Consider the following 130,758-nt stretch of genomic DNA (forward strand, 5'->3'; position numbering starts at 1 on the left):
GTTCATCTAATATTCCCACCTCACAGGATGGTTAGTCATACGTGGAATCAAGGCAGAAAATACCAGCTTCAGATGTACCTTCGTACCTACCCTAATGTACCTTCTTATATATATATAAATAAATACATTAAAAGCAATATCTTAAGTCAATTGAAATTAAATATTTAACATCATCCAGTGTTGTGTCAGGAACTTTGGGTTGTTGGGTTTCTTAAGTCTGTTATTGTATATATTATATATTGTAGTTGTTGTTATAGATTCAGCTACTCTGAACAAGTTCCAAGTAGCACGGGCTATGGTTAGCCTGTGTATTGTAGTTGTTGAGCGGCCATTAGCAGTTCTTGACTGACGGACGATTATAACTTCACTGCCGAGTCTATGTAAATGTTGCTCTGTTGTTCCTGTTGTTATGTTGCAACAGTTACAATAGAATGTTGTATTTAGTTTGTGAAATAATTTTGAAATTTACAACTTCAAACATCAAAGTTGGGGATCATTATTGGTTCATTACAGACTCGTTCGTATTTGGGGAAGTGAAGGAGTGGCTGTTGGCCACTTTACCTTGAGGTTACCTTGAGGTGCTTCCGGTGATTAGCGTCCTCGCGGCCCGGTCGTCGACCAGGTCTTCTGGTTGCCGGACTGATCAACCAGGCTGCTCGCAGCCTGACGTATGAGTCACAACCTGGTTGATCAGGTACCCTTTGGAGGTGCTTATCCAGTTCTCTCTTGAACACTGTGAGGGGCCGGCCAGTTATGCCCCTTATGTGTAGCGGAAGCGTGTTGAACAGTCTCGGGCCTCTGATGTTGATAGTTCTCTCTTGAACACTGTGAGGGGTCGGCCAGTTATGCCCCTTATGTGTAGTGGAAGCGTGTTGAACAGTCTCGGGCCTCTGATGTTGATAGAATTCTCTCTCAGAGTACCTGTTGCACCTCTGCTTTTCAACGGGGGTATTCTGCATATCCTGCCATGTCTTCTGGTCTCATGTGATGTTATTTCTGTGTGCAGGTTTGGGACCAGCCCCTCTAATATTTTCCACGTGTAAATTATTATGTACCTCTCCCGCCTGCGCTCAAGGGAGTACAGATTTAGGCTCTTTAGTCGGTCCCAATAGTTTAGATGTTTTACTGAGTGGATTCTAGCAGTAAAGGATCTCTGCACGCTCTCCAGGTCAGCAATTTCTCCAGCTTTGAAAGGGGCTGTCATTGTGCAGCAGTACTCCACTCTAGAGAGCACAAGCGTTTTGAAAAGTATCATCATCGGTATAGCATCTCTAGTGTGAAAAGTTCTTGTTATCCAACCTGTCATTTTTCTTGCAGTTGTGACGGCTACTTTATTGTGTTCTTTAAAGGTAAGGTCTTCCGACATGAGTACACCCAGATCCTTTACATTGCCTTTTCGTTCTATGTTATGATTTGCCTGAGTTTTGTACGTGGTTTCCGTTTTTATATTTTCAGTTAATTGTTCAGTTAATTTTCAGCCATTGTTAATTGACACTTAAGACTCTCGAAATGTTAACCAATTTTTGTCACAGCTTTGAGTGAGTGATTAGGAGTCAGGTCACCAATTTCATGGAGACCAATGACCTTCACAACCCAGGCCAACATGGATTTCGAGCGGAAAGAAATTAGGGCAAAACTTGCCCTAACGACACTCCAGGTCCCTAGTGGCAAGCTTTATTCCCCCATCCACTCACCCAAGAGAAGAAATGTTAAGGGAAACTTAATGGCTTGACTTAATGTCACATGACGTTGGTTTTGGCATTTTGGGCCAGTGATGTAGCTAGGTATTGTGACGGTGCCCTCTCCAGTTTCTCCCATATGCCAGCTGTTAGTCATATCAGCTTGTCTGTAGGTTCTCTGAGGTGCAGGGAATCTTTTTGAGGTATGAGGCTTCCAGAATGGTTGCTTATTTGGGAAGGAATTTGCATTTGTAAAGTTGCAGGGAAGTGGAAAAGTCGCGCCCTGGGTACAACAAAATGGCGCCCTCTGGCCTGCAAAACCACCATTTTGTGTAGGGCGCCTCGTTGACCAATCAGAGCCCGCCCCTGGGTCTGTGACGTCACCGAGAGACCTGGCTCACCGCCTGGCGCTCTAGGCCCTCAGTGATACTTGGCGCTTCGTTGAGCGCGGGCGTGCGCCGATTGAGCTCTCATTGAGCTCTCCGAGGTCAAAGAGCCTCCTTAAGTGGATATACACAGCCTGACGAATGTATAGTGACTAACAAGGACTGCAGTACTTCAGGGAAGTGCGAGGAAGCCTAATCCAGCGGTGTAAGGGCGCCGAGGACCGTGTGCAAATAGTCTTGGAGAAGTGGAGAGTTACGAGGGCTGGAGGAGTGAGTGACCAGCCGTCAGTGGAACTCTAAAGCATTAAGAGCTGTGGTGGTCACGTCCACTAGGCACTCAGGAGGGAGAAGATGCATCCTGATCCTTAAGTGGGGTCTCGGTGAAGGAGTGCTTGAGGGGGCGACGTGTGCAGTGACTGGACGAGCCAGGGTCCAGGAACTTCACTCAGGGAATGAGCACCAAGATGATGATTGATTAATTTATAAAGATTAAGCCACCCAAGAGGTGGCACGGGGATGAATAGCCCGTAAGAAGATGATGATGATCTTCACGACGCCTGCGGACTGGTGAGGCTTATGGAACGCTGAGGAACAACGCCAGGAACGGAGTACCCAGTGAACGGCGACTGGAGCCAAGCGTCTGAGGACAGGATATGTTAAGGTAGATCATATTTCCCTTGGTTGTTAAGCAAGATAGGCCTATTATTATTATTATGATGCTTAGGCATTAACTGTAACCTCATGTAACACAAGGCCAAGGTGATCGGCGCGTGACAGACTTCTGGAAGCCTCATACCTCAAAAGACTCCCTGCACCTCGGAGAACCTGCAGGTAAGATATGACTCTTACAGCTGGCATATGGCAGAAACTGGAGATGGCACCGTCACAATATCTACGATAAATGATTTGTCATGCCGAAACCTCCAGATAATCTTCCGTTATCCGGAAGAAACTTCAACGCTGGCTGCTCTCCGGCGTTTTGTCTCCTTGGTGTAGTGGTAAGACGTTCGCCTGGCGTTCAGCGAGCGCTTTGTCTTGGGTTCGTATCCTGGCCGGGGAGGACTTACCGTGTGCAAATCCTTAACTGTAGTCTCTGTTTAACCCAACAGTAAAATGGCTGGTTGTTAAATTCTTCGCGGGGGTCGTATTCCGGGGAACATAGGATTAAGGACTTGCCTGAAACGTTAAGCGTGTTAGTGGTTGTACTAGAACGTAACTTTTATACATTTTTTTTTAATACAGGGTTTTATATGAACACCCATTCTAACTGGGCAAATAACTACGTAACTAAATGACTGACTTAGTTGCCCATTTTCTGTGTATGGAAGTAAACCCGCACATAAATTGGTGGGACTTGTTTAAGTGTATTAAATCTATAAATTTATTAAGTTACAAATTATATAACTTATTATAATTGGTAAATTAATGTCCTTTATTTAAATTTAAACTTTCATGAATTTACCATCGATAATTACAATTTTCTTTGATATCCGCATATACCTAGCAATCGTAACTTCTTGCCGTAACTCATTTGTGTAGTGAATTTATGCTTGGTAAACATTAATTATGGTATAAAATAATTATGCGTTAATTGGTTCGGTAACAGGGTTGTTGATTTGTGGAACCAATTACCGCGTAACGTGGTGGAGGTGGGGTCCCTCGATTGTTTCAAGCGTGGGTTGGACATGTATATGAGTGGGATTGGGTGGTTATAAATAGCTGCCTCGTATGGGCCAATAGGCCTTCTGCAGTTCCCTTTGTTCTTATGAATTAGCATAAGACTTTAGGGGGGATCCGGCGGAGCGCCCCCACATAAGACACGGTGTGCAGCAAGTTTATATATACAGCCCCGCTCCTGTGCCAGTTAAGTCCATTACGGGCTCGCCATAGCCCGTGCTACTTGCAACTTTTTGTTCCCAGTTGCTGAATCATAAACAATAACAATAAGCCAGTTATAAGAGTGCCCCCCCCCCCCAGGGGCCGGGCCTCTGTGCAGCAGCCCGGCCCCAGGGGCTGGTGGGTATCTGGGTCTTGGAGCGGCGGCCCTTGATGACCAACACACTAATTGAAGATTAAGCCACCCTAAAGGTGGCACGGGCATGAATAGCCCGTAAGTGGAGGCTCTTTCAAGCCAGTATAAATATGGTGTTTATCTGTGTGTGGCAGGGTGGCCTAAGTGGCCCTGCTGGTGGTGTGCAGCTTCCCGGCTTGCCGCCGCTGCCTTTGATAATTACTTACTTTTTGTATCCATCCAAATAACATGTTTTCTTCCCAGAGAAATTTCACTGGTTTTGTCAAGCGGTGTCCATGTTTCTCTATATGCACAACTGCATTCTATATTGCGACCCAGTACAGTAACAAGTCTCCTATATTATTATTTTTCTTGTACATATAAATGCATATTTTATAGATGAAATAGATTTAATTAAATATCTTAAGTTTTAGGAAGAATTGGGGGGCGGGGACAAATTTTGCATGAAATTCTAGCAAAACGTTAAATTTCAATAAAACTTCAGAGGGATGTATATTTATTTAAAACTTAGGACAAAAGAGGCACGCATGTTTCATGTTGAGCTTGTTCCACCTGTTTCATGTGAACCAAGAGTTTGACATTGGTAATGGATATCTTTTTTTTTTTTACTTGGCTGAAGGTGAAGTTCTACTTTAATTACAAATAGCAAAGGGGTGATTGTGCCACAAATGGCCTGGTAACAAGAGTACCGGCAGCCTGGTCAACTGCAGATTACCGAAACTTCACTGGCTTTAGTTTGTCACCATCCACTGAAGGGCAGTGACCTGCATTGTGATAAGCCCTGGAGCCAGAGTACAGGTACTTGGGCTGTCACCTGAATGGGGAAATGGTTTCATGAACACTCCTACTGGTCTCCTTAACTGTTCCATTATTGCCTATTCCATTAATCCCAGCAACTCTTTCCCCCCCCCCCAATAAATAAAAAAGTTCCACTAGTCTTATCATCTTGAGCTAAAAATTTTCCATCTGATGCTGCAGACGTAGTTTTTATCTCCTACACAAAACAATATTACTTGTGCCTCATCTTAATTAACCCCTTTGTGACAAAGCAGAGACTCAGGTAATCTAGGCCCTTGTGGATGTGTTCAGGTAACCTAGGTTACCTAGCCTCCTCATACTCCCTTGCTCCATTGTACCCTGGCTTTGCCTGTGTCCTCTAGTGTAAACTATTATTCAGTGTACCTCAAAGTAATTTACCTAATTTTTTCTAGTGTAACTTCAAATTTACTAAGTTTTGTGTTCCAGTCAGTCACTTTGTTGAATCCCTTTTATACTTATCTATTGTCTAATTAATGTTTATTTCATTTTCACTTGTTCCTATTTTAATTTCTTTCTACTGTAGTTTTTTATAATGAACTGTTTTTTTTTTTTTAGTAACTATTCCAAATTTTCATTATTCCAAAGTTTTTTCCATATACCTTGCATCAAATTGTACCATTGCCTTTACCATCTAACAGCCGTCTTATGCAATCTAGTATAGGCCCAGAACTGAACCTCTCAAGTATCTGACAATAATTACTTTATCAAAATTACAGATATTATACAGCACATGTTGTAAACAATGTAATAGCACAATCACACTGTTTCTGTAATTAACTTCAATGTAAGATCTCTAAGCAAACACTTTGATGATGATAATGCCCTATTGAAACAGTTCACGACAAATTTTCCTATTATCCTTACTGAAATGTGGTTAAAAGATGACACAGCACAACTCTTAGACATGCCAAACTGCTTGGAAATTCAAAACTGTCGACCAATTCGGAGTGGTGGTGGTACTGCTTTTTACCACCACTAAGAACAGACATGTTTAATAATGTCAGAGGCTGAAAGCACACCATCGTCATTGGATAGGAGTATCTTTTTTTTAATCCTAATACAGTATTTGGGAAATAATGCTCCATGTTTTCTTAATGTTCTTAATTTGGTCAAATTTATTTTCATAGTATTTAATTTTGGCTCTCCTAATTATTTTAGACAGCATTGATGAGTATCTCCTTGAAACTTCGTTGGAGATGACCCCTAACCTATACTTCTCATGGTCTTGTTTTTTATTACTAAAAGATTTAAATATACCCTTAGTAAGCCATAGTTTGTTTAACCTTTTAGTTGTGACTTGTTTTGTTAGCATTGGACAGTGGGTATTAGAGGTTCAGTTTTCTGAAGAAATGTTTACACCGCTAGGTTGATGTTCACTGTTATATTCAGTCTCCCAGATGATATTAGTGGCAGCAATAAAGGTGCTTATAGAAGTTTCATTGTGCAGCCTAAAGGTTATCTTTGTATCTAGAGGTGGTTTATTAATGTTAGAAGGAATGTGGGGTAATGGTCTGTGGTCCTATCAGTGATTATCCTTGAAGTGAGTGGAGAGGTTATTAGTCCAAATGTGGTCAAGAGTAGAGGCAGTCTTATCCGTAATTCTAGTCTCCAAAATCTGTACAACAGTTGATTGACAGGACCAGTAATGTTGAGAGGCAGGACCAAACAACTAAAGCTCAGCCCCCCACAAGCACAACTAAGTGAATACAGAAATTTCAGCAGATATACGGAAAAGGCAAACATAGTGCCAATCTATAAAAATGGTTTTCGATAGGAACCTCTAAATTATAGACCCGTATCATTAACAAGCATGGTAGTCAAAACTAGAAAAAAATAGTTAAAGCCAAATGGGTTGAACACCCATTGATGACATAATAATGGTGATGACATAACGGACTGAGAGTATGGGTTTTAATCAGGAAGATCCTGTGTAACAAATCATTTTAGTTTTTATAATAGAGCCACAGAGATACTACAGGAAAGAGGTGACTGGGTTGACTGTGTCTATCCGGACCTAAAAAAGGTTTTTGAAAATCCCACACAAGAGGCTGTTCTGGAAACTGGAACATGCTGGAGGGGTGACAGGGAGACTTCTGACATGGATGAAAAATTTTCAAACTGATAGACAGATGAGGGGCAGTAATCAGACAATGTATCTGTACTACAATGTAAAAAGAGTACCACAGGGTTCAGTTCTTACACCAGTAATGTTCATCATCTACATAAAATATCTACCAGAAAGAATACAGAATTATATAAACATGTTTGTGGATGATGCTAAGATACTGGGGAAAATAGGAGATGATGACAATTGTAATACTCTTGAAATTGATCTAGATAAAGTTAAGTACAGTACTGTACTGTACTTAGAACGACAAGTGGCAAATGGAATTCAATGTGAATAATTGCCATGTTATGGAATGTGGAATTGGAGAAAATTGACCACACACAATTTACAAATTAAGTGGAAAAGAATTACAAAACTTACAAGATAAGAGACCTAGGGTGGTTTTGGATAGTAAGCCATCACCAGAGGAACACAAAACATATGATAGGAGCGTATGAGTCACTTTCTCCAACTTCAGACTTGCTTTTAATTATATGAATAGTGAAATACTAAAGTATTTCCAGTTCAGTTAAAAAAAAAAGTTCAAAAGTTTGACTTTTGTGAGACCAAAATTTGAATATGCAGTTGTATGGTGCCCAAATCTCAAACCACATAAATAAACTGGAAAATGTGCAACGGCATGCTACAAAATAGTTTCCGGAACTGAAAAACAAAGAGTGCCGAGGAGAGACTGGAGGCAGTTAAACATGCCAAAACTAGAAGATAGAGGAAAAAAAGGAGATATGATCACCACTTACAAAATACTAACAGGAATCAACCAAATTGACAAAGAAGAATTCCTGAGACCACCAACAAGAGGACACAGATTCAAGCTGAGGAAACAAAGGGTGCTGAAAGAATATTAGAAAGTTTTCTTTTGCAAACAGAGTGGTAGACAGTTGGAACAAGTTAAGTGAGGTGGTGGTAGAGGCCAAAGCCACCATTAGTTTCAAAGTGTTATACGACAAAGTACTGGGAAGACAGAACACCACGAGCGTAGCTCTCAGCCTGTAACTTCACTTAGGTAGTAACTACACTTAGGTAATTACCTCAGGATCTATCCACTGAATACAACAGATATACCCGGATAAACACCACACAGGTCTCGGGTAAGGAGTAAAACAACCTCTGGTGATGAATATAATTATTCTTAAGGGAAAATAAAAAGTATTGATGGTAAGGTATAACTGAGGATATATTGTGAACTAAAAGTCTCAAAACAGGTGCGCCTGTTCCAAAAGCTGTACCACATGGCCACTGTGACTTAATACGTCTGAATGCCTATATGCCCCCTAAGCTGATGTATCCTAATTATAGGTCTCCTTATTACAAGCAAGATTCAACACCACTCAAATTTTATAGGAACTAACACGAGGTAGAAATTCTGTCATAGGGGTCCTTAGTTTTAAGTTTAATATTTGCAAGATGACATGCAGCAACCCTGCTATAGGCATATACTCTATATTCACTCTTAGCCCACAGCTTGAAACAATTTAAATATAATAACAAAAACCAGATATGATCACTCTAATATAATAACTTAAGTAGAAATATTTGTTAAATGCTGTATTTTGTACATAACACTGACAGAGTGAACCTTCACATACATACACAAGCATAATGAAAAGTGTGCTAGCAAGTGGGCTCAGAGAAAGTTTAATTTTTACTAAACAAAAGATGCTACATGTTTGTACAGAAAAAATGCAGAGTAAGCAATATACCAGAATCTCTTAACATAAGTACACAAGCGCATTACTGTTTATCATACAGTTTCTCAGAGAACATCTAAATTCCTTGAGAAGATTTTTAAAGCATACAATTATTTTGAGTTTACTAAATATTCTCTCTTTACAGAGAATATGGCATTTATTACAATATACAGTATTGGTTAGGTGTTACAAGTGTTTTTCATTAAGCAAGGAATATCCTTGAGCCTCACACTTTTTATATATTCCTCAGATCATCTGAGATTGTTAAAAGGTCATTATCTCAATTGGAAGTCTTTGAATCTAAATTTCTTAAAACCTAACTGCAATACTTCATAAGCTATTTATATGTAACACATTAATGTTGGTAACTTTGGCTTCGCAGGCACTGAAACATTGCTTGCGCATCAAATGGACAAATCCCAAATTTCCTAAATTGACTATTTACCTTGTCTGGTGTTGCCTGAGCAGTGAGACAACTGATCATAAATGGAGCGAAGTTCTCTTCTAAAAGAGGTTTAGAATTATTTCTAACACTCCACTCATAGAGAGCCTTTCCCCAACTGGTACGGAAATAGTCTGCCACAATCCATTCAGCGGGACTCAATATTGACGACATCATTTTGGGAACAGTGATCAACTGTATTCCTTGAACCATGAAGCTCTCGCTCATCTTCATCATTGGTATGTTAGACAGACATTCATTTGTGAAGAGAGCCACAGGGAAGTGAACATTTCTCTTCTTGAGCCAAGGTACAAATACATCACTGACAAATTCGGAGATGCAATCACTGTAGAGCCAGCCGTTCATTGATGACCCTAATACCCACTCTTTTCCTCCCTCGGTATTTCTAAGAGATGAAAATAGTTTTTCTGGCATTACCATCCTAGGAAAGATTATCATTCCAGGTCCTATCTGACCATCTGCACCTAATACAAATAACACGGTCACTGTGTCTTTTTCATTTGAGCACTGAACCATTCCAGGAAACATTCTATGATATTTAATTTCTCTCGTTTGCTTGTCCAGGAAGAAATTAAGTTCCTGCATATAAAACAGTCGACGTGGTGTCACTCCATAGAATTTAACCATGTCTCTTCTTAAGTTTATGAGCCACTCTCGTGTTTCATAATCTGTGGGTATTGGACTAGTTTTCACTTCATCTACTGTAGGCAATCGATGTACATGAGTTTTATGAAAATCTTGGTACCACTTCATGGCCTCAGTTTTACAGCAAAAGGGCTTGTGCATTCCACGTGCCTGGAATAATTGCTCAACAGTCTTGGTTATACTGTTCATAGAGGATGGAAGTCCAATGTCTATGAGCTGCAAGACCAGAGCCTCAACCACAGCCATTATACCAGGAACACCTGTGAAGAACAATAACATTAAAAACTTTCATAATAATAATAATAATAATAATAATGCGTAGAGAAATCACACTAACGTCATATACCTGGTCTATCAATGAGAAAATTAACTGGAGTTCTGAGGTGACTCGAACCCACGACCAAGAGAATCCCAGCCGCTGACACTACCTACCGAACCACCCTGACTTGGTAAAAGTCATACAACTGGATTTCTACTGAAATCACAAGTCTGGCCCCTCCCAGTTTCAGGAGGGGCCTTCAGACTTATATCACGAGCACTTAAACATAAATTACATAAAAAAGCACGAGTAATGCCAATTCATAAAGGAGGCAATCCAGCAGACAAACAATTACAGACCAATATCAAATCTACCTATACTGTCAAAAATATTTGAAAAAATTATTTACAAACAGCTCTACTCCTACCTCGTAAAATTCAACATACAGTACCAAGTCCCTGTCAGTTTGGCTTCTGCTCCCAAAAAGAGTACCAAAGATGCAATTATTAGTCTGATATAATCTACTCAGCCCTTGACAAAAATGAGTTTCCGATTGGACTCTTCATTGACCTGAGAAAGGCCTTTGATACTGTTAACAATAACTACCTCACAGCCATTCGTGGTTTAACTCGCTGACTTTCTGAGTACCTTCCTCAGTGGTGGCATAAATGAATAACAATATGTATATGCCATGGCTCCCTTCACATCTGTGAGAGGACCAGGTTCTGACTCTGGGTCCCTGGTAGACCAGAAAACTATGGGACTGAATGCATCTAGTAGATGGCACCTACATCGGAGGTGGTAGCTTCAGGGAACCACAAGGGGCTACTACCCCCAGAAAAATAAACAATAAAGGAATCAGGTTAAATAAATATCTCTAGATCAAGTTACAAACCACAAATGTTATTACACACACAATATTTAAATTACATGATTTAAATTACATGACACAGTACCCACAGTAAATGAGTATTTTTTTACTTGAATTTCACATGTGAATGTTTATCAACTTACGTGGTTTGTGATGATGCAAATGTTCTGGTTCATCTGCACTCCACCCAATATCTGAAATTGAATTCCTGATCTTTATATCCTCGAAGCAGATACTAAAAATAACACAGTATTTTATTACAGAATCTTTTTTATTGGCTCAGGGCTATATCAATTACATTCATTTATGGTTGGCAATATATGTAAACAGTGTAAAGTTTTGCAAGTCATCATAATCTTCTATAATCCCTTGTAATTGTTTGTAATCCTTTTTAATCTATATCTTATGCACTTGGTTGGTCAACCTGATCTTAATAGGTTGGCCTACCTGATCTTAATAGGTTGGGCTACCTGACCATGAAAGTTTGGTCTAATTGTTCTTCGAAGGTTGGTCTGATTGATCTTGATAGGTTGGCCTACCTAATCTTGATAGGTTGACATACCCGGTGAACCCAGGAGGAAACCCCTCACTCAGGAAAAACACACTGAATGCAGGCAGAGTTGATGAAAGTGGAGTTGAATATCTGGCAGGAGCAGTGGAAGCCTTGAATAGAAAAAATGTAGAAACAACCTCATCATTAGATACCTAGCAAAAGTAGAGAGTAAGAATGATCAGGAAATCGGTGAAGAAATGATAGTGAAACTGATAGGAGGCAAGAATGATCTTAGTCTATCCAATGTGGAGAGGTTAGGTAAGCCCGAAGCAAGTACAGTATGAATACACTAAAAGATCTTGTCGGGTATGACTGTCTGTATCCATACAGCAAAAAACAAGAGTACTAAGATGAACGCTAAAGGAGTTAAGGAACTTAGAAGCATACAAAGATTCAAAGCTAGTGATCAGGAGAAGACAGGTGATCATGATCCTGTCCTCTCCTGGAGGAGAGGACATAGTCCTCCACCCAGCCAGGCAGAATTAACCCTATATATCTCGGAAGACGAACAGACACAAAACTGACGAACAAACAGTGACAACGAACAGCATAATAATGTACAGAATCTAGGAGCTATCACTCAGACCAACAGGAACAACGAAAGAAATTTAAAGTGCTTCTACACTAATGCCAGAAGCCTGGTGAATAAATGTGAAGCACTGTGTGTATATGCTGATGCAGAGACTCCAGACATCACTGGCATAAGTGAAACTTGGGGACATTATTGAAGGGAAATTCCTCCTCCTGGGTATAATCCACTGTTCAGAAAGGACAGAACATCAACATATATGCAGGTGGTGAATTGCTTTATGTGAAAGAGGACCTCAATGCAACCACCAATGAGGAACTGAACACCATGGGATCCTCAGTCATAATGGTACAATATAATAGCTCAACATGGTAACATACTGACAATGGGAGTATGTTACAGGGCTGACACAGCAACAGCAGAGGACGTTACTGATCTGCATAATGTGATCAATGTGGCATCACAAACACAAACTCTTATATTTGGCGATTTAACCACGAGACAATAGATTGGGTAAATCTAACATCACAAGCAGGAGATTAATTTCTAGACCTGGTACAGGACTCATTTCTAATATAACATGTGGTTGAGCCCACTCCAGGTAACAGCATTTCTGGACCTACAATCTTGAGCACCCAGTCCAACGACCAGGATGGCTCAAGCCGCTCATGAGCACGCCGGATTTGAAACAACACACGAGACAGCTTGTGGAACGGAGCAGAAGTAACATCCACCCAGAACGCAAGCTGAAGCTGCTTCACCAGCACTGCACATTACGAGGTGACAATATTCGGCATAAGATGACGGTCCCGAAACAACCAAGAAAGGACAAGACAACCCGATCCGAGACAGAAGAAAACCTACGGAGGGACAAGAAATAACGAAAGGACCGCCAGGAAACTTCATACTGCCGCCAAGACGAAGCACACAGTTGGGACACCATCAACAAAGCCACCTGCTCACCATACAAATGGTGATAGACTTATGTCAGAAAAAGACCAGACGCGAAGACTGGAAGAGAAGATCGAACCAGCTACGTAACTGACTCAAGCAGGAGCTCAAGCAGGCTAAAAAAGGAGCACAATTGCTTCAAGCCGACTTCCCCCTTCCCAAGCCCTGGGAACCCTCAACACAGATTCCCGGGGCCGAGCCCTCTTCCACGCCCACCACCCCTGAAGAAAAGGCAAAGTCCAAGGAAGAAAAGCTTCTGAGAAGGGAGTTGGGTGGGTTGACCCAGAAGCCTTGGCAGGAAAAACGAGTTCAACCACCTCCGTGCCCGAACTGGAAGGCACAGCCCCTGAAGCCACCCGAACCTCATCCCAAGCTAAACCCCACCCCGACTCCAAAACCCTCAGTTGTTTGGGAGTAGGAAGCCGGGAAAGAGGAGCAGGGTGAACCACACCCACACCTGGGAAGGAAGTGGGGACATGGACGGAACCATGGTCGAAGTGACCAATGCCCCCAAATCCTGGTGCCTTAAACCCATGAGGGGCAGCTCTGGGGCCTCTAATCAGGAAACCAACCTGGTGCATTGCAAGAAGGAGAATCGAGCATGCAACACAGCTGCCACCCGATTCCTGAGATGAGGAATGAGTAAATTGAAGTACAAGTGAAGAACAAGTCCCGCAAGACTCCGGGTCGTAAGTGTCCCCGACCCAACAGGCAGCACAACGGAGGCAGTATGGATGATCGTCACCCTGAGGCAGAGGCAACAAACAACCTTCAACTTCACACAAGGCGAGAGTGGACTTTGAAGAAGTATCCATGGTAAGATTAAGCCCACAGGGGGTCTTCCAGGACCCGTAGTGTAAATTAACCCTTACGGGAGCAGCAGTAAAACCTCGGGGGCAACAGAGGAGGACCACCAACACCACCTAGGCTAGCCTAATAAGTGGCTAGGCAGATCACCTCTGTCCACAAAAGGCAAAAACATAGGAAAAGGTAACTAAAGGCCCCCAAAGAAACACAACAAACAAACTGGCAGCCAGAGAGAAGCACCTGCCGCCGTATTAAAGGAAGACAGGCTGTGCCAGCTGCTGTGCTCCCCCCCCCCCTCCAGCCATTAACACTCCCCCAGGGCAAGACGGAAAGCCCAAGACTGCCCCCCCCCCCCCCGAGTATCTCGAGGGCGAAGACAACCTCGACCGATGAAGTCCTCTAGCAGGGAGTGATTTCCGAATGCCCCAGGAAAGATAATCCTGAGACGCAAGAGCAGTACTTACTGGAGTGCCTAGGGAAGATCACTCTAGGCACATGCTACTTTGTGTACAAGAAGACACCTGGCTAACACGCACACACACTTCTGGTAAAGCCGAACAGGGCAAAATCCAAAACAAGAACTTGAGACCAGAGATGACCGAACTGAACGCCAGCACATGTGTTCAAGAACTGAGAGTGGTGGGCTGCTGGCTTTCCCCTTACAGGGAAGGGGGGAAGGGTTGAGCTAACGATCGAGAGTGCAAGATGCATGAAGTATTGCTTGTTTGGTGTCTTTCAAGGAAGGAGGGGGGGGGGTTATTTTGATCTTTTAGGATGTAGATTGTACTGGTTAACCAGACAGTGGTCTGTTTTGATTCGCCTTCCTTTCTGGGTCCTTTCCTGGTCGATGGCAATTATGACATACAGTATTTTAAATGTAAAGTGCTCATTAGGGGAGCAATAGGCCATTGCTCCTTGTGCCTCTCTGAGTGGACCAGGTTCTGGTTCATGGTTCCTGGTAAGCATAAGAACCCCTGTGACTGATGACCCCAAACTAATATAGCACATATCAGTTCAGATAGCTCAAGGGAGCCGACGGGGCTCCCAGCGGAAAAGTTTCTTTTTATGAAAAAAAGAAAAAGAAAAGCAGCAGCAGCAACAAGCACATGACAAACCTGCAGGACTGCGATTGTGATTTGAGTCTGGTGAACCTGCACGTGACGATGTTGGAGTTTGCAGACTAGGAACTGGAGACCCTTGCACACTTGGTGGTCGCTTTTGTATCACATCTTGACTCTGTGAACTGTGTGGTAAACTTGGCGGTAGCTCTTTTATCACAACTTGACCCTGCGAATTGTGTAGAAAACTTGGTGCTCGCTGTTCTACCTCAACTTGAGCCTGTGAACTATGGGGCAAACTTGGTGGTAGCTCTTTTATCACAACCTGACCCTGCGAAATTTGCAGTATACTGGGTGGTCGCTGTTCTATTACAGCTCGAGCTTGTGAACTGTGAGGCAAACTTGGGGGTAGTTCTTTTATCACAACTTGACCCTGCGAACTTTGCAGTATACTTGGTGGTCGCTGTTCTATCAGGACTTGAGCCTGTGAACTGTGGGGCAAACTTGGTGGTAGTTCTTTTATCACAATTTGACCCTGTGAACTGTACGGCAAACTTGGTGGTCGTTGTTCTATCAAAACTTTGCCCTGTGAACTTGTGTGGTAAATTTGTGGATTGTTTCTCCTTCACGACTTGACCCTGTGAATTTTGTGGCAGACTTAGTGGTTGTTGATTCAGTGTGTCAGATCTTTGGGTTTCATTTAATACACGTAATGCCTGCTGGTTCATTTCTACCTGACCTTGGGAATTACAGGACCCACCTGGTGCCTGTTTACACAGTACAGAAAGTCCTTGTTTGCCTTGTGGCAGACCTGATGGCTGCTTGTTCAAAGTGGAAGAGCCTTGTTCACCTTGGGGTGTGGTGTTCAACTGCTGGATCACTGTAATTGAACCTAATTTTGGTAACAAACAACTAAGACATAATAATATTTGACATTATATTTCATATAAAGTATTTCATGACTTCTTTAAGCAATGTTTAGTTTGCATATTTTATACGAGGGCCTGGCACTGTTCTGTCCATTGTAAATATCCATCTTTATTATTATTATTATTATTATTACAAGAAGGAGAATGATGAAAAAGATGAAAGGAATATTAAACATAAAGCATTAGAGAGTAGTGGTGAAGAAATAAGATGTAGAGTGGAGGGAGGTATGTGAAAGTGTGATGGGTGGAGTCGATTATTAGTTATGATATTCACAGCACGAGATAGAAAGACACAGCACCCAGCCATTGTTTCTTGCACCTACAGTACACATCATGAAACGACTTCATGTTTCTTCACAATATAACCTTGTGGAAATGGATTTATATTCAGGATTTTGTGACAGGAATGTGGTAATAACAGCAATTTTGTGGCTGTTCATAGCGAGATATGTAGAATATTGGAGGTACTCTCTTGTATCACACAACTTGTACTGTCTTGTATCACACACAACACAACACATTTACAGTCTCCGTGGTGTAGTGGTAAGACACTCGCCTGGCGTTCCGCGAGCGCTATGTCATGGGTTCGTATCCTGGCCGGGGAGGATTTACTGGGCGCAATTCCTTAACTGTAGCCTCTGTTTAACGCAACAGTAAAATGTGTACTTGGATGAAAAAACGATTCTTTGCGGCAGGGGATCGTATTCCAGGGACCATAGGATTAAGGACTTGCCCGAAACGCTACGCGTACTAGTGGCTGTACAAGAATGTAACAACTCTTGTATATATCTCAAAAAAAAAAAAAAAAAAAAAAAAAACTGCTGGCGTCATCTGCTCGTATCATGTGGCTCCATACTGTGTTTTGATTTCATCACCCAATGAAGCCGGTCAGCCGAGCGGACAGCACGCTGGACTTGTGATCCTGTGGTCCTGGGTTCGATCCCAGGTGCCAGAGTTCAGAGTGAAAGGAACTCTGCCCAGAAACAATGGGCAGAGTTTCTTTCACCCTATGCTCTTGTTACCTAGCAGTAAATAGGTACAGGTACCTGGGTGTTAGTCAGCTGTCACGGGCTGCTTCCTGGGGGTGGAGGCCTGGTCGAAGACCGGGCCGCGGGGACACTAAAAGCCCCGAAATCATCTCAAGATAATCTCCCATACCCACCAGAAGCTGCCTATTACTTTGTTATAGTGTATATAAATGTTGATAGTGACATACAGTACAACACGTCTACGTAGCGTAATAACAGCAAAAACAGTTTGGTTGATCTAAGAATATAATATGTGTCACCATAAATGAGCCCCATATTTTTTAGAATATCGATGTTCCACACATTTAACTATATAAATTTCACAAATTACACACTACTGAATAATATTGCTGCAAAAAAAAACTAAATATAAAACCATTGACAGACACTGAAATAGTTATGTAAAAATATATTTAGGGAAGCCTCTGCCACACTCACTGTGAGGCGCTTGGCTGACCAAGTCATGTGTCATGTGTATATAAACCCTCAACACACTATCTTTATGGTTCATTATCGTGCACAAAAACACAGCGTCGAATGTAATGAAACGCCATTTTCTGGGTGAGACCTGGAGGCTCCTCGGAGCTATCCAGGCTGATATGAATATACTGTATTAGACTTTGGCATCAGTCAGTGTGCATGGAGTTCTAGAGCTACCGGGGACAACGAGCCAGAACCTGGCCCCCTCAGAGAGGTACGAAGAGCAATAGCCAATAGAAACCCCCATGTGGTTGGAAGCATTCTATATCTGCCATCGACTGGGTCAGGCACCCAGAAAGGTAAGCACCCTAAAACAAACCCCTATTCTGGTTAACATTGCTACTGAAAGCCGAACTAGTGGACAGAACTCCTCAAATGAAAACTAGCAAACAAGCATGATGTCACCACGTCGCCGTGCCGCTGTCTGCGCACCCCCCTCCCTGGGTGGGGGCAGGGGAGTCTCAGACCCCCGTGCTGGCTACCCCACACCCCAGTTCCGAGGCTGGATGTCAAAACACGCAAAAACCTGCCAACCAAAGGGAGGGAGGGTGCCAGGGAGCCTCCGGGGCTCACTCAGAAAATGGCGTTTCATTATATTCAATGCTGGTTTTCTGTGGTGATCCCCATACGGCTCCCTGGAGTTACATAACCCAAAACAAGTAAAAAGAGGGACTTACCCCTGGAGGCAGCCGTCATGTGCTCCTCAACTCGAAGTCGAGACAACTGGCTGCAACCTGCTTCCCAAAGCTACACACAAACGAGCAGGACCAGGAATGTTGACCAAATAATGGGCAGCCAGGACCCTGTCAGACCTCCAAAATACCCGTGCTCGAATGTCAGTCCAAGACACGTTGCCAAAGACAGCAGCCAAAGCAGCAAACTTACGAACGTCATAGGGCATGAGGATAGACCGCAGGCTGGATAGACTTAATAACCCTGCGGACGACCTGGGAGACCCAAGCCGTGGAACAGGGAACGAGGGAACCCAAATCAAATCAAAGCACGTTCCTGGCCACCGAAGCTGAGGCGCGCAGCGAAGAGTCGCTGACCGGACACAACACATGATGCGCCTCTGTCCTGACCAACCAAGCACCAATGACCCAAGGGTGTCTTCGAAAAGCCGTCATCTCGTTCTTTGCTAGAAAAGGAGACGGCTGCAACTGAACAAACCGACTACTAGAACCGAAGGAGCAGAAACCCCTGTACCAGAGGAGAGCATGAAGCTCACCAACTCAACCCCCAGAGGCCAATACCAGCAGAAACAGAATTTTGGAAAAACAATCTTGAACAGAAGGGCCCACCACAAACCGACGAGGAGAGAAAAGAGAGCACCGCGTCCAAGGACCAGAATGACTCAGGCAATGCATGAGAAGGCCAGAGATAAAACAAAGCATGAGAAAGCTTACAGAACAAGGCAGAAGTGACATCCAACCCGAACGCAAGCTGAAGCGGCTCCACAAGCACTGTACGATATGAGGTGATATTATTTGTCATTAAATGACAGCCCTGAAAAAAGCCAAGAAAAAGGAACAAGACAACCCGATCAGTCAACGAAGTGAGGTGTGAGTAGCTGTCCGGGAATCACCCCTCTCCCTCCCGGGAAGGAAGGGCTGTGCGGACAAGCGGCATGGCGGTGGTGTATGACGTTTGCTTGTTTCCTTAAGAGTTGGGGGAGTTCTGCCTTCCTGTTCAGTCTTCAGTTGTAATTTTCTTACCAAGTGGGATTTGTTTTGTTATGCCTACCTTTCTGGGTGCCTAACCCTGGATGATGGCAGACAAGAAATACCCCCATCCACAGGTGGGGTTTTCCAGAGGCCATTGCTTCCTGTGCCTCTCTGAGGAGGGACAGGTTCTGGCTCGTGAGTCCCGGTAGGCTGAACTCCATTGACTAATGCCCTAGACTAATATATCGCATATCAGTCCGATAGCTCCAGAGAGCCGTAAAGGCTCCCCACAGAAAACCAGAGAAGAAACAATTGAGAGACATTTAATTAAGAAAAATTATATTTGCAGCAACTACCGCCCCATGAGGTGGTAGGGTCGAGTATGTCTGAGCGCCTACTCTCTCAGTGCAACCTGTCCTCTTACAAATTACGGCTAATTGGCCATTTGCCCGTATGTTCGAATATGGACGTAATTTGAAAATGAAAAAAATTTGAAAATAAATTTTGATTTTTTTTTCCAAAACAGTAAGTTAAGGGTCCTCTGGTAGATTAGTTGGGCAGGAAATTCCCCTAAGTTTCAAAATGTCATGACAAATGTTAATTGAAAGTTTCCTCTCCTAACCTTTTCGAGTAAGCCAGAGGACTCAAAGAGAAAATGGGACAGTACATCACTTTTGTGAACCGATTTCATTTAAAATTACGTCCATTTTTAGCCACAGCGCACATACGAGCGAAGAGACGTTATTTTTAAGGGGACGGGTTGCTCAGTGCCCATAAATTGCTCATCTTCTCAGCTCCATCATAGCTAAAGTATGTCACATACAATATTTTAGTTTAGCTTCCCATGATCAGACTGCATTTTAACAATAAAGAAGAGAACAATTTTTTGGGGGAAATCATTTGTTTTGGCGTACCATGGGGGGTCATGGGGGGTGTCATATTATAATGCAGCGCAGTTAAGTGGTTAATCTCATCATCAATTTCAGTTTCAAATTGAAATGTCTTATATTCTATCATAATGCTGGATACCCCAGGAAAGAGGTAAAAAATGAAAGACCTAGAGATGACAAAAAAGAAAGAACAAACCTGCTGAACTTTGATTGCAATTGAAATCAGGTGTTCCTGTTTGTGATAACACTGAAGTTTCCAAGATAGGAGCTGGAGATCCTTGCACACTTTGTGGCAAATTTGGTGATAGCTGTTCCATCACAACTTGACCCTGTGAGCTGTGTGGCAAACTTGGTGGTCGCTCCTCCATGACAACTTGGCCTTGTGAACTGCATGGCAAACTTGGTGATCGTTGCTCCGTCACTACTTGACTAGGTGAACTATGTGGCAAACTTGGTGGTCGGTGATCCGTCAAAACTTGTCCTTGTGAACTGTATGACAAAACTGGGGGTCGGTGCTCCAATATTTGACTATGTGAACTATGTGGTAAGCTTCGTGGTCGCTGCTCTGTCACAACTTGACTCGTGGAACCATGAGTTAAACTGGGTGGTTGTTGCTCCATCACAACTTGACCCTGTAAACTTGTGGGGTAAACTTGGTGCTTGCTGGTTTAGTGTGGTACTTCTTTGGATGCCACTTAGTGCATAGGATGCCTGCTGATTTATTTCAGTCTGATTATGGGAATTAAATGGCCAGCTTTGTGCTTGTTTGTTCAGTACAAAAGGCCCTTGATCTGCTTGTGGTTGCCTGTTTACTAGTGCAGGCCTTTGTTCAGACTGTGTTGTGTTTGGCAGCTGGTGTTTTAATGTCATTTTTCTGTGCGCTTCTTGTAACAAATTTGATGTTCTCTGGGTCATGACCAGTTGCCCTTGAACACACTGGGAAAGACCTGGTGGCCTTTGTCCCTGTATTGTTTGTGACACATTATACAAGTGTTGGTTAGGAATTGAGTGCCCTTGTACAGTATTTCCTATTTGAGACTGTTGCTTGTCCATAACAAGTTGTCCTTTTGCACTGTATGTCATAGCTGGTTGCTGTTCGAGTCCAATATGTCCCTGTGTAGAGTACGGAGGGGGTGGTGGTCGTTTATCTGTAACATGCCTTGTATGGTTAATAACACCATAATTACGAGATGCAGAACCCTGCATGCTTAAATCTAAAGCATGTGTCCAAGTCCCTACATTTGGTGATGGTCTTATGCTGGATTGTGAGTAGCTCAATTGCAAGGCTGGATTTGAAGAAGTATCCGAAGTTGGTCCCATGAAGGATAGAGGTGGTGGCGGCATTATTCGAGCAGCTTTAACATTGCTATTCAAACCCCCTCCGCCCATAAAGGTAAGAGGTGGTGGTGGCGATGAACGGCCACTTGGTCTAGGAGGGTTCCAGCAGTCAGGTATATGTGCTGTTGGATATCTGCTGTATGCTGCAGGGATGCCTTGACTTAATGTCTCTCGAACCCTGCCTGTGTGGTCTACACTCAAAATTCTTGCCCCCAAGGGAGAATTTGTTGTCTGCACTAATGCTGTTGGTGGCACACCAGCTGATGAAGATACATGACCTTGAGGAATCATAGTGGGAGCATAAATCCTTCTTTGAAGGACAACTGGTTGGGTATGACCCTGTAATGAGGGTAAAGAAGCACTGCCATCTTGTGCACTAGGAATGGATTCAAGAAAATGGGACTGCCCTTGCCCAGTCTGAAGCTGTCCTGGAGCCATGAAAGTAGTTGAATAGATATGTCCTGAGGGCAAAGTGTTAGTAGTATACATCTGAGATTGAGATAATGCAATACCATGTGGAAGAGCAGGCTGAATAGATTTAGGATTATGCAAATGTCCTGATGTTGTATGGGCTTTCATAGTGGAGCGACTCTGTTTTACATGTGGTTTCACAGCTACATTATTCTCTATTCTGCTGCCATAAGAATCGAGCACCAGAGACCAACTAGGCGGAGGACGAAAGTTCCCTTTCAACCCAAACATTCCAGGATCCATCAAAATGTGACTTCCTTCTAGTGAATCCAAATCAGAGTTCCTTGATACTCTCTTTGCTAAACCTAAACCAATCCAAGCAAGGTGCCTTATTTGTCCACGACTTAATCTCTCATTACGAAACACCAGAAGTTGCTTTCTATTACAAGATATGATTCCATTACTAACTTTGTCACTTGTTCGTTCACCATCTCGCTTTGCAGTCTGACCAGAGCCATTGTTCAACACAGCGTTTTTGTGCTCCCCCATGAATTTAAGATTAGGTGGCGCCCCTTTTTGTGATTTACATTTTCCTGGATGAGGAGCCAAAGCTGCCCGAGTATAAACATCTGACGAAGAGGGAAAATTGTCTGGGGTCATTCCACTGGATGCTGGCCACAGCACTTGGTGAGCACTTAGAGGGCTTATAATAGGAAGACTGTGTTGTTCATTTACAGGTTCTTGAGATGGCTGATCAGAGACTGGTGCCGGCAATGGTGGGGGTTTCATTGGACGTAACCGCAGGTAACCTGATGAAAACCAATAATAGGTCAACAAAAATTTACAAATTTACAAAATTTACAAACCAGGGGACAGATTCATGAAGCAGTTACACAAGTACTTACGAACGTGAACATCTTTCCTCGAACTTTGACAGCTTTGTTTACAATTATTAAACAGTTATGAGCTTCGAAGCACCAGGAGGCTCTTTATAACAATAACAACAGTTGATTGAGAAGTTTTCATGCTTGTAAAGTGTTTAATAAATGTAGCCAAAGCCATCAAAGATTGAGGAAAGATGTACATGTTCGTAAGTACTTGCGTATCTGCCTCGTGAATCTGGCCCCAGACCTATGGCCAGGTAGAGCTGGAAATGTTACTGTCTACACTTAAAATACACCAATGATTACCCTGCCTTAATATGATACTGGTAAATATGACACCAAAATAAACTGGACTAAGCTAACCCTAAGCTCTCGGCAGCTGCCGCCTTGCATGACCTGTTGGAGACATGTATAAACAAATAAACAATATAGAGGATAAGCAAATTCAAGAGTTTGAATACTTACGTTTAATGTCAAAATTCCTCAGCCTCCGCCGCAGCAAAATCCCTGACTTTATGCCTATACGGTACTTCTTTAGGAACTCCCTCTTAATGTGCCTGTGAGTGAGCCTCTCCACTCTCACAGATAAGGTTTTTAAGCAAACTGGAATATAAAGCATGTGGATTTAATACAATGGTAAAAAGAAGGCATAATCACCATGCTTCTAAAAGTGTATTAATAATTATAATAATTATAATAATAATAATAATAATAATAATAATAAATTGGCATCCACACTTCCGTGGAAATAAACATTTCATTCACCTGGGCTCTAGGAGACTTGAATCATGGACCCCATGCATGAGGCAGCAGCTACTGTATATCCATTTGGCTATAAGAAGTCTTAATAAGCAAAGCTTCCAGAAACAACTACTGCTGCTATGCTGGAATTTCACTGGAATGAAAACCCAGTGTGTAATAGTCACAAAGTAAAGTCCGGACCATCAACCGTGAAGAGCTGTCCCCCAGGGTACTGTGCTTGCTACATTCTCATACTGGACATAGACAAGGACACAAACTATAGTACCGTATCATCCTTTGCAGATGACACTAGGATTTTTATGAGAGTAGACAACAAAGAGGATACAGCAAACCTCCAACCTAATGTTGGAGGTTTGATGATGACCACTAAGTGCTTACAAGCCTTGTGGTCATCTGCAATAAGAGCCCTAGACAGCATGGGCAGCTGCATACAGGGCTGCCACTTGCCTGCTACTTGAATTGACAAAACTGACAAAGAAGAATTCTTGAAACTTGCAACTTCAAGAACAAGAGGTCATAGATTCAAGCTGAGGAAGCAACGCTGGCAAAAAAAAAAAAAAAAAAAAAAAAAAAAAAAAAAAAAGTTGCAGAGTAGTTGATGGTTAGAACAAGTTAAATGAGATGGCAGTGGGTGCCAAAATTGTCAGTAGTTTTAAAGCTTATATACTGGGAAAGTTTATACACTTTAGACAGAGTATATACTGGGAAAACGGGACACCATGAGTGTAGCTCTCATCCTGCAACTACACTTAAGTACTGTAAGAGCTCGTAAGTCCATACCCTGTTAACCCGGACCTTTGGGTAAGGTAGTAAGTACAAAAATAATAGTATAGATTAGTACAGGTGACCCCTTACATTACGTGGTAGTTATATTCCTTGAAAATTGCATGACATTTGAAAATGAACTACTATATAAACAGAATACCAAATAGAAACAATTGTCTATTTGTCTTGACAAATAGACAATTGACAATTGTCTTTGTCCAAAGCCCGAAACACGTGACCAATACCCCAAGCAGGAGCCTGGGGTCCAAAGTTAGACAAGACAGATGTGAAACCCAATTGTAAACAGCAGCAGCACTGGCAGACCTGCCAACAGCACACTTAAAGTGAAACGGAGAAGGGTAGGAGTGCCAGAGTCAAAGTTGATGTCCTTGACTGCCTCATGAATACCACACAAAAAGGCATACAAATGATAAGGAAGGGGGCTGGGGAAGGGCAGGGGAATGTGAAGAGTGAAAAAAGGAAGGCAGCCAACTAAAGCTGACCAATACTGGCAAGGGCAGGAACAGCTGACTAGGAGGGTAGAAAATATAGCAACCTCAGCAAATGGGCAATGCTATAAAACCTAAACTGGCAATATACACTTGAAACAGGAAAGGAAAGAACACTCCCTACCATCCCTTCCAAGGAACAGACACACAAAGATACCCAGAACCAGTGCCCCAACCTGCAAACAAAATGTGGAAACCCAAATGGGATCTTTGTACTGGAGCTGGCACTGGTGTCTGCTGCTGAAAACAGGCTGAAACACAAAGACCCTAGAACCATGAAACACAAGAAGACTGTCCAAGAACCAAGACCCTGGAATACATCCACAGGGTTGCAGAGGAATCCAGCACAGACTGACTATAGGCACCAAGAAGCAGCCGTATAAAGCAAGAAAAACATGGCCAGGTACCCACCCCTCATCGGGGAGACAAAGTACAACTGGAAGTCTCCTCAGGTAACCCGAAGTCATGTAATGATCCTTGACCTACTCTCTCTACTCTTTCCCTTCACTCAATACCCCAACTTAATACCCCTGTTACAGTTCAGTGTGACCCCTCACTGAACTGCCACGAATATAAGCTGAATATTAAATGAGGACACAACAAGAATAGGGGTTATTAATTTATAACAAATAATTAAAATCATCAAACACTGCCACCACCTTCCCTAACCATAAATTAATGTGTCTAAATTATTGTTTCCCCAGGAAGGAAGGCACTCAATAATCATGGAACTCAAAGGGGCAAATACTGAGTTATGTTCATATAGTTTTCTCAACTATATGGTGACAATGAAGTTCATTACATGTACCGTACTAGTGGCATGTCTTCATCTCTGGGCGGTGGCACATTGCAACTGTTATTCTGGGTGTCTATATTGTCACTCCATATGGTTCCATTTATCCTCTGTGGCATCACCCAGAACAGCACTCATCAATATTTTGTTCATACAACATTGAAACATACATAAATACATACACAGTGTAAGCCTAATACAGTGTAGATGACAAATTGGAAATTTGAGGTGCGTTTACTTGATGTACTAAAACTCGGACAGACATTACCTTAATCCTGCAACCTCGGCCAAGATGCTGAGTGGCTGCCCCCAGATCAGTAGACCTGTACCCCAGTACACCCCCAAGACACACTAACTCTCATATTTTCTAAAACTCTTACCAGTGAAACAGGCTACACCCACTTAGTTCCTAGGCCCAATTAACTCTGCCTATCAAAGCTCAACCAATGACTACAGTGTGTCACTCTTAGGCCAGCCAAAACTCTGACTTAGCCCCGCCCCCCTAGGCCTCCTTGGAAGCTGAGGCCTGTCCTGAAAGTTCTGTTTTACACCCATAGACTCATGAACCGATCCCACGCTACACAGGAAACCACAGCTGTATATGGCTCCCAGCTCCCTCACTCGAAACTTGAGAATTACGGTAATTCGTCACTGGTCTTGAAACTGTCATGTGGTTAGTGGCGAATGCAGGAGGAGAGGGGAACGGATTGGAAAGGACTGGGAGACAAATGATTTGGAGGGATTGGAGCCATAGGGATTGGGGAACAAGTGGCTTGACCACCTTCCTAAGGGGTAATTTGACTCTGATTATGATGGGAAACGGCCAACAGGGAGGGGGAGAATGACCAGAGGGTCGGACAGACACATGGGAGGCAAGCAAGGGGAGGGAAGAGGAAGGGGAAGGGGAAGGGGGAAGTGGGAAGGAGCTATGGTCTGCACATACCATTACAGTCACTGAGTCACCCCTTCTGGAGGGGAACGAAATGTCTAGGAATAGAGCCAACATCACCTCCAAATGCTCACAAGCCCATGAGAAGAGAGCAAGTGTTGACAGTGTAAGCCCCAAAACTAAGGATACAGCTCAAAGTATAATGTTCGACAAAGAAATTATGGTTATCTTGAGATGATTTCAGGGCTTAGTGTCCCCGCAGCCCGGTCCTCGACCAGGCCTCCACCCCCCAGGAAGCAGCCCGTGACAGTTGACTAACTCCCAGGTATCTATTTACTGCTAGGTAACAGGGGCATCAGGATGAAAGAAACTCTGCCCATTGTTTCTCTCTGACGCCCGGGATCGAACCCGGGACCACAGGATCAGACGTCCAGTGTTCTATCCAATCAGCCACCGGCTCCCCATGCCGGTGATGAACACGGATAGAATATAAGGCTCTGTTGCCTCCATCAGCAACCCAGATGAAGCAACCTCTAAAGACACCCTCACCCCCCCCCCCCTCTCCCTGTTGAAGCATATAGACCACAGACCCAAAGCCATTACAAGACCCTACCCAATGGAGAAGGCTGAGGAGACAGAGTAGGGGGCACCAGAAGGAAAACAAGCAAATTTGACACAAGTGTACAAAAATAATAACACTGCCTCCATCTGGGTCCGCAAAAGGCTGCCAGACAGAATCGGAAGACCGGGTCCTGAAGTGCAGCTGAAACCTAGAAATTCAATAGCAGCATATACTGTACTATATACCTGAGGGCAAAAGAACCCTGTACTCAACAGGCAGAAAGACACAGACAACAAGAGTGACACTCGGCATCCAAGGACACCGATTCATACTCTGGAAAACTGCATACAGCAGTCACAGGCCAGAAGGTAGGCAAAACAATGCCCATTCATCAAGAACAGTTGCTGAGGAGGAGGAACCGAATGTCTAAATGCCAACAGATAAGCAGGAAAATTGGATGCAGGGAATGCATAATCAGCAAAGCATATCCAAAAGAGGATCTACTTCTGACCACAGCAACAACAGGGCATCTGGACAGTCTAGAGGTAAAGATGGTCTGCCTCTGACCACAGCAACAACAGGGCATCTGGACAGTCTAGAGGTAAAGATGGTCTGCCTCTGACCACAGCAACAAAAGGGCATCTGGACAGTCTAATGGTAAAGATGGTCTGCCTCTGACCACAGCAACAACAGAGCATCTGGACAGTCTAGAGGTAAAGATGGTCTGCCTCTGACCACAGCAACAACAGGGCATCTGGACAGTCAGTCAGGAAAAGGGAAGATCTTCCTGTACACTAAGAGCAAGTAATCTTTCTTGGTATACTGTATTTACATTTTCAACTGATACTTTGTTTTGAAAGTCTGCTTAATACTTAAAAGTTGGCCACTTAAAAGGCCTAATTTAACTTATATGAGGCACTGTACAAATGACTGACAATTTACTGTGTTTGGATACTTGATTCTTTAAAACACCTACACAGTACTGTACTGTCACTGGTCTACAGTATTCTGTTTGGAAGGATTTTCTCTACAATATTTTGACTGTTTAATACAGCCTTTTGTGGCACACTATAAGACAAGCATATGGTTTACTTATATAAATTGATAGCACTAATTTTATTTCAGTTTCTGATTACATTACCTACACTCATGCTTCCTTATTCTTGGTATATTACCTGCTGTTAAATCACATGGTTTGTAGCAATTCTCGATAAAGAGATCTTATCTTACCTCGACTAAAAACTTGATTGTGTTGTAGTGGAGTTAGAGAAGAATCCTTGTGAGGCCCAGTGAAGGGTACCAGTGAAGAGACTTTTACCATTGGAATTATGGGGCTCAAATGGGAGATTTCTGCTTCCATTGAAGAAGACGAGATGATGGTGCCATTTTTGCTATGTATAGACACCTTGGTTGCTGGAGTCAACAAGCTGCTAAGAATAACACTGTTGTTTGGAGCTTCTGAATTCAAGATAGTTAATGCCATACTTGTCACACCAGCAGGTTGTGCAGATAATGTTCTGCTCTCATTTGTCTTGCCATCTGAATATTCAGCTTGGTATGTGTGTGTTGATCTCATATCAGATGCACCAGTGTGTAGATTTACATTTCTAAGAACAGAAATAGGCTTTTTCTTTTTCTTGGTTACTAGTTTTACTGGTTCTGAAAGGTTCTTCTTACCCTGCAAAGCCTTACCAGATAGACAATTCTTTTTAATTTGTCCCTTGGCCCCTTTTGAAGTTGTATATTTTTTCTTTTGATTCTTTGGAATTAAAGGGGACATATTGCTGCATGATCCATTAGATTCTGTGAAAGATTTGTTCATGACTGGTTTTTTAGATTTAGACTTTTTACCTAAATTTGCACTAGACTTTACTTGTCCTTTCTTGTGAGTTTTGCCTGGAAAGATGGAGTACATTAGGAATATAAATGTCATAATTGACTAAATATAAAAAATAAGTTATATAGTAATAACTAAAATTGTCTTAGCAGCAGTAGTTGTTATGTGCAAAGTTAATTTGGTAAACTACTGTATATATATACTACACATAACTGACAAATAATTAGAGCAATTAGAAGATTGTTAAATTTAGTTATTTTATACTCAGTGAAATATAAATCACATAATCCATTTTTGTCTTTTAATTTCAAAACATTGTTTAGGTTCGTTCAGCACAACAAATCTAAATCATTTTCTAATTCCAGGTCATATAATATTTCCAAACATGTGTAATCACAAAAGTACTAGGGAGACTAAGGGCTTGCATGTACATGGTAACAGGTAAACTCTCAATACTCTACCAAGTAACAGGGCTTGTGTGTAGACAGTGTACACTAAGACAGGTTAACACAGAACATTCTACCAAATAACGGTAAGTACATACACAAACTTTCAAGTACTGTACAGTATTAAAAGAATAAATATTAAAGTCTGAAATAATTAACCTGAAGAATAATTGCCACTTGTACATGATGTATAATGGAAATAACAAACAAAAATAATAAAATACAGTACTGAGTTAACCTGTCCTCTTACAAAGAACGTCACATTTTCATCGCATGCGTTACCCAAGGCCAAAAATTGTCGTATTTGAAAATGGAAGCGGTTCACAAAATTGACGTACTATCCCGTTTTCTGTTTTGGGTCCTCTGATAGGTTAGGAGAAGATACTTTAATTTGACAATTTTCTTGATTGTGGGAAACTTTAGGACGACGGGCTGAGTAATTGTTGTAATTGTTTATGTAATTTATTAAACTGAACAGAGAAACAGAACTCCTCAAATTTTAAAACAAGCAAAGACGCAAACATCACACCCCGCCGTCGCGCCGCTCGTCCATGCAGCACCCCTCCCCTCTCCCTGGATCCTCTGTGCCAGCTGCTCAACCATTCAGTTCTGAGGCTGAGCTTCAAAAACAATGCAAAAGCGCCGACCGGGAAGAGAGAGAGAGATAGGGTGCCGGGAGCCTCCGGGGCTCACCCAGAAAATGGCGTTTTAATACATCCAATGCTGGTTTTCTGTGGAGAGCCCCTATGGGTCCCTGGAGCTACCTAACCAAAGAAAAGGAACAAGAAGGACCTACCCGGGAGGCAGCTGCCATTCGCTCCTCAATGTGAAGCCTGCGACCCAAAGCGACACACGCCTGACTAGGACCAGGAACGTTGACCAGGTAATGGGCAGCCAGGACCCCTGTTCGACCTCAAAAATCCTAGCGCCCAAATATCAGCTCAAGACATGTTACCAAAAACAGCAGCCAAAGCAGCAAACTTATGAACATCATGGGCACGAGAATAGACCGCAGGCTGGCTGAACCGAATAACCCTGTGGATGACCTGGTCAACCCAAGCCCTGGAACAGGGACGAGGGAGACCTGGTCAACCCAAAGCGCATCCCCGGCCACAGAGGCCATGACGCACAGGTAATGGTAAAAAGCCACAACACATAATGCACCCCCGGCCTGACCAACCAAGCATCCAAGTTTTCCAGGGGCCCCTTAGGCTTACTGCTAAGGGAAGCCCAGACAAGGTACTGCTAACGGGTTAGGGCCAAACTACCAGAGAACTGCTGAAAACCGAACCCCCTGCGACGTGTGCAATCACGAGGGCCTAGCTGAGGAACACCGAAACAACAGAAGGTGGATCAGAACCAAGAGGGCACTTGGTTCAAGGGTCCAGCTTTCTCACCAGGCAAAAGAAACAAAAAGGAAAAGAAAACCCCGCCAAAGCACAACATCCCCAGAAGGAACAGAACTGGCCGCTGTATATAATGGGAGACAAGCTGCACAGTACCTTGCGCCCCTAACAGCAACAAATCCACCTCCTACCCGAGGCCAAATAGTGACTATGAACATCCCAGCTGGCCCCAAGGGTGGGCAATTGCCAAGCATCAAAAGACCCCTACGGAAACGGTTCCCGAACGCCCTCTTGAAGTTAATCCCAGAATGCAAGGGCAGTACTTACAGGGTGCTTAGGGAAGGTGGCCCTAAGCACATGCAGCCCCAGTACTGATCAATTACTCTTAGCCTGCACACCGCACCGCAGAAATACACAAGGCACAAAACTGCACTGAATCAGAGACCAGAGTCGACGACCGCCACAGTCAGACATCAGCCGAGAACTGAATGGTGGAGCAACTGGCGCGAAGGATCTGGGGCTCCCTTCTCCCTCCCTGGGGGTAGGGGTCGTAGGGGCTCGCTACAGAAAATTACACTAACATAAAAAAGGTAAACATTTCAAATTAAATTATAGGGGATAATCCAGTCAATTCTGAGGTAAAAAAAACTTACCAGCTGATGTAGGACTGTCATCTATACATGGTGGTGTAAATAGTCCACTCTGCTTTACACGAGAGATCACAGGAACATATTCAACTCTTGCAGGTGAACGTGGTGATTCTTGTCTACAACTCTGTGTTGGAAGCATTAAATCACCCGAAGAAGGTACTTTACCATGCTCATCTTTCAAAATGCTGGTATTTGTAATCACAGTCCTTGATATTATTAGGCTTGCACTAGTAGGTAACTCCTTTTCTGCACACTTCTTATATTTTGTACTATTCTGGGCAGTTCTTGTATCTTTCTCACTGGATTTATAGTTCGTTACTTTTAGTGCAATTGAAGATCCTTTTTTGGGGAGTTTCAACTTACCACTTGCTTTACTTTTACTGACTCTTAACTTTTTAACTGTTGATTTTATTGTACCATCCAAATGTTTCCGATTTTTTATATTTTTCTTGGATGAGACCTTCCGTGGTGTCTTAGATGTTGCATCACAATCTTGTCTGACAGAGTCCATAATATAGCGAACTGTAGAACTCTCACCAAGAACAGTATTGATGATGTCATTAATCTTGAATGAATCGTTGTTTGTCACCCCCTGGAAATAAGATAACAATGATTATTGTTAGAACAAAAAATGCCCAGGAATATTTAGGAGCTAACATGGTAAATAAATAAGGAAGGTAATTATCAGGCAAAAGCCAGTATGACATAAGTGCACTTGAAAGAGATACGAGGACGGAGTGAAGGAACAATGCCCAACCACTTGGGCTATTGGGAAATGAATGCCAAACCTGCAAGAAGTGAGGTCAATGCTGCACTGACCAGTTTAAGTGCAGCACCTAAGTATACAGTACCTTTCTAACTGTTGCTGGTTCCAGGAATCAATGTCCATTCTTTGGACCAGGCCTTCTGGATGGTGGTCTGGTCAACAAGGCTCTTAAACAGAGTTATTCATGGTCTGACGTATGACTCTCAGCCCAGTTGATCAAGTATCTTTAGAACTGTTTATCAAGTTCTCTTTTAAATACCACGAGAAGTAGACTAGCTATGTCCCTTATGTTTACAAACACTGTTGAAAAGTCATAGTCCCTTAATGTCAATAGAATTGTCTCTTCGCATACATATTACACCACAGTTTTTCAATGGGGCTATTTTGAATTTCCTGCCATGTCTCCAGGTTTCACGAGGAGTTATTTCCATGTGCAGATTTGGAAACAGTACTTTTCTTGTGGATACCTTGTGGAGGTTCCAAGGATTAACATCCCTGCGGCTCGGTCTCTGACCAGGCCTCCTGGTTGGTCGTCTAGTCAACCAGGCTGTTGAACACGGCTACTCATAGCCTGACATATGAATCAAAGCCTGGTTGGATCAGGTATCCTTTGGAAGAGCTTATCGAGTTCTCTCGAACATCATGGCCGGCTAGTTAGGCCCCTTAAGTGTAGCGAGAGTGTTGAAAAGTCAGAGTTCTCTCTCAGCATACCTATTGCACCTCTGAATCTCAATGAGGACATTTTGAACATTCTGCCATGCCTACTGATTTCATATGTTATTTCCATGTGCAGATTCGGAACCAGTCTTCCTAATATTTTCCATGTGTAAATTATTTTGCATCTTTCTTGCCTGTGCTCTAGAGAATACAGACACTAGAACTCTTTATCTAGAGGGGAAGGTAAGGGTGGGGAGGCCGAGAGGCGAGGAGAAGGTAAGGGTGGGGGAGGACAAGAGGAGAGGGGAAGGTAAGGGTGGGGGAGGACAAGAGGAGAGGGGAAGGTAAGGGTGGGGGAGGATGAGAGGAGAGGGGAAGGTAAGGGTGGGGAGGACGAGGGGAGGGGGAAGGGTGGGGAGGACGAGGGGAGGGGGAAGGGTGGGGAGGACGAGGGGAGGGGGAAGGATGGGGATAAATGGGGAGGGGGAGGGGGAAGGGTGGGGAGGACGAGGGGAGAGGGGGAAGGTAAGAGTGGGGAGGAAAGGGTGGGGAGGAAAGGGTGGGGAGGATGAGGGGAGAGGCGAGGAAAGGGTGGGGAGGATGAGGGGAAACGGGAAGGGACGGGGAGAGCACCCCTTGTACCTCCCCCCCCCCCACCAGTATAATATAAAAATTCTAGCAAAATACAAACAGCTATAGGACAATCAATTATAGAAAATAATTGTTTATAAACCCGAAAACTGTCTCTTGCGTTTCACTGGTACATTGTTGGTGCGTCAGCAGTCTAAACATATCTGGCCACAGTTGACACAAGATACTCAGATCTGCTCTAAATATACAGTGACAACAGTAATAATCTACACACACAATGAAGCTACAATAACGTTATACATCTACGAGAACCTCTGTGGATGGGTGTGGAGTTAGATCTTCCTACACACCTCTACACCAGTGGGATCTTGCAATATTTAGATACTCCTCCACAATTGCAAATGTTAATTTATTTTTAGCCATGTGAATGTACAACATTATTCCTCTCTCATCCACTATGACAGTCATTATCATTTCATACTACAGCGTACTATACTCTATCTTATCTTTCACCAAATTAAAATAAATCTTCAATTAAAACTTCACCATGGCCACAATCTGTACTGTACTCCAAAAAGCCCAATCTCCACTTACAAATTGATGACAAATGTTCCACACTCCAGGTCCTGGTTTACAGATCCAAAAACATGACAAGCCACAGCCGGGTCATCATAAACAAAAATTCAGCTTAAACACTCCCGCAATACACAAACACAATACTGTGGCACCGCCAGACACCAAAATGCTGACAAAGAATGTTTTTTTCATCTTGTCACAAAGCACCTGGGGCCCTCGTGAGACCCCTAAGGATCCGCATACCCCAGTTTGGGACCCTTGTGTCAGAATACTGTTCAGCTTCACATGAACCAAATACATTACAATTTCTAATTTTAAAAGGATTTTTTTTTTCCTAGATCTCTACAAGTGTAACTATATCTGTTCAGACAGAACTTTAATCTGACATTACTTGCATGCAGGTAGATAGAAAAAGTCACTGTACATTCTAAATCTAAATTCCTAAAGCCAACAAATGAACTTCATGCATTTACTGAACTTACCAAAATGCAGGAAGATGAGGGAGTTGATTGATGTTGCGTGGAGTCACTGCTGTGCTTCCCTGATGCTGGTTGAGTACACGCCCCCGCCAAAGGTGATCCAGTTGAGGTTCCAGCGTTGCCAGCCATTGTTGATGATGCCACTGACTTAGCGGGTGCGCGTTTCTTTGAGCTTTTGGGTCCTGGACGCGAGGACTTGCATTTTGCAGCGTCGCCTTGTTTGGAAAAGTGTTTTGGGTCAGCTATGATTGGTGGCGTAGACATGATAGGAGCTGGGATACATATGGAGGTGGTCATTGGAGTACCTGATACAGCAGACAGATATGTAGAAGGAATAATATGAGGTGAAGGCGGCACTGCTGTTGACGAAACAGGAACTAAAGGTACACCAGCTTTTAAGAGAGATGCTAAACAGGAAGATGAAGAGACTGGTGGTGGAGCCATGATACCAGGTTCCATACCATTTGAATAAGACACTGATAAGGGTGCTCCCACAGATTTTGCAGCCACACTTGATGAGCGCGACGCCGGTAAGTCATGACTAGGTTCCACACTTGATTCAGAAACACTTGCAGAGTTACTTGACACTTTTGGTGACAAGATCCAGTAGTACTGCGCTGCTGGAACATTAGGTGTCGCAGATGGTACTGGTAATGATGGATTTGAATTTGATTTTACATGAGGACGATTTGTGGCTATGTGAGAAACTTGGGGAGGCACTTGCTGACCAAGGGTTTCAAAAGCAACTGATGCTGGAATAAGCACCATTGGTGAACCATTCAACCCAACAGAGGAAGATGAATTTGGTAAAATATTTGGCATGGACAAGCTTTTTGGTGATGAAAGACCAGAGTTGCTTATATTAAACGATTCCAAAGTTTTTTTACTACGGTTACTTGGTTTATATATAACATTTCCATCTGGATCCCTTAAACCATGTGGTATATAAATGGGACCAGAACCTGTCTGATCACGGGATGAAGAATTAATCCGAGGATGGTTTTCTGGTTGGTGGAGAGTTGACTTTTCAAAAGATTGTTCGTGTACTATTTTTGATGAGAGTAGATCACTGGATGACAAGAGAGGCTTTGGTTTATTAGGGTTTTTATTAGCAAAATTGCCTGTGATTGGAGGCAGTCGAATTAGGGGAGGAAGCTTAGGGGGTATTGGTAATTGTTCAGAGTCTGATGTTTTGGGATGTGTTACCAAAGAAGAATAAGAAACAACAGAGGACTGAACTGCTTCACATTTTGGTGTCAGAACGGGATAAGTAGGTAGAATTCTAGGCGGTGATGCTGCTGTGAGAGAAGGAACCGGTGCCTTTCCGGGTTGTGGTGTCTGGGAAGGAAGAGATGGCATATCTTCAGCTTTCACCACCAGAGAAGGTACATTGAACAATTTTCTAGGCTGATAATCTCCATTAGTAACTGCCTTCCCCGAATGTGAAACTGCAAATGCTGGAGTCTGTATCTTGCTCAGTGGCATCATTGCTGGGAGTGTAGGGTACTTGCCCATGGACGATTCTGAAGATGGTGACGACAGTATTTCTCTCTCTGGCATCATCAACGACCCATCGGCCGAATGACGTGGAGTATGCGGAGGGCGGTTTGGTAGTGAAGTTACAGAGGAGAGCCATGGCAGTGTCATTAAGGAAGGATGAGTGGCTGTTGCTTGATGTTGGTATGATAACACCGTTGATACTTGTGGGTCGAGTGGAGGCACTCTGGGGTCGGCCACAGAGGAAGAGGAATGTACGCCACAATGCTGCCAATCCTGGTATGGTAGGTGTAATCTTGCCTTTTTGGCTGGCAAGCACTTTCTTTCCTCTAGATCTGAAATACATCAAAACACACTCATAAGTAGGAAATACATAATGAATATAATGAAAATTAATATTATTACAGTACATTATACACACAAACAAGCTACACAAAATACTGTAATGCTTAATAACATGTGCTTACTGCAGGAACACAACCACCTTGGAATTTATGACCATAATATACACACACAAATAATGTATATATTTACCAACATTTTGCTCTAAAGGTATAATTTACACTAGACATTTTGGGTTGAACAATAAGTTCTCAAATAAAACAATGTCAAAAGTGTACCATTGTGAAAGGTTGGGCAACAAACATGCAAAAAATATGGAACCACCTACTTGCCAAGCCGTAAATGCCAAAACTCTGTTAAATTGTTAAGTACAACTGGAAAAGATCATCAAGGCAAATCGGGGGAACCTTTGACAAGCCGCAGGCTTCCTATCCTTGTAGAGGTAACTAATGTTAGTATCCCTCAGGTATATTTGATAGCCAGATGTGTATTAGTTGTAAATGGTTAGAGCAGTGGGGTGTTGCATGGTATGATAGCCTTGTAACCGGGCCAGCAGTAAAGTGAAAAAGTGTTTGGTACCCGACCAATCTGTTCTCTTTATAGCACGTCGCATTTTGACGTATACTTGACCTAGGGTCAAACACTCATTTACCCTAGAGAGCTCTTGTGTCTTCAAAAAGTACCATCATTGGTATGGCATCCCTTGTTTGGAAGGTACTTGTTATCCGACATGTCATTTTTCTTGCAGTCGTGACAGCTACTCTGTGTTTTCTAAAAATAAAGCCTTCCAACATGATTACTCATAGATCCTTTACATTGCTTTTTCGTTCTATAGTGTGATTTGATTCCGTTTAATATATGGTTTCCGTTTTTACATTTTCGTTTTTTCCATAGCGCAGGAACTGGAACTTATTTTGATTAGAAATATTATTATCTGAGGCCAATTGAAAGACCTGATTTACATCCAATTGGAGACTTTCCTTGTCCTCTATATTGTTTACTCACAAAGATCCTAGTGTCATCTACAAATAATGATACAGTACTATAGTTTGTACCCTTGTCTATGTCTGATATGATTATGAGAAACAGTACCGGACATGTACGGTACCTTGAGGGCAACCTGTCCTCGACTCAAGTCCATTACATCCAGCAGTCGACCCCATAGATGCATTCATAAATGTTTACATACTGTTCATTCAAAACGGGAATTTTCTCAAATATAAATTATTATAATATATTAGCATATTGTTCAAATATAGACATAGGTTATGTTAGGTTACGTATTTAGGTTCAGTTAGCGATTATTTGTATTTGTAGTACCTGGGTGAAGCATTTACAGCGTTGTGGTTTGAAACAAATTCATCATTGAAGCACTTGTTCCGGAAGTGTTCGAACGAAATCAGTTGCGAGTCATGTGTAAACCGTTTTTCATACATAAACGGGGTTTTGGTGGGTGTATGGAATCGGTTTTGGGTCTTTGTTTGGAAGACGGGCTGTTGTGGGACTGTGATTTTCATAGTAGATGATCCTGATTTTACTGTATTTACTGTATTTTACTTTATTACACTCTGCGTTCTATTCATTAGAAAGTTGAAGATCCATCTCCATACTTTGCCAGTAATTCCTTTTGTGCACAGCATCATCATGGTTACATATGTCAAAAGCTATGTATATTACATCTACATTTTGCTTATCTTCCATGGCACCAAAGGCCGTCATAGTGATCCAGCAATTATGAGGGGCAGGAGCGCCCTGTTTTGAACCCATGCTGTCCCTGGTTATGTAGATTTTGTGATTCTATGTGATTTATAATCTTACTTCTTAGCACTCTTTCAAAGTTTTTTTATGATGGGTGATTTTAGAGCTATTGGTCTATAATTTTTTGTATCTGCTTTACTACCTCCTTTGTGAAGTGGCATGATCTCCGCTGTTTTAATTATGTTAGGGATGACATTAGTATTTAGGCTCTGTCTCGAAAAGATATTTAGGGCCTGTGATAGTGATGTTTTGCACTTCTTGATGAATTTATAATTCTAAGAGTCTGGGCCTGGTGCAGAGTACATGGGCATTCTATCAATGGCTACTTCAAAGTTCAATGGGGTTGGGGTGACATCTGATACATGGTTCGATTTTGGTGTCACATACATGAAGAATTCATTTGGATCATTCATCTTCAATGTGTTCAGGGGTTCATTGAAAACAGAATCGTACTGAAGCCTCAGTATTTCACTCAGTTCTTTGATGTCACCTGTGAGAATTTCATCACCTTTCCATAAGGTCCCAATGCTGGATGCAGTTTTTTGTTCTTGTTTTTACATACTAGAAAATGTATTTTGGGTTCCTCTCTATTTTACTTATGGCCATTTGCTCTCTTGGATTTTATATGATTCTTTCAGCTTCAGCTCGATCATTTATATTTCCCTACATAGCCTTTCGCGTCGTTGTTGGGATAGAGTGGAGCGTTTGAGATGTTTTGCTATTTGTTTTTCTTCGCCTATAGAGGGAGATGTAGTTGCAATGGTGATGCAAACTGCTCCGTTCCCGTTCAAGTTTGCACCTTTTTCTTCATAGCAGTATATGCCTTGTATATATTTCTAGTGCTACCGAGCCTACTTTCTCGAAAAACTGGTTCAAATTTGCATTTTCTAATTGTTTTCCCAGCATTGTTCTGAGAGATCTTGGTTTATTCGTTCCCAGTTAATCAGCTTTGTAGCGAGTACAAACAATATACTCACTACAGTCTCGCATTAGCTTAATGGCATAACTAATTGGCACTAATTACACAAGCTATACTCCTATCCCTATTTACAGGTAACATTCTTCCCATCCTGGTTGGAGGAAACCGAGGTGTAGACACCGAATATAAGCAAGCAAAAAGTGAATAGCCGACAGTACAATTTCCACAGTGATTCAGATAACTCCAGTACAGACACTCGGGATTTACCTCACCTCTTCAACCTCAAGACTGTAGCACTTGGCATGTACAGTTCTAATCGACCCCAAGACGCTACAAGCTTCGACACAGAGCAGACAGCAGACTACGACCGCATCAAGCTACAATGCTCTCGCTCCCCGTGAGTTTAGACACTCACGATTCCCCATCGAGCCGCCACGCTCTCCCGCATAGAGCTCTGCGACTCCGGCCTCACTCAGCTCTCTGTTCTGCTCCAAGCTTCGTCTGAACGTCTATGACAATGCCAACAACCGACTAATGTAAACAAGACTACTAAATAAATATGTAACTCACTGAACACTGTGTATCTAATCTACTCAATAACGTAACATAATCGTACGTTACAGTTTGTTATTAAAATTTAATTTACTAAATTCTCCTCCTGTGTGATTTGAGATTGGCTGAACAGGTCTATTGCCTATGCTCGTCTAAACTTCGAATAGGTTGTGATATTAGTAACAAGTAGTTGTGATCATTATGTCCCAAATCAGCTCATCATCGTTTGTCAAAATAAGGTCTAGGGTGTTTTCTTGCCTAATTGATTCTACTATTTGCTGGTTTAAAGCAAATCTGTCACATATCTGCAAGAGGTCGTGTGTGTGACTGTTCATTCAAACTGCTTCCTGGATTTTCTCCGCTATAACAATATTTGCCACATTTGTCATTTTAGATGCCTTAAGTTTAAATAACCAAGCAAGTTGATGTTGGGGCAGGGTTTGTGAGGGTTTTCTAAGCAATATTCCATTTTCATAAGTTGTATTTAAAATGCTGAGGATTTGCATCTGGTGATTTATATACAAGAACAATCACCATATTTTAGAATTTATATTTTGATTATCAGCACTTCTACCACAACGTTTATGGTGTTTAACAATTCAGTTCCCATCTTGGTGACACTAAACCACTTCTCCACAATTTGAGGAAAATCCAGGAAGTTCGTGAGTGGCCTGATATACTGTAGTGTATCGTCAGAAGTAACAGCAGCACGAGAGGGTGCCCACTTTGCTTGTCTTGGTTGGGTTTTTATTGTTTACCATTAGTTACAGATTGGGAGCCCTGTCCGGAAGCGTTTAATTCATTAAACATTGGTGACAATTGGAGGGTCCGTCCGGGAGAAATTGGAGGGGGCCGTTTATAGTAACATATTGGTAACAACTGGGGGCTCTGTCTGGGAGGTCCTCCTCATTTAACAAGTGGTAACACCACTATCATTACTCACTGTACATGTCTTTAATCACTACAAACCTTACTTTCTTTACTCACAACCCGCCTGAGTGCCTTTCGCCCAACCACTTGGGCTGGACAGTAGAGTGACGGTCTTGCTTCATGCAGGTTGGCGTTCAATCCCTGACCGTCCAAGTGGTTGGACAACATCCCCCCCCCCCTGTCCCATCCCAAATCTTTACCCTTATAGCTATTCAAAGTGGTATAAAGTCGTAATGGCTTGGTGCTTTCTCCTGATAATTCCCTTTCCTGGCTGTCTTTATTAGGCAGCTGACCTTCTGTACTCATTAGAAGCTTCGCCTTGCCCCTGACCTGCTGAGACAGTCTACCCCACTGTACTGACCTTAACCCTGAGTCTGTCAGGGTTAGTGTTATGGACCTTAACGCTCAGACTGTGAGGGTTAGTGTTATGGACCTTAACGCTCAGACTGTGAGGGTTAGTGTTATGGACCTTAACGCTCAGACTGTGAGGGTTAGTGTTATGGACCTTAACGCTCAGACTGTGAGGGTTAGTGTTATGGACCTTAACGCTCAGACTGTGAGGGTTAGTGTTATGGACCTTAACTCTCAGACTGTGAGAGTTAGTGTTATGGACCTTAACTCTCAGACTGTGAGAGTTAGTGTTATGGACCTTAACTATCAGACTGTGAGAGTTAGTGTTATGGACCTTAACGCTCAGACTGTGAGGGTTAGTGTTATGGACCTTAACTCTCAGACTGTGAGTGTTATGGACCTTAACTCAAAGACTGTGAGGGTTAGTGTTATGGACCTTAACTCAAAGACTGTGAGAGTTAGTGTTATAGACCTTAACGCTCAGACTGTGAGGATTAGTGTTATGGACCTTAACTCAAAGACTGTGAGGGTTAGTGTTATGGACCTTAACTCAAAGACTGTGAGGGTTAGTGTTATGGACCTTAACGCTCAGACTGTGAGGGTTAGTGTTATGGACCTTAACTCAAAGACTGTGAGAGTTAGTGTTATAGACCTTAACACTCAGACTGTGAGGGTTAGTGTTATGGACCTTAACTCTCAGACTGTGAGGGTTAGTGTTATGGACCTTAACTCAAAGACTGTGAGAGTTAGTGTTATGGACCTTAACTCTCAGACTGTGAGGGTTAGTGTTATGGACCTTAACGCTCAGACTGTGAGGGTTAGTGTTATGGACCTTAACGCTCAGACTGTGAGATTTAGTGTTATGGACCTTAACTCTCAGACTGTGAGGGTTAGTGTTATGGACCTTAACTCTCAGACTGTGAGGGTTAGTGTTATGGACCTTAACGCTCAGACTGAGGGTTAGTGTTATGGACCTTAACGCTCAGACTGTGAGATTTAGTGTTATGGACCTTAACGCTCAGACTGTGAGAGTTAGTGTTATGGACCTTAACTCTCAGACTGTGAGAGTTAGTGTTATGGACCTTAACTCTCAGACTGTGAGTGTTAGTGTTATGGACCTTAACGCTCAGACTGTGAAGGTTAGTGTTATGGATCTTAACTCTCAGTCTGTGAGAGTTAGTGTTATGGACCTTAACTCTTAGACTGTGAGATCCGTCACCAGACAAAACCAATTATGTTGAGTGTGTGGCATCCATAAGCACTTAGAGGAGACAATAAAGACTGACGTTCAGGGTGTGGGTACTGGAAACCAGCTACACCTCTCACCTCATTTAATCAAAGATAAGAGAAAAAGTTATTAATATACAGTCTGTCTTATATTCGAGTCCTCCCCCAAAAGCCCTTTATATGACAATGAAAAGAAGAGAAGGCAAATATTTTATATAAATATTTACTTCAACAAAGGCAAAGATTTTAAAGGAAATGCAGTAGTGTATATTTATCAACGGAAGCTAGAACTCTATACTATGGCAACGGGAGGCCTGGTCGACGACCGGGCCGCGGGGACGCTAAGCCCCGGAAGCACCTCAAGGTAACGGTGATTTTTGTCCGAGTTTTAATATTTTAGTCTATAATTTCGCAGAAAAACTCGTGCAATTATTTGTTTTTATTTCATTTTATAAAAGAGTATATATGAGGGAGTTCTGTCTATTAATTACAAAAGTGAAGGTTCAACTCTCCAATATATTCTATATTTTGTTTCAGCCTTGCGGACTTGTCTGGAGCATATATGGAGCAGCTCGTCCTCCACAAATGGGAAGGTAAATGTAACAGCACAAATGAGTGCAATTATGTACTATTCATAGCAGTCAGGAATTGTACTTATTTCCACTTAGTATTAAATCGTACTGTCAAATATATTGTGAATATTTGAGTTTACCTGAAAAGCTGAATAGAAAACCACGACCTCACCTAACCGTCTTAGAGTTTGAAGATAAGCATTTTATTGCTTCTTAATTACAATTAGTACTTAACCTATAGCTATATTGATATTACAGTTTTATAAAAATAATAAAACAAAACTAAAATATATCAATAAATTGTAAAGTTGCACCAGTTGCGTTGCTCCTGGCAGTATGGGTTCGAGTCACTTCTGGGGTGTGAGTTTTCAGTTGCATATAGTCCTGGGGACCATTCAGGCTTGTTCGCATTTGTGTTCCTCACGTGTGCCCCAAAGAATGAGGTGATTTGATAAAATGCTATGCTTAAGATTACCATCCGAGTGCCGGCGGGGAAGTGGTTCAAATAGCTTCGGCTATCACTTCCTTTTGTCCGGTCGTGATGGTCAAGCGGATTAAGGTGTCCTGTATATATCAGTTGCATTGCTCCTTGCAGTATGGGTTCGAGTCACTTCTGGGGTGTGAAGTTTTCAGTTGCATATAGTCCTGGGGATCATTCAGGCTTGTTCGCATATATTATATATATATATATATATATATATATATATATATATATATATATATATATATATATATATATATATATATATATATATATATATATATTTCATACCTTTTTCGTCTCCTTTCCAGAGAGTACATTTTGAGAGCTTGCAGACGGTCCCAATAATTTAGATGATTTATCGTTTCTTTGCGTGCCGTATAGGTTCTCCGTATTCCCTCTAATTCAGAGATCTCTCCCGCTCTGAAAGGAGAAGCGAGTACCGAACAATACTCAAGACGGACAGCACCAGTGATATAAGTAGTATTAGTATTGCTGTGGGTCTCTGGATTTGAACGTTCTCTTAATCCATCATTTTCCTGGCCGCCGCTATATTTGCTCGGTTATGTTCACTAAATAGATCGTCAGACATTCACAATTCCCAGAACTTTTACATGGTGCTTTTCTTCTATGAGTAAGTGCGATTGTGTCCTGTGTTTCGTTAAGTTTCTCGTTTCCACCATACCTAAGTACCTGGAACTTATTATAAACATGTTGAACATCATGTTATTTTCAGTTTCCCAATGGAAGACTATTACTATGTGCGTGTATGTAGAGGATGAGTCACAATAAGGTGGTGATGGTCGCCTCATCTTCTGGTGTGGAGTTTGGTCATCATCTGCCTCCAGTTTTTCTGTGTCTTCTACACAGGCAATTTCCATGCTGAATTTTGTATAATTGAATTTGCAAAGAAATCTCCTTCCTTAAGTTTCCTGCCAACTTTACCTCCCTGAAAATGCTAGCAAACCTGCAAAGAAATACAATTACGGCAATATGAATAGTTTCTAAACCATTACATTGTCTGCCCAACAATAAAAAAGACCAAGAATAATTTTCAATGTCATTTACTAGCAAGTCAAACATGCAAATCTTCTCATGCTGGTAATGTTATACTGGCCAAAACTCCTTCATAACGATGTGAAATATAAAACAAAAGTTATTTAAAGTGTGTGCATGTATATTTCGATGCTTTTATGGATACAATTACTGAGTGTGTTTCCTTGTGGGGTCACACATGTCACCCAGCGTGTGACCCCACACACCGGGTGACGTGTGTGTGGGGGGGTCACCCAGCGTGTGACCCCACACACCGGGTGACGTGTGTGGGGGGGTCACCCAGCGTGTGACCCCACACACCGGGTGACGTGTGTGTGGGGGTCACCCAGCGTGTGACCCCACACACCGGGTGACGTGTGGGGGGGGGGGGGTCACCCAGCGTGTGACCCCACACACCGGGTGACGTGTGGGGGGGGGGGGTCACCCAGCGTGTGACCCCACACACCGGGTGACGTGTGTGTGTGTGGGGGGGTCACCCAGCGTGTGACCCCACACACCGGGTGACGTGTGGGGGGGGGTGGTCACCCAGCGTGTGACCCCACACACCGGGTGACGTGTGGGGGGGTGGTCACCCAGCGTGTGACCCCACACACCGGGTGACGTGTGTGGGGGGGGTCACCCAGCGTGTGACCCCACACACCGGGTGACGTGTGGGGGGGGTGGTCACCCAGCGTGTGACCCCACACACCGGGTGACGTGTGTGTGGGGGGGGGGGGTCACCCAGCGTGTGACCCCACACACCGGGTGACGTGTGTGGGGGGGGGGTCACCCAGCGTGTGACCCCACACACCGGGTGACGTGTGTGTGGGGGGGGGGGTCACCCAGCGTGTGACCCCACACACCGGGTGACGTGTGTGGGGGGGGGTCACCCAGCGTGTGACCCCACACACCGGGTGACGTGTGTGGGGGGGGGGGGTCACCCAGCGTGTGACCCCACACACCGGGTGACGTGTGTGTGTGTGTGGGGGGGGGTCACCCAGCGTGTGACCCCACACACCGGGTGACGTGTGTGTGTGTGTGTGTGGGGGGGGGGTCACCCAGCGTGTGACCCCACACACCGGGTGACGTGTGGGGGGGGTCACACGCTGATGACGTGTGTGGGGGGGGGTCACCCAGCGTGTGACCCCACACACCGGGTGACGTGTGTGGGGTCGGGGGTCGGCGGGCAGCTCCACGCTACAAGAGTAGGTACTGTGACCGACGCCACCTTACAGGGAGGAGCAACGCCCACACTCAACACCAAGTTATAAGGTCCATGCAGCATGCACCTTACCTTGCGATGATTTCGGGGCTCAACGTCCCCGCGGCCCGGTCCTGTAGCTGTACCATTACAGTTATTCTACGAACCCTGAGCATTCATGCAATAACCAGTTCACCTTTGCCTCGTAATGCTATCAATGTAAAAGCATTGAATAAAGAAGCTAGTGACTTACGTTTGTGAGAGAGTGGGGACTTGTGGGTGAATAAGTGAGAACAACGAGTGCAGTGCCACTCTGCCAGCGCCTGTACCTCTTCTTCACCAACATTCATACACTGAGGGTGAAACCATTTCTTACAACAGTCACACTGGACCATCATCCTTGACTTATCATTTGGCTGCCGACACACACAGTAGAGTCTCTGCCCTTTCATTTCAGCCACTTTGTTCTTTTTCGAAGCCACCCTATCTGTCAACAGAAATATTCGATAACACAAGAAAATGCACATTAGAAAGGGACATAACAGACACATATACAACCAAATATTTGCAACACGTGATCGACTTCCTCCGACACAACTCTGATATGACAACAGCATGTTAACGCAACAAAGTAACGCACGGATGGAAGAAAGCATTACCTTCTCTTGTAAGCTGAATTCATCACCTCACATATTACACCCACTAGATTCCATCTAGAATCATGCTTTAAATAGGAGTTAGTCCAAGCAGTCCAAGCAGAAAGAGCAATATGCTACACCTAGACATGCAGAAGACATTGTTGTGGTGTTAGGTAATGTAAGGAAATATTCCAAGTTGAGAGTGAGGCACCAGTGTTGTCGAGGGAGAGGATGCGCGCGCACCCATCTTCAAGAAGGGAGAGCTTTTGTACAAGTTGAGACTTTTACACGTCTTCAAACTTGATTCTTATAAGTGATTCTTCATCATCCTTAATTGCGATCAACTCTTAAGACACAAATGTAACATGCTCGTGTCTCAAGCTACACACAAATACAACAAAACTATAGTGATGATGGTAACCGAGTCCTGGTTGATACCTGGTTGATGGGGTTCTGGGAGTTTTTCTACTCCCCAAGCCCGGCCCGAGGCCCACATACCCACCACAGCCCGGTTGGTCCGGCACTCCTTGAAGAAAACTATCTAGTTTCCTCTTGAAGATGTTCACGGTTGTTCCGGCAATATTTCTTATGCTCGCTGGGAGGATGTTGAACAACCGCGGACCTCTGATGTTAACACCATCACATCACAAGACCATCACATGTTGGTTTTGGAACACATGATAAAGCCGAAGAATCTGTCTTCTAAGACGGAGTTGACTATAACTTTGAAGTGCCTATATGCAGTCTGAGAACAAAAATACACCAAGAACTTCAACAAAACCTTGTAGATATGAGGCAAAGTGAAATCGACAATAGTAATTCCATCTATCATCGTGCAAGAAGAGCCACATATATATGGATCATTCAATACCATCAGCAGACTCCTAGATGTTACTACTGCTCGACTTAGACTCCGTTATAAGTATCTCTGGTAATGTTCATTATCTGCTGATGTAGACCTGACCAAATGTTAACTGTGTCAACAAAATTATTGGCACACCTTCCGTCACTATGTGATGGAGTGCGAAAACATGCGTGAATTCAGAGACAATTCTATAACAAATGTTCAAGAAATGTGTAAATATCTCAGAGTGATTTATTACGAAAACTTTTATCCAAATATCCCCATTTTGCTAACAGTAGGTAGCATATGTGGGTGACTGTAACTTATCCACCGCTGGGTGGGTGGGGGGTGGGGTGGGTGCAGGATAAACATATCAATAATGACACTATAGCTCTCCACACATGTCAGTTGCTTAGCCTGGAGACCGTACTTGTGGTTGGTCTAGAACTCATTGTTGCTAAACTATTACAGTATACATTCAACTGTGATGTGTAACCCTTACTCTCCAATACCATATGGCATTTCCTCAAAATCTAAAGTACTAACAATCACAGCGGCTCGCAAAATTGACGAGCTGTCCCATTTTCTAAACATTGTTAGGTTAGGTTCGGGTAACGCTCGAGGGTCTGGGCTGAGATGGGCCTTTGTAACCTTTTGCCCACAAGATGGGTATGGGGGTCCACTACCGCCCACATCATGGGTATGGGGTCCACTACCGCCCACAGCATGGGTATGGGGGGTCCACTACCGCCCACAGCATGGGTATGGGGGGTCCACTACCGCCCACAGCATGGGTATGGGGGGTCCACTACCGCCCACAGCATGGGTATGGGGGTCCACTACCGCCCAGAGCATGGGTATCCACTACCGCCCAGAGCATGGGTATGGGGGGTCCACTACCGCCCACAGCATGGGTATGGGGTCCACTACCGCCCACAGCATGGGTATCCACTACCGCCTACAGCATGGGTATGGGAGCGTATAATAAATGAAGTAAACTAGCCCAGCACACAGCTTGCCAGAGTGACAATATTGTTAATGGTGGTCAGCAGTAGCAAGAGCGAGTGGGATCCATGTACTGGGAGGTGAAGCGACTGCTCTCTCAGACCGTGTAGTTGAACCAGTGACAAGGCCAGAACATTGGAGCCAAGAGGTTCCTCCACCTCCGGCCACACATCCTGCTCTGCAAACTGTCATACAATGGGAGTATCTTCAGGAGGTGTGTAGGGTAGCAGGTAGAGGTCGGGAAGGAGGAGGTGTAATGAAGAGTGCAGGAGGACGACACGTGCCGCCACCACAGGAGACAGCCTGCTCATGTTCACCCAGTGAGCTCCTGCTCGATTTCAGTTAAAGTTGAGCTGCTCAGAGTGTGGCCAACTTTCACAAGCTTGCAGGTGTAGCAGCATCCAGCAGACTGTCGACGGAACCCTGATATTGTACATTGTATTACACGTCAACCAACACAAAGAATAGTCATAAGGAGCGACCAAATAAGGCATCTTCGTGCCAGGAGAGACCAGATTTGTCTACAGAATGAGTCAGGCTCCCAAGTATCAATTATGAGACTTTTCAAGACGTTAGTGCTCTCTAGAGTGGAATACTGTTGCACAATGATAGCCCCTTTTAAAGCTGGAAAAATTGCTGACCTGGAGAGCGTGCAGAGATCCTGTATTGCTAGAATCCACTCAGTAAAACATCTAAATTATTGGGACCTATTAAAATGCTTAAATCTATATTCTCTAGAACGCAGGCGGGAGAGATACATAATAATTTGCTCATAGAAAACATTAGAGGGGCTGGTTCAAAATCTGCGCACAGAAATAACATCATATGAAGGCGATGGGTCACAATAACGTGGCTGAAGTATGAGAATGATCCAGGACGGACCGAAACGTCGTCGTCCCTTCAACTTCTAGTGTGTGGTCTGGTCAACAACATCATATGAGGCCATAAAGGATGGCAAGATCAGCATAATACCCAGTGAAAAATAGAGGTGCAATAGTTACACTGAGAGAACTCTCAACATCAGACGCCCGAAACTGTTCAACATGAGGAAAACAACAATGAAAGAACAGGTGATGAAACTGAGAAAGGGAGAATATGGGTACACAGAAACTGACAAAGAGGTGTGTGAAGAACAACAAGAGATTCCAGGAGGTGTTCACAATAGAGCAAGGAGAAGTCCCTGAACTAAGGAGTGGCGATAAACCAAGCAGCTTTGGAAGATATTTAAATTATCAGAGATGAAGTTAGGAGGTATCTGCTAGATACCTGGTATCTGGTAAAGAGAATTACATTGACATAGTTTTTTTAAATAAAACTCAGTGATTGACTAAATAAATACTTTGTAGTAACTTGTTGAGAATTAGTAATGTTGCTATTGATAATACATAACAATGATCTACTTACTGAATGACAGAAACAATCGTACATTTGATTTTAAAGAAACATAGAACATGTAAGAGAGAGTGAAGAACACAGTGAACATGCGGAGAACATGAATTGATCTTACAGAGAACAAGAAAACACGAAAAGAATGTATATAGAGTATACGAAAAATGAACAATGAACTTGTTAAGAACATTCTGAGAACATGACAAAGGACACAGAGAACATGGAAGAGAATGAAAAGAACACGGAGAAACAGGTGAAAAATATGAATTGAACTTGCAGAGAATATGCGAGGTACACGAAGAATGATCACAGAACTTGTGAAAAACATGCTAAGAACATTTGCAGAACATGGAGAGCACGGAGAAACAGGCGAAAATATGGAATGGACATTTGGGAGCACATTTTAAGAACACGGGGAAAACGTATAAATTTAGTAAAATTATTGGTAATTGCTCAAATTTAATTTCTTGAGGGTGCAGAGTTGTGAATGAATCTGGTGGGGGTGGGGGGTGGGGGGGGGGGGGGGCGGGGGGAGTTGGGGAATGGGGGGGGGGGGAAGGGGAGTACGGGGGTGAAGGAAGGGATTGTTTACAGAGAGTTAGTGGAATGGGGAGAGGTTGTGCAGGGAAGGAGGTGGGGGTAAGAGGGAGGGAGGTATGGAAAGTCAGGTGTGGAAGGGGGGAAGTATGGAAAGAGTCAGGTGTGGAGGAGGGAGACATGGGGGTAAGGGGGGCAGGGAGGAGGTTATCTTGAGGTTATCTTGAGATGATTTCGGGTTTTTTTTAGTGTCCCCGCGGCCCGGTCGTCGACCAGACCTCCACCCCCAGGAAGCAGCCTGTGACAGCTGACTAACACCCAGGTACCTATTTTACTGCTAGGTAACAGGAGCATAGGGAGGGAGGGAGGGGGAGATAAGGTGTTTTATGAACGTGTGAAAATTACCTGGTGAATGATTATTTATACAGTTGGGACACAAGAGTACTGGATAAGAGGATATGTTTACTTTAATAAGGTGATAGGGAGGGAGGGAGCGGGTCTCATGTTCTGGAATAACTAAGTTTGATGAACATTGAACTAAGACAGAGGACAGGAGTTAGTGCAACTATCTTGATCTGATTTACTGTGTCAGAAATAGCTACGTTTTAAATTTTGCTGGGGTTTGAACTGATAATAACAAACTTATGGGAGCAAACTAAGGCGGAGGACAGGAGCTGAAACTCTGTAACTGTGTTCGTATTATTTACTACATCTGAAATAACTATGTTTTAAATTTCACGGGATTTGGGTAGATACTAACGGAGTTGTACGAATGAAGTAAGGCGGACAGGAGATGGATCTTGGGAACGGCTTTCATTTATTTTAATACGTCCGAAATACAGCGACTTTAAATTTCAGGAGAATTTGATAGATACTAACGAAGTTACACGAGTAAAGTAAGGTGGGGGGCAAGAGCTGGAGCTTGGTTACAGTCTTGATCTGATTTGCTGCATTCGAAATAACTGTTTTAAATCTCGAGGAAATTTATCAGATAATAGCGGAGTTGTACGAATGAACTAAGGCGGTGGACAAGAGCTGAAACTCAGTAACTGCCTTGATTTGATTTACCATGTCTGAAATACAGATATTTTACATTTCAGGGAAAATTTGACTAATAGTATTGGAATCTACGGGAATAAACTAAGGTGGAGAACGGGAGCTAGAACTAGGTAACCCTATTTTTTATTATTACGTCTGAAATATTGTGATTTTAAGTTTCAGGGAAATTGATCGGTTCATAGTGAAATTACACTTATAAACGTATAGAGCCGGGTCCAAGAACTAACGTCTGGTGAACTTTTAAAATAAAAGTATATGCTCAAGTCCATAGAGTTTAATTATATCTATAAGAACTCTTTTTTTTTTTTTTTTAAACCGCAGCAAGGATTATAACTCTGAAAATAAATAGAGGCAGGGCCAAGAACTAACATCGGATACTGGAAATTACTTAAACTCCTAATGAACGTATTGTCTGAATATAGAAACTGTGAACTTTACTCTTAAACGGGTAAAGAGTGACTATGTTTTACATAAGATTTTTCTTACCGAAACTGGACTTTGAAAAAATTCGGTCTTAAACTGGTCTCTGAAAATATTTCGGTCTTAATTGGACTCTGAAAATACTTGAATTACCCCATAAGAATTCCTTAAGAGCACAGCCGTGCCTTTCCTAAAAACAAAAAAGGCGCCGCTAAGCTGCCATCCCTACTAGTAGCCAAACAATACTGTCAACAAATTATTACTTGATTAAAACAGTGTCGCAATGCTTGCTTCATGAGGTGTGAGGTTAGAGTTATAAAAACTGTGAGCAATTGGGAGTTTGGTAAGCAAGAAGGTGTTATGTTGGGGTACACGAACCTGTATAATGGAAAATGAAGTGCAAGTAACTTACTGCCGTGTCAGCAAACCTTTATCCTCATAATTGATGACGCAGGTGCCATGCCTCACAGCAATGGCATGCAATATAATCTTGGTTCACTAATAGAACATTTTTTATTGTGCATCAGGACTTGAACATGTGCAAGCAATGTTTAGGGAAAAACAAAGCTTCGGAAGTGTGTCAAGCTGCCAAGACGTGGCTGATGGACGACATCACAAGATCTCTCATCTGGGGCCACAACCAGTCACTAATTATGGCTGTACCACACTGTACGTGGTGGCTGTACCACACTGTACGTGGTGGCTGTACCACACTGTACGTGGTGGCTGTACCACACTGTACGTGGTGGCTGTACCACACTGTACGTGGTGGCTGTACCACACTGTACGTGGTGGCTGTACCACACTGTACGTGGTGGCTGTACCACACTGTACGTGGTGGCTGTACCACACTGTACGTGGTGGCTGTACCACACTGTACGTGGTGGCTGTACCACACTGTACGTGGTGGCTGTACCACACTGTACGTGGTGGCTGTACCACACTGTACGTGGTGGCTGTACCACACTGTACGTGGTGGCTGTACCACACGGTACGTGGTGGCTGTACCACACGGTACGTGGTGGCTGTACCACACGGTACGTGGTGGCTGTACCACACGGTACGTGGTGGCTGTACCACACGGTACGTGGTGGCTGTACCACACTGTACGTGGTGGCTGTACCACACTGTACGTGGTGGCTGTACCACACTGTACGTGGTGGCTGTACCACACTGTACGTGGTGGTTGTACCACACTGTACGTGGTGGTTGTACCACACTGTACGTGGTGGTTGTACCACACTGTACGTGGTGGCTGTACCACACTGTACGTGGTGGCTGTACCACCTTGAGGTTACCTTGAGGTGTTTCCGGGGCTTACCAGGCCTCCTCGTTGCCGGACTGATCAACCAGACTACTGGACGCGCGGCTCGTAGCCTGACGTACGAGTCACAGCCTGGTTGATCATGTATCCTTTGAAGGTGCTTATCCAGTTCTCTCTTGAGCACTGAGGGGTCTGCCAGTTATGCCCCGTATGTGTAGTGGAAGCGTGCTGAACAGTCTCGGGCCTCTGATGTTGATAGAGTTCTCTCTCAGAGAGAACTCACAGGGTGTCACAGGCTGACGTATGAGTCACAGGCTGTGACTCATACGTCAGGCTGCGAGCAGCCGCGTCCAACAGCCTGGTTGACCAGTTCAGCAACAAGGAAGCCTGGTCGACGACCGGGCCGCTGGGTCGCTGAGCCCCGGAATTACCTCAAGGTAAGGTAAGGTAGAGTACGTATTGCACCTGTGCTCTTCAACGTGGGTATTCTGCACATCCTGCCATGCCTCCTGGTCTCGTGTGGTGGTATTTCTGTGTGCAGGTTTGGGACCAGCCCCTCTTCTATTTTCCACGTGTAAATTATTTTGTATCTCTCCCGCCTGCGCTCAAGAGAATAGGGATTTAGGCATTTTAGTCGGTCCCAATAGGTTAGATGCTTTACTAAGTAGATTCTAGCAATACAGGATCTCTGCACGCTCTCCAGGTCAGCAATTTATCCAGCTTTGAAAGGGGTTGTCATTGTGCAACAGTATTCCACTCTAGAGAGCACTAGCGTCTTGAAAAGTATCATTGGTATAGCATCTATAGTTTAAAAGGTTCTTGTTGATACCTGGTTGATACCTGGTTGATGGGGTTCTGGGAGTTCTACTCCCCAAGCCCGGCCCGAGGCCAGGCTTGACTTGTGAGAGTTTGGTCCACCAGGCTGTTGCTTGGAGCGGCCCGCAGGCCCACATACCCACCACAGCCGGTTGGTCCGGCACTCCTTGGAGGAATAAATCCAGTTTCCTCTTGAAGATGTCCACGGTTGTTCCGGCAATATTTCTTATGCTTCCTGGGAGGACGTTGAACAACCGCGGACCTCTGATGTTTATGCAGTTCTTCAACTGCATAAACTGTTATTGTTATTCAACCTGTTATTTTTCTTATAATTGTGATGGCCACTTTATTGTGTTCTTTAAAGGTAAGGTCTTCCAACATGAGTATACACAAATCCTTTACATTGCTTGTTCGTTGTATGTTATATGACTGCGCTTTATACGTGGTCTCCGTTTTTGTATTTTCATTTTTTCCGTCGTGCAGCTAGCTCATCAAGACTGTAACTTGCTTAGCTCAATGAATTGTGGGGTTCAGTCCCTGAGCCCATTATGTGCCTCTGTAACCCTTTCCACTACCACCCACAAGATGGGTTTAGGGTGTATAATAAATGAACTAAACTAACTCCGTAGCCCAGAAGCTGGAACTTATCTTCATTAAATACCGTATTATTTATGTAGCATATCGAAAGACCTGATTTACATCTGACTGGAGGTTTGTTGTGTCCCGTATGTTGTCTACTCTTATAAAAATCCTAGTTTCAACCTCGTCTGAAACAATCAAGGGATCCCACCTCCATCATGCCACTTGCCAACTGGTTCCACAAAACAACCCTGCCATCGAACCAGGACCCACCCAGGCCCCTCCCAAATATAAACCCATCCATCCCATACCCATTGCCTCGTTCTCCACCATGTGTTGATACCCCATCAACATCACCCCTGTTATGGCCACTCACCCACAAGTGGGTGAGTGGCCTCCATCACCGCACGGAGGTGGGTGACCATCATGTCATCCCCCCCCCCACAAGAATCAAAGAATGCAAATTAAGCTGTCAATCTCTCCTCATATGAAAGGTTTCTAATTTGCTAAGTTAACTCTGTCATCCTTCGCTGGACGCGTTCTAGTGAATTTCCAATATTGACAATGATAAGTGTGCAGCAGTAATTGGTCGACAAATGTCCCCTGCCTCCCACTGCATGCACACTCTTGCCTATTATTCCAGCTGAGGGGATGGAGGAGACCCACGTCCAAGTACTGGAAGTGGTTACCTAACTGTCCTTCATGATCTTCCCTAGATTATGACCCGACAATTATTCTTTCACTCTGGTTCCCAATTACTGTTGGGTGCAATCGGGTGACGGAGAACAGAAACGGTGACCCTTCAGCCTACCAGCCTGGGATTCGAAGCCTGGTCGTTGTGGCGTGCGAAGCGAGCTAGAGAGGACCATATACCACTATACCACAGCCAGTTGTATACCTGGTCTACATTCAGGTCTTCAAAATTATTAACAAAGCAAGATAAAAGATTTTTGATCTTCATTCTGATGATAACAGGCAGGTTTTGTCCAAATCTGCACAAAATTGCCAAGCTGGTTGTGGCGATATGCTCTTGCACTAACGATCTCCCGAAATGCCTCGCCTTCCTCACTAACGACGTGGTACCAACGGTAAACATTTACAACCCTGCAGTAGGAACCACTGCTCCTCTTAACATATCCTCCCCAGAAAGGAAGGCTCAAAGCCGATTCAAACAAAATAAAACCGAAAGTCGGACAAATCCATTAGGCATGGCTACATATTCCTTTCAGAGCCCTGCATCATTCTTGAAGAACCAGGACTCCAACCAACCAGGACTATCGCCTTGGTAATGATCCAGGATGGACCGAAACGTCATCGTCTCTTCAATTTCTAGTGTGTGGGTTTGGTCAACATTTTTAAGCCACGTTATTGTGACTTCATCTGCAGGACTCCAAATTTGTACAAATTTTCTACTTTTCCTATGATAAATAAACCATATTTTGTGTCCAAGAGAAACCAACGAGGATCAGCTGCGAAAAAGACATATTTAGAGCCGCTGGTTGTCACTCCAGCTTCAAATTTGACAACGACCGACCGGAACGAAACAAAGAGAAAACTGAAAAACGAGAACGAAATTAAGGGGACGAATCCGGCAGACACTAACGAGATCCTTGCGGCGTGTTGCCAGACGTACGAGCACACGTACAGGTTGGCAAGGTGGACGATATTCTTGGCTTAGTAACGCCTCCCTCCCATCACCCCCCCCCCCCCACCTTCCTCTCTCTGCCAACTCTCACGTTTTGCGCCAGTGACTCCAGCAACCCCCTCACCACCACCCAGGCACGAACCAATCAGCAGTGGCGCCACATAAAGGTGAAGCACCAGCAGCATGGACGCGGTCTCTCTCAATGCTCACATGCTCTCATATACTCTCTGGTCATCTCACACCTTCACAGCCAGCCTCAACACCTCATAAATCACCAACACACACCGAAATATACCAAGGTAATAATATATGATGATATATATGATACTAACTAAAGAACAACCTCTATATATCAAACAGTTCCCCAAAGTTTTTGCTTCCAGAACACAGGACAAATTCCCCCCCCCCACCCCAGAGTACGCAAAATAATGAAGCCATATTAACTTAATAGTAAAATATAACTTTAAAAACTGTGGAGTAATTAGCAGAGTGTCCCGAGTTGAAAAGTGGTTCAAAATATGGCAAGTCCAGTTATATACATTATTCTTTGGTTCTTACTGTACTTGTGGCTATTCTCTCATTTAGTCCATTACATTTTATATTTACGACCATATAGTCGTAATGGCTTGACACTTTCTCCTGATAATTACCTTTATATTTACGACCAGAAAGACTGTTGGCTTTCGTTGTTAGTGAACGTTCAAGGCAATAATCAAATGAACCGCTATCCCACCTTGAGTACTTCTTAATGTTCGCTTTTCCCCTTCAGAGCAGGAAAGACTGCTGAAGTAGAGGGAACACAGAACGCACAGACATGATAAAGAACCTAAACTATTGGGATTATCTCAAAGCTCTCTCAATGTACTCTTTAGAAAGAAGACGAGAGAAGTACCAAATAATATACACGGAAAATACTGGAGGACAAGGTCCCAAATTTGCACGGTAAAATTCATAATACTGGAGTGAACGTTATGGTATGAAATGCAGAATAGAGCCAGTGAAGAGTTGAGGTGCCATAGGCACAATCAGAGAACACTGGATGAACATAGAGTTCTCGGTCCTCGGTTGTTCAGTATCCTCCCAGCGCGTATAAGAAATATTACCGGAATAAAAGTGGACGTCTTCAAGAAAAACTGGACAGTTTTGTGCAAGAAGTGCCGGACCAACCTGGTTGTAGTGGATATGTGGGCTTGCGAGCCGCTAAAGCAACAGCCTGTTGGACTAAGCTCTCACTAGTCAAGCAGTCAAGTTTAGGAAGTAGAACTCCCAGAACCCTATCCAGGTACAATCCAGGTACCCGTATAGCGTACAAGTCACTCGTGATTGTTGGCCGATTTGACTGCCTCTGTGGTAATATTGCTGCCTTTTATTCTGGTAATATTTCTTATACTCGCCGGGAGAAGACTCAGCTTTTATATGTCTTCTACACAAGTAATTTTCATTCTGATTTTTGTGCCATCTGCAAAAGATGACATGAAGCTCTGACTTGTATTTGTGTCTACATCTGATGAGACAATAAGAAAAAGAAGTTGTGCTTGCGGGGGTTGAGCTTTGGCTCTTTGGTCCCGCCTCTCAACTGGTGTACAGAGTACAAGCAACTGGTGCAACCTTGCCTTGAGGGTACCTTGAGATGGTTTCGGGGCTTAGCGTTCCCGCGGCCCGGTCGTCGACCAGGCCTCCTGATTGCTGGACTGGTCGACCAGTCTGTTGGACGCGGCTGCTCGCAGCCTGACGTATGAGTCACAGTCTGGTTGATCAGGTATCCTTTGGAGGTGTTTATCCAGTTCTCTCTTTAACACTAGGGGAAGCTCAGGAATCTGTACACCAGTAGACTGACGGTCGAAAGGCGGCCAATTTGTAATACATTAATTAAAATGTTCCATGATGTAAAAATTCGTATTTGTATAATTGTAATTTAAATGAGTTACAATTTGTAAGATTCGATGCCAAAACCACACTTAATCTACAAAAATTTTAATTTTTCATTGGGAAATAATTGAAAATGCATTTATCATAGGCTATATTTATTCATTTAGCAATTAATGAGATATTACGTGTCAGAATAATTAATTTATGAGTTATTTTGATAATTTATAATAATTGCATTAGGTACCATGATGGTGGAGGTGCTGCCATAAGCCACAAGTCCAGAAATAACGTCCAACACACACACACACACACACACACACACACACACACACACACACCTGAAGGCTGGAGGCAAATACTCCAAGTAACTGATTTACACGCCACAATTTTGCTTAAATTTGTCCATTCTCCTGAATGATTACAATCTCTTGACTGAACAAATAATGTGTTGGACACTTCACCTTTTTTAATTTTCTGAAAACGTTCGGAATTTCGTTTTCATAATTTTCTGAATTTTGAAAACGGTCGGAATTTTCATTTCATTTTCCTAGTGGATACTTACGCGAAATATATATATATAGTAATCGAGGTGGTCCTGGGTGCAAAAATCACTGATCTAAGGAGAATGCTGGACAGGATTGACAAGACTGATGCTCTCTTCCTCATTACAAGATGCTTATCTCTCCCTAAGTTGACTTACTTTCTGAGGTGTTCTCCAACCAACAACAGCCCGAAATTAAATGTGTATGACACCCTTCTGAGGTCCATGCTGGTGAAAGTCCTGAACCTGCCATTGGACGACTCTCAGTGGGAGCAAGCAACCCTCCCTGAAAGACTCGGCGGCCTCGGTGTCCGCACAGCCTCCCAGAGTGGCATCGCACGACCTCGTAAGAGATATCCTACCTGAACCAGAGTGATTCAGCAGGAATACTTGATCCTGCTTTCACTGAATGTTCAAAGCAGTAGGATGCTCTTGCAGCCAAAGCACCCATCATAGATGATAACAAAAAAGTCCAACTGGGACCACCCACTAGTGGAAAAAAATAGCTGATGCCATGCTCAGCATCACAACATCAGACAAGGAGAAAACCCACATCAGAGCAGTGCGTGCCCCCCATGCAGGAGACTTCCTCCTGGCAGTACCCATGTCGGCAATGGGCACACGTCTAGAACCAGAATCCCTTCATGTAGCAGTGGCCCTCCGCCTTGGTGCCCCAAATCACACTGATTACAAGTGAATTTACAACAGGGTGAAAGCAGGCCAATATGGACTGCGGAAGATCCACGGGCTGCCATGCAAGACACAACGAGGTCAATGACATCACCAAGAGGAGCCTTACAATCTCAGTACATGGGACACTCAGTACACAGAGGAGACATTATAATCTCAGATACTACATACTCAGACCATAAGTTCATTGAAGTGCGAACTAGCATAAATAGCGGTAGTAGGTCTAAGAGGCCCAACAAGCGAGAAGGAGTATTCAATCAATTCATTTTCAACAATAAGAGGATCGACTGGGAAAAAATAAATGTAGACCTTGCAAACATTCAATTGGAGACGATCTTAAGCGACAAAACTCCCACACAGGGAATAGCTCAACTGACAGCTGAAGCTTACAAGGTCTGCTTGAAGCACGTGTCTGTGAGGAGGGGCAGAAAGAGGACCACTCTAGAAAGAGAACGCAGACGACTGTACAGAAGGAAAAAATAACGGAAATGCTTGGCAGACACGACTATCACAAGAAAGGAAAATAAACCTAAACAGGGAGATGGAAGAAATAGAGCAGACGATGAAGCATGCGAGTCTGAGGATATGGAACTGGAACAGAAAGCTATACAAGAGATAAAGAAAAATCCAAAATATTTTTTTCACACACGCAAAATCAAAATAAAAAAACCTCGACCAGTATTGGACCTTTAATTACAACTGAAGGTACGTACACAGAGGACAACAAAGAGATTAGTGAAATTCTAAGCCAGTATGAGACTATGTTTAGCACACCAATAAACAACATGAAAGTTGAGGACCCAGACAGTTTCTTTATGAATAACAATTCAAGCTGCAGATAATATAACGGACATTAACACGAACTTGGAACACTTTGAAAGAGAAAGTGACAATATGCCTATGCACTCAGCTCCTGGGCCTGACTCATGGAATTCAATATTAATAAAGAAATGTAAAGTACCAGTAGCGCGAGCACTCAGCGTAATATGGAGAAAGAGCCTGGATACAGGGGGAGATACCAACTGCACTTAAATCTACAGATATAGCTCCTCTGCACAAGAGGGGTAGTAAAGCTTTGGCAAAAAATTATAGGCAAGTTACCAGTTGCACTAACATCACACATAACAACAGTTGTTGAAAAGAGTGATCAGGAATAAAATTTCTAGTTTTATGGAAAATAATGAGCTACACAACCCAGGACAACATGGATTTAGAGCGGGAAGATCCTGTCTGTCACAGTTACTCAACCACTATGACAAAATCACAGAAGCTCTAGAAGAAAAGCAAAATGCAGATGTTGTATACACAGACTTTGCAAAGGCATTCGACAAATGTGACCATGGAGTGATAGCACACAAAATGAGGTCAATGGGAATAACTGGTAAAGTAGGACGCTGGATACCCAATTTCCTGTCGAACAGAACACAAAGAGTAACAGTCAATCAAATAAAACAGAGTCCAAGCGCAGTTAAAAGCTCTGTACCTCCAGGTACGATCCTTGCACCACTGCTGTTCCTTATTCTCATACAAGATACAGACAAAAATTACAAGTCACAGTTTCGTGTCATCCTTTGCAGATGACACAAAAATCAGCATGAAAATTTCCTCTGCTGAAGACATTGAAAAATTACAAGCAGATGTCAACAAAGTTTTCGATTTGGCAGCAGAAAATAACATGACGTTTAACAGCGATAAATTCCAGGTACTCAGGTACGGCAAAAATAAGGATCTGAAATATAATACAGGGTACAAAACACAATCGAATCTGCCCATAGTAAGAAAACAGCATGTCAAGGATTTGGGAATAATGATGTCCGACGACCTAACGTTTTGGGAGCATAACTAAGCAAATATTGCGTCAGCCAGAAAAATGTTAGGATGGATTACGAGAACTTTCAAACCCAGGGATCCCATCACAATTGTTGTACACTTGAAGTCACTTGAATTGTCCCTTCTCGAGTACTGCTCAGTACTCGCTTACCCCTTCAGAGCACGAGAGAGTGCTGAAAAAGAGGGAGTACAGAGAACATATAAGGCACGCATAGACGCGATAAAGCACCTAAATTATTGGGATCGTCTGAAAGCTCTCCAAATGTACTCACTAGAAAGGAGACGAGAGAGATATCAAATAATATACACATGGAAAATACTGGAGGGCCAGGTCCCTAATCTACATAGTAAAAAACAACGTATTGGAGTGAACGATATCGAAGAAAATACAGGATAGAACCAGTGAAGAGCAAAGGTGCCATAGGCACAATCAATGAACACTGTATAAACATCAGAGGTCGGCGGTTGTTCAATGTCCTCCCAGCGAGCATAAGAAATATTGCCGGAACAACCGTGGACATCTTCAAGAAAAAACTAGACTGTTTTCTAAAAGAAGTTCCGGCCCAACTGGGCTGTGGTGGGTATGTGGGCCTGCGGGCAGCTCCAAGCAACAGCCTGTTGGACCAAACTCTCACAAGTCAAGGCTGGCCTCGGGCCGGGCTTAGGGAGTAAAACAACTCCCAGAACCCCATCCAAGCAGGTTGCCTTAGGTGCCAAGGAAAACAATGTCATAGTTATCTAGCAACTGTGAGGCAGGAGCGCCTGTTCTGAACTCGTGTTGTCCAGGGTTGTGTGTAGATGTTGTGATTCCATGTGATTTGTAATCTGGCTTCTTAGCATGCTTACAAAGATTTTTATGATGTGTGAGTTAGAGGTATTAGGTCTATAATTGTTTGCATCTGCTTTACTACCTCCTTTGTAAAGTGGCGCGATCTCCTCTGTTTTAAGTATGCCAGGGATGACGCCAGTATCTAGGATCCATCTCTAAAAGATGTTTAAGACCTGCGATAGTGGTGTTTTGCCCTTCTTGATGAATATAGAATTCTACGAGTCTGGGCCTGGTGCAGAGTGCACGAGCATGCTGTCTATGGCTACTTCAAAGTCCCTCCCAGCAAGCATTACGCATTACAAATATTGATGCAACAATGGTGGATGTTTTCTTCAACTCTTGCCTCCTGCTGGTCTGGGACCACCATCAACTCCCTCCTGCTGGTCTGGGACCACCATCAACTCTCCCTCCTGCTGGTCTGGGACCACCATCAACTCCCTCCTGCTGGTCTGGGACCACCATCAACTCTCCCTCCTGCTGGTCTGGGACCACCATCAACTCTCCCTCCTGCTGGTCTGGGACCACCTATCAACTCCCTCCTGCTGGTCTGGGACCACCATCAACTCTCCCTCCTGCTGGTCTGGGACCACCATCAACTGGATAAAACTTCCCGAATCTTTCGTGAGGGCAATATTGATCTAATGTAAAGTCTTGATTTGTCAGATATTTGAAAGTTTAAAACTTTGTGAGTAGGTGACTGATAATGGAGCATGAAGAGCTTTCTGCCTGTTACACCCAAAGGCACCCGCAGTGTTGACAAAGACCACGCTCAAACACCTCTCACCAAGACGCTCGACCAGTTGTCAAGAACACACTCCAACCAGTTGTCAAGAACACACTCCAACCAGTTGTCAAGAACACACTCCAACCAGTTGTCAAGAACACACTCCAACCAGTTGTCAAGAACACACTCCAACCAGTTGTCAAGAACACACTCGAAGGTTAAATATAAAGCTGCTTGAAATATACAAAAACAGGACGTTGCAGAATACCGTCATGGCAACCACGGAGGCGTCCCTGGTGTCGTGGACCTTATCCATCGTGCAGCACCAGACACCGTGAGAACAGGGGCCGGAGGCGTCCCTGGTGGCGAGGACCTTATCCATCGTGCAGCACCAGACACCGTGAGAACAGGGGCCGGAGGCGTCCCTGGTGGCGAGGACCTTATCCATCGTGCAGCACCAGACACCGTGAGAACAGGGGCCGGAGGCGTCCCTGGTGGCGAGGACCTTATCCATCGTGCAGCACCAGACACCGTGAGAACAGGAGCCACCTTCCTCGCGCTAATAACACCCAGGGAAGGAAAGTCTCGTGCGCTGCCAACAACAAATTCCTCGCCTCATGAAAGAAAATAAACGAGCTCCGCTTGGCTAATTATGGCCACTTCCTCTCGCGGTAATAATTCCGACATGGCAACCCTGGTCAGCGTCGCCAGTTGACAGGTTCTCGCGGGCGAGATGGGAGAAACCTGCCCCTCGCGCCGCGGGCCCCACACAAGAAAACCCCCTTGCGTCTTTAAAGGGGATGTCTCAATCCATACCCGCCACCCCCCCCCCCCTGCCTTATTATGGTGGCTATGGTAAGCTTCTCGCCTCGCTGGAGCCGACATGGCCACAGTTTCTCCCTGCCATTGAGGGCGGATATGGCACACCTTCTGGCAAGGTGGGTGAGGATTGTTGCGTTATCCCCGGCAGGGAGAAGGGCCAGGGTTATGCAAGAGGATCTGAGAGGGCTCAACCAGGTATCAACCAGGGCATAAGTGGTGAGGAGGGGAGACGTGGTTGCCTCCTTTCTGTCACAACAAAAGACTTTTTCGCGAAATTAAATTTTAAATTTTGCCCCGAGGGGCGAGTTTATCGCGAAATCTCTTCCTCTTGCTCGGTCTCTACCATCTTCCAAAAAGCGGTCTCTGCTGTTGTTCCCGGGTTTCATTTGCGAGCCGGCTCAATTTCCACTCGCCATCCAATTTCCATTCCAATGTGTCTCAATTTCTCCTGCGTCTAAATGTCAGAGAGTGGCCAGACCAGCAGTCATGGCGGGTCTAGACTAGAGGCAGCCACAATCATGAACCCGGACCATCCCTGCCTTCTCCAGTGTCTTGGGGCCTCGATATTCATGATGGGGTTGTGAAGTGAGGGGCGCGAGGCAGGAGCCGTGAAGGTCACGACAAGAGGCAGCGGTTGTCAGCGGCAGCAGCAGCAGCAGCAGCAGGAACAAAGACTAGTGACGTCACCTGCGCAGGAGTGCCGCCACCAGCTTGGGCGTTTCCACCACCATTATCTCTCACGCATTTTATATTTAATTTCCATCCTTGGGCGTGCAGCAGTAGCAGCAGCATCCTCCTGCAGCTGCCTCCACCGCACGGCGAGCCGCCATATTTGCCCTCTACACACCGGAGAGCATCACGGGCAAGTTTCTTACTAAAAACTGAGGCTCACTAGACATTTCTACAACTTGAGCGGAATGGCCGGTTCTGAATTCCCTCTGCGAGCGAGAGCAGAGTATTACTAACAGTATACATGAAATAAATCTAAATTGAACAAGAGCAACTAAACAATTCCAACAGACATGCAGACGGTGTCCTTGTCATCCGCCAGTGGTAGGGGAGTGGGTACGTCAGTAACGCAACATGCCATAAACATCACCGTATTTCATGAAAAAGTCGTAAATTAATCAACAATGAACATAAAACACTTTTGTGAAAACGACGAAACGTTGAGAAACATGGAGGATTGGGTAGGCACGCGGCCTCTGACGCTTCCCACTGGGTTTAAGACTTGTCAAATATCTTCGTGGCGCATCGTTACACAGCCCGCGGGACACGCATGGTGTTATCAGTATAAACCTTTCATTAATAATAGCATTGGGCTTATGAGTGAACCGTTAACATAGCGAGATTTAACAATATTATTAACTTTTTCAGTATAGCCTAAATTGTTGATAAAATGATGAGGTTGAAGCGGGATGGCAAGGCGGCGGCGACGGGAGTGTTGCCACCCGGTGTTCACTGCGGAACATGCTGGAGGGTAGGAATTGTCGGCGGTGTTGCCACACACTGATCACTCAATACACTGCATGGCCAAGCCCCGAGATTGTAACCTAAATCGTTAACTATAACAGAATATATTGGTGGGCGGAAATGTTGCCAGTAGTGCACAATCAGCTAATACAAGATGAAACTGTAGTGTCCCAGGAGGTTATGGTGTATCCGGGAGGATGGCGAAGCCTTGATGGCGCTACCAGGGGGGATACACCAAGGCAAATATTGGAATTCCAACCAGCAGTCCAATAAAGTCGAGTCAAGCTCCACTGCACTAGAAATAATTAGATTTGGCATAAACATTTTGTTTTTCCATTATAAGATGTGGAATAATTTTCTAGTATCCCCCTCAAAGAGCACACTTTCGACTGAATTTATATAAATACACTCATCTATTTGTGAATACAATATCAAACAAACTAATACACGGATTTCGATTAAATTTGGTGGACCGATAGATGTGGATGTAAAGTGAAGCTCTTACAATTTTCAAAGTGCTGAGCTAAGGGAGACTATTACCAGGAGAGATCGTTGTTTTAACCCAATGTTGCCATGGGTGAGTGGTGGAAGGATTGGGGGGGGGGGGGAAAGAGCAGCCCAAACAGACACCAGCACCAACAATCACCAAACACATCGATCTAGTCTTATCTAGTCGACGAGTACTAATTTGTTGCTTGTCCATAACACATTTTTTCTATACTGTCAATCTAATCCTTAGTACTGGATAATTTTAATTTAAAATTCTCAAAAACAGTATAATAGGAAGATTTTGGTAATTGGATTGGGCTAGATAATTGGCTTGGTGTTGCATGCATTATAAACATGAACAAGTATGAGCATGTGGTGGGGAATAAGGCTTTGTATAATAGCAAGATGGTGTGTGTGTGTGACGTCAAGGTAAGCCGTCATCAACCCAAGCCACAGTGCAGAACCCCCCCCCCCCCTTCCCACTCTCAAGACACCTGTCTAATATAACTCCATAAGCAAGACACCGAGGGTACTGCAGTGAGATAGGAGAAGAGAGCTGGCATAAGGGAAGGAGAGAATATTAAAGAGCAGGACGAGGGGAGAGAGAGAGAGTACAGGGCAAGACCGGGTAATGGCCAGCACACTGAGGGAAGACCATCACCCCACAGTCAGGGAAGGGACCCAACCTTGTCCACGCCACCTTCTTCTCTCTTCACTCGCTGAGGGAGAGCAGTTGTCAGCAGGCCAGGCAACCAATCCTCTCCTAACATGCTACCCGTCATCCGTCTCACCTAACCTCCTATAATGAGTATCAAGAGTAACACATCCTGTATCACCAACCAGCTTTCATCACACACAACCTATTGCTAGCTTGCCTTTTCCACTATACAACTCTTACTACTGAACGTTATTTCTGACAAAAACAATTGCTCAAGAGCAGCTTCACCTCCAAGCCACAGCCCTGGTGACGGCAGCTCCTCGCCCAGATCTGTTCAACGTGCTCTCTCCTGTGTGACTTCCAAGACCTTGACCACTTCTGCCCAGAAGTGGTCAAGTACTCTTTCCAAGGACTTGAGGACCAAGTGAGTGGTCCCCTTTCTGACCCTCCTCACAGGCACATGCTTCAAGAAGATCGTGTATGCTTCAGCTGTCAGTTGGGTTATTCCCTGCGTGGGAGTTTAGTTGCTTAAGACTGTTCCCCATTGGATGTTTGCTAGGTCTATATTCATTTTTTACCAGTCGATCCTCTTATAGTTGAAATTTACCACCTCAGTGGTTGAGTTTAGGAGCTATGTGCATATCAGTTCCTCTTTAATATGCAGACTTCCTCCATGTGACCTAATTTCTCTGTCGCATCAGAATTGTTAACATGAGAAAGGAACTAAAATTACCTTCCATTTATGAAAGAATAGTTCTACTTAGTATTGTGTTTTGTGCCAAAACTTTGAAAAATAATGGTTCCCCCAGCTCTATTCAAATTAAATTGAGATCCATTCTAAACAATTCTGACTTCCCTCAATCCGCCGCAAAAAGTTCCTTACAGTGTGTGGCTCAGTTGTTGTGCCTATAATCTTCTGAAACTGAATGTCTCTTAACCCTGATAAAACTGTTCACTATATTCCCCCTTGGAAAGATGTGCAGGTCTCTTTGCATTATACCCCCATCAGTGTAAAACAAATGTATAACACTGAAACTATGAGACGTATAACATTAGAAGCTATTAACTGTCATCTTCAAAATCTCAAACCAACTGAATCCTATGCCTTTACTGATGGCTCCGTGCAATTAGGCACTGGTAGAACAGGTTGTGCATGTGCAGTATATAAAGGGAATGAAATGATCATGCATAGTACACAGATTGAACAACTGGGCAAGCACGACAGACTGAGCTATTTGGGCATTTATCTAGTCACTGAGTACCTTATGCTGTCGGAAAATCCGACACCATATAAATTCTATATAAATTCATATAAATTAAATAAATATAAATCTCACAGGTCGGTTCCCACATATGCTCAATGGTGGTGGAATGATATTCTTTGACTCTGTGGATCCCATCCCATGTTGGAGTTGGAAAACATGACTTTGTAGATCGATTGGCCAATGAGGCTGCAGGAAAGAAAACACTGATTATGACTTCGGACTCTCTCATGCAATTGTTAGAAACATACAAATTAAAGAAATTAATTCAGATTTAGAAGAACTAAGAAATGCCCAGAGACCTGAAAGCTGCAGTATTAAAAGTTATGACAACTTTTGTAATAAAAGGTACTTGTATGGTCAGCACAGTAACCGGACCAGGCAATGTGATGTAGTCATTGCGCGAATTCGCCTTGGCTAGACACACATCTGGCAGGTTAGCGAGGCTGAGCCACTACCAGAATATTCAGATTGTAAACTCTGTGATAAACCTCTAATGCATTCACTAGAACACTATATTGTTGAATGTGAAACCGTAAAAGATTTTAGACCTCCTGGCCTCTTGTACCACCAACCGTGTAACTATTTCATTGACACTTGAGAGGTGTTCTGGACGACATCCTAACAATTTATAAAAAATTTGCTTGTCCATTTTAAATTATGAAGAACAATTCTATTTATAATACTTCTAAGCTGCATCACTTATGAACCCATCCCTGCCCTTGTGTGGCAGTGCACAATAGAAAGTTGTTTTTACATAGTAGGCATCCATCAGTCTCAGGAGACTATGGAGTTGCGCTCTGGTTTAATGTATGAATATGTTTTTACATATTCATACATTAAAACATTAATTGTACCCGTGATATGTGTGTGCTAGTTTAGACCTATTGTCTTGTGTATGACTCTCTGTTCTACGTGACAGTGAATACCAACATTATCCTCACTTCGAAATCCTCAGATTAGGCAAAATTGTAATTAATTTTGTCAATAAAGATGTTAATAATAGTAATGTCACATCTATAATAGAGTATAGTTTGGGATCCAGATTTCAATATCCAAGTAATCTTTCGTATGGGTTTCCTTGAATGTTCCAAATACCTGCAGCATACCTGGAGAGGTTTCTGGGAGTTTTCTCCTCCCCGAGCCCAAGCTCGACTTGTGATAACCTGGTCCAAAAGGCTGTTGCTTGAACCGGCCCACAGGCCCACATACCCACTATAGCCTTGTTGGTCCGGCACTTCTTGCAAGAACTTATCCAAGTGCCTCTTGAATACCCACTGAAACTATGTATTCTGTAGCCCCTCTGTTACCTTTAATCTGGCAAAATTTCTAATGCTTGCTGGGAGATTGTTGAACTGCCGTGGGGGTGGACCTTTGATGTTTAGTCAGTATTCTCCGATTGGGCCAATGGCACCTCTACTCTTCACTGGTTCTATTCTGCATTTTTTTCTGTATCTTTTGCTCCAGAAGAAATTCCAGAACTCCATCAAGCAGGTATCAATCAGGTAAACCTGCAGCCTCACCACCCAACCTGTCCTTTTAAAAAAGAACGTCAATTTTAGCCGTTTGCCAGTATGGCCGAATTTGGACGTAATTTGAAAATGAAAAAAAAAAAATGCAAATAAATTTAGGATATTTTTTTTTCAACAACAGTAAGTTAAGGGTCCTCTCATAGGTTAGGTGGCAGGAAATTCTCATAAACTTTCAAAACGTTATGAAAAACGTGAATTGAAAGTCATCTATTCTAACCTTACAGAGTCAGCCGGACGACTCAAACAGAAAACGGAACAGAACGCCACTTTTGTGAGTAGATTTCATTTCAAATTACGTCCAAATTTGGCCATAGCGCCGCGCATACGAGCGAAAAGTGACGTTCTTTTTAAGAGGACGGGTTGCACCACCACGGGGGAGGAGCCTGTAGCCTCACCACCAGGGGGGAGGAGCCTGTAGCCTCACCACCAGGGGGGAGGAGCCTGTAGCCTCACCACCAGGGGGGGGAGGAGCCTACAGCCTCACCACCAGGGGGAGGAGGAGCCTACAGCCTCACCACCAGGGGGAGGAGGAGCCTACAGCCTCACCACCAGGGGGGAGGAGCCTACAGCCTCACCACCAGGGGGAGGAGGAGCCTACAGCCTCACCACCAGGGGGGAGGAGCCTGTAGCCTCACCACCAGGGGGGGGGGAGCCTGTAGCCTCACCACCAGGGGGGGGGGGAGCCTGTAGCCTCACCACCAGGGGGGGAGCCTGTAGGCTCACCACCAGGGGGAGGAGCCTACAGCCTCACCACCAGGGGGGGGGGAGCCTGTAGCCTCACCACCAGGGGGGGGAGCCTGTAGCCTCACCACCAGGGGGGGAGCCTGTAGCCTCACCACCAGGGGGGGGGGAGCCTGTAGCCTCACCACCAGGGGGGGGGGAGCCTGTAGGCTCACCACCAGGGGGAGGAGCCTGTAGCCTCACCACCAGGGGGAGGAGCCTGTAGCCTCACCACCAGGGGGAGGAGCCTGTAGCCTCACCACCAGGGGGAGGAGCCTGTAGCCTCACCACCAGGGGGAGGAGCCTGTAGCCTCACCACCAGGGGGAGGAGCCTACAGCCTCACCACCAGGGGGGGGGAGCCTGTAGCCTCACCACCAGGGGGGGGGAGCCTGTAGCCTTACCACCAGGGGGGGGGGAGCCTGTAGCCTCACCACCAGGGGGGGGGGAGCCTGTAGGCTCACCACCAGGGTGGGAGGAGCCTGTAGCCTCACCACCAGGGGGGAGGAGCCTGTAGCCTCACCACCAGGAGGGAGGAGCCTGTAGCCTCACCACCAGGGGAGAGGAGCCTGTAGCCTCACCACCAGGGGGGGGGGAAGGAGCCTGTAGCCTTACCACCAGGGGGGGGGAGGAGCCTGTAGCCTCACCACCAGGGGGGGGGAGGAGCCTGTAGCCTCACCACCAGGGGGGAGGAGCCTACAGCCTCACCACCAGGGGGGAAGGAGCCTGTAGCCTCACCACCAGGGGGGAAGGAGCCTGTAGCCTCACCACCAGGGGGGAGGAGCCTGTAGCCTCACCACCAGGGGGGGGGAGGAGCCTGTAGCCTCACCACCAGGGGGGGGGAGGAGCCTGTAGCCTCACCACCAGGGGGGGAGGAGCCTAGTAGCCTCACCACCAGGGGGGAAGGAGCCTGTACAGCCTCACCACCAGGGGGGAAGGAGCCTGTAGCCTCACCACCAGGGGGGAAGGAGCCTGTAGCCTCACCACCAGGGGGGAGGAGCCTGTAGCCTCACCACCAGGGGGGGAGGAGCCTACAGCCTCACCACCAGGGGGGGAAGGAGCCTACAGCCTCACCACCAGGGGGGGAGGAGCCTGTAGCCTCACCACCAGGGGGGGGAGGAGCCTGTAGCCTCACCACCAGGGGGGAGGAGCCTGTAGCCTCACCACCAGGGGGGGGGGGAAGAAGCCTGTAGCCTCACCACCAGGGGGGGAGGAGCCTACACCCTGGGATTCTCTGGGATATGTCTGTATTTGCTACGTTTCCCCATTATAGGTGCGTAGGTTGGAGTCCGCAAGCATGCTGATGTTCGGGGCTAGATTTGTGAGGTTTTCTAAGGTTGGTGTTTAAACTACCGAGGACTTGCCTCCGGTGGCTTATATACAGGGGCAATAATCACATTTAGATCTCTATTTTGATATTCAGCACTTCCACCATATCAGTTCAGTGCAGTGTTATTAATGCACAGGCTGATCCCACCCTGTACCTTACCTTGGGGTTACCTTGAGGTGCTTCCGGGGCTTAGCGTCCCCGCGGCCCGGTCGTCGACCAGGCCTCCTGGTTCCTGGACTGATCAACCAGGCTGTTGGACGCGGCTGCTCGCAGCCTGACGTATGAGTCACAGCCTGGTTGATCAGGTATCCTTTGAAGGTGCTTATCCAGTTCTATCTTGAACACTGTGAGGGGTCGGCCAGTTATGCCCCTTATGTGTAGCGGAAGCGTGTTGAACAGTCTCGGGCCTCTGATATTGATAGAGTTCTCTCTCAGAGTACCTGTTGCACCTCTGCTTTTCAACGGGGGTATTCTGCACATCCTGCCATGTCTTCTGGTCTCATGTAATGTTATTTCTGTGTGTAGGTTTGGGACCAGCCCCTCTGTAGCCTGTGTTTTCTGTGGCATCTGAAAAGATTGTACTCCGATATCCATATTTCACTATCATAGTGTGTGCGTGTTTCCATTAGGGCTGCAAACACTGCATTTGCCTCATAAAGGAGGCCAGATATAAATTAGACTTTGTTTGATTTACGTGGTTTTTATACCCTGAATGTTGGCAAATACAAATGATGTTATTTGAGGACGTGCTGGATGTTTTAGTTGGTGTTAATATCGGGGATCGGCAGTGTATTACAAGCACACACACAGATCACACTAACGTGATGCATCAAATGAACAAATCCACAAGGGCCGTGACGAGGATTCGAACCTGCGTCCGGGAGCATCCCAGACACTGCCTTAATCGACTGAGCTACGACAGTCGATTCAACCCTTTTAACCCTGTCGTAGCTCCGTCGATTAAGGCAGTGTCTGGGATGCTCCCGGACGCAGGTTCGAATCCTCGTCACGGCCCTTGTGGATTTGTATTACAACCCTACACAGGTGTGGCCTAGCGTCACCACCACACACACACACATGTATACCTATGATTAAGCTTGCGACTTGTTAACAAGTTGGGTGGTTTAGAGAAGCCGGTAGTTACATTACCGGGAGACGAACGCAGACAGGAGGTAAGAACTGCGACCGTCAGTGGAAACACTGGAGCACAACACCACTGCTACAAGACACTGCAGGCGTTAGTGATCACCAGAACCGATACACTGGGACTGGTTTAATGTGCGGCCTCTTGTGATAGGAGGTAGTCCCCAGGGTGCAATGGCCAGGAGTAGTCTTCAACAACCTCTCTCTTCATCCTCTTCTCTTTCCTCCTCTCTCCGTGACTTCATCTGGCTTCAGATCGATGTGTCGCTGAATACACCCCTTTCTGCACCCAGCAAGAGTAGTGTGGTTCAGTCGGGATGTGTCCCGCTGTCCCAGAACCCAACTACCGCCTCTTTCCAACATAATTAATTTTAAACCATAAACCTCCACAACTCACTGCTGCTAATAACCTCCATAACCACAACCAAAATCTTTACAATTATTACAACCGTCACAATCTCCAACCAGATGACCAATCCAATTCCAATCCTGGAACTCTCTTTTTAATTCTGGACTCTGTGCTATTGTTGGCTGGTGTTGAGGAATGTTTCCACATGCAGCCGGTCAAGACCTGGAACATACCAGGAGAGTTCTTCCACTCCCCGAGCTTGGTCCAACAAGCTGTTGCTAGCAGCGGCCCACAGGCCAACATATCCACTACAGCCCGGTTGGTCCAGCACTTCTTGCAAGAACTTATCAAAATGCTTCTTGAAGACATCCACCTTTGTTTCAACAATATTTCTAATGCTTGCAAGGAAGGTGTTGAACAACCATGGACCCCCGATGGACATTTCCAGAGTTCTTTCTTCTCTGAACTTCTTTCAGAAATCTCTCTTGCCCTGATAGGGGAAGTGAATACTGAGCAGTACTCAAGACGGGTCAGCACCAGTGATTTAAATAGTATTAGCATTGCTGTGGGTCTCTGGATTTGAACGTTCTCATAATCCATCATTTTCCTGGCCGCCGCTATATTTGCTCGGTAATGTTCACTAAATGTCACGTCGTCAGACATGATTATTCCCACATCTTTTACATGTTGCTTTCCTTGTATGCGTAAGTGCGATTGTCCCCTGCACCCTGTGTTTCGTTAAAGTTCCTCGTTTCCACCATACTTCACTATCGCCGTTAAATATCATGTTATTTTCCGTTGCCCAATCGAAAACTTTATTTATATCGGCTTCTAGCTTGACTTCTAAAAAGTCAGGTTAGTAGTAGTATAGTAGTAACACTGTAGGAATATATAAAGTAATATAAATATATAGTAGTATGAAAGGAAGTAGGAAATATCTATTTTCCTACTAATATAGTGAGAATTCACAAGGTCTTCTCTGAATACTCCTTATTTTCTTCTCCGAGGCTACGGGATCCCCACATTTGCACTAGAGGTGGTACCCTTACTTGTTTTATATATATATATATATATATATATATATATATATATATATATATATATATATATATATATATATATATATATATATATATATATATATATAAAAACACACACACACATACATACAATGTATACCTGTATTTGCGAACAAGCCTGAATGGTCCCCATGCATACATGCAACTGAAAAACTCTCACCCCAGAAGTGACTTGAACCCATACTGCAAGGAGCACTATGCAACTGGTGTACAGGGCACCTTATCCACTCGACCATTACGACAGGACAAAAGCTGATGTTAGCATAGTATCCAGTTGTGTATCCATTTGATATTGTATGATTTATATAATATTGTATGATGTATATTGTAGCATGCTGTAGTGTGCCTGAGTTGCATTATTTGGGATAGGCTTGTGCAAGTTAATTGGTTAATTGGAGGGAGTGTGGTTTCTCCGTGTGGGGGGATGACCATATTTGGAAGTGTCCAGTGTGCGCCTGGTTGTCAAGCTAGCGCTTATATTTCAACCTTGATTATTTCCTGTTACCGAGTGTAATAAATTCATGTGATGATTGTAACAATATTATATACTTTTAAGATTACTGATTAAATAGTTATTAGTACTACATCTTGTTAGTAGAGTTTCCACAAGAGTTCATGTGGATGCCTAGTTGATGTTTTGGTAGTACGCCTGTGTGCTGGCGGGGGGCTTTACTCAGAAGCGTGGCTGAGCTGATAGGGTGGAGACATGTACTTGAGTTAAGTCGGTGGTGGTGGTTGTTATTTTAGATGATTACTTGGTTAAATCTCTTGGTATGACTAGTGTATTATATCCCATTTATTAATTCATGTGTTGAAGAATATTGTCTATGCTCAGTAAGGATTTAATGATATTCCATGCTGAAAGAATATTTCTGGCTGTTATAGTTTTACCATTTATATTGATATGTTTGTCACTCTTACGCACAGAAGATTGTTTGTCCCTTTTAAAGCACTGTTTCCTTTATAATACCCTTTTTATATATTATTATCCCCTAGACATAAATTTAAGATGAGGCCGAAACATATATAGTTGATTGCTGCAGGCAAAGAACCCTACCAAGGCGTCAAGGGCTGTAACAGTAGCCGAGACTATTTCCCCATCAGCCCGCTGGCACTCTAATGGTAATCTTGGGCATAGTATTTTATCAAATCACCTCATTCTTTGGGGCACACGTGAGGAACACAAATGCGAACAAGTCTGAATGGTCCCCAGGCATACATGCAACTGAAAACTCACACCCCAGAAGTAACTCGAACCCATACTGCCAGGAGCAACAATACTTGGGGCCTGATGGTCCAGGCGGGTGCCCAAGGCGGAATTTGGGACTACTAACAGGAAGTCCCCGGCATGGGGGGCTTACACAGCTAGGAGACGCGCTCTGTCCTTCTGAGAAGCTGCCTCCAGCAATGCTTTGGCGATGTTCTCCACTATGGGGCTATCCCATTTGGCCTGTTTGGCGTCATTTGGAAAAGTGGGTCGAGTGTGTGAATTGGCAAGTGTCCCACTGACCAGCTCCTTCCACAAATTATTTATATATATATATATATATATATATATATATATATATATATATATATATATATATATATATATATATATATATATATATATATGTCGTACCTAGTAGCCAGAACGCACTTCTCGGCCTACTATGCAAGGCCCGATTTGCCTAATAAGCCAAGTTTTCCTGAATTAATATATTTTCTCTAAATTTTTTTCTTATGAAATGATAAAGCTACCCATTTCATTATGTATGAAGTCAATTTTTTTTATTGGAGTTAAAATTAACGTAGATATATGACCGAACCTAACCAACCCTACCTAACCTAACCTAACCTATCTTTATAGGTTAGGTTAGGTTAGGTAGCCGAAAATGTTAGGTTAGGTTAGGTTAGGTAGGTTAGGTAGTCGAAAAAGCATTAGTTCATGAAAACTTGGCTTATTAGGCAAATCGGGCCTTGCATAGTAGGCTGAGAAGTGCGTTCTGGCTACTAGGTTTATATATATATATATATATATATATATATATATATATATATATATATATATATATATATATATATATATAATTTGTTTTACATTGTTCACACATTGACAATGCTTACATTGCGAGCAGGTGACCTCTCGTTACAGGCAAAATAATATAAACGCGCCACCTTACATTTGTACTGGTGCAGTCATCGGCAGGATAAAGCCTTCATGCAAACTGCACCTACCATCAAGAAGAAGAAGGAGGAGGAGGAGATGATGATGATGGAGGAGGGAGGAGAGGAGACCAGGACTAGGAGACCCTCAAGGGCCCGGCACTAGGGAGCCTTGCTACAGGACCAGGAGACCCTCAAGGCCCCGGCACTAGGGAGCCTTGCTACAGGACCAGGAGACCATCAAGACCCCGGCACTAGGGAGCCTTGCTACAGGACCAGGAGACCATCAAGACCCCGGCACTAGGGAGCCTTGCTACAGGACCAGGAGACCCTCAAGGCCCCGGCACTAGGGAGCCTTGCTACAGGACCAGGAGACCATCAAGACCCCGGCACTAGGGAGCCTTGCTACTGGACCAGGAGACCCTCAAGGCCCCGGCACTAGGGAGCCTTGCTACAGGACCAGGAGACCATCAAGACCCCGGCACTAGGGAGCCTTGCTACAGGACCAGGAGACCATCAAGACCCTGGCACTAGGGAGCCTTGCTACACACACACTCTGCCTCGCATGCCAACCTGGCTTTTCAAGAGACACCCAATTACACTTTACAATGTAGTAAGATTGAAATTTGAGCTAGGAAGAGCCCAACGTCCTCCTAGAGTGGTGGTTTCTCAGAGTCATAGCTCACATGCGTCCAAATACGATCCCAAAGTTCCTCAGAGTACAGTCTTTCTCGGTTTGCAGTCCCCCACCCCCTGAATGACTAGGTAAAATCTCTCCACTTGGATTTTAACTACCTCCCGGGGAAGCAAATGCCTTCCAGTTGAGAGTCACTGCCCTAGAGATATTTGGAGTTTTAGGTAGGAGAGATTGTCGTGGCTAAGGACACCTCCCCCCAGGTATTTTGAAATATCTAATATTCATGAACAAATCCACAAGGGCCGTGATGAGGGTTCGAACCTACATCCGAGAGGATACCAGACGTGCCTTAATCGACTGAGCTATGACATGGTAAAAGAATTGCAACTGGGAGTTCAATGTGACCTACCACGGATCCAGCAGTCTCTCCGAGACACAAACCAGGATTTTACACAATTTCCCCATGCACCCGAGCTCTGCCAATAAGCTATTCTACCACTTCGCCCTTACTTCATTACATACAGAAATCACAATAGCGTGATGATTGGATGTAGATCCGAACCCTCATCACGGCCCTTGTGGATTTGTTCATTTGATGCATCACGCTATTGTGATTTCTGTGTGTAATCTAGTACTGTACTCAATTCGTCAAAAACAGTGTTATAATTAATATTTCTTTCCTGCAATAGTTTACAAGGGTCCTCAAGGCTCCGTATGCATCATCTAGGCTCAAAACCTCTGCTATGTCAGGTGGGGAGTGTACTGTCCTGGTGGTGGTGGGGGGGGGGGGGGCACACTCCCTCACCAGGTAGGGAGTGTACTGTGATGGTGGGACACAATCTCCCACCAGCTTCTTAATGTTCACTATCCAAAAGTCTGACAATGTAACTGATCTGATGACCAAACCACACATCAGAAAATGAAGAAACAACGGCGTTTGGTTTCATCCTGGACTATTATTAAGTCGTGCGATAAAAGATAGGTGTCTGATATCAACACTAACGCTGCATATTTTGAAAGATAAATTGACAACATGCCATTGCACTCAGCCCCAGGTACACTCATAGAATTCCTTATTTACAAAGAAATGTACAGCACCAGTGGCACATGCATGCACTCAGTGTAATGTGGAGGAAGAGCTTGGATACCAAAAGCACTTAAATCAGACGATATAGATCCCCTAAGCTTAGGAGGGTAGTAAAGCATTGCCAAAAGTTAATGCTAGCTCATTAACATCACACACAATAAACGTTTTAAAAGAGTGATCAGGAGTCAGACGTCCAGAGTCAGATGGAGACCAATGACCTCAACAACCCCACTCAACATGGATTTAAAGTGGGAAGATACAGTTACCCGACCAATATTGTGCATACACAGTATATGGTCCACTATAAGGTGCAGAAGTTTGCAGCGAGACTCGTCCCAGAGCTGCGAGGGATGAGGTACGAAGAGTGACTGAAGGAACTAAACCTGACGAATTAGAAAAGAGTAGGGAGAGAGGGAGGGGGGGGGGGACATGATGCAGACATATAAAGTACTTAAGAGGGATTGACAGGGTGGAAACAGAAGAGATGATTACAATGAATACCAATAGAACAAAGAGGCACAGATGGAGGCTTAAGACTTAGGTGTTTCATACAGATGTTTTAGTTTTCTTTTAGTGTAAGGGGTAGTGAGTAAATGGAATGACCTAAAGGACCAGGTTGTATAGGCAAACTACATTTGTAACTTTAACCACTTAACTACGCCAACCGAGAAAACTCTTTGATTTTTTCGTACCCATTCTAAATGTGTGCGGGGTTGGTTGTGTATGAAATGGACTCTTAGGACCTCCAGTGAGGGGCAGCCATCTTGGAAAAAATTTCCAGAATGCTCTAGGGCTGCTGGTTGGATTAGTACTGAGCGAGCAACCATGGATGACGCACGCGCCTCTGGCTCCCAAACACCTGTCCGACGCGGTGTTGAAAGATCGCGCTCTGTCGGTGAAATTCAAACCTTATTGTTTGAAGAACATAAGGGTCATAATATTGGTGAAGCTACGTGCAATAAGGACCTAACACAAAGGTCGAATGCAAGTGATACAGTACCTATGAGGATGATACAGTGAGCGTATCTAATTATAGCTCTGAGCACCATCCTTGCCCACCTATGCTATGCTATCTCCAATTTATTTAGATGATACATAGATGAATCGTTTTCTGCGTTCAGTGATGATGCATCTGATACAAGTAGCATAGATGAACAGTGTTAGCAGCTTCCATGGTGGTGTTTTCCATAGATATTTTCAAGAACAGCTGAATTTCTTCTTGACTGACGGACACTCTTTGAGGCTGGCCGAATCTCTGCCTGTGTGGGACCTTACAAAGCGATCTTTTCACGACTACCTTACAAATTTATCTTTTCCTGTAATCTTTTCAAGACTACCTTACATTTTACAAGCTTGGATACATACCACCTACAGGTACTAATGCCAAGGGTGTATGTGAGAGCGTTATTTGCAGGCACATAGAACGAAGAAACAGGAAGCGAAAATCTATCTGTACCTGGTGCAACGAAAGCGAAGTCGCACTGTTTGCCATGGACTACTTCGTTGATTATTACTCACTTCCGAAGTACTGTATGATGTACTTTGAGTAGTGATACAGTGTTACTGTGTAATGTGTGAAACTGTACATATTGTAATTTTAGTGAATTTTTAACAAGTAATATTGTGACAATAAACATTTATTGTGGACACATGTATGACAGTTCCATGGAACATTATGAACGTTCTACTGTATACATATTGTAAAGGACACAAATATGCATCATATACGAAAAAACAAACAAATAAAACCGAATTGGAAATACATAGAACAAATAATTGAAAATATATTGGTGGTGTGGCAACACCCGGTGCTTGAATGGCCCGCGCGACCGTGTCTGGGCGAGTCACGCACGGGCGATCAGGCCCTGATGACGTCACAGCGCACCTTGTCCACGTCCCCACAACCAGTAAGTGGAATTTGGTATTTATTTTTACATAGACATGTTCAGGGAAGGGGATTTATCATTTTACGAAGAAAAAATAATTTTTTGGGAACACTATTTCATGCGCACAGGCAAAATTTCACAATAAACTCGGCGCAGCATGGTGTCCATGCTGCACAGGTATGATAGGGGAAAAAGTCAAGAGTCATTGCATTAGAAAACCAGTGGGTAGAAATTTGGGGTCCAAGAGCTCGATCCTACAGGCACAAAAAGCCGAATTCAAATAAGTGAGTACTACGACAAAATCACAGAAGCATTAGAACAAAAACAAAATACAGATGTTGCATACACAGACTTTGCAAAAGCATTTGATAACTGTGACCATGGATAATAATAAACTTTCCAAATTACTGAGACCAACTAAGATGGCCAAATCTGTATTCTCTAGAGTGTAGGCGGGAAAGATACATAATAATTTACATATGGACAATAGTTGAGGGGCTGGTCCCAAACCTGCACACAGAAATAACACCACATGAGACCAGGAGGCATGGCAGGATGTGCAGAATACCCCCCATTGAAATGCAAGCTGCAATCGGTACTCTGAGGAAGAACAATATCAACATCAGGGAAGTCCCCTTCCATTATAAAATCAGGCAGTGAGGATTTCTCTGGTGTGCACTCTCTGGCACGTTTTGCCTGCATACCACTAGGACCTGCTTGTGGCTCACTGCTTGCTTGTCTTACTAAGAATCTGTCTAAAGACACTTGTTTTTCCCCTACATTTTAACACTTGTCTGTAGTAAGACATCACATTGTCATTTAAAAGATCAATGCAACTGCCTGCTATAGCTTTATCTGGGTGAGTTTTTTCAACAAAACTTTGCAGTTCTTCCCATACTTCACACATTTTCTTAATGAGGAAGGGACATCCTCTACTCACAACTATTTTCTTAGGTTGAACCTTACCACTGGCTTTCTTAGGACCCATTGCGAGATATATAACAACAACTTTTATGTTCAAATGGCCAAATATCCAACAAAACACTGTAAATCCTGGTGAAGAATTGAGGCGGGATAGTCACTGGGTGTGAGGCACTGGTAAACTGAGCGGCGATCGCCGTGCCACCATGCGCTAGTCGGCTCGTACGCGTATCAACACCCTTGTATCCTGATACAAATTTTCCGAGCAAATCCTCCTCGTAACCTGAAAACCTCATAACCAGGGGCACTCGTAAGCCGAGGTACCATTGAAATGGCAGGGCTGGTGCAGCATACACTGCAATTAGAAATATTGCTTTTCAAAACAGAAATGAAGAAAAAGTATGTATTGAGAACTATGCCTCCTCAATGCAAGTGGTGCTAACTGCAATTGTTATGGAATTAAGATTCCTAGAAAGAAACCCTAAATGTGCAGTGATCTGCACTGATTCAAAAACTGTACTATAAAGACTTAGGAAAAAAACAGGCAGAAACCCAAACGTTAGTCACTGAAATCAAGAGAGAACTAGCCAATCAAGGAAGAGTGGTCAAGTTCCTGTGGCTCCCCTCCCACACTGGATCCTGTAAAAATGAACGAGCAGGTGAGGGCTGATGAGGGCGCTGAAGGAAACCACAGTGAATACTTCATACACAAGACTTCTACAAATTAAAGGTATTATCAGGCAACATCACCCTGATAAGGTAACTGAGATAAGGAGGACACAAGAACAAATCAGTGCATCTGTACGTTAGCACAGTGTAGTTGCAGATGGCAATCCCAATTATTATGGATGTAGGGTAGGTAGCCGCGAATAAATAACGGGCAGAATTTGTCTTTGATACCAATACCCATAGATATTCGGGATAGAAACAACAACCGAGTAGCGGAGTTGGAGAATCTGTGGAGAGTGACGGACACCGCATTGACCGTTTCCCGAGAGATTGTGCCTATCTAAGAGACATCAGAAATATGTATAGAATAATAAACCCCACATTGTTTGAGTTAGAAAAACACTGTCAAATATAGATAACATTCTTAAAAGATTCCCCAATTTTGCACCCTCAAGATAATGCAAGTTTAGGGGTTGGTAAATAATAATATTCTTGTTTGATGAACTGTTCACTTGAGTCAGTCAAGAAAGTCCCAGCAGTGTCTGAGTACAAGTGACAGGATGAACAACCCAGCTGGTTTTCTTTCAATTGGGGTGCATTGTACATGCTGCACTGGCAGGGTGTTTACTCACAGGATGAGTGGCACTGCCCAATACTGTCACTATTATGGTATATTCACTCACAGGATGAGTGATGCTGCCCAATACTGTACTGTCACTATGGCAGTACTAGTATGTTCACTCACAGGATGAGTGATGCCGCCCAATACTGTCACTATGGTGGTATGTTCACTCTCAGGATGAGCGATGCTGCCCAATACTATCACTATGGTTGTATATTCACTCACAGGATGAGTGATGCTGCCCAATATTATCACTATGGTCATATGTTCACTCACAGGATGAGTGATGCTGCCCAATATTATCACTATGGTCATATGTTCACTCACAGGATGAGTGATGCTGCCCAATACTATCACTATGGTTGTATATTCACTCACAGGATGAGTGATGCTGCCCAATACTATCACTATAGTCATATGTTCACTCACAGGATGAGTGATACTGCCCAATACTATCACTATGGTCATATGTTCACTCACAGGATGAGTGATGCTGCCCAATATTATCACTATAGTCATATGTTCACTCACAGGATGAGTGATGCTGCCCAATATTATCACTATAGTCATATGTTCACTCACAGGATGAGTGATGCTGCCCAATACTGTCACTATGGTGATATGTTCACTCACAGGATGAGTGTTGCCGCCCAATAAACTCGCCATTCAGGACAAGGTTTAAAACAAAACAAAATATAATAACAATACAAATAATGATTTTGGAACCCAAAAAAATGCTGTAGTGAATAACAGCTCACTTTCTGGGCCAGATCATTGATCATATCATATTGCTTTGTTTACCATATAGTTAAGCTTGATAAGGATAATTAGTTTTAAAAGTTAGATTTGGTTAGGTTAGATTAAATTAGGTTAGGAAGTTAGATTGCACTGCATTCTCCTGGAACCAAAGAAAAGAGTGCGTCTAGATGCATATTGTAGCTTATTGCATTAGCCAATGTCGAGAAAATATTAAATATCTTGGTTGTACAAGACCTACCTTAGCCAGCCCGGAGAGCGAGGATAAAGACCAAGGTCAGACGTGGCAGTGAAGAACAGTGTGCTAACAATAAAGTGCTGTCTAACACCAAGATCACACTACACACTAATAGTGGATGGTTGCTCTGTAAGGTCTTTATCAAAGCTAGCAGATACCCTGACCTAGTAAGGTCATTAGAAAGGTCAGCGAGGCCAAAGAATTGTATTATATATAGTACTTCAATTTACAATTATAAGTAATTTTGCTAGAGGAGCACCAATTTAAGACTTCTGCCCTTTTTGCTCAAATTGCTAGTTCATAACTATGCATTGTAACACTCCCTTACCTTGGCCTCGCTGAGCTCACACCTGCACCGGTTGACCCCTCATCAGGTGTGTGTGCCTCAGGAAGGCCCAAAACTCCACCCAGCCACTGTTAGTGCACTCTGGTCTGGTGCCGCACTACTACTACTCTACCAGTCCCAGCCCCGCACTACTCAACTCACCTGAAAACAAGAGAAGAATGAGATGTTAGAGAGTAAAAACAATATAATATAACTGCATTGCTGTCATTATTGACCTTATAGTGTAGCTTTCTATGCTTTTAATTATTCTGTTAGTATCAGTATTAAGATATCACAAAACATCATCAGATAATAACATCTCTATCCAGGTCTCCCCGCCCACATAGTGCCAGACTTTTACCCAATGCCTTACCACCAAATGTTTTATTGGCTTTATCCCCTTACCCTATGTTCGATTGGCCTTATCCCCCCATTAAAATTGTGGGTAACATATCCGGGTGTGAGTGCCTCAGTTCTAAGTGAGTCACCAAGGCTAGCGCATGCAGCATGAGCTCACAGCACAGCTGTTCAGCTTGTGACCACAGCATCGCCTAAAAAGTCAAAATATATATGTATATACTATTATTTAGCGATGATAGTGCTACAAAAGACCCCTGACTGTGATAAAAATTACCAGGATTCTGATAATAGCAGGATTGTGGTGATAATTAGCGATGTGGTAGGAGGAGTAATCTTGGTGGGGAGGGATGTAGCTTTGTCTGCTGACTCTGCGTTGCCACCTTTTACTGTCTGGACTCACTATACCAGCTTTGTGGTTCGCTATGGTGAACACAAATGTAGATACTTCTATATACTGTGTGTGTAAATAGTGTAATAACAGCAAAAGGAGTATGTTGGGAGGAGCCATTTTGGCGAGGGAGGTGGCGTCGTCTGCATTACTTGTCATGCAGTGTTTGGTGGCCACTATGCTGTTTGGGCACCATATCAGCTTAGTTGTACAGTTATGGTGAGTAAAACATGTAGATACTTATATATAATGTGTGCATATAGTGTAATAACACCACAAATAGTACGGTTGGAGGAGGAATGTTAGTGTGTTTCACCTTGAACGAGTGAGGGAGGGGGAGAGAGCGTTAGCTGACTATGTGGTGACTTCTGTTATTGCCTGAACTCACCATACCAGCTTAGAAGATCAGTTATGGAGAACAAAACATGTAGATACTTATATATGTAACATCTGTATATAGTGAATAAAAGCAAAAACAGTATGGTGGGAGAAGAATGTTGGCGAATGAGGAGAGGTGAGGAAGGGAGTGGCAGCCAGTGGCTCTCCTCATTGCTTTTTGACTTACCATACCAACATAGTGGTTTGTTATGGTGACCAAAACATGCAGATACTTATATATAACCTGTGAATATGTAATAACAGCAAAACTATTTATTGTTTTAAGAACATAATAATTGAATCGCTAATATGCACACCATAACTTTGAGTATAGCTATGATTCACACACATTTTGTTATATAAATACAGTATATCACACTACACACTATTGAATAATATTACTATAAAAACACTTAAGAAAAAATTAATCAGACATTGAAATAATTAGGTAATAATATCTTTGTGGCAATTCCTGCCTGACAGCCCAGATGAAGCATATTGCCTCCGACACTTGCTTTGCCAACACCTCTTTTTTGCCAGACTTTCCCGCCCTATTGTGGCCAAAATCAATGAAGATTTTTTATTCTTTTTCCTGTGCCGTACCTTTTTCCAGCCATACGTCAGGCTGCGAGCAGCCGCGTCTAACAGCCTGGTTGATCAGTCCAGCAACCAGGAGGCCTGGTCGACGACCGGTCCGCGGGGACACTAAGCCCCGGAAGCACCTCAAGGTAGCCTCAAGGTGATCAGGGAATACAAATGAACACTTTTATAAGACGAAAGAATATTTTGGATTTTTTTTTTGTTGTGCCTGGCGGTGTTGCAGGCCAAAAAGCTCTTAACGGTTTAAATTCCTTAATTTAACTTTCTAACTCTAACTGAATTTAACTTAATTAAATGTTAATTAGTCCTATCCCCTTACCTATGCTTGACTGCCCCATTACCTCAGCCCATTCAATTTCGACTCTTTCACATGCGTATTAAAAAAAAAAAAGTGTTGAATGTATTGAAATTCCATTTTCTTGGTGAGCCCCGGAGGTTCCCTGGAGTTATCGGACTGATATATGCTATATTAGTCTGGGGCATCAGTCACACAGAGTTCTTGCATATCAGGAACTACGACCCAGAACATAGTTCCCTCGGATGGGCGCAGGCCTATGAAAACTATTCTTTGAGAGTACTGGATATTCATATCTGCCATCGACCGAGGAAGGCACCCAGAAAGGTAGGCATCCCAAAACAAACCCTAATTGGTAGAACATTGCATCCCAAGACCGAGCAGAGTCCAAGAACTCCCCCCCCCCCAAAAGAAATGCAAGAAGCAAAATGTTATCAAATCAACTCGCCTCTCGTTTGCCCGCCTCCCCCCCCCCGCTGGAGGGGAAGGGGAGGTGTCCGCTCACCTGAGTGGGCTGCTCGCCCACCAGTTCAGAGAATGAGCAAAGAAAAATAAAACCGCCGACCGAAGGAAGGGAGGGTGCCAGGGAGCCTCCAGGGCTCACCTAGAAATGGCGTTTCATTACATTCAACGCTGGTTTTATGTGGGAAACCCCGTCAGCTCCCTGGAGCTAGATATTCACAGATAAATAAAACAGGGACTCGCCCAGGAGGCGGCCATACCACGTCCCTCAGGACGAAGACGAAACAGCTGGTCGCAACAGGCACCCGAAAGCCACACAGGGTCTCTGAGGACCCGGAACATTAACTAAATAATGGGCAGCCAAGATCCTGTTCAAATGCCAAAACCCCCTTACCCTAATGTCAACCCAAGACATGTTACCAAACACTGCAGTGAGAGCTGTAAACTTTTGATTGTGGGTATGAAGGTAGACCGCAGGCTGGCTAGACTTAATAACCCTGCGGACAACCTGAGAGACCCGAGCCCTGGAACAGGGAATGAAGAAAACGGGTCCACCCAAAGCGCATCCACAGACACAAAAGCAGTGGCGTGAAGGTAGCGGCAAAGACCCTCCATCGGACACAACACATGATGCACTCCCGGCCTGACCAACAAAGCACTGACAGCATATGAACCCTTCTGGAAGCCAGCCACCTCAATCCTCACCAGAAAAAAAATGTTTGCAAATGAACAAAACGGCCACCAGGCCCGAGAGAGCAGAAACCTCTGCATCAAAGGAGAGCATGAAGCTCACTGACATGACCTCCAGAGGCCAAAGCCAACAAAAACAAAGCCTTCTGAAAACACCCTTGGACCGAAGGGGGCCAAAAAAAAACGAGAAGAGAAAAGAGAGCACCTGGTCCAAAGACCAGGACCTGGATTCATAAAGCAGTTGCGCAAGTACTTACGAATGTGTACATTTTTCCGCAATCTTTCACGGCCTTGGTTACATTTATTAAACAATTTACAAGTATTGAAACTTCTCAACCACAGTTGTTATTGTTATGAACAACCTCCTGGTGCTTCGGAGCTCATTAACTGTTTAATAATTGTAAACAAAGCTGCCAAAGATTAAGAAAAGGTGTACAAGTTCGTAAGTGCTTGCGTAACTCTGGGTCCAGGACCACTCAGGTGGCGCATGAGCAGGCCGGAGATGGAAAAAACCAGCTTTGAATGTAATGAAACGCCATTTTCTGGATAAGACCCAGAGGCTCCCCAGAGCTATCTGGGCTTGTATGAATGTATTAGACCCTGGCATCAGTCAAAGCGAATGGAATTCTTAGGCCTACCGGTGACCACGAGCCAGAACCTGGCCCCATCAGAGCGGCACTGAGGAGCAGTGGCCTATAGAAACCCGTGTGGTTAGAAACATTCTATGTCTGCCATCAACCAGGTCAGGCACCCAGAAACCTAGGCACACCAAAACAAACCCTATCTGGTTAAAATATTGCTACTGAAAGCCAAACTGTTGGACAGAACTCCCCCAAATGAATACACGAGCATGACACCACAACCGTCACCGCATCGCTGCCTACACAGCTTCCCCCCCCCCCCTCCCCAGGAAGCGGGAGCCCCGCACTGGTTATCCACACCATCAGTTTTGAGGCTGAATGCCAAAACCCACGAAAAACCACCGACTGGAGGGAGGGAGGGAGAGAAGGAGGGCATTCGATGCTGGGAGCCCATTCGGCTCCCCGGAGCTAGTTAACCAAAGATAAAAAAAAGAGGAACTTACCTGGGAGGTGGTCACCACTCGCTCCTCAACTTGAAGGCAAGACAACTGGTTGCAGCTGCCAACCCACTGTGACACATGCGCAACTAGGGGTAAGGAATATTGATAAGGTAGCGAGAGGCCAGGACTTTGTTCGACCAAAGACTGCGCTGGCTCCGAAACTGGCACCACTGGCCTACCATGACGGGAGGAACCAGGAGCCCTGGCACGACCTTTCTGGAAAGAACTCCACAGGCCCCCCCAGAGAACCAATGAGTCAGACACAGGATGACAACTCGAAGAGGCCGCTTGCAGATACTGCAAACAGCAAAGGACAAAAAGGCGTAGAAAACCTAAGAGTAAAAAAACATAAAAACCTAACATACCCGAAACTGCCAAAGTCTCACCACCAACTAAACCCTGCCCCAAATCCGAAATCCTCAGACGTTTCGGAGCTGGAAGCAGTGGGGAGGGGGGAGAAAGAATAACAGCAGGGGTAGGACTAGGGGGCGCAGACGAAACCAAAGTCAAAGCGACTAACACCCCCAAGTCCGAGTCCCTATAACCAAAACAGGGCAGCCTCGAGGCATCTGGGTGAGCAACCAACCTTATCGATCCGGTAACGCACATGCAATACCAAAGCTGCCTGCACCCGAATATCATGATCAGTGGACTGGGTGAAACCGAGTACATGCAAGCAACATCACTTGCAGGACTCAGGGTCAAAGGTGTCCCTGACCCAAGAGGCAGCATGACGAAGGCATAACATGTGAGTGTCACCCTGAGACAAGGGGGCAGAGCAACCCTCAAACTCACCCAAAAAGAGATGGGAACCAGGGGACACATCCATTGGACAACTGAGCCCCAGTGGGGGTTTCCAGGGCCCTTAGACACTCTGCTAAGGGAAGCCCAGGCAAGGAACTGCTAACTGGCACCCCAAACTACCAAACAAACGGCTAAAAGCTGAACCCCTGGGATGTGTACACTCACGAGGACCTAGGACCACCAATATATATATAATAGGTATCAACACCAAAGGGCAGACCCCACCAGAAAGGAAAAAAAAAAAAAAACGCAAAAGCACAACCCAGGCGGAACAGAGCCAGCTGCTGGATTATGGTGAAAAGAAGCTGCACAGTACTTAGCGCCCTTACCAGTGACGAAACTACCTCCTACCTGCCTGACAGCTGGGTGGAAGATTCGTAGATTCGATTCGTAGTCCCGAGGATCCGGGTTCGATCCCCGAACCCCTCTTGGCTCTTTCAGTCCCAAAAGAGCCAAGAAAGGAAAGACAAAATAACTTGGACTGAAACAGAAGGCAACCTATGAAGAGAAAGAAAATGGTGAAAGTAATGTCAAGAGACTTCATACTGTCACCTAGAAGAAGACCGCAGGTGGGACACCATGAGAGAAGCCACCTGATCACCGTACAAGTGGTGATACACACGCGTCAAAAATACCAGATGCGAAGAGCGAAAGAGTAGGTTGAACCAGCAAGGTACCTCATCAGTCTGATCTGCTGATAGAAGCGGAGTCTCTTTCAGCAGATCAAGCAAGCAGCGACTAAAACCAAGGCTGGGCTGGCCACCATGGGGTCAGAAGAACCTTCCCCCGATAGGACTCCAGCTGAGCCAGAACCTGAAACAACAGCTGGATCGGGAGAAGAGGTACCGGCTTTTTCCAGTGGAGCCATATTAAAAGAAAAAAAATATGCTTTTGAGTCTGAATTCTCTAAAATATAATACAGTACACTACTACTTTGTCATAAGTATGCCAAAAGCTGTATATCTTTCTACATATAACCAACAACAATAAGGCTAATACTGTAGCAATATATTTTATATATATATATATATATATATATATATATATATATATATATATATATATATATATATATATATATATATATATATATATATATTTTTTTTTTGGGGGGGGGTGAGCATTTTTTATTTTATTACAATTCTAAAAATTCAAGGGTGTGGTTCTCCCTTATATACCATGAAAAATCAATTAAATTTTTTTTAGATATGTAATAAAGAATAAAGTACCAAAAAAAATTTAAATAATTCAAATAAATAAATGTTTTGATTATCCATTTTCAAATACAAAATGTGGTCTAAGTACAGTAATTCAATACCAGACTACACATTCCCAATGTAATGTATATCATTATACTGTACTGTACTATAAATACAACAAGCAAGCATACTCAATTATTCCAAATTTCCTAAGTTTACTTTTTTGTTTTATTGTGTTTGTTACTCACTTTTTATACATCCCTAATAGGAAAAAAATCAATGATCTTTTTCGTATTTATCATTAATCATTATAGCACTCGTGATTGTGACTGAATCTTGAACAGCAGCTAATTATTGTACTCCTGAAACAGGATTTTTAATTACACAACCTCATTGAAAATACTTTGGTGTAAATAAGCTTTCCATAGACGAACAACCCTTCTACAGCTTTCTTACTATTCTATGGTGACAGGAATTAGGCTAATGTATTTTTTCAACTAGTACAAGATTAATACTGTATTATGGGTAACAAATCAACAATAAAAAATTTTATAGAATGGAGTTGCACTAAACTACAAAGGTCAACTTACCTGTGATTGAGCCATTTGTTGCTGGCCGGGGGCACTTTATCACCGATTTCTTATGGCTATGTGACAGTGGGTGTCTTGACAGAAACCACTCATCGTTAGTATCATTTCTCCTAAAATCTTCAGAAAATATTTTTTTTCTTTTAAAACCAAGTTTCGTGTGTTTTGGTCCAGCTTTGCCAAACTTCCGATTATCTCTCCTCCTTGCATTCCTCCTGAAACGCTGCAGTTCATTACGTAAGGCTTTAGCACATTCTTTATTGATTCCTGCTTTAGCAATGTCTTTAAAACGTCTAAAGTCTTTTGCTTGCAGTCTATGAAGTTTGAGAATTGGAAGGCATACATTAGCATTCTGTAGATTAGTAACAGGCCTTATCACATTCTTATCTTCAGGCAAGACACAAGACTCCTGGTGTGGCACAACAGGAGGACAAGTCAGCGTAGAAACCTGGCTGTTCTTTAACAAACAATCAAGAGGGTTTGATGGTCCTTCTGGCATGAGTTCAATACCATGCTTACTTTCCATAGTGACGGTGTCTTCAGATTTAAGTATCTCGCCCATCTTCTGCACCCATGTGTGCATAGTCACATGGCATTCAACTTTTCAATAGCTATTACTAATGCCATTAATGCCAGCCACATTACTCTCATTACACATTACACCTTTGACAAATTTTAATCCCTATTTTGAGTAAATTTGCTGACAGAGGTTATTTTTTTCTTTATCAAATTAAATGTACATTTAAGTTTAAACTAATAGCAAAGGTAGTATGTTGCATTTTCTTTTGTCTTGTGTATAGGTTACTTCAATGATAACAACACTTCATTCCACATGTACAATCTGTAAAGAAAAGAAAAACATTTAACAACAATACTATATTATGCTACCAGTTATGTAGTAATAGTACACCTTCATTAATTAAAGGTTTTCATTAATTTTAAAGATTTAAGAATTTGAGGCTACAAAATTATGAAACTAACACCAATAATTTAATCAAACTATTTCTATAACCACTGCACTGCGCCGGCCAAGAAATCTTGTTTCCCCCTTATTGCGTCAACCAAGAAAACCCTTTTTGATTTTCTCGTACACAGTCAAAATTTATTTAGCATGGGTGGAATGCGAACAAGGGGGGACAGGTGGAAACTTAGTACCCAAATAAGTCACAGAGATATTAGAATTTTTTTTCAGTGTCAGAGTAGTTAACAAATGGAATGCATTAGGCAGTGATGTGATGGGGGCCAACCCATCCTCCTGTTAGGATAGTAACTATTGTGACGATCGTCAATAGTTAGAATTCGTACGTTAATAGCTTTTAGGTAGTAGTACTGTATACTGACTAGAAAGGAATTCTTTTAAAATAAATGAAGTACTGTAAAAGCACAAAATTAAATATTCCTAAGCCAAGTATAGCACACACAGGTACTACATAGGCCTGAGATATGTATTAGGCCTAGGGAGGTTAGTTTAGTTTGTCAAAGCAACACAAGTAAAAGACCAAAGATCCACAGCTCAACCCCTTCCCCTAGCACAACTTAGTGAGTACAATCATGCACCTGGGGAGAATACGTTTATGCACCTGGGGAGAATACGTTTATGCACCTGGGGAGAATACGTTTATGCACCTGGGGAGAATACGTTTATGCACCTGGGGAGAATACGTTTATGCACCTGGGGAGAATACGTTTATGCACCTGGGGAGAATACGTTTATGCACCTGGGGAGAATACGTTTATGCACCAGGGGAGAATACGTTTATGCACCTGGGGAGAATACGTTTATGCACCTGGGGAGAATACGTTTATGCACCTGGGGAGAATACGTTTATGCACCTGGGGAGAATACGTTTATGCACCTGGGGAGAATACGTTTATGCACCTGGGGAAAATACGTTTATGCACCTGGGGAGAATACGTTTATGCACCTGGGGAGAATACGTTTATGCACCTGGGGAGAATACGTTTATGCACCTGGGGAGAATACGTTTATGCACCTGGGGAGAATACGTTTATGCACCTGGGGAGAATACGTTTATGCACCAGGGGAGAATACGTTTATGCACCTGGGGAGAATACGTTTATGCACCTGGGGAGAATACGTTTATGCACCAGGGGAGAATACGTTTATGCACCAGGGGAGAATACGTTTATGCACCTGGGGAGAATACGTTTATGCACCTGGGGAGAATACGTTTATGCACCTGGGGAGAATACGTTTATGCACCTGGGGAGAATACGTTTATGCACCTGGGGAGAATACGTTTATGCACCTGGGGAGAATACGTTTATGCACCTGGGGAGAATACGTTTATGCACCTGGGGAGAATACGTTTATGCACCTGGGGAGAATACGTTTATGCACCTGGGGAGAATACGTTTATGCACCTGGGGAGAATACGTTTATGCACCTGGGGAGAATACGTTTATGCACCTGGGGAGAATACGTTTATGCACCTGGGGAGAATACGTTTATGCACCTGGGGAGAATACGTTTATGCACCTGGGGAGAATACGTTTATGCACCTGGGGAGAATACAATCACACACCTGGGGGAGACTACAATCACACACCTGGGGGAGACTACAATCACACACCTGGGGGAGACTACAATCACACACCAGGGGGAGACTACAATCACACACCTGGGGGAGACTACAATCACACACCTGGGGGAGACTACAATCACACACCTGGGGGAGACTACAATCATGCATCTGGGGGAGACTACAATCATGCATCCGGGGGAGACTACAATCATGCATCCGGGGGAGACTACAGGATGACCTGGATAAACTGGAGGAATGGTCTAGAAAATGGCTGCTAAAGTTCAACTCAGGAAAGTGTAAGGTGATGAAATTAGGCGAAGGGAGCAGGAGGCTGAACACAAGGTATCATCTGGGAGGGGAAATCCTGCAAGAGTCAAATAGAGAGAAGGATCTGGGGGTTGATATCACACCGAACCTGTCCCCAGAGGCCCACATCAAAAGAATATCATCAGCGGCATATGCTAGACTGGCCAACATAAGAACTACCTTCAGAAACTTGTGTAAGGAATCTTTCAGAACCCTGTATACCACATAAGTAAGACCAATCCTGGAGTATGCAGCTCCAGCCTGGAGTCCATACCTAGTTAAACACAAGACAAAGTTAGAGAAGATTCAACGGTATGCCACCAAGCTCGTCCCGGAACTGAGAGGATTGAGCTACGAGGAAAGGCTGAAGGAGCTGAACCTCACATCCCTGGAAAACAGAAGAGTAAGGGGAGACATGATAACCACCTACAAAATTCTCAGGGGAATTGACAGGGTGGACAAAGACAAACTCTTCAGCACGGGTGGGACACGAACAAGGGGACACAGGTGGAAACTTAGTACCCAGATGAGCCACAGAGACGTTAGAAAGAATTTTTTTAGTGTCAGAGTAGTTAATAAATGGAATGCACTAGGAAGTGATGTTGTGGAGGCTGACTCCATACACAGTTTCAAATGTAGATATGACAGAGCCCAGTAGGCTCAGGAACCTGTAAACCAGTTGATTAACAGTTGAGAGGCGGGACCAAAGAGCCAAAGCTCAACCCCCGCAAGCACAATTAGGTGAGTACAGTCACACACCTGGGGGATACTACAATCATGCATCTGGGGGAGACTACAATCATGCATCTGGGGGAGACTACAATCATGCATCTGGGGGAGACTACAATCATGCATCTGGGGGAGACTACAATGATGCATCTGGGGGAGACTACAATCACACACCTGGGGGAGACTACAATCACGCACCTGGGGGAGACTACAGTCACACACCTGGGGAGACTACAATCACGCACCTGGGGAGACTACAATCACGCACCTGGGGAGACTACAATCATGCACCTGGGGAGACTACAATCACACACCTGGGGGAGACTACAATCACACACCTGGGGGAGACTACAATCACACACCTGAGGGAGACTACAATCACACACCTGGGGAGACTACAGTCACACACCTGGGGAGACTACAGTCACACACCTGGGGGAGTCTACAGTCACGCACCTGGGGGAGTCTACAGTCACGCACCTGGGGGAGACTACAGTCACGCACCTGGGGGAGACTACAGTCACGCACCTGGGGGAGACTACAATCACGCATCTGGGGGAGACTACAATCACGCATCTGGGGGAGACTACAATCACACACCTGGGGGAGACTACAATCACGCATCTGGGGGAGACTACAATCACGCATCTGGGGGAGACTACAATCACACACCTGGGGGAGACTACAATCATGCATCTGGGGGAAACTACAATCACACACCTGGGGGAGACTACAATCATGCACCTGGGGAGACTACAATCACGCACCTGGGGAGACTACAATCACACACCTGGGGGAGACTACAATCACACACCTGGGGGAGACTACAATCACACCTGGGGAGACTACAATCACGCACCTGGGGAGACTACAATCACACCTGGGGGAGTCTACAGTCACACACCTGGGGGAGACTACAATCACACACCTGGGGGAGACTACAATCACACACCTGGGGGAGACTACAATCACACACCTGGGGGAGACTACAATCACGCACCTGGGGAGACTACAGTCACACACCTGGGGGAGTCTACAGTCACACACCTGGGGGAGACTACAATCACGCATCTGGAGGAGACTACAATCACGCATCTGGGGGAGACTACAATCACGCATCTGGGGGAGACTACAATCACACACCTGGGGGAGACTACAATCACACACCTGGGGGAGACTACAATCACACACCTGGGGGAGACTACAATCACACACCTGGGGGAGACTACAATCACGCATCTGGGGGAGACTACAATCACGCATCTGGGGGAAACTACAATCACACACCTGGGGAGACTACAATCACGCACCTGGGGAGACTACAATCACGCACCTGGGGAGACTACAATCACACACCTGGGGAGACTACAATCACACACCTGGGGGAGACTACAATCACACACCTGGGGGAGACTACAATCACACACCTGGGGGAGACTACAATCACGCACCTGGGGGAGACTACAATCACACATCTGGGGGAGACTACAATCACGCATCTGGGGGAGACTACAATCGTGCACCTGAGGGAGACTACAATCGTGCACCTGAGGGTGACTACAATCATGCACCTGAGGGTGACTACAATCACACACCTGGGGGAGACTACAATCACGCATCTGGGGGAGACTACACTCACGCACCTTGGGGAGACTACAATCACGCATCTGGGGGAGACTGCAATCGTGCACCTGAGGGTGACTACAATCGTGCACCTGAGGGTGACTACAATCGTGCACCTGAGGGTGACTACAATCATGCACCTGAGGGGAATACAATCACACACCTGAGGGAGACTACAATCATGCACCTGAGGGTGACTACAATCATGCACCTGAGGGTGACTACAATCATGCACCTGAGGGTGACTACAATCATGCACCTGAGGGTGACTACAATCATGCACCTGAGGGTGACTACAATCATGCACCTGAGGGTGACTACAATCATGCACCTGAGGGTGACTACAATCATGCATCTGAGGGGAATACAATCATTCACCTGAGGGGAATACATTCATGCACCTGAGGGGAGTACAATCATGCACCTGAGGGGAATACAATCATGCACCTGAGGGAATACAATCATGCACCTGAGGGAATACAATCATGTACCTGAGGGGAATACAATCATGCACCTGAGGGGAATACAATCATGCACCTGAGGGGAATACAATCATGCACCTGAGGGGACTACAATCATGCACCTGAGGGGACTACAATCATGCACCTGAGGGGACTACAATCATGCACCTGAGGGGACTACAATCATGCACCTGGGGAGACTACAATCATGCACCTGGGGGGAGACTACAATCATGCACCTGGGGGAGACTACAATCATGCACCTGGGGGAGACTACAATCATGCACCTGGGGGAGACTACAATCATGCACCTGGGGGAGACTACAATCATGCACCTGGGGGAGACTACAATCATGCACCTGGGGGAGACTACAATCATGCACCTGGGGGAGACTACAATCATGCACCTGAGGGTGACTACAATCATGCACCTGAGGGTGACTACAATCATGCACCTGAGGGTGACTACAATCATGCACCTGAGGGTGACTACAATCATGCACCTGAGGGTGACTACAATCATTCACCTGAGGGGAATACATTCATGCACCTGAGGGAATACAATCATGCACCTGAGGGTGACTACAATCATGCACCTGAGGGTGACTACAATCATGCACCTGAGGGAATACAATCATGCACCTGAGGGAATACAATCATGCACCTGAGGGTGACTACAATCATGCACCTGAGGGTGACTACAATCATGCACCTGGGGGAGACTACAATCATGCACCTGGGGGAGACTACAATCATGCACCTGAGGGTGACTACAATCATGCACCTGAGGGTGACTACAATCATGCACCTGAGGGTGACTACAATCATGCACCTGAGGGTGACTACAATCATGCACCTGAGGGTGACTACAATCATGCACCTGAGGGTGACTACAACCATGCACCTGAGGGTGACTACAATCATGCACCTGAGGGGAATACAATCATGCACCTGAGGGGAATACAATCATGCACCTAGGGGAGACTACAATCATGCACCTGAGGGTGACTACAATCATGCACCTGAGGGGAATACAATCACGCACCTGAGGGGAATACAATCATGCACCTAGGGGAGACTACAATCATGCACCTGAGGGTGACTACAATCATGCACCTGGGGTGACTACAATCATGCACCTGGGGTGACTACAATCATGTACCTGGGGGAATACAATCATGCACCTGAGGGTGACTACAATCATGCACCTGGGGTGACTACAATCATGCACCTGGGGTGACTACAATCATGCACCTGGGGTGACTACAATCATGTACCTGGGGGTGACTACAATCATGCACCTGGGGTGACTACAATCATGCACCTGGGGGTGACTACAGTCATGCACCTGGGAGGGAGCACAAACATGCCTGCGGGCCGCTCCGAGCAACAGCCTGTTGGATCATGTTGGATCACACATCGGTCCTGGTCCCAGACCGGGCTCAGGAATATAGAAATATGGCCATTATAGAAAGTGTCAATATTGTGGGAGTGGTGAAGGGAAGCGGTGTAGGGAAGAGTAGCACAAGAGGCAGTACACCGCCTCAGCCACCAGCTATGGCCGAGAGGTCTTATGTGCATGTTGTGTTCACCTCGTAAGCTTCAATGAATATCCCGCACTGTGTTTACCAAGCCTGGTAACTGCCCAGCGTGACCTGGGTGGCAGCCCCAGCGGCCAGTACACGCCACTGGGTGTGGGGGAGCGAGGTCACAGTCCCCACAGGTGGGGTCCGGCACATGGTGGACTTGTTGTACCAGTCACTCAGATGAGGTCAACAAACGTCCCAATACACTCACCCTCTCGCCCCCTCCTGTAAACACACTCCAATATCTCCACATAGAAAAGGTCCTGCTCGACTCTGATATTGGGAGAGGCTTGCACTAGAGCTTAAGTAAGAGTCTCACTCTTAAAAGCCACGGATCAGAACCATAAACCGTAGTAGGCAACAAAATATTGGTTAGCTTTCGTCTCACTACCGGCCACGCCATTTGCAAACGAAAACTGAAAACATTGGAAGTAAATGTTCAAGTTATCGTACACTATTCACTAAACAATCGTAATAAATACATTTTGGTGTAATTCTAAGGTCGTGAGATTAATTTGATAGTGTGTATGATGGAATGATTTTATCTATACAAAATATATATCAAGTATTATCGCCCGGTACATCTAGGTGATCAATATTTAACTCAGTGTCCTGTACGCGCGAAGCTGAAGTTATCATCAAAATAATTGTTATCTACATGTTAGTCAATATACTCCCCATATTAAAACAGAATAGTCTCAGCAAATATATCGTAATATTCCCTTAAAATACATAGACGTTCATCTTCGTTTACAAGCAGTTGGGAGGCCGCTCCACTGCCAGACGTACGAGCAACCGGGTCGCCAGACACAGTGATCACAATAGAATGACAACTCGTGTATTTAACTTTGAAGTTATCTTAGTATTCTCCTACGAGTTAAACAACACACATAAAAATGCTAGCACAACGGAATAAGTGATGTGTGTGTGTGAGTTAGGGAGCCACGCTGGTTACGATAATGGGTGTTTACACCCCAGCCACCTGAACCATGCTCAGTGCTTTTTTTGTTGACAGCTGAGTGAGGCGCATGTGTGTACTCTCGCTCCATGTGCTTCCCTGGCTCCTCGCCTCGCCCACTCTACCATAACTCTAAGTAAGTGACTAGTTCCCACGTCTTATTATTATACCCACGTTTTTATTATTATATTTACTCTCAACAAATACTTTACAGCTGTGTTCACGCGTAAAGATTAAACAACAACCCAGTAACCACACAAGTTACCTTCATCCCTAGTACCTTCTCACCAGTTTAGAGGCGGGACCAAACAGCCACAGCTCAACCCCCGCAAGCGCAGCTAGGTGATTACAAATGTTTAAAACTGGGGAAAAGAACGAATTACCTGGATTTACCTTAGAACCACTAACACAATTTTTTGTCATTTTTTTTTATTTATATATGAAAGAGTTCTTATATTCTTGTACAGCCACTAGCACCCGGGCAAGTCCTTAATCCTATGTTCCCCAGAATACGACCCGCCAAATCGTTTAACAAATCGTTGGGTAAACAGAGGCTTGACATCAGTTAAGCCGAAACAGTTAAGGATTGACATCCAGTAAATCCTCCCCGGCCAGGATACGAACCCAGGACAAAGCGCTCACGAAACGCCAGTCGAGTGTCTTAACCACTATACCACTTATAGTGGTATAACCACCACTGGGACTTAAAGTCCCAGTGGTGGCCTCGTCGAGAATAGGAAGCCGGCGGCTTGTCAAAGAACCCCCTCCCCCATTTGCCTCGATCTTTTCCAGCTGTACTTCAATTTTTAAAGTTAACAGTTTTAGTATTTACGGGTTCGGCGGGTAGGCGTTTCCATGGTTAATAATAACCCTGTGGGTGAAAAAGCATCTCCTGTTCTTCAGTCATATATTGTGGCTTGTTGAGCTTGAGATCGTTGCTCCTCGTTTGTGTTATATCTGATCCTTTGAAGAAATTTTTCGGATCAATATCCTCCAAATTGCTCAGTATTTTAAGTTACGATAATATCCTCCTTGTCATGCCGGTTTGCAGTGTTCTTAACCCTGTGGCCCTCACCGTTCATGATACGTAAGTCGACTTTGCTCTGGAATAATTTTTGTTGCCCGGTGTTGCACTTTTTCCAGAGCAGCTATATCCTTCTGAAGATGATACCTGGTTGATACCTGGTTGATGGGGTTCTGGGAGTTCTTCTACTCCCCAAGTCCGGCCCGAGGCCAGGCTTGACTTGTGGTCAAGCTCTGGCCTCAAGCCCATGTATGTACATGAAGTACATACTTGGGGTCTCTGGTCTGATGAGGTCTCCATGCTTGGATACAGTAATTCAAATGGGGCGCACCAGAGATTTATACAATTGAATCATTACCTTCTTTTCGTTAACGTCGAAGGTACGCTTGATTATTCCAAGTGTTTGGTTACCGTTGTTGACTGTTGCTCCTACCTGCTGTGCAACTTTCAGTGAGTGGTGGATTTTGACTCCAAGCTCCTTTTCTTCATCAATCTGTTGTAATGTAATGTTAAATATTAATAATATTTGCCAGTCTTCTGACCATTTGCGGAGTTCCTGCAGATCTCTTTGTAAGGCTTCATCATCATCACTTCACATTTCTCAAGTCAGATTCATTCCCATTTAGCATCACTCTTGGTTTTCTTTATTTTAACCATTGTTTTATCCTCTCTAGTATTCTTCCATTTATTCCATGTGCCTGTAATTTCTTTTCCAGTATTTCATGTGATACCTTATCAAAGGCTTTAGAAAAATCCAAGTATACTACATCAACTGGAAGTCCTCTTTCTGTGTAGCTGGTGACCGTTTCCAAAAATGTGAGCAGGTTTGTAAGGCGGATCTGTTTTTAACAACCCCATGTTGTGTCGATTGTACAAGATTGTTCACTGAAAGATGGTGAATGATTCCCTCCCTTAGGATTCTCTCCATGAGCTTGCAAATGTGTGAGTTCAAGCTGAACTCCACTGAACTCTTTCTGCCTTTTTTTGTTGAAAATAAGAGGTGACATTTGCATATTTCCAATCTAGGGAAACTATCCCTTGGGCCAGAGAATTTGTGAAAAGTAATTTCAGTGGTAGGCATAGTTCTTCTGACAGTTCCTTAATGACTTTGGATTGTATTCCATCCACACCTGGGGAGCCGGTCGGCCGAACGGACAGCACGTTGGACTTGTGATCCTGTGGTCCCGGGTTCGATCCCAGGCGCCGGCGAGAAACAATGGGCAGAGTTTCTTTGACCCTATGCCCCTGTTACCTAGCAGTAAATAGGTACCTGGGTGTTAGGCTGCTTCCTGGGGGTGGAGGCCTGGTCAAGGACCGGGCCGCGGGGACACTAAAGCCCCGAAATCATCTCAAGATAACACCTGGAGCTTTCGAGTCTTTTAGTTTGTCAATGTTCTTCTTGATTATGTTGCATGTTATGGTTATATTCCTATATTCCCATGCTCCCATATCTTTGCAGCCTCCACAGGTTTCCCAACGTCAAGAAAACGGTAAAATTAAAGTGCCCTCTCCTAACCTACCTGAGGATCCTAAATAGAAAACGGGACAGTACGTCACTTTTGCGAGCCGCTTCCATTTTGAAGTCCGAAAATTTTTGGCCTTGTATAACGCATACGGTCGAAATGCGACGTTCTTTGTAAGAGGACAGGTTCAGCCTTCCCTTCAAATGCCACTTCACCTGCCAAGTGGCTGTCATCCAGTCAAGAAGGATTCATGCATGAAAAACTAAATGTGTGTGGTTATTTTTACATTTTTTGTGAGTGCATTGGGCTTTGTGAGTGCATCTGGTTTTGTGAGAGCATCTAGTTTTGAAACAATATTAAGTTAGCAAACGAAGCAAACTTCAGTAGCTTTTCCAACATTGAATTTTAATGGATCATTCAACAGCTGAAAAGTCTAGTTGAACATTTTACAATCAGACAGGAATAGTAAACATTTCATAATAACATTGGCGAGCGAGATTTCCATTAGTGGTGCCTCCCGTGTCAGGTCGAGCGAGGCTTCCATAATGATGGTGGTGTGCGGTGCCTTCCGCGTTTGGTCGAGCGAAACTTCCATAATGATGGTGGTGCGCAGTGCCTTCCGCGTTTGGTCGAGCGAGGCTTCCATAATGATGGCGGTGCGCAGTGCCTTCTGCGTTTGGTCGAGCGAGGCTTCCATAATGATGGCGGTGCGCAGTGCCTTCTGCGTCTGGTCGAGCGAAACTTCCATAATGATGGCGGTGCGCTGTGCCTTCCGCGTTTGGTCGAGCGAGACTTCCATAATGGTGGTGGTGCGCGGTGCCTTCTGCGTCTGGTCGAGCGAAACTTCCATAATGATGGTGGTGCGCAGTGCCTTCCGCGTTTGGTCGAGCGAGGCTTCCATAATGATGGCGGTGCGCAGTGCCTTCTGCGTCTGGTCGAGCGAAACTTCCATAATGATGGCGGTGCGCGGTGCCTTCTGCGTCTGGTCGAGCGAAACTTCCATAATGATGGTGGTGCGCGGCGCCTTCCGCGTTTGGTCGAGAGAAACTTCCATAATGATGGCGGTGCGCGGTGCCTTCCGCGTTTGGTCGAGCGAGACTTCCATAATGATGGTGGTGCGCGGTGCCTTCCGCGTTTGGTCGAGCGAAACTTCCATAATGATGGTGGTGCGCAGTGCCTTCCGCGTTTGGTCGAGCGAAACTTCCATAATGATGGCAGTGCGCGGTGCCTTCCGCGTTTGGTCGAGCGAAACTTCCATAATGATGGCGGTGCGCGGCGCCTTCCGCGTTTGGTCGAGCGAGACTTCCATAATGATGGTGGTGCGCGGTGCCTTCCGCGTTTGGTCGAGCGAAACTTCCATAATGATGGTGGTGCGCGGCGCCTTCCGCGTTTGGTCGAGCGAAACTTCCATAATGATGGTGGTGCGCAGTGCCTTCCGCGTTTGGTCGAGCGAAACTTCCATAATGATGGCAGTGCGCGGTGCCTTCCGCGTTTGGTCGAGCGAAACTTCCATAATGATGGTGGTGCGCGGTGCCTTCCGTGTTTGGTTGAGCGAAACTTCCATAATGATGGCGGTGCGCAGTGCCTTCCGCGTTTGGTCGAGCGAAACTTCCATAATAATGGCGGTGCGCGGTGCCTTCCGCGTTTGGTTGAGCGAAACTTCCATAATGATGGCGGTGCGCGGTGCCTTCCGCGTTTGGTCGAGCGAAACTTCCATAATGATGGTGGTGCGCAGTGCCTTCCGCGTTTGGTCGAGCAAGACTTCCATAATGATGGTGGTGCGCAGTGCCTTCCGCGTTTGGTCGAGCGAGGCTTCCATAATGATGGTGGCGCGCAGTGCCTTCCGCGTTTGGTCGAGCGAAACTTCCATAATGATGGTGGCGCGCAGTGCCTTCCGCGTTTGGTCGAGCGAGGCTTCCATAATGATGGTGGCGCGCAGTGCCTTCCGCGTTTGGTCGAGCGAAACTTCCATAATGATGGTGGTGCGTGGTGTCTTATGCGTTTGGTCGAGCGAGGCTTCCATAATGATGGTGGCGCGCAGTGCCTTCCGCGTTTGGTCGAGCGAAACTTCCATAATGATGGTGGCGCGCAGTGCCTTCCGCGTTTGGTCGAGCGAAACTTCCATAATGATGGCGGTGCGCGGTGCCTTCCGCGTTTGGTTGAGCGAAACTTCCATAATGATGGCGGTGCGCGGTGCCTTCCGCGTTTGGTCGAGCGAAACTTCCATAATGATGGTGGTGCGCAGTGCCTTCCGCGTTTGGTCGAGCAAGACTTCCATAATGATGGTGGTGCGCAGTGCCTTCCGCGTTTGGTCGAGCGAGGCTTCCATAATGATGGTGGCGCGCAGTGCCTTCCGCGTTTGGTCGAGCGAAACTTCCATAATGATGGTGGCGCGCAGTGCCTTCCGCGTTTGGTCGAGCGAAACTTCCATAATGATGGTGGTGCGCAGTGCCTTCCGCGTTTGGTCGAGCAAGGCTTCCATAATGATGGTGGTGCGCAGTGCCTTCCGCGTTTGGTCGAGCGAGGCTTCCATAATGATGGTGGCGTGCAGTGCCTTCCGCGTTTGGTTGAGCGAAACTTCCATAATGATGGTGGTGCGCGGTGTCTTATGCGTTTGGTCGAGCGAGGCTTCCATAATGATGGTGGCGCGCAGTGCCTTCCGCGTTTGGTCGAGCGAAACTTCCATAATGATGGTGGCGCGCAGTGCCTTCCGCGTTTGGTCGAGCAAGACTTCCATAATGATGGTGGTGCGCAGTGCCTTCCGCGTTTGGTCGAGCGAGGCTTCCATAATGATGGTGGCGCGCAGTGCCTTCCGCGTTTGGTCGAGCGAAACTTCCATAATGATGGTGGTGCGTGGTGTCTTATGCGTTTGGTCGAGCGAGGCTTCCATAATGATGGCGGTGCGCGGTGCCTTCTGCGTCTGGTCGAAGGAATGCACCCCTCTTGTCAAGTGTATGTGTTTGTTTTGTTCTTGAGGAAAACCCAAAATTAAATTTCATCTTGAAATCACAAATCTTTTTGGGCTTGTTCATAACTGTTTTGAGGTTGTTCACAAATGGATAGTGCTTGCTTACTAACAACATTAATTTCTCTGGAAATTTTGTATTGAATTCATTCAAACGATCCATACAACTAGTAAAAAATCAAACCAGCAAATTGCATTGAATATTTGCATATTTTGTTTCAAAATTTGATTTAATGTGTCGTTTTCCATTGAGAATGTTTTGGGTTTTGAGAAAAAGAAAGTGAACTGGTAGAGATGTGTCCACAACTGGATCATGGAGTACCTAGTGTACACTGCGTCGTGTACACCAGGACCCTCAGACTGTCAGTCACTGCGTCGTGTACACCAGGACCCTCAGACTGTCAGTCACTGCGTCATGTACACCAGGACCCTCAGACTGTCAGTCACTGCGTCGTGTACACCAGGACCCTCAGACTGTCAGTCACTGCGTCATGTACACCAGGACCCTCAGACTGTCAGTCACTGCGTCGTGTACACCAGGACCCTCAGACTGTCAGTCACTGCGTCATGTACACAAGAACTCTCAGACCTCATAAATCCTTTTCCTGGTCCTGATCACAGGCAACATGTGGCATTCACGAAATTATTTACATACAAGATCAATTAGAAATAAAATAGATTTAATAAAATAGAATTATTCACTTAAATGAGTTAAGAGATGGCGTTTGTGTTCTTCGTCCGTGGCATGAAGGAAACCATATGACTAAAGCATTTGTAATAGTTCACTACATGAACTTTGACTAGATTTCTACCCAAGGCGGCCATGTTGCCCACCCTGGTGTCAAGAGGAACTCTCACACCATCAGACTCATCTGTCTGACATGACTCAAAGGTTGTCCTGATGGAGCCAGTAGAGCCAGCAATGATTCATAAGTGATCTACAATAACTTATGCGTCCACAATAGCTTTAACTGTTCAATTTTAGCCCTCAAGTGTTTTATCATAAAATAAACAGCAGGGAGGGTTCAGTCCAGCAAAAAAACAAAAACAAATTGGTACACATCAATATTATTCAGAAATTTTCGATACATTCGTAAAACGACGCACTTGTCAGTTTTCCACTTGACGAAATCTTAGAATTGCCGATGAAAATACAAAAATATTATCCCATGAGTCCTCAGTCTGTGTGTGATTTTGCTGGCTGTTGCAGCAGAGCGGCCCTGACCAGGTGGAGCTGAGTGTGTGAAAGTGTGTGATGAAGTACTTAGGGCCCTGAAAGGGAGGACCCTGGCCTGGCAGCTGGCCAGCACTTCCCCTGGCAGCTGGCCAACACCTCCCCTGGCAGCTGGCCAGCACCTCTCCGGTCATGACAAGTGGCAGCTCTGGCTATAAGCCAGCTCTCACCCCACGTTCTTGGCCTAGTGTCTCTTCCTAAAACTTCAAGGTCTCCAATATGTGTAGCACAGTGTATTATTGGCAAGTCAAGCCAACGCCAACACGTCGCCAGAATCTCACTCATGCTGGTAAAAAGGTGAATTATGTAGCCACCAACGCAGACCACCGTAATAAGGCGCGAATTTCTTGATTACCGACGGAAGTTCATAGGACCAAAACTGCAAAGATTATGTCGCCATTGACAACAGACGACTGGACAAGTTTTATTTAATGGTTTATGAGAGTACATAACTGTGTTCTTACATTCTTGCAAAGCCACTAACACGCATAACGTATCGGGCAGGTTTTTTAAACTAACGGATAAAGGTAAGATAATTAATAGGTACATTATAGCAAAATTTGAGTTCAACATAATAACTACAATATAAATTGAGTGTTGATTATACTAGGTGAAGTTGCATGTCTTAGGTACTAAAACTAGGTGAGTGAGTAGCACAAGATACATTCATTTTTTGTTTAAGTGCACCAGGAAATTTACCTAATTTAGGCTGTATAGTTAACGGATTAAATGGAAAATAATTATATATTTTCTAATCATTAGCTAAAAAGTTAATATAAGTTTGTGGCTTGTTCTGTACCTACTGTATCTGTAATCTTAATCATAAATTAAAGTTTTTGTTAATTTATAGCTGAAAGACGTAGCTTCTTTCTCTGCAGAAAAATGAAGCATGAACATGGCCTTCCACTCTTCAACTTGGACTCGGAGATAAAGTTTTTGCTTAGTCACGGTAGCCTGAGGAGTCGTCATGAACTAGTTAGGGGCAAGATAATGCAAGATACAAAAGACTCGACTTCTAGAGTTCTAGACAGATTTCAGGTTAGTATTTATTGTTGAGTTATTGAATTAGAATATAGTATGCTCGTTGACCAGACCACACGCTAGAATGTGAAGGGACGACGACGTTTCGGTCCGTCCTGGACCATTCTCAAGTCGAAACTCTTTCTAGTGTGTGGTTTGGTCAACATATTTCAGCCACGTTATTGTGACTCCTCGTCTGCATATAGTATGATCATTTCTCTTGTTATACACTAATACTGTACTCTGAGCTGTGGTGATAGTGTTAGTCTTACAAACTACAGCAGCACTAAATACTACTCTAAAATGACTGAAATGTGTTGACTAGCTTGGTTTTGTTGAGGGGCAACAGGCTTACCACTTTCCTGGCCTTCTCTTCAGTTTGAGTCTGGCACCTTGTTATATTTACCAAGATCAGTGGTAGGTTAGTTTTGTGACAAAAGTCAGCATGGATTGATTACTTTCCCAAATGCATTTTAGAATTGGTCCATGTCAACTATCAAGTTTGCTGAAGTGATCACAAGTACATGCAACTGCCTATGTAAAAATACATTTAACTGGTGTTTAGTGTTTAGTTGTAAATCAAAAATTTGTTTGAAAAGCAAACCAAAAGCATTGGTATGCTGTACTAAAGAAATAAAGCTTTCAGTTTTACAGTAGGATTTTGATTACATGCAGGTATACATTCCTAGAGACTTCATCTTAAAGTCAACAATGTTGAATAACATAAAGAACCTGGCTGTCCTAAGACCTGTACTGTACAGTAATTTCCTCTTGAGAAAAAGTCTCTGCTAGACTATTCAGCAAATTGAGATAGATAAACAGCTTGGTTGACAGCTTGGTCATGCAAAAGGAGGCGTAGTTTTTGCCGTGTTTGGCGGGGATAAATTCGGAAAAGGATTAGAGGCCAATATTGAATGTAATGATGTTCCTCTTTCTAGTGGATCCTTGGTGCTAGCCTGCTTGATACCTGCTTGACCCTGCTATACCTGCTTGACCTGCTATACCTGCTTGACCTGCTATACCTGCTTGACCTGCTATACCTGCTACCTGCTAGCCACCTGGATAGTTCTACGCAATTCAATTCAGTCCAGGCCCTTGTGAGTTTTTGTAAGCCTACTAGGGATTAGAGACCAAAACCTGGTACAAAGCACAGGAGGATCCCAGATCATCCTAACCAAGAAAAAGCCACCAGAAAGGCGAGTGAACCAAAACATAGAAAATAAGATGATAAATGGAGATGAATGAAGCACCTGGTCGTGAAGTAGTTCTCTTGTTAGTTCCACCTGCCAACCCGTTCTCGCAAATTTAATAAGTCAATATTGGACTTATTAAATATGTGCATAGGTGACATACTTAACATAATAGTTTCCCTTGAAAAGCTTCATAGAAAACACCGACCTTACCTAACCTACTTAGTATGTTAAGATAAGCATCTTATTGCTTCGTAATTACAATTATTACCTAACCTATACCTATAATAGGTTAAGTAACAATTGTAATTACGAAGCTATAAGATGCTTATTTTAACATACTAAGTAGGTTAGGTAAGGACGGTGTTTTCTATGAAGCTTTTCAAGGGAAACTATTATGTTTAGTATGTCACCTATGCACGCAACTAATAAGTCAATATTGACTTATTAAATTTGCGAGAACGGGTTGCACCTGCACACTACCATGGTACTGTGCACCTTCCTCCTCGGTCCTCTAGTCTTAACACCTCTGTCATTTAGCCAGGAAAATGGAAAAACTAAAGCCCTTGAACAGAGGTTCCTCGGTGGCTCCCAAGGACACATATCCTTGGAAGCCTTTGTCATATCTGGTCAGAGATCCGGTTAACCGGAGATTATATTACATAAATTGTCAAGTACACATTTCAAGATCTACAGAATCAAACAAGAAGGTTGTCTACTACAAGGTAAGCTGAAGTTTCTATTTTAAATGATATTTTTGATTTATAGTACAGAATGTGTGAAAATTCAAATTGTCGGTTGTGGTACAAAAAAAATGCAAATAAGGTAGTTTTTGGACTTCTCTGGTAAGAATTCTGCGTATCAGGATGTCTGGTTTATCTGTTGAAGGGTACTTCCAGTCAGGATAAATGAGCTAAGACAGTAGTCATATGAACATCATGGTCTCGTGGGAAGGCCACTATCTGGCTAAACTTGATGACACTACAGACAACCTGGGACAAACAGCCATTGGAACCGGGAACTCCAGATCCATAGATTGCCCTTCCTTCCCCCTTCCTCTGGTGCACCACTGGTGGCGAAGAAGTAACGGTGAATGGCCCCGCAATCAGACATAACAAACAAAGCCCCCCCCCTCCCCTTGGCAGAACCTTAGCATCAATCATCAAAAGACCCCACTGGAAACCACCCATCTCATTCTGAGCCAGAAAGGAAGTAAAGGGCTTTAAGCAAAGAAAATGGCCCTCATGGCCAAATGAGGAAGCCCCCCCCCTCCCTCTTCTGAAGGGTTTTTGATATTTTTGGTCCAACTGCTTTATTCCTTACCTTGATCCTTTGATTAATCCCCGATTACTGGAGGATAAATCCCTTGAGTAATTTTTCCACTTGGTCTTGAAATACCTCTATGGATTCTATGGTGTTCTCTGGAATTGGCATTGTGTCTGGGTCTCTGCAATCCTCATTTTGCATACGTTGTTTGGTGTACAGGGGCCAGATTCACGCAGCAGTTATGCAAGTACTTACGAATGTGTACATCTTTCCTCAATTATTGATGGCTTTGGTTATATTTAAACAGTTTACAAGCATGAAAACTTCCCAATCAACTATTATTGTTATAAACAGCTTCCTGGTGCTTCGGAGCTCATTAACTGTTTAATAATTATAAATAAAGCTGCCAAAGATCGAGAAAAAGATATATGTACAGGTTTGTAAGTGCTTGCATAACTGCTTGGTGAATCTGGCCCAAGTTTCTGAGTCTATTAGGTTCTCATATCTACATTTAAAACTATGTATGGAGTCTGCTTCCACAACATCACTGCATAGTGCATTCCATTTAACTACCCCTGACACTGAAAAAATTCTTTCAAATCTCTCTGTGGCTCATTTGAGTACCAAGTTTCTGCCTGTGTTCCCTTGTTCGTGTTCCACCTATACTTAATACTTTGTCTTTGTCCACCGTGTTAATTCCTCCGAAAAATTTGTCGGTGGTGATCGTGTCTCTCCTAACTCTTCTGTCTTCCAGAGACGTGAGGCTTAATTCTCGTAGCCTTTCCTCGTAACTCTTACCTCGCAGCTCTGGGACTAGTCTGGTGGCATACCTCTGAATCTTTTATAACTTTGTCTTGTATTTAATTAGGTATGGACTCCAGGCTGGATCTGCATACTCCAGGATTGGTCTGACCAATGTGGAATACAAGGTTCTGAATGATTCCTTATGGAAGTGTATAAATGTAGTTCTTATGTTGGCTAATCTAGCATATGCCGCTGATGATATCCTTTTGATATGGGCTTCTGGGGGCAGGTTCAGTGTGATATCAACCCCCGATCTTTCTCTCTACATGACTCTTGAAGGATTTCACCTCCCAGATGGTACCTTGTGTTTGGCCTCTTGCTCCCTTTTCCTAATTTCATAAATTTACACTTGAGTTAAACTTAAGCACAGTAGTCATTTTCTAGACCATTTCTCCAGTTTGTCCAGGTTGTTTTGAGTGTGTGTGTACTCTGGTCTTTGGGCCCGCCTCTCAACCGTCAATCAACTGGTGTACAGATTCCTGAGCCTACTGGGCTCTATCATATCTACACTTGAAACTGTGTATGGAGTCAGCCTCCACCACATCACTTCCTAATGCATTCCATCCGTTAACTACTCTGGCACTGGAAAAGTTCCTTCTAACGTCCCTGTGGCTCATGTGGGTACTCAGTTTCCACCTGTGTCCCCTTGTTCGTGTCCCGCCAGTGTTGAATAGTTTATCCTTGTTTACGCGGTCGATTCCCCTGAGGATTTTGTAGGTTGTGATCATGTCTCCCCTTACTCTTCTGTCTTCCAGTGTCGTAAGATGCATTTCCTGCAGCCTTTCCTCGTAACTCATGCCTCTTAGTTCTGGGACTAGTCTAGTGGCATAACTTTGGACTTTTTCCAGCTTCGTCTTGTGCTTGACAAGGTACGGGCTCCATGCTGGGGCCGCATACTGATATGAACTGAACTAGCTGAACTGACTGAAATTATACAGGCGCTACGTCAGGCTCCTCCACAAGAGATACAGCAGCCTCTATGCAGCTGTGTCACAGCCGTGGCCCGCGCTGGTAAAGGTTCCTGTGGTGGTGGTGGTGACGGCGGCGGCGGCGGCGGCGGCAGCAGCAGCGGCGGCAGCAGCAGCAGCAGCAGCAGCAGCAGCAGCAGCAGCGGCGGCGGCGACGGAAGCAGCAGCAGCAGCAGCAGCAGCAGCAGCAGCAGCAGCAGCAGCAGCGGCGGCGGCGGCGGCGGCGGCAGCGGCAGCAGCAGCAGCGGCAGCGGCGACAGCAGCGGCGACAACGGAGGCGGTGGCAGCGACGTCGTCAGTCAACTCAGGGATGACAGCAGTAATAGTGACACAGAAACATTAACTGGAAAAGGAAGTCGATGTGCATCAACTTATTTTAAAATGATTCATGACCTTAAGGAACGCGCTCAAGCCAAGTACGAGAATGAAAAAGATAATATTCTGCGTGACAGTAATTATGCCATACGACTTACAGAGAGCATTCACTCGCGGACCATCCCGAGTTACTCAGTGATCAAGAATCTGATGATGTCACCAGATGTTCCTGACGACACCAAACGCCAGGTTGGTGTGGCGGCTCTTTACGTCGTACAGTCACTTATTGACGCATTGTGTAAGTGGGACAAGGACAACAATGGGACCACCAGTCCCAGGGAGGAACAACACCAAGACGATGGCTGCTGTTGACACAAGGATCATTAGGTTTCTCAGTTGGAACATTCGTAGCATCAACAAAAGACTGAATGACCTAATTGCATATGTTACCAGTAACAACATAGATATAATTGCTTTACAGGAGCCCTACACGTCCAACATGATAAACAAAACCCCACCAAAGATCAGAGGGTATGCATCCTATAATAACAGTAACGCCACAGGCCTATTAACTTACGTCAGAAGTGATTTACCGCACATTCTTGTGAGCACGTCACACAATGTACACACACAGTACCATCACTTTCATGTACAAACTACAGCAGGCCACTTTTCATTCCTCAACGTATATGCCAGAAGCCAGAAACTCAATGTAACATTGTTCCCAGATCTAGACAATCATGGGACAATATACATGAGAGATTTTAATGCTAGACATATTACGCTGGGAGACATTACTAACAACGATAAGGGATGCAAATTTATCAAATATGTTTATGACAACAGATTAACCGTGTATACTACGGATACCCAAACTCATTTATTGGGAGGCAGACTTGATTATGTAATGGGTAGAAACCTTGTGCAAGATAGGATGGAATGTTCGTTGGTAAATCACTTAGTTAGTGATCACTATGCAGTTTCTGCTTCCTATGAGGTACAGTGTGATGTACCTAATAGACATCAGAGACGGAAAATGAATATTCCATATGGCTTGCATGACCACTTTATTAATTGTATAACAAAATGGTATCAAGATTACACAATAACGAATGTACAAGCCTTCTCCAGAGATCTCGTTGATACGATTACTACCTACTATGACACATGGGTGTGTTGGGGAACAGGTCGTAAGCCTAGCAGAAGTGGGCAACACCTACCACCACCCAAGTGGGTCCTTGACCCCGTATTTGTTAAAGAACATGAACGAGTAAAGCAACTTGGAGATGCGTACAAACGAACCAAAGCACAAGGTGACTTGCATGCATTTCTAGTTGCAAATAGATAGGTGAGAGACATGAGCAACGTTATACGTAATAAACATTGGGAAGAGTTCCTACAAAGTATAAATGAGCAAACAACACTTGTTGAAGTTTGGGAAAAGATACGAAAAATCTCTAGAAGCAGCCCAACCAAACCGCTGCACCACAGCCCACTAGAACAAGCAAACATCCTCCTTGATCAATGGGCAATAACATCGAGCTACGACTCACTCCCAATTAACATACAGCACAAACTTGATGACACACGCCCCAACAGACAACGAACCATCAATCTTGCCTGTACAGCTATCGACGTGTCGGACCTTAATGATGTAACTGAATGGGAATTAAATCATGCACTAAAGATGGGAAAATCAACTGCTCCTGGAGAGGACGGTATTACTTACAGTCTACTGAGATTAGTCTCACACGTACCAGGTAATCCACTATTAGTGTTGTACAGAATGAGTTTACGTGAAGGAGTATTACCTGATGCTTGGACAAAGAGTGTCATTGTTCCTATCCCCAAACCACACTCAGATAATTATAGACCCATATCTTTAACATCGTGTGTTTGTAAAGTGCTTGAACGTATTGTTCTAAACAGACTCATGTATCGTATACAGGGGCACCTGTCACCCCAACTGTTTGGATTTATGCCTGGGCTCAGTACACAACACTGTTTTGGTGAGTACTTCGCACATATTGAAGCTTCCCCCCAAACAGTCTTCATCGACCTAGCAGCAGCTTTTGATACAGCAAACAGAGAAATCATACTGGAACAGCTTGCCGAGCTGGGAATACAAGGAAAATTACTGAAATGGATAAAGGGCTATTTGTCTAATCGAACAGCATATGTTTTGTTTAATGGTGTTAAAAGCACAGAGAACAAACACTTTGAACTGGGAACTCCACAAGGAGGGGTCCTCAGTCCCTTGTTGTTCAACGTTCTGATGCATAAACTTATTAAAGATCTTCCAACTAATAATGAAGACACTGTCATTTGTTATGCTGATGATATATGTTTACAGGCTGCCACCGAGCCTAGAATGCAAGTTCTGCTCGACGCTTTTGCTACTAGAGCTGAGGAATGTGGCCTCCTTATCTCTGTACAGAAAACTCGTGCCCTCATTCCATGTGGTATTCCACCACCCAATTATCATATAGATGGGCGAGCACTTGAGAACTGCGAGTCTTACAGATACCTTGGTGTCCCCATTAACGACCCTGGGTACCTTTCTTCTCTCAAGAGGAGACTTTGGGAGAGATTAAAGCCCTTGCAGGTCCTTGTTGGTGTCAATCATGGGCTTAACGTGAGACTTGCTAGAATGTTTTATGTATCATTTATACGCTCTGTGATTGACTACAATGCTCTACATCTCACACTGTATACTGACAAAGAGCTGAAATCTCTTGAAACCTTGCAAAATGAAGCTATGCGTCTCATCTTTGGGGCTCCAAAGTCCACGAGAATAGTTAACATGAGAGCAGAGTTAAAATTACCTACCATAAGTGAGAGAATCTTGTCTATTAGCACAGTTTTCGGCGTGAAGGCATTGAGTAGATCTAGACAACACATGAAGTTTCAAGCTAAACTTTCTAATATGCTACACTCACCTGAGGTCTATAGAAGAAGAACGAAATCTGATTATGTATATTGGTTCTACAAGGTAGCCAACTCCATCAAAATATTAAATATGTACCCAACTCGACTAATGATTAATCAGCCAATTACTCCATGGGATAACTGGGATCTATCAGTTGATTTTGTAAATGCGCCCAAGAAAGATAGTGTGCACACTACATTGTTAAAACAGTTAACACTGAAAAGCATCACTGAAAGTACTCAGAGTATGGGTAACGATGTTTATCAGTGCTATACCGACGGCTCTGTAGAAGAAGGTGGACAATGTACCGAATGTGCATGTAACATATTTGAACAATCTTCTCTCGTACATACAGCAATGAAGCGCGTCAATGACTGGGCAAGTACAACTCAAACCGAACTTGCAGGCATATACCTTGCCACTGAATTTTTAAAAGACAAAGACAGTGGACTTATATACTGTGACTCGCAGAGTGCACTCCTGGCATTGAACGCACATAGTAGTGACACCCAGAAAATAGTCAGTGATATTCGAATGAATGTTTTAGCTGCCAAAGAAAACAGATTTGAGATTAAATTCCTATGGATACCATCACATGTTGGCATCTCAAGGCATGACACTGTTGATATGCTTGCTAAGTCAGCCTGCAGAAAACCAGTGGTAGAAATTGATATGGGTGTTTCATTAGCAGTGACAAAGAGAATACTTAAACAAATATCTAATGAAAATCTCACCGACCTAACAAATTCTCAAAGACCTGAAAGTTGTAGCATTAAATATTATGATAGATATCGTGAGGAGACATTCACATATGGGACTAATAGAACAAGAACCCGGCAATGTGATGTTATAGTGGCCAGAATACGCCTGGGATATAGACGTATCTGGCAGCTTTCTCAAAACCCAAATGTCGAGTACACAATGTGTCAACTTTGTGAAAGAGAAAACATGCACTCTCTTGAACATTATATTGTAGAGTGTCCAATACTGACTGACTTTCGCCCTCCTGGGCTAAGGTATGCTGAACTCTGTAGTTACTATATGAGTACTGGAACACTTGATGATATATTGGACTTGTATCCAAAATTGACCATGTAATGTATCAATCATACAATGTATGTATGTGATGTAACTATATAACCTGAGCTTGTAAAAGCACCTTCATCACCTTCAGTGATTAAGTGCTTAATTGCACACTAGTTTCTTTATCAGCTACCTCACCCTGTCAGGGTAAATGAGACAAATGTATGTGAATGCATGTGTGTGTGTATATATGTATGTGTATGTGTGTGTGTGTATGTATATGTATGGGTATAAAGCATATATGGAAGCTGATCAGAATTACATTTCACCTTTGTGAATGTACATTAATGACACTATGTAAAAGACACATCTAATACTTTATGTAGGGCATACGTAAATCTGTGTATCTATGTATTTACGTATGTAGGTTAGCTTAGCATTTTAAAAGCACCGAATCACCTTCTGTGGTTGAGTGTTCAATAAACCCTTGAACTGTATGTTTAACACTTCTCTAACCCTGTCCATGGAGGACAGAAGAAAATGTATATATGCTGGTTAGCATTGTAAATGTGTGGCCACGTCTGTGGTAGAAAATAAAAAAAAAAAAAAAAACTCCAGGATTGGTCTTACATATGTGGTGTACAAGATTCTGAATGATTCCTTACACAGGTTCCTGAACGCTGTTCTGATGTTAGCCAGCCTCGCATATGCCGCAGATGTTATTCTTTTTATGTGGGCTTCAGGAGACAGGTTTGGTGTGATATCAACTCCTAGATTTTTCTCTCTGTCCGTTTCATTAAGTACTTCATCTCCTATTCTGTGTGTGTGTGTACTCACCTAGTTGTGTCTGCAGGATCGAGCATTGACTCTTGGATCCCGCCTTTCGAGCATCGGTTGTTTACAGCAATGACTCCGGTCCTATTTCCCTGTCATACCTGGTTTTAAAATTATGAATAGTATTTGCTTCCACAACCTGTTCCTTAAGTGCATTGCATTTTCCCACTACTGTCACGCTAAAAGAAAACTTCCAAACATCCCTGTGACTCATCTGAGTTTCCAGCTTACACCCATGTCCCCTCGTTCTGTTACTATTCCGTGTGAACATTTCGTCTATGTCCACTCTGCCAATCCCTCTGAGTATTTTATACGTTCCTATCATGTCCCCCCCTCTCCCTTCTCCCCCTCTCCGATGGTCTTATCAGACCATCGGCGTACCCACACCAAAGACCACCTGAAGCAAGGAAGGCCCCTAAAAGGAGTGTGTCTCGAACTCCCCAGAACTCCCCAGGAAAAAGTAGTACAGTACTTGCAGAGCACACAGGGGAAGAAAACTCTGAGCATGTGCAGCCCCAGGCACTAAATGCCTGGCTCACACATACTTCCATGTAAGAACTCAGCCCAAAGGCAAAAAACACCACTTATAAAAGGAAAACCAGAGTCAGATCGACGACGGCCATCAGGCACAGACATCAGTCTAGAATTCGCAGTCTCCGTGGTGTAGTGGTAAGACACTCGCCTGGCGTTCCGCGAGCGCTATGTCATGGGTTCGTATCCTGGCCGGGGAGGATTTACTGGGCGCAATTCCTTAATTGTAGCCTCTGTTTAACGCAACAGTAAAATGTGTACTTGGATGAAAAAACGATTCTTCGCGGCAGGGGATCGTGTTCCAGGGACCTGCCCGAAACGCTACGCGTACTAGTGGCTGTACAAGAATGTAACAACTCTTGTATATATCTTAAAAAAAAAAAAAAAAAAAAAAAATTAAATTGGCCGGTGTGGTGCCTGGCTGGTCCGGGCTGGCTCCCTCTGCCCCCCAGCAAGGAGGAGGATGGTGGAGCAAACTGGCTGGGGGGAGGGAGGCTAATTTCACAAAAGTTTGGTTGTTTGTTTTCATTATTGGAGAGTTCTTTTGACAATTTTGGGGCTGCAGTCTTATGTTTAACCATTCAGTGGTTTGTTTTGATTCGCCAATCTTTCTGGGTGCCTTACCTAGATGATGGCAAAGATGATAACCTTTAAATGTAAAGTGATCACAGGCCATTGTTTCCTGCATCTCTGTGAGGGGACCAAGTTCTGGCTCGTGGTCCCTGGTAGGCAGATATAACTCCACAACTGGTAGAACTGATCAGTGTATGACAGCTTCAGGCAGCCAACAGGGCTCCCACAGAAAGTAAAGTTGCTTGGGAATAATAGCCATTTTCACATATGCCTCCATTGGAGGCATAATAATCAATTTGGAAATAACATTTGCTATCCAGAAAAAAGTTAAACAGTGTAATTGGCAAGTGTGTGAAAATCTCATGCGAGATATTTGAAATTTTGCTCATTCCTTGGGGTATGGAGTGACTAAGGGGCTATACAGAAAGTGCTGTTTTAAACCAAATTTACTTTTATATTTATTTAGATCCAAGAGCCATTTAATAGCATGTCTTTAAACTAGCAGTTTTCATCTATGCTCTGTTAAACTAATTAGTAACTAATTGTTTATTCATTACAGTGTCAGAAGTGCTACAGTATCCAGATCATACATGTGTTGTCCTCTACCGTAGCTTAGTGGTGGTGTTTGGGGTGCTCGTTCCTGACACAGGCTTCAACATGACATACCTGTCATTCCTGCTAGTGCACCCAGAATGGCCACATGCTGGTATTGTCACATTTGTTCTCTATCACTTGATTCAAGTAAGTTAATCAGTATACAACTATTAATTAGTCAGTTTTAATTAAATATAAACCAAATTGGCAGTTTGCATGGGATGTGATGGCCCCATTGCTTACCACAGTGGTACAAACAACATTGTATCACACGATAAATGGTTGGGAAGACTGGGCCTGAGATCCATCATCATCCACCCCATGAAGACCAGGGGCCAGATTCACGAAAGCACTTTCGAACCTGTACATCTTTTCTCAATCTTTGGCGGCTTTGTTTCCAATTATTAAACAGTTAATGAGCTCCGAAGCACTATAAAACTGTTTATAACAATAACAGTCTTGTATATACAGGTGAATGGGAAGTTTTCATGCTCGTAAACTGTTTAATAAATGTAACCAAAGCCGTCATAGATTGAGAAAAGATGTACACGTTCGTAGGTACTTGCGTAAGTGCTTTCGTGAATCTGGCCCCCTGGCTTTTACTGCTGTGTGAAATGTAAGGGAAGGGGGGATGGGATAAATTACAATATAAGAGGTTAGAAGGGTTGAAAGAGTTTGAGGGAAGATTTAATGTGCTAGATTTATATAGAGTAAGAATTTTGATGTTAGTATACTTGGGCAACGGGTGTTCCTTTAAGCATATTTGTTTAAATGTGACCACATTGCTGGCATTGTTGCTGGCATTGTTAATGTTATAGTGTAAGCTCTCTATGCTTCTAATGTCTTAGTGTCAGTGTTGAGAAGAACAATCGAATTACCAAAGTTCACGGTAAAGACACTCTAGTAATTAATAAAGGATATGTTTTTTACAATGTTTCATTCCATCCTGGAACATCTTTTGGTAATGAAAGAATACATAAGGTGCAAATTGGGGTTCAATACACATGTGGAAGGGATGAGGTTTTGTGGGGGTGAAGTGAAGGGTCAAAAGAATATGGGGGCAATTGAACAGTAAGGAATAGGGTAATGAGGTAGGAATAAGGGGGAAAGGGCCAGTCAGGCATTGGGTAAGGCGTTTAGTGAAACTATGGTACTTTCGGTGGGCAGGGAGAACTCTGTAGAGGTGTTGTTATGAATTCCATAACGACACCTCGTTTGGTCAGTGGTGGATTCCAGGATTTTTGTATTAACTACTATCATGTTTCTAGTGAGTGTTGTTATGTACACTTTGCATATGGTGTCTAGGGGCACCAGCTTGTAGATGGCAGGCAGTCTTCTCGAAAGCTTTGTAGTGGTCATGTCAATATAATTTAATCGACGGTATTATGTATTCTTTCTTTACCTGAAGATGTTCCAGAGTGGGACAAAACATTGTAGAAAATAATTCCTTCAATAATTACTAGAGTTTCTTTACCGTGAATTTTGTTAAGTTGATTGCTAATTATTGCTTGGTTAACTCTTAGAGGGTGCAAATCATAGACCAAAATCGTGCGTGTGTGTGTGCTTACTTTCTGCAGTATTTTCAAAGTTAAACATAATAAACACCACCTTAACACACTAATGCAACCTGTTAGCACGAAAAAAACTAAATAAAGTGCGAAACAATGAAAATAAATCAACAAAGTTATTCCCTGCGGCACCTTGCCTCATTTCTGGCCAAACAAAAATGCAACTTCTCCAGACCACTTGAGCTGAAACACAAGAAGTAGAGACTTTTTACTTGGGGTTTTGTGCTTCCTGAAGGTTAATTAATAATGTCAAAAGAAATAATTTTTTCAGGACAATTGTTTTTCTTGCACTCCGCCGGGATGCTGATGCAAGAAAGACTTTGTCTGCATTTAACAGTTGCACCGTTTAAGGGTTATTACTGATATAGTAAGAAAATACCTGTAGCTAGAACATAGAAAGCTTACACTATATGATCAACAATGCCAGCTATGCAGTCATATTTAACCAAATCGGAATTTTAAATGCAGGAATTGAGGAATGAGTAAGTAGGTGATGTGCACTACTGATATTGCACATGTTTTAAGCTTAAGGATATACATCAGTTTACTTGTCATTATGCTTGCGTCTTGCTCTCCGACTGTCCCTCGCAGTCACCTGTCCCTTAATAGAATCCTTGGTGAATCAGATACCTTTGGTATTGTTTGCCTTATGCACTTTTGTTCTAGTACTGGCATCCTTGGTGATATTTAGCACCTTTGGAATATCCCGCACATATGATGGTGCTACATAATCTCCCTGGCTTGGTGCCTGCTTTTGATAATTACTGACTTGTCATTATGTGAATAATGAAAGATTATTGAAGAACCTGATTGATAACTGTATGTGCTTATATTAAGATGAATGTTACATAATATCTGATATAAAACAATAAAGGGAATATCTGGAGTATTGGCTGATCACAGAGTTTCTCGGTATACATGTATACTGAGTTTCTCAGTATACATGTATACTGAGTTTCTCAGTATACATGTATAGAATTTAGTATGGCACATAATCCAGGGCTAAACTATTCTTGCTGGGTGGTCATTAAGGTATTGTTGTGGCCTTAATAACCCTTCAGGTTCATAGGCCTTAAGCCTAACAACAAATCAAAATATTTATGTAAAAGCAAAAGGACTTCATGAGTGTAAGAGGAAGTTGTTTACTAAGTGTAATTAGCAAATTGTATGGCAGAGTAGTGAATAAAAGAATAAAAAAAAAACTGAAATAATTCCGTGAACAAAGTTGGTTCAAGCCTGGCCTCAGACCGGGCTTGGAGAGTAGAACTCCCGAAACCCTCTCCAGGTATGCTCCAGGTTCCATTGTGAAACAAACTAATGGAACAGAGCATATGAGAGTGTTAATAAATGCCACATACATTTTATAAATTATGAAAGCATATAACAAAGTGAATGGTCTTTCTCTGGAGAGTAATGAGCATATATGGAGTTTGGAATGTTATTAAATGCTGTGGAGAGTTCTTATTGTTAATAGTGCATTGAGTAGCTGTTCCAATAATATTGCCAGAATTATCCATGGTGCTTCAATGAATATATGCATGGGGGGTCATAAGGAAGGTCAGTTTGAGAATAAAGTGTTAATTTAGTATATTACAAGAATGAGATGTGATTGAGGTGTTTGTGTGGGTTTATACATCAGTAAAACTTGCACCTGATCGACAATTGCCTTTCACAAAAGAACTGCGTCATCAACAAAAAGACCTGCATAATATGTATTTATAAGGAGTTTAAATTAATTTACAAGTTTTATTGACGTGAGTAGCCACACTACCTCACCCACCACCTTCATCTTCCTCATCTCCCTATCTCTTTCCTGTCCCTCCATACCTTCCTACTTCTTCCCTCTGTTACCTACCTACCTACCTCTTTTTCCTTGCCCTCCATCCTTTCCAGGTACCTATCAACCTCTTGTGCCTTCTCCCCCCCCTTACCTACCTACCTCTTTCCTATCCCTCTCGTATTGGCATCCTTGGTGATATTTAGCGCCCTCTGATTATCCCGCATATTTGATGGTGCTACCATTGCCTTCCCGGTTTGGTGCCTTCTTTTGATAATTACCTTATCTTACCTTACCTTACTTTCCTATCCCTCTCCACCCATACCTTCACCCACTTTCCTGGCTCCTCCTCTCCTCTCCTTAGCCCCACTCCCATCCCCCTCATTACATTAATTACTAACCAATAGTTACAATAAGCATTTCTCTTGGGCCACAGACATGCATGGGTAAAGACGTGACTCTACATGTTTCTGCAACAAATCCAGCACTCATTTTGTATCAGCGTTTTGGCTTCAAGGTGGAGGAGTTTCTCTCTGGATTCCATGACAAGTATCTACCCGAGGACAGCCCGGAATGTAAACATGCCATGTTTCTACGCCTCAGCAGAGGATTTTTTATCGAGTTTCTTAAAGTTTAGGAGAAATAAAAATATAGAAAAATAGTTTTTGTTATTACCCCATGTTTCCCAGTTTAAAACTCCAAATATGTGCGATCACCCTGAATTCCACACACACAAAAAAGAATGCTCAAGGATCATATTTCCGATAGGCATCGTATTTTGAAAACTGAAGGGGGATTTGGGCAAAATATGACCAGTTGTCATTTTCACTAATTTGCATATTTTCGGTATAAAAAGTGATAATTTAAGACTCCAAATACAGTGTACCTCAGCTTACGAATTTAATCCGTTCCTAGAGACAGTTCGTAACCCCAAAATTTGTAAGCCGAAGTGAATTTTCTCATAAGAAATAATGAAAATTGTATTAATCTGTTCCACACCCCCAAAAATTTTAACTTAAAAGAAAATTTTATACATAATTCACCCAAATCTTTAGTACTAAGGTATGTAGAAGTTATTGCTTACCTTTATTGATGACTTGTTGGTGTATGGAAGATGGTGAGGAGGGAGGGGGGAGGGGAGTCCCCTTCCATTATAACATCAGGCAGTGATGACTTCTCTAGGGTACTCTCTCTTTTTGGTATGTTTTGCCTGCATACCACTAGGACCTGTTTGTGGCTCACTGCTTGTTTTTCTCACTAAAAATATATCCATAGAGGCTTGTTTTTCCCTACGTTGTAACACTTATCCGTAGTAAAGCATCACAGTGTCCTTAAAAAGGTTAAGGTTGTTGATATGCCTTTTGCCACTTTAGCACTCATAATGTCCTGTTTCTAAGCAATTAACAGTGCATATAGTTGACATAGGTTTGTTGTACTGCCTAGCTAGTTCAACAACCCGTGTACCATTTTCATGTTTACAAATGATCCCTTGATTTTCCTCTATAGTCATCTTCACGTGTGTTTTCTTGAATTGAGCCTTACCACTGACTTTCTTGGGACCCATGGCAAGATACATAATAATAACTTTTATGTTCAAATACCCAAAAATCCGAAAAACATTGAAATTCTTTACAAAGAATTAAAGCGCGATTGTCAGTAGGTGGGAGGCACTGGTAAACTGAGGCGCGGTCACCGTGCCACCACATGCTTAGGTCGGCCATACACGTATCAACAAACTACTCGATGGTCTTCTTTCTCCCCCTTCCTCCAGCATTTTAAGACAGTCAAGTTTTGCTGGGTTCCCTGCCATATTGGCGTTTCCTTAAATGTGTGCAGATGCTGCCGCTAAGGAGTCTTGGATTTTGAGTCTAAGGAGCATATGGACTTGTCTCATTTCCCACAAAGGTGTTTCTTATTTCGACTTCTACCCAGTTATTCATTTTCAGTTGGTGGTCATTGGCAGGGTCGTTGGTTTTCTATTACTGGTAACAAATTGCTTGCTCTTCAGGACAGTGTGTCCCTATGGTGTTCCTTCTACCACTGTAATTGGCGGTGGGAAACGGCTCTGGCGAGGTTACATATTGGCCATACACGTTTAACTCACGGGCACTTAATGGAGCACTGCCCTGCTCCTTATTGTCAAAACTGCATTGTCCCTCTTACCCTTGTTGAATGTCTTGACCTCCAGGATGTGCGTGCGTCATGCTTCCCTACTGTCCCTCGCAGTCACCTGTCACTCGTTAGAATCCTCGGTGAATCGGATACCATTGATATAATTCACCTTATGCACTTTTGTTCAAGTATTGGCATCCTTGGTGATATTTAGCTCCTTTTGAATATCCCGCACATCTGACGGTGCTACATGGTCTTCCTGGCTTGGCGCTTTTTGATAATTACTTACTTGGGCAAAATATGACAAATCGCTGTTTTCACTAATTTTCATGATGACCAAACCCCCACACCAGAAGAGGAGACGACGACGTTTCGGTCCGGCCTGGACCATTATCAAGTAGATTATCATCTTTTGGAGTGGTTTGGTCATCATATCATTAGCCACGTTGCGACTCTTCTACTAATTTGCATATTTTCGGAATAAAAAGTCGTAATTTAAAACTCCAAATATGTGCAATTACCCAGAATTCCGCAAAAAAAATAACGGTCAAAAGGCATATTTCCAATATTCATAGTAATTTTCAAACTGCAGGTGGATTTGGGTAAAATGACAAATCGCCGTTTTCACTTAACATTATACAGTTATTCAAAACATCAGGCTATTAACTCTAATAAATCCTTTTAGTGCACTGTTAGCTTATGTGTATCGGACCATTCTTTATTGCCTATCTTATATCTATATATATTTCCGTAAAAGGCTGATAAGCGTACCTGAATTATTGGCCTGAATAATAAAGAGCCCTGGCAGGGAGCGCGCGCACATGTTTGAGAACGGGTCGCTTTTCTCAGCCTCTAGAGACCTTGACTTCCCAGGACCCAGCGCCAGAAGCTGGTTTGTGAGGGTAACTGTGAATTACAGGAAATGTTGCTCCTATCCTGAAGAATGTTGAAGGCGAGAAAGTTGAGACGTTGCTCTTACTGAAGGTGGAAAGCGGCGGATACTTATAGTCAGAAGTATGGGATTGGGTGATCATCAACTCAGATGTGTGTGATAGGGTCGATGTGGCCCATCGAACAGCCAACCCTTTGTACCATCATTGTTTGTGAATATCAGGTTTATTGTGTTTTCGTTCCTAGTTGGTTCTGTAATCTGTTGGTTGAGCGAGAATTTGTCGCAGAAACTCAACAGTTTTCTGACCTGCGGTGGATTATTTCCAGGTTGGTTTCCTGCTATGATATTGTTGTTTGTTATTCTCCATCTTTCTTCTTCTTGAGAATAGGTGCAGTTTGCATGAAGGGTTAACCCTCCCGATGACTGCACCAGGACAGACGTAAGGAGACGCGTTGACGGTTAGGAGGAGAAGAAAGTCAAAAGCGGTAGATGTGATGGGCCGTAGAGAGAGGAGAGGCGACGAAAACAGAGGCGAACGTTAGAGGGAGACACCCCGCACCGGGGGACGGGGCGTCGTGGTCACGGTGGCAGCTGACCCACGCACGGCTTAGCAGTGTGCGCAAGACGGGAACTAATACTTCTCCGGAAACTTGTGTATCGGAAAGCGCATGCAGTACGCTTCCCAAATCACCCGCAGGTCAGCAGGCAGCCGGCCACCAGGCGGCGCCCTCGGCTGAGACATCCTATCTGGCACCCTATACACAAACTCCTTCACCCGCGACACCCAGACAGTGGACGAGCACCACGGGATCGGAAGCACCCGGGCATCTCGATAAGGGCCCAACTCCGGACCCTCACAGGGCACGACCCCAGCAGACGGGACTAGGCAATCCCCAGACCGGAGCAAGGAAGGAGGGGATACAGCAGGGGAGGCAGGCGCGGCACCGACCCCACCACCGGGCACAGGAGCCGAGGCCCCCTGGCGCACATCTTTCCGCAACAGCACGACAAGGTCACGATCATCAGGCACAACCCCCCACTGCGGAGATCCAACAGCAGGAGACGCAAGAGGTGAGGCACAGGTAGCAACTTCGGAGCCCCTCACAGCACCATCATCCTCGGCGGGAGGCGCCAGATCACCATACTCCCCCACCTCCTCCCAAGGCACACCACGAAGGGGAGAGACACTCCGAGCCCGCCGTGAACGCTTCGAGACAGGCCGCACCACACCACGCCCAGCAGGCCCCGCCGCAGGCACGGCCACCATCTTCACACCCACACAGGCCACACCCGCACCGTCCGAAGAGTCCACAGAGGCCACATCACCCACACTGTCCACATCATCCAGGGAAACAGCCTCAGAACACCGACGCGCGCGCTTCTGCAAAGGGACGGAAAGAGCAGAACTACAGTCACCAACACACACAGGCACGGCAGGCACCTTCCCCTGCCGAAGCACCCCCTCTAAAACAGCAGAACCCGCGTTCCCGGGAGCCGGTATCACATCCACAGGCGGGGGCGGGACATGGACCTCCACCGGGACATCCTGCACTACTCGCAGCTCAGGCGACGGCCCGACACCCACACACACCGGCTCAACAACCCCAGTGGCCACAGCAGTCATCAGACGTGTCGCACAGGCCGTAGAATTCGCCGCAACAGGCGGAGCAGCAGACAGGCAATCAGGCGCCTCAGGCACAGCACCCACTCCGTCCTCAGAACCGTCCGAACGTAACAAGGGCGGGAAATCCTCCGCACGAAAAACATGCACCCGACCAGTTGCTCCCACGTCGCACGCCGCAGCCAGATGACCCTCGTGACCACACCGATAACAGGTACGCGGTTGACCCCGATACTGGCAGCGGAGCGTGTATCCCAACACGGACATCGACGACGGTACACTACACTTCAGCGACATTGTCAGGGTGCGAGAGCCGTCAAGCATACCAACACAGTGCCCGGCAACGACCTTGTTCCAACGAATACTTAACACTGTCCCAAATCGCTCAAAACAGGAGGTTAAAAAGTCGTCCTGAAATTCGAAGGGGGCACCATGCACCGCCACAGACGTCAAGGTGACACTAAGATTCACCACCTTAACTGAGCCAGCTGAATCAGGGAGAGGGTAAACACGCCCCTCACAACGCTCGAGAAACGCTTGAAAGGCAGCCTGGAGGCGGAACTTGACCACAGCACGGTGGCCCTGAAGCAGCTGGATGCCCACCAGGTCCGACAGCTGCACATGAAGCACGTCCATCAGGGCGACACCAACCAATGGATGGTCCACCGGCACCGTAAATGCCAGACCAGCCGACAATGTCCTCTGCACTGGAAGGCGAGACGACCCCATGGCTAAGGCAAACGTCACCCTGTCAGTGGCAAACCACCACCAGCAGGGCAAACCAGCAGTCACCCAACGTAAACACTAGCCAGTGCGGAGAGACCTCAGGAGCGTCCGACCTGGCCGGTGGTCACCACGCAACCATTTCTCCATCTTAAAATGGTCAGGTTGAAGTCTCCAAGGACGATAATATCTGGTACTGGGTTGGCCAGGTTATCAAGGATATTCTCTATTTTGTGTATCTGCTTTGAATTCCTCAACTGTTGCATTTGGCTGTTTATATATTAGAATAACAACTAGGGTTTATTTGTTCTACTTTGATTCCAAGTACCTCTACCACATCCTTGGTTGAGTTTAGTAGCTCTGTACAGACCAGATCCTCTTTAACGAGCAATATCTTAAGTCAATTGAAAGCAAATATTTATCATCATCCAGTGTTGTGTCAGGAACTTTAAGTTGTTGGGTTTCTTAGTCTGTTATTGCATATACTGTATATTGTAGTTGTGGAGCGGCCATTAACAGTTCTTGACTGACGGACGATTACTACTTCACTACTGTATATTGTAGTTGTGGAGCGGCCATTAACAGTTCTTGACTGACGGACGATTACTACTTCACTACTGTATATTGTAGTTGTGGAGCGGCCATTAACAGTTCTTGACTGACGGACGATTACTACTTCACTACTGTATATTGTAGTTGTGGAGCGGCCATTAACAGTTCTTGACTGACGGACCATTACTACTTCACTACTGTATATTGTAGTTGTGGAGCGGCCATTAACAGTTCTTGACTGACGGACGATTACTACTTCACTGCCAATTCTGTTGCAAATGTTGCTCTGTTGTACCTGTTGTTCTTTTGCAGCAATAGAATGTTGTATTTGGTTTGTGAATTAGATTTGAAATTAACAACTTCAAACATTCAAGCTGGGGATCATTATTGGTTCATTAAAGACTCGTTCTTATTTGGGGAAGCTCTGTACCTCAAGGTACAGTCCTTGCACCACTGCTTTTCCTTATTCTTCTATCAGATATAGACTCAAATACAAGGCACAGCTTCGTATCATCTTTTGCAGATGACACAAAAATCAGCATTAAAATTACCTCTGCTGAAGACATTGAAAAACTACAAGCAGATATAAATAAAGTTTTCGACTGGGCAGCAGAAAATAACATGATGTTTAACAGTGATAAATTCCAGGTACTCAGATACGGTAAAAATGAGAACCTTAAACATATTACAGGGTACAAAACACAATCAAATTTGCCCATAGTAGGAAAGCAACATGTAAAGGATTTGGGAATAATGATGTTTGACGACCTAACATTTAGGGAGCATAACCAAGTAAATATTGCGTCAGCCCGAAAAATGATAGGATGGATTACGAGAACTTTCAAATCCAGGGATCCCATCACAATGGTTGTACTCTTCAAGTCACTTGTGTTGTCCCGTCTTTGTGGGCACTGTCCAGTTAGTGGGCACTGTCCAGTTAGTTTTGCCCGTTAGTGGGCAAAAACCAATGCGGTTTTTGCAGCTGGTGGGCAAAAATCGCAATTTTCGCCGGTACCGGCCAAAAATAGCGCGATTTTCGCCGCTACCGGCCAAAAACCGCGCGATTTTCGCCGCGAGCGGCCAAAAATAGCGCGTTTTTTGCCGCTAACGGCCGAAAACCGCGGTATTTTGCGCAAAAACCATGCGATTTTCGCAGCTGGCGGGCAAAAATTGCGATTTTCGCCGCTACCGGCCAAAAATAGCGCGATTTTCGCCGCTACCGGCCAAAAACCGAGCGATTTTCGCCGCTACCGGCCAAAAACCATGCGATGTTCGCAACTGGCGGGCAAAAATCGCGATTTTTGCCGCTAGCGGCCAAAAATCGGGCTATTTTTGCCGCTAACGGCCGAAAACCGCGCTATTTTGTGCAAAAACCATGCGATTTTCGCAGCTGGCGGGCAAAAATCGCGATTTTCGCCGCTACCGGCCAAAAATAGCGCGATTTTGAACGCTTTCAGGCCAAAAACCGTACGATTTTCGCCGCTAGCGGCTAAAAATCGGGCGATTTTTGCCGCTAACGGCCGAAAACCGCGCTATATTGCGCAAAAACCATGCGATTTTCGCAGCTGGCGGGCAAAAATCGCGATTTTCGCCGCTACCGGCCAAAAATAGCGCGATTTTCGCCGCTACTGGCCAAAAACCGCTCGATTTTCGCCGCTACCGGCCAAAAACCATGCGATTTTCGCAGCTGGCGGGCAAAAATCGCGATTTTCGCCGCTACCAGCCAAAAATAACGCGATTTTCGCCGCTACCGGCCAAAAACCGCGCGATTTTCGCCGCTACCAGCCAAAAACTATGCGATTTTCGCAGCTGGCGGGCAAAAATCGCTATTTTCGCCGCTACCGGCCAAAAATAGCGCGATTTTCGCCGCTAGCGGCCAAAAACCGTCCGATTTTTGCCGCTAGCGGCCAAAAGTCGGGCGATTTTTGCCGCTAACGGCCAAAGACCGCGCTATTTTGCGCAAAAATTATGCGATTTTCGCAGCTGGCGGGCAAAAATCGCGATTTTCGCCGCTACCGGCCAAAAATAGCGCGATTTTCGCCGCTACCGGCCAAAAACCGCGCGATTTTCGCCGCTACAGGCCAAAAACCATGCGATGTTCGCAGCTGGCGGGCAAAAATCGCGATTTTTGCCGCAAGCCGCCAAAAATCGGGCTATTTTTGCCGCTAACGGCCGAAAACCGCGCTATTTTGCGCAAAAACTATGCGATTTTCGCAGCTGGCGGGCAAAAATCGCGATTTTCGCCGCTACCGGCCAAAAATAGCGCGATTTTCAACGCTAGCGGCCAAAAACCGTACGATTTTCGCCGCTAGCGGCCAAAAATCGGGCTATTTTTGCCGCTAACGGCCGAAAACCGCGCTATTTTGCGCAAAAACCATGCGATTTTCGCAGCTGGCGGGCAAAAATCCCGATTTTCGCCGCTACCTGCCAAAAATAGCGCGATTTTCGCCGCTACCGGCCAAAAACCGCTCGATTTTCGCCGCTACCGGCCAAAAACCATGCGATTTTCGCAGCTGGCGGGCAAAAATCGCTATTTTCGCCGCTACCGGCCACAAATAGCGTGATTTTCGCTGCTAACGGCAAAAAACCGTGCGATTTTCGCCGCTAGCGGCACAAAATTGGGCGATTTTTGGCCCTAACGGCCGAAAACCGCGCTATTTTGCGCAAAAAACATGCGATTTTCGCATCTGGCGGGAAAAAGTCGCGATTTTCGCCGCTACCGGCCAAAAATAGCGCGATTTTCGCCGCTACCGGCCAAAAATCGCGCGATTTTCGCTGCTACCAGCCAAAAACCATGCGATTTTCGCAGCTGGCGGGCAAAAATCGCGATTTTCGCCGCTACCTGCCAAAAATAGCGCGATTTTCGCCGCTACCGGCCAAAAACCGCGCGATTTTCGCCGCTACCGGCCAAAAACCATGCGATGTTTGCAGCTGGCGGGCAAAAATCGCGATTTTTGCCGCTAGCGGCCAAAAATCGGGCTATTTTTGCCGCTAACGGCCGAAAACCGCGCTATTTTGCGCAAAAATCATGCGATTTTCGCCGCTACCGGCCAAAAATAGCGCGATTTTCGCCGCTAACGGCCAAAAACCGCGCGATTTTCGCCGCTAGCGGCCAAAAATAGCGCGTTTTTTGCCGCTAACGGCCGAAAACCGAGGTATTTTGCGCAAAAAACATGCGATTTTCGCCGCTGCCGGGCAAAAATCGCGATTTTCGCCGCTACCGGCCAAAATTAGCGCGATTTTCGCTGCTAGCGGCCAAAAACCGTGCGATTTTCGCCGCTAGCGGCCAAAAATCGGGCTATTTTTGCCGCTAACGGCCGAAAACCGCGCTATTTTGCGCAAAAACCATGCGGTTTTTGCAGCTGGTGGGCAAAAATCGCAATTTTCGCCGCTACCGGCCAAAAATAGCGCGATTTTCGCCGCTAACGGCCAAAAACCGCGCGATTTTCGCCGCTAGCGGCCAAAAATAGCGCGTTTTTTGCCGCTAACGGCCGAAAACCGAGCTATTTTGCGCAAAAAACATGCGATTTTCGCCGCTGCCGGGCAAAAATCCCGATTTTCGCCGCTACCGGCCAAAATTAGCGCGATTTTCGCTGCTAGCGGCCAAAAACCGTGCGATTTTCGCCGCTAGCGGCCAAAAATCGGGCGATTTTTGCCGCTAACGGCCGAAAACCGCGCTATTTTGCGCAAAAACCATGCGGTTTTTGCAGCTGGTGGGCGAAAATCGCAATTTTCGCCGCTACCGGCAAAAAATAGCGCGATTTTCGCCGCTACCGGCCAAAAACTGCGCGATTTTCGCCGCTAGCGGCCAAAAATAGCGCGTTTTTTGCCGCTAACGGCCGAAAACCGAGCTATTTTGCGCAAAAAACATGCGATTTTCGCAGCTGCCGGGCAAAAATCGCGATTTTCGCCGCTACCGGCCAAAAATAGCGCGATTTTCGCTGCTAGCGGCCAAAAACCGTGCGAATTTCGCCGCTAGCGGCCAAAAATCGGGCGATTTTTGCCGCTAACGGCCGAAAACCGCGCTATTTTGCGCAAAAACTATGCGATTTTCGCAGCTGGCGGGCAAAAGTCGCGATTTTCGCCGCTACCGGCCAAAAATAGCGCGATTTTCGCAGCTACCGGCCAAAAACCGCTCGATTTTCGCCGCTTCCGGCCAAAAACAGCTCGATTTTCGCCGCTACCGGCCAAAAACCATGCGATTTTCGCAGCTGGCGGGCAAAAATCGCAATTTTCGCCGCTACCGGCCAAAAATAGCGCGATTTTCGCCGCTAGCGGCCAAAAACCGTCCGATTTTTGCCTCTAGCGGCCAAAAGTCGGGCGATTTTTGCCGCTACCGGCCAAAAACCGCGCGATTTTCGCCGCTACGAGCCAAAAACCATGCGATTTTCGCAGCTGGCGGGCAAAAATCGCGTTTTTCGCCGCTACCGGCCAAAAACCGCTCGATTTTCGCCGTTACCGGCCAAAAACCATGCGATTTTCGCAGCTGGCGGGAAAAAATCGCGATTTTCGCCGCTACCGGCTAAAAATAGCGCGATTTTCGCCGCTACCGGCCAAAAACCGCGCGATTTTCGCCGCTACTGGCCAAAAACCAAGCGATTTTCGCAGCTGGAGGGCAAAAATCGCGATTTTCGCCGCTACCGGCCAAAAGTAGCGCGATTTTCAACGCTAGCGGCCAAAAACCGTACGATTTTCGCCGCTAGCGGCCAAAAATCGGGCTATTTTTGCCGCTAACAGCCGAAAACCGCGCTATTTTGCGCAAAAACCATGCGATTTTCGCAGCTGGCGGGCAAAAATCCCGATTTTCGCCGCTACCTGCCAAAAATAGCGCGATTTTCGCCGCTACCGGCCAAAAACCGCTCGATTTTCGCCGCTACCGGCCAAAAACCATGCGATTTTCGCAGCTGGCGGGCAAAAATCGCTATTTTCGCCGCTACCGGCCACAAATAGCGCGATTTTCGCTGCTAGCGGCAAAAAACCGTGCGATTTTCGCCGCTAGCGGCACAAAATCGGGCGATTTTTGCCGCTAACGGCCGAAAACCGCGCTATTTTGCGCAAAAAACATGCGATTTTCGCATCTGGCGGGAAAAAGTCGCGATTTTCGCCGCTACCGGCCAAAAATAGCGCGATTTTCGCCGCTACCGGCCAAAAATCGCGCGATTTTCGCTGCTACCAGCGAAAAACCATGCGATTTTCGCAGCTGGCGGGCAAAAATCGCGATTTTCGCCGCGACCTGCCAAAAATAGCGCGATTTTCGCCGCTACCGGCCAAAAACCGCGCGATTTTCGCCGCTACCGGCCAAAAACCATGCGATGTTTGCAGCTGGCGGGCAAAAATCGCGATTTTTGCCGCTAGCGGCCAAAAATCGGGCTATTTTTGCCGCTAACGGCCGAAAACCGCGCTATTTTGCGCAAAAATCATGCGATTTTCGCAGCTGGCGGGCAAAAATCGCGATTTTCGCCGCTACCGGCCAAAAATAGCGCGATTTTCAACGCTAGCGGCCAAAAACCGTACGATTTTCGCCGCTAGCGGCCAAAAATCGGGCTATTTTTGCCGCTAACGGCCGAAAACCGCGCTATTTTGCGCAAAAAACATGCGGTTTTTGCAGCTGGTGGTCAAAAATCGCAATTTTCCCCGCTACCGGCCAAAAATAGCGCGATTTTCGCCGCTAACGGCCAAAAACCGCGCGATTTTCGCCGCTAGCGGCCAAAAATAGCGCGTTTTTTGCCGCTAACGGCCGAAAACCGAGCTATTTTGCGCAAAAAACATGCGATTTTCGCCGCTGCCGGGCAAAAATCGCGATTTTCGCCGCTACCGGCCAAAATTAGCGCGATTTTCGCTGCTAGCGGCCAAAAACCGTGCGATTTTCGCCGCTAGCGGCCAAAAATCGGGCTATTTTTGCCGCTAACGGCCGAAAACCGC

General features: G+C 44.5%; 3 protein-coding genes across 6 annotated transcripts in view; 2 read left to right on the forward strand and 1 right to left on the reverse strand.

Moving 5' to 3' along the window:
- Positions 1–8,199: 8,199 nt before the first annotated feature.
- On the reverse strand, positions 8,200–96,922 carry LOC123771149 (uncharacterized). Its single transcript, XM_069309716.1, has 13 exons — positions 96,112–96,922; positions 88,653–89,490; positions 45,239–45,472; positions 34,124–35,952; positions 31,055–31,643; positions 28,003–28,668; positions 22,958–23,095; positions 20,398–22,417; positions 20,056–20,348; positions 18,392–18,443; positions 14,926–15,491; positions 11,114–11,164; positions 8,200–10,100 (listed from the first exon to the last, which is right to left on the reverse strand). The coding sequence occupies exons 2-13, from the start codon at positions 89,230–89,232 to the stop codon at positions 9,088–9,090; spliced, it is 8,031 nt and encodes a 2,676-aa protein (XP_069165817.1). The 5' UTR covers positions 89,233–89,490; positions 96,112–96,922; the 3' UTR covers positions 8,200–9,087.
- On the forward strand, positions 96,916–119,597 carry LOC138354955 (uncharacterized). 4 transcript variants are annotated; one of them, XM_069309563.1, is made up of 5 exons: positions 96,916–96,994; positions 104,423–104,582; positions 105,503–105,661; positions 115,557–115,738; positions 119,373–119,597. In XM_069309563.1, the coding sequence occupies exons 1-4, from the start codon at positions 96,948–96,950 to the stop codon at positions 115,611–115,613; spliced, it is 423 nt and encodes a 140-aa protein (XP_069165664.1). In that variant the 5' UTR covers positions 96,916–96,947; the 3' UTR covers positions 115,614–115,738; positions 119,373–119,597. The 4 variants fall into 4 exon arrangements, 3 of the variants coding, with proteins under 3 accessions (XP_069165664.1, XP_069165665.1, XP_069165666.1); XM_069309564.1 differs by having other exon boundaries at positions 115,557–115,703; XR_011223752.1 differs by lacking the exon at positions 96,916–96,994 and adding an exon at positions 97,072–97,200 and having other exon boundaries at positions 105,503–105,760.
- A 5,558-nt stretch (positions 119,598–125,155) lies between these two features.
- The window catches only part of LOC138355008 (galectin-3-like), a 14,834-nt gene continuing 9,231 nt past the window's right edge, over positions 125,156–130,758 (forward strand). Inside the window, exon 1 of the mRNA XM_069309717.1 lies at positions 125,156–125,272. Coding sequence (XP_069165818.1) covers positions 125,156–125,272 — 117 coding nt within the window. The remainder of the gene's footprint in view (positions 125,273–130,758) is intronic.

The sequence above is a fragment of the Procambarus clarkii genome, chromosome 65, assembly GCF_040958095.1.
Source record: "Procambarus clarkii isolate CNS0578487 chromosome 65, FALCON_Pclarkii_2.0, whole genome shotgun sequence".
Taxonomy (NCBI): Eukaryota; Metazoa; Arthropoda; class Malacostraca; order Decapoda; family Cambaridae; genus Procambarus; species Procambarus clarkii.

Bases quoted from the DNA above. Each gene is read 5' to 3' on its own strand.
- LOC138354955 (XM_069309563.1), top strand. From the start codon at position 96,948: ATGTGCTTCCCTGGCTCCTCGCCTCGCCCACTCTACCATAACTCTAA. The intron at 104,583-105,502 runs GTTAGTATTTAT...TCCTCTTTCTAG, and splicing joins GAGTTCTAGACAGATTTCAG to TGGATCCTTGGTGCTAGCCT. The intron at 105,662-115,556 runs GTGAGTTTTTGT...TATTCATTACAG, and splicing joins TCAATTCAGTCCAGGCCCTT to TGTCAGAAGTGCTACAGTAT.
- LOC123771149 (XM_069309716.1), bottom strand. From the start codon at position 89,232: ATGCACACATGGGTGCAGAAGATGGGCGAGATACTTAAATCTGAAGAC. The intron at 20,349-20,397 runs GTTCACATAGTC...TTTGTCATACAG, and splicing joins ACCACGAAGCTTACCACATA to TTCACAAGGACAAGTTTTGA. The intron at 10,101-11,113 runs GTAAGTTGATAA...TGTTCTTCACAG, and splicing joins TTTGCATCATCACAAACCAC to GTGTTCCTGGTATAATGGCT.